General features: G+C 34.9%; 14 protein-coding genes across 44 annotated transcripts; 5 read left to right on the top strand and 9 right to left on the bottom strand.

Annotated features, from left to right (window-relative positions):
- Nucleotides 1–22,730: 22,730 nt before the first annotated feature.
- On the bottom strand, nucleotides 22,731–24,502 carry LOC108200470 (large ribosomal RNA subunit accumulation protein YCED homolog 2, chloroplastic). Of its 2 annotated transcripts, none has more exons than XM_017368639.2 (7): nucleotides 24,253–24,502; nucleotides 23,885–24,067; nucleotides 23,703–23,792; nucleotides 23,490–23,576; nucleotides 23,292–23,372; nucleotides 23,145–23,190; nucleotides 22,731–23,057 (listed from the first exon to the last, which is right to left on the bottom strand). In XM_017368639.2, the coding sequence occupies exons 1-7, from the start codon at nucleotides 24,400–24,402 to the stop codon at nucleotides 22,981–22,983; spliced, it is 714 nt and encodes a 237-aa protein (XP_017224128.1). In that variant the 5' UTR covers nucleotides 24,403–24,502; the 3' UTR covers nucleotides 22,731–22,980. The 2 variants fall into 2 exon arrangements, with proteins under 2 accessions (XP_017224128.1, XP_063941588.1); XM_064085518.1 differs by having other exon boundaries at nucleotides 23,885–24,132; nucleotides 24,253–24,393.
- A 106-nt stretch (nucleotides 24,503–24,608) lies between these two features.
- On the bottom strand, nucleotides 24,609–28,620 carry LOC135146720 (protein S-acyltransferase 11-like). The gene is made up of 4 exons (XM_064085517.1): nucleotides 28,354–28,620; nucleotides 26,554–26,776; nucleotides 25,523–25,821; nucleotides 24,609–25,268 (listed from the first exon to the last, which is right to left on the bottom strand). Exons 1-4 carry the CDS (start codon nucleotides 28,423–28,425, stop codon nucleotides 24,768–24,770), a joined length of 1,095 nt encoding a protein of 364 aa, XP_063941587.1. The 5' UTR covers nucleotides 28,426–28,620; the 3' UTR covers nucleotides 24,609–24,767.
- A 1,370-nt stretch (nucleotides 28,621–29,990) lies between these two features.
- Nucleotides 29,991–35,206, bottom strand: LOC108203145 (anamorsin homolog). 2 transcript variants are annotated; one of them, XM_017371906.2, is made up of 8 exons: nucleotides 34,963–35,206; nucleotides 32,101–32,248; nucleotides 31,491–31,645; nucleotides 31,315–31,419; nucleotides 31,000–31,159; nucleotides 30,683–30,819; nucleotides 30,487–30,561; nucleotides 29,991–30,370 (listed from the first exon to the last, which is right to left on the bottom strand). In XM_017371906.2, the coding sequence occupies exons 1-8, from the start codon at nucleotides 34,963–34,965 to the stop codon at nucleotides 30,332–30,334; spliced, it is 822 nt and encodes a 273-aa protein (XP_017227395.1). In that variant the 5' UTR covers nucleotides 34,966–35,206; the 3' UTR covers nucleotides 29,991–30,331. The 2 variants fall into 2 exon arrangements, with proteins under 2 accessions (XP_017227395.1, XP_063940890.1); XM_064084820.1 differs by lacking the exon at nucleotides 34,963–35,206 and adding an exon at nucleotides 33,057–33,116.
- Nucleotides 35,207–35,846: 640 nt separating this feature from the next.
- Nucleotides 35,847–38,490, bottom strand: LOC108200700 (large ribosomal RNA subunit accumulation protein YCED homolog 1, chloroplastic). The gene is made up of 3 exons (XM_017368942.2): nucleotides 38,382–38,490; nucleotides 36,629–37,382; nucleotides 35,847–36,417 (listed from the first exon to the last, which is right to left on the bottom strand). The coding sequence occupies exons 2-3, from the start codon at nucleotides 37,204–37,206 to the stop codon at nucleotides 36,021–36,023; spliced, it is 975 nt and encodes a 324-aa protein (XP_017224431.1). The 5' UTR covers nucleotides 37,207–37,382; nucleotides 38,382–38,490; the 3' UTR covers nucleotides 35,847–36,020.
- Nucleotides 38,491–41,168: 2,678 nt separating this feature from the next.
- LOC108202693 (delta(24)-sterol reductase) lies at nucleotides 41,169–45,114 on the bottom strand. Of its 3 annotated transcripts, none has more exons than XM_017371207.2 (3): nucleotides 44,990–45,114; nucleotides 42,257–43,530; nucleotides 41,169–41,782 (listed from the first exon to the last, which is right to left on the bottom strand). In XM_017371207.2, exons 2-3 carry the CDS (start codon nucleotides 43,502–43,504, stop codon nucleotides 41,327–41,329), a joined length of 1,704 nt encoding a protein of 567 aa, XP_017226696.1. In that variant the 5' UTR covers nucleotides 43,505–43,530; nucleotides 44,990–45,114; the 3' UTR covers nucleotides 41,169–41,326. The 3 variants fall into 3 exon arrangements, with proteins under 3 accessions (XP_017226696.1, XP_017226697.1, XP_063940341.1); XM_017371208.2 differs by having other exon boundaries at nucleotides 42,257–43,527; nucleotides 44,990–45,078; XM_064084271.1 differs by lacking the exon at nucleotides 44,990–45,114 and adding an exon at nucleotides 44,831–44,947.
- Nucleotides 45,115–50,771: 5,657 nt separating this feature from the next.
- LOC108200291 (transcription initiation factor TFIID subunit 15) lies at nucleotides 50,772–54,181 on the bottom strand. Its single transcript, XM_017368397.2, has 8 exons — nucleotides 54,045–54,181; nucleotides 53,280–53,419; nucleotides 52,826–53,190; nucleotides 52,517–52,705; nucleotides 52,275–52,358; nucleotides 51,791–51,872; nucleotides 51,586–51,712; nucleotides 50,772–51,328 (listed from the first exon to the last, which is right to left on the bottom strand). Exons 2-8 carry the CDS (start codon nucleotides 53,397–53,399, stop codon nucleotides 51,072–51,074), a joined length of 1,224 nt encoding a protein of 407 aa, XP_017223886.1. The 5' UTR covers nucleotides 53,400–53,419; nucleotides 54,045–54,181; the 3' UTR covers nucleotides 50,772–51,071.
- Nucleotides 54,182–55,510: 1,329 nt separating this feature from the next.
- LOC108201555 (small ribosomal subunit protein mS86 (rPPR1)) lies at nucleotides 55,511–56,743 on the bottom strand. The gene has a single exon (XM_017369846.1). The coding sequence runs from the start codon at nucleotides 56,741–56,743 to the stop codon at nucleotides 55,511–55,513; it is 1,233 nt and encodes a 410-aa protein (XP_017225335.1).
- Nucleotides 56,744–58,152: 1,409 nt separating this feature from the next.
- LOC108200568 (pentatricopeptide repeat-containing protein At2g26790, mitochondrial) lies at nucleotides 58,153–67,316 on the top strand. Of its 10 annotated transcripts, none has more exons than XM_064084584.1 (10): nucleotides 58,153–60,827; nucleotides 61,001–61,199; nucleotides 62,227–62,347; nucleotides 62,426–62,524; nucleotides 62,860–63,066; nucleotides 63,183–63,326; nucleotides 63,789–63,902; nucleotides 65,328–66,015; nucleotides 66,101–66,159; nucleotides 66,967–67,316. In XM_064084584.1, exon 1 carries the CDS (start codon nucleotides 58,360–58,362, stop codon nucleotides 60,700–60,702), a length of 2,343 nt encoding a protein of 780 aa, XP_063940654.1. In that variant the 5' UTR covers nucleotides 58,153–58,359; the 3' UTR covers nucleotides 60,703–60,827; nucleotides 61,001–61,199; nucleotides 62,227–62,347; nucleotides 62,426–62,524; nucleotides 62,860–63,066; nucleotides 63,183–63,326; nucleotides 63,789–63,902; nucleotides 65,328–66,015; nucleotides 66,101–66,159; nucleotides 66,967–67,316. The 10 variants fall into 10 exon arrangements, with proteins under 10 accessions (XP_063940654.1, XP_063940656.1, XP_063940658.1 ...); XM_064084586.1 differs by lacking the exon at nucleotides 66,101–66,159 and having other exon boundaries at nucleotides 65,328–65,467; nucleotides 65,577–66,015; XM_064084588.1 differs by lacking the exon at nucleotides 66,101–66,159 and having other exon boundaries at nucleotides 65,328–65,467; nucleotides 65,662–66,015.
- A 314-nt stretch (nucleotides 67,317–67,630) lies between these two features.
- LOC108201887 (short chain aldehyde dehydrogenase 1) lies at nucleotides 67,631–68,792 on the bottom strand. The gene is made up of 2 exons (XM_017370224.2): nucleotides 68,694–68,792; nucleotides 67,631–68,615 (listed from the first exon to the last, which is right to left on the bottom strand). The coding sequence occupies exons 1-2, from the start codon at nucleotides 68,723–68,725 to the stop codon at nucleotides 67,826–67,828; spliced, it is 822 nt and encodes a 273-aa protein (XP_017225713.1). The 5' UTR covers nucleotides 68,726–68,792; the 3' UTR covers nucleotides 67,631–67,825.
- Nucleotides 68,793–74,519: 5,727 nt separating this feature from the next.
- Nucleotides 74,520–77,348, top strand: LOC108200799 (receptor-like protein EIX2). Its single transcript, XM_017369051.2, has 2 exons — nucleotides 74,520–74,890; nucleotides 75,310–77,348. Exons 1-2 carry the CDS (start codon nucleotides 74,623–74,625, stop codon nucleotides 77,157–77,159), a joined length of 2,118 nt encoding a protein of 705 aa, XP_017224540.1. The 5' UTR covers nucleotides 74,520–74,622; the 3' UTR covers nucleotides 77,160–77,348.
- Nucleotides 77,349–78,731: 1,383 nt separating this feature from the next.
- Nucleotides 78,732–82,331, top strand: LOC108202176 (receptor-like protein EIX1). Its single transcript, XM_017370561.2, has 3 exons — nucleotides 78,732–80,046; nucleotides 80,222–82,074; nucleotides 82,167–82,331. The coding sequence occupies exons 1-2, from the start codon at nucleotides 79,695–79,697 to the stop codon at nucleotides 82,069–82,071; spliced, it is 2,202 nt and encodes a 733-aa protein (XP_017226050.1). The 5' UTR covers nucleotides 78,732–79,694; the 3' UTR covers nucleotides 82,072–82,074; nucleotides 82,167–82,331.
- A 489-nt stretch (nucleotides 82,332–82,820) lies between these two features.
- On the top strand, nucleotides 82,821–86,083 carry LOC108201556 (cation/H(+) antiporter 19). Its single transcript, XM_017369847.2, has 3 exons — nucleotides 82,821–83,291; nucleotides 83,400–84,398; nucleotides 84,477–86,083. Exons 1-3 carry the CDS (start codon nucleotides 83,091–83,093, stop codon nucleotides 85,689–85,691), a joined length of 2,415 nt encoding a protein of 804 aa, XP_017225336.2. The 5' UTR covers nucleotides 82,821–83,090; the 3' UTR covers nucleotides 85,692–86,083.
- Nucleotides 86,084–86,095: 12 nt separating this feature from the next.
- Nucleotides 86,096–88,167, bottom strand: LOC108201915 (transcription factor HY5-like). Of its 8 annotated transcripts, none has more exons than XM_017370257.2 (4): nucleotides 87,793–88,167; nucleotides 86,915–87,071; nucleotides 86,479–86,635; nucleotides 86,096–86,358 (listed from the first exon to the last, which is right to left on the bottom strand). In XM_017370257.2, exons 1-4 carry the CDS (start codon nucleotides 87,953–87,955, stop codon nucleotides 86,317–86,319), a joined length of 519 nt encoding a protein of 172 aa, XP_017225746.1. In that variant the 5' UTR covers nucleotides 87,956–88,167; the 3' UTR covers nucleotides 86,096–86,316. The 8 variants fall into 8 exon arrangements, with proteins under 8 accessions (XP_017225746.1, XP_063940200.1, XP_063940198.1 ...); XM_064084130.1 differs by having other exon boundaries at nucleotides 86,915–87,092; nucleotides 87,793–88,166; XM_064084128.1 differs by having other exon boundaries at nucleotides 86,915–87,116; nucleotides 87,793–88,166.
- Nucleotides 88,168–89,026: 859 nt separating this feature from the next.
- LOC108201557 (chromatin structure-remodeling complex protein BSH) lies at nucleotides 89,027–98,301 on the top strand. 11 transcript variants are annotated; one of them, XR_010287791.1, is made up of 9 exons: nucleotides 89,036–89,326; nucleotides 90,501–90,615; nucleotides 91,410–91,469; nucleotides 91,946–92,029; nucleotides 92,790–92,887; nucleotides 92,990–93,072; nucleotides 93,182–93,267; nucleotides 95,600–97,441; nucleotides 97,588–98,300. XR_010287791.1 is itself a non-coding variant. In XM_064084954.1 (7 exons), exons 3-6 carry the CDS (start codon nucleotides 91,437–91,439, stop codon nucleotides 93,231–93,233), a joined length of 252 nt encoding a protein of 83 aa, XP_063941024.1. In that variant the 5' UTR covers nucleotides 89,027–89,326; nucleotides 90,501–90,615; nucleotides 91,410–91,436; the 3' UTR covers nucleotides 93,234–93,267; nucleotides 95,600–96,117. The 11 variants fall into 11 exon arrangements, 1 of the variants encoding a protein (XP_063941024.1); XR_010287799.1 differs by lacking the exon at nucleotides 92,790–92,887 and having other exon boundaries at nucleotides 89,035–89,326; nucleotides 92,997–93,072; nucleotides 97,588–98,301; XM_064084954.1 differs by lacking the exons at nucleotides 92,790–92,887; nucleotides 97,588–98,300 and having other exon boundaries at nucleotides 89,027–89,326; nucleotides 95,600–96,117.
- The last annotated feature ends 23,667 nt before the right edge of the window (nucleotides 98,302–121,968 follow it).

The following is a 121,968-nucleotide window of genomic DNA, read 5'->3' on the forward strand; positions in this document are numbered from 1 at the left end:
GAGTGTGTTGAATGCCTTGTTTGATGATATTTGATGCATCCCATTATTTGCAATCTTGCTTATAATTGTGTTACATGCTATAACATGATTTTATTTGCATGCTTACTTGTTTATTTAATTTTATATATGAGATATATGCCTATGTTTACCATGCGATGATAGATTTAGGTGGACTTAAATCAATATAAGGCGTGCTCTAGAAAATCTAGAATAGGAATCGTTTCTTGCCTTAATAAAAATATTATGATTACAATCATGAGATTCTTGTGTTTATGAAACACGTAATTAAATATGAATTTTCAATATTGAGAGAAAGGATGGTTCTGTCAAAAGCGGATTTCGATCTGTAAGAAAGGGGTATTAAGTGACGCCTCTTGACAATGCTCCCCCCGATCTGGGAATCATCCAATTATCGATTATTGATTTGAAATATTTAATTTAAAAGGAAGAATCTCTTTATAATATGATTATGATTGTAATATAATATAATCCCTCTAAAATTAAATAATATCAAGTAGTAATTGGCCAATGACACAACGGGCTTGTGTCGGTCATAGCCTTCCAACATGGTAGAAAGTAGTTCTTGTTTTTAAATCATTGTCGTTTCGTGCTACAACCGAGGGCTTTGATTTCGAAATAAGAAATACTTGTCTATTACATAGAGATGTGTACATTGAATTAGAATCTACTGGTCGTTACGTGCTGCAGCCGTGGGCCGTTGGAAACTGATTTAATTGTACGAGATGTTGGGTTAGACTTGACTTAGAATATTGAGTTTGTCGTGCTACAGCCGTGACTCAATTATTCAAGAGGCTAAAGTTTTATTAGGGAATAACATAAGATGTAATTGACAAGAGTTGTCTGCCTATTGAACGTCGCATGACGTTTCGTGCTACAGCCGAGGTTGTGTGATGGAATGTAGGATCCCTATTCCCACTAGCATTATGAATGCTTAATTTTTCAATTAGGGGGTTGTATAAATTGGATAAACTAGTGGGAGCCACTTATGAATAAAGACCCAATTCATATAGTGTTTTTAAATGAAATTGAATATTTGCTAAGTGTTGTTATGTGTTCATCATTTACAGATTTACTATATACATTATGTCTTCTGCACTATCACTCCGTAGCATTCTTGATGCTAACAAGTTGACTGGTCCCAATTTTGCTGATTGGCTTCGTAACTTGAGAATTGTTCTCAAGTCTGAGAAGTTGGACCATGTGATTAACTCACCACTGCCTAAGGCCCCTGTTGATGATGCACCTTATGATGAGCATCAAGCTCATCGCTCGTGGATGGATGAGGCAAATGTTGCCCAGTGTATTATGTTGGCCTCCATGAACTCTGAGCTTCAGAAGCAACATGAGTACATGGATGCTTACACTATACTGATTCATCTACAAGAGTTGTATCATGTTGAGGGGAGGACAGCTCGATATGAGATATCGAAAGAGCTGTTCCGTTGTAAAATGGCAGAGGGGACATCTGTGAATGACCATGTGCTCAAGATGATCAATTTGATTGAACGTTTAGGACAACTTGGTTTTGTCATGGATGGGGAGCTAAGCCAAGACTTGGTCTTGCAATCGCTTCCAGATTCGTTCTCGCAGTTTGTTGTGAACTTTCACATGAATAAGATGGATGTTAGCTTGCCTGAACTCCATAACATGTTGAAAACTGCTGAGTCGAGTTTCCCTTCCAAGAAGAGTTATGTTCTTCTTATTGGTGAGGGTTCTACTTCCAAGAAAAGGAAGAGGGCCCCTCCCAAGAAAAAGAAGAAAGGTGGTGAGAATAAGACTAATCCAGCGAAGGCCAAGGTTGACCCCAAAAGCACAGCTGTTTGCTTTCACTGTAACAAGTCGGGGCACTGGAAAAGGAATTGCAAGGTTTACCTTGCAGAATTGAAGAAGAAGAAGGGTAGTGAGACTACCGCTTCTGCTTCAGGTATGTTCATGATTGAAGTGAATATGTCAATAAGTCAAATTTCTACTTGGGTATTAGATACCGCCTGTGGTTCTCACATTTGCAATTCGTTGCAGGGACTAAGGAGAAGTAGGACTCTTGGGGAAGAGGAGGTGATTCTACGAATGGGTAATGGAGCAAGAGTTGCTGCTGAAGCTGTAGGATCATTTCATTTATATATGCCTACGGGCAAGACTATTGTTTTGAATAATTGCTACTTTGTTCCCTCGATTATAAGGAATATTATTTCTATTCCCATGTTAGACTTGGATGGATTTTCGTTTGTTATTCAGAATAATAAATGTCTAATTCAAAGAGATAACATTCTTTATGGAAGTGGTAGTTTAAATAATGGTCTGTATATATGTGACGTAGAGCATAATTTACTACAAATTGAACGTACTAATAAAAGAAAAAGGGATGATGAAAATCTCACCTTTTTGTGGCACTGCAGACTTAGTCATATTAGTGAAAATAGACTACGGACATTGCAAAAGGAAGGGATACTTGAACCCTTTGATTTTGAATCATATCCTACATGCGAGTCTTGTCTATTGGGCAAAATGACCAGATCTCCATTTAGTGGACATGGAGAAAGGGCTGCGGATTTGCTAGGATTGGTACACACAGATGTATGTGGACCAATGTCTACGCAAGCCATGGGTGGATTTTCATACTTCATTACTTTCATAGATGACCGATCTAGATTCGGATATGTGTATTTGATGAAACACAAATCTGAAGCCTTTGAAAAGTTCAAAGAATATAAGACTGAAGTAGAGAAACAAACCAAACGTAGTATTAAAACTCTTCGATCAGATCGAGGTGGTGAATACTTGAATGGAGAGTTTCTAGATTATCTCAAAGAAAATGGTATAGTCTCTCAGTGGACTCCTCCATATACTCCACAGTTAAATGGGGTATCTGAAAGGAGAAATCGAACTTTGTTAGACATGGTTCGGTCCATGATGAGCTATGCGGATCTTCCACTATTCCTATGGGGTTATGCATTGGAAACCTCAGCATATTTACTGAATAAGGTGCCTTCCAAATCTGTTCCTCAAACTCCATATGAGATATGGAAACAAAGGAAACCAAGTCTTAAGCACATTAAGATTTGGGGATGTCCAGCTCATGTCAAGAAAGTTGACCCTGATAAGCTGGAATCTCGATCCATAAAATGTAGCTTTGTGGGATATCCTAAAGAGACTTTAGGGTATTACTTTTACACCGATCATAGGGTGTTTGTCTTCAGACATGCTACCTTCTTGGAAAAGCAGTTTATCCTTGAAGGGAACAGTGGGAGCAAAATTGAACTTGGTGAAGTTCAAGAAGCACAAACTACTACGGTTCAAGAGGAAACACCTGTTCAGACTGAACAGCCTTCTGTGGAACAGCCCCTTCGTAGGTCAGGAAGAGTGACTCGCCAACCTGAGAGGTATTATGGCCTTGTCATTGAGAATGACAATGAGTTGTCTTTCATTGATGATGACGACCCTATAACCTACAATGAGGCTATGAGTAGTGTTGACTCAGAGAAATGGCAAAGTGCCATGGAATCCGAAATGGAATCTATGTATACCAACCAAGTATGGACTTTGGTCGAAGCGCCTGAGGGCGTGAAGCCTATTGAGTGCAAATGGGTGTACAAAAGAAAGATTGGAGCAGATGGCCAGGTGGAGACCTATAAGGCCAGGCTCGTGGCAAAAGGATTCAGACAAAGGCAAGGAATTGACTTTGATGAAACCTTTTCGCCTGTAGCCCTGTTAAAATCAATTCGGATTTTGCTTGCAATCGCTGCTTACTACGACTATGAGATCTGGCAAATGGACGTGAAAACGGCCTTCCTCAATGGGAAACTTGAAGAGGAAGTGTATATGACACAACCAGAGGGTTTTCTTTCCAAAGGAAATGAACACCTAGTGTGTAAGCTACTACGAACCATATATGGTTTGAGGCAAGCTTCTCGTAGATGGAACATCCGTTTTGATGAGACAATCAAAGAGTTTGATTTTATCAAAAACATAGATGAACCATGTGTCTACAAGAAGGTTAGTGGGAGCGCGGTAACATTTCTTGTATTGTATGTGGATGACATACTTCTTATAGGAAATGATATACCGATGCTGCAGTCAGTCAAAGTGTGGCTATCAAAGAACTTCACTATGAAGGACTTGGGAGAAGCGTCCTACATTCTCGGTATGAAGATCTATAGGGATAGATCTAGAAGAATGATAGGTCTTACCCAGGGTACATACATCAAAAAGGTGCTTAAAAGGTTTAGCATGGAAAACTCCAAAAGAGGTCTCATACCGATGAGCCATGGAGTATCTCTTTCTGGAAAGATGTCTCCTAAGACACCTGAGGAAAGAGAGCGTATGAGTAAGATTCCTTATGCTTCAGCAATAGGATCTATCATGTACGCGATGTTGTGTACTAGGCCTGATGTTGCTTATTCAATTAGTGTGACGAGCAGATATCAGTCCGATCCAGGTGAAGACCACTGGAAAGCAGTGAAGAACATCCTTAAGTACTTGCGAAGGACTAAGGATATTTTTCTTGTTTTTGGTGGTGAATCTGAGTTGAAAATAGAGGGTTATACCGACTCTAGTTTTCAATCAGAAAGTGATGATAGTAAATCCATGTCAGGGTACGTGTTTACTCTAAATGGTGGTGCGATTAGTTGGAAGAGTTCCAAACAGTCTACTACAGCTGACTCCACAGCGGAAGCAGAATATATAGCTGCAAGTGAGGCTGCAAAAGAAGCCGTTTGGATGAGGAAATTTGTTTCTGAATTGGGAGTTGTTCCTAGCGTTGAGGAGCCTATTGTGTTGTATTGTGATAACAATGCAGCAATAGCACAAGCCAAGGAACCTAGGTCTCATAAAAATTCCAAACATGTTTTGCGACGCTTTCATTTGATTAGGGAAATCATTGAAAGAGGAGATGTCAAGATTGAGAGAGTTGACACACATAACAACGTAGCAGACCCACTCACAAAGTCATTATCTCAGATTCACTTTGATCGTCATAAAGAGAAGATGGGTATTAGATATCAGGGAGATTGGCTTTAGTTCAAGTGGGAGATTGAAAGTGTTTGTCCTAAATCCAATCATGTATGATGAGTTAGGAAATACTTTCTTGTATTCATATTTGATTTCATTAATATTAATAAAAGACTTGTTTTGATTTTATTATGGGATTTATCTATTTAAAGTGTTTTAAATAAGATGTTCCATAGTTTGGAGTAAAGCTTCTAGAATTATAATGAGATTATAGTAGTGAGATCTAGAAGATGATAACTCTGGACTTAAACAGTTCCTGATCATAGGATAACTAATCGGAAGTTAGTAAATCCGCAAAGATTGGTACATACTGTGCTTGCTCCCTTAAGGAGGATGTCTGTTCTCATAGGCATTTGTGTGGTGACACTATAGCCAGTATGTAAGTGCTTATTGGGGAATAAGTTCACTGAACATGACTCGATAAGTTGAATAACTAATGGAGATTACTCACGTGTCAATAGTTATTCACTGAGTGATAGTTGTACAAGTGTCCTAAGACTTGAGATCGTTAAAGTTATCTTATATATAAAGAACTGTGCTTTGGTTTTGTTATTTTACACCAACTATGAGAAAGATTGTAGAAGGGGGGGGGGTTGAATACAATCTTTTACAAATTTAAAAGATTCAAGAATAGTACACTAAGAACACAGTAAACAGAAAAACACCAAGTATTAAAAATACGGGTGGATTGAATGATCCACCCGTGAGATTTTATATAGAAGAATCTGTGGATTGTTTACAATTCGCACAGCTGCTGGTTCATCACTCAAACAAGTTCTAACTCTCAGATTTTTCTCTCAAGTAATTTGAACAAGTTCAACTGATGCTACTAACTTGGTTATATACTCCAAGTTTTACAAAGCTTTTAGCTAGATTACAAAATGCACTCTAATCTAAAAACAATGCTGCACAACTTTGTCTTATGCATGCTTTCTGAGATGTCTTCATCTTTGACCATCATCTTGATTTGATCCAGATTGCACTGCATGAGATAAGTATGTTTCTGCTTCTTCTTTATTTTCCTAATTAGGCTTCCATGTCTATTTTAGTGTAATTCGATCCATGTGATTTGTCAGACTTAAGCTCTAGTCACTTTCAACTGCTCTTTGCTTCATCAGTTGAAAGTTCTGGTTGCTTTCAACTTCTCTTGACTTTATCAGTTGAATGCCTGGCTCATCAGTTGAATGAATTACAAACTCCATCAGTTGAATGCTGTTCCAGTCTCATCAGTTGAATTCCTCAGCATCATCCGTTGAACACTTTGTCTTCAGTTGAATGCTTGATTTTCATCAGTTGAAACATCATCCAGTCTTTATCAGTTGAACAGTTACATCTCATCAGTTGAATATCCTTCACTTAGATAAAATTACATGGCATTGGATATTTACAATTAGCCATCCTATTCTACCCATCCGTTGATAATTCCCAAAGACAAGAAATGTAACAATTACAACTGAAATTTGATAAAGATTCTAAGTAAGACATGTTACAAAATGTTTATGTTATCATCAAAAATTATTGATTCCTAACAATCTCCCCCAATTTATGACTGGAGAAGATGCAGACATAAATTCTACACTTGATGATAACAAAACATTAATAAAATAAAATGCAGAATTTAAATACAAGAGTTAGAAAAGATTACAGATGATTATGCTCCTCTAGACTGAGCAGTTACTTGTTCCTAGAAGATCTTCTTCTTCTGGACTTAAGTTTTTCTTCAAGAATATTAATTTGCTTCTGAAAGATCCTGTAGAACCATTCTTCATCACTATCTTGTCTGTTGAGCTTGGATTGGAGAGTCTTCAGAGTATTCAAGCTAGCAACCTTGAGTTGATCTTTAGGTCTGAAAAATCTCCTAACACCTTGATTGTCCCTAAATTCCATGACTGGAGTAGGTTCATGATGAATTTTCTTTCCAGTGTAGGGAATTTTCAGCCTTCTTTGTAGACTAGCATCTGAGTTCCATTCCTTCCTGATCTCAAGGATTCTCTTTAGTACCATTTGCTTTGCAGGTGGTGTAAATCCTCCAGTCCTCTTCATAGATCCATATATTTTTGTTAGAGAACTGAATCCCTCAGAATTCAGAACTCTGTGAAGAGGCCAGATGACATCACCCTTGTTTTTGTAAGAGAATACCAATCTTTCAGGTAACTTTGAAGTTGCTTCTATTCCTCTTACTTCTTGAAGATCATCCAGCTCCAGCTCCAACTCAGAAATTTCTTCAATGTTAGCAATGATCAGATAGTCATCAGGATTTTCAGGTTCTTTTGGAGGTTTAGGAGGGTTAGCCATCCTTTTAGCCACAGACTTGACTTTCTTCTTTGGCTTGGAAGATTCTTGAACAAGAAAAGCTGGAATTGGGATATCTTCCAAGTCAATTGGCTCCTCCTTTGGCATTATTGGCTCATCATGGAAGTTGACATCTGGATGTACTACTGTGGTATCCTTGATTGGAGAAGAAGGCTTTGAGATAGACTTTTCTGGCACTTCTTCTCTTCTCTTGGCTGCCTCAGGCATCTTAGTCTTAGATTTGACTCTCTTTTTCTTTGGAGAAGATTCAAGAGGCAATCTTTCCTCATTTAAAAGCTCAGCTGCCAACTCCTCTTCCAGCTCAATAGCATACCTTTCATCAACCTCTATTTGGTTTAAAGAGAGTTGGGATTCAAACTCCTCTTTTTCACATTCTTTGGCCACCTCTTCAGCTTTTGCAAATGAGTAGTGAGGATGGCCAGTTCCAATAAACAGCTTCTGGCCTTCTCTATAGATGATGGCAAAATGAGCCTTTAAGGACACATCTGCACAGTCTTTATAATTTTTGATTTCTTGGCCCAAAAGCTTGTATTCATTTTTGTCAGGCCTGGCTAGTGGAAAGTAGATTGAGCTTGAGTCTTTCCCAGGCTTGGAGTAACCACAATTGTTTGGAAACAGAATGGGCTTGAATTCATTCGCAATTGATGGCTCACCCTTTTCTGTCTTGGAAGGGATAACAATCTCAGGTGTAATCACCCTGAGAATTGTGGTTGTGGTTGGAAAAGAGATTTGAGCTGTGGTGGCTGTAGAAGATGTGGAAGATTTCTTGCCCAGTTGAGCCACTCTCTTTGCAATGGAGTCCAATTCTTTCATCCTTTCAATCTTTTGCTTTTCCCTTTCAGTGTGGAAAGGAGGAGGAATTTGGCTGATCAATTCTGCAGGAGTTGGTAATTCTTTCTCCCCCTTTTTGTTAGCAGCAAGTGTAGAGGATGGACTGGGAAGTGAAACACCAGAGGCAAGAAGAAGATGTTGAAGAAGTCCAGTCTGAATTCTTTGATGCTGCAACATCTCATCCATTCTACAGTTTAAGATATAGACATTTCCTTCCAGAGCTTCCACTTGATTTTCCAACTGTAGTTGTTTTTGCTCAGATTCAGAAAGAGCTGATTTGACCTGAGCTGGAAGCTTTTCATCAATTTGTTTGGTCAGATCAGTCTTAACAGAGGCAATGAGAGAATTGAGATGCTCTATCTCTTGTTGAAAGTGGAGAGATTGATATTTGTGAAGCTTGAGGTTTTCCAGAGCTTGACTGGCAATGGTGGCAGAGATGGCTGGAGAGGAGGATGAGCTTCCAGATTGTGATTGAAGAATGGTGGAGGCTTGCCTTTCCAGCTCCATGCTAACAACAATTGCATTGGCAGACTGCATGGAGAGCCATGAAGGTAGAGAAGTTGTAGGTTGTTCACCAAGGGATTCCTCAAGAGCATCATTGAGGTCTTCATCACTATCATCATAATGAAAATCATCTCCAGCATTGGCAGGCAGAGCTGTAAATGCCTCCTTTGCTCTAAGCATAGAAGATGTAGTGTGAATCAGATTGAGGTGCCTCTCAGCTGCTTGATTATCCAATCTGGCAAAATCTTGAATGGAAGACATCCCATGAGTAAAAGTCTCAGGGTCTAGTGAAACACTATCCAATATGGATCTATATTCAGCTTGAAACTCTTGTTCACTAAACCCTTCATTGACACCTGCATTTCTCTCAATTTCTCTCTTTTCTTGCATCAAGGGCTCCCCTTGGCTCACCACACAACTCACCTCTCCCTCACTTACCCTTACTAAAGGGCCACTCTTATCCTCTCCTTTTTCCTGGCTAGAAGAAAATGCCAGACTCTCCACACCCTCTCCTTTTGCCAGCTCACTAGGCTGCCTCTCCACTCCATAGCTCACTCCACTCAATCCTAGAAGTGTTTGTGCTACCATGTGATCAACTGCTGTAGAAAAAGGTAAATTAATTGAAGTAGCAGCAGTTGTCAACTGATGAGAGACATCAGTTGAAACATGAGTAGAGGAGGCATTCAACTGATGAGAGCTGTTAAGCAGATCAGTTGAAGGACAAACACTGTTCAACTGATGAGGGAGATCAGTTGAAGAAAATGAAAAAATAGGTTTAGAAGCTGTGATAGTTGAGTCTGTGGTGATTGATTTTAAAGGAAAATCCACTGAACACACTGTCACAGAAGAAGGAAATGGAAGAGAAAGATCCAACAAATCATCAAACTGATGATGATCAATCTCAGATGGGGGCTTCTCCATGAAATCTAAAGATGGAGAATTTACAAGTGTGGTGTGAATTAATTCCACATCCACAGAAGAGGTTGGGGATTGTGTTTGAGGAGTAGAAATGGTAAGATCACAAATATGGGTGATTTGTTGAGATGAAGAAGGGGGCTGTGACTCCACATTTATTGGAGTCACATCAATCTGACTTTGAGAAGTTAAAGGCATAAAATCCAGAATGGATGCCTGTGTGTGTGCAGAGTGCTTCAGTTTGTCACTTCTTAGCTTCTTTCTCCCATAGGCTTTTATTGGTGAAGAAGTGGTGTCCCTCCCCCTTTTTAACTGTGTCCCTGGTTGAGGACTATTTTCAATAGCAACATCCTTTTGGGAGGATGCTACTAGGGATGTGTTTAATTCCATATTAACATCTACAGTCTTTTGGGAGACTGTAGAGTGGCCAGGCTGGTTAACACACAACTCTCCATCCTTATTCTTAGGGCTTCTTTTATTTTCACCCTTTCCCTCCCCCTCACTACCTCCAATCACACTCCCCTCAGGTTTGTGTTTCTTGGATTTTACAACAGATGTCTTTTGGGAGGCATCTGAGGTTGGTTTAGAAGACTTGTTTTTAGAAGGTTTTGCCACTTGTGTGGACTGTTGATGGGCCTCTTCAACAGCCCTGATGGCAGAAAGCAAAGAAGGTGGGGGTTGAGAAAGAGTAGTAGGAAAGCCATGTACCTCTTTTTGCTTTCCAGCCTCCATTATTGGCAGGTACACCACCTCCAAGGAGGGGTACAGATTCATCCTAAAGAGGTCTTTAAAGACTCTCTTTTCCTGCACAAAACTGGGAAGCTTGGCTTCCTTGTTAGTAATAACAAGCTTTTTGTTGAGATGATTAGCCAGCATCATAAGAAATCTGACATAATAAATATTCCTAGGTCTACCAGTTTTATCACCTAGTTTCTCCCCAATTTCTTGGATCATCAAACCACCAAAGTTGAAATATTCATTAGTCAGGTACATGTAAAGCATTTGTAAAATCTGGGAAGTGAGAGCATTGAAATTACTAATTTTACCAGAAAATGCCTTAATAAAAGCATCACATAAATAACTCCATTCTCTCCTAAGACCCCTCCTTTCTATTTTACCTAAGGCATCAGTTGGTAAAACATAATTCATGGCATAAAGTAAATTAACCAACTGATTATCACTAGGCAAAGATAAAACAGTATCTTCAGGAATCTTAAAGCATGCTTTCATAACATCAGCATTGACAGAATGAATTTCATTATTGACAGAGAAAGTTAGAGTTTCATGCTCACTATTAAACTCTGCAGAGGTCCACATTTCCTCCACTATTTCATGGTAGATGGTAGGAGCTTCAGTCATAGCATAAGAGAGCTGGCTTGACTTGATGAACTCCATCATCCTGTGATACTCCTTCTCCTCCACAGCTTTGGTATCCACAAATGACGCAAAGTTGTTCTTCTCATAAATAAACCCACTTGGTGCAGTATACTTCTTCATTGGTGCCATTGTAGTTACAGAGAAAGCTTGAGGAAAAATTAGAGTTTGCTTTTGCACAGAGAGAGGAGAGAACTTGAAGAATTCGAAAGAGTGAGATGAAAAGAAGTGAAAATAAATTAAAACACCTAAATACTTTCTCAGAAAATTGCTGTGATTGGCTGAGAAATTACCGTTGAGAAGAAATTACTCTTATTGAACTCTACAAAAATTACACACACGATCGTGTGTATAAAGTAGGTGAGAGACAAAAGAAATTTCAACGGCTCAGATCTGATAATACTTTCAACGGATGAAATAAGCGCCTCTTTAAACTTCCTATTCAACTGATGAAGATCAGTTGAAGGCGTCTTCAACTGGTGTCATCAGTTGAATGAAAAACAACGCAAGAGGATATTGTTTCAAACATCAGTTGAAACAATTTCACTAGTTCATCAGTTGAAATATTATAGACTTTATCCAGAATTATAATTAATTCAATTTTGATAAATCAAAATTAATCAAATTCTGGCTGCCAAATTACAGAAAAATTCACTCTAAATTAGGAGAAATTTAACATACCTAATTTACTTACCAACCTTGTGAATGTGGATTCATCAAGAGGCTTTGTAAAAATATCTGCAATCTGTTCTTCACTTGGAACAAAATGCATTTCAACAGTACCAGCCATCACATGTTCCCTTATGAAGTGGTATTTGATGTCAATGTGCTTGGTTCTTGAGTGTTGTACTGGATTTTCAGTTATAGCAATAGCACTGGTGTTGTCACAAAATATTGGGATTTTTGAGAGATTTAATCCATAATCAAGTAATTGATTTCTCATCCACAATAATTGTGCACAACAGCTTCCAGCTGCAATGTACTCAGCCTCAGCTGTAGAGGTTGATACAGAATTTTGCTTTTTGCTAAACCAAGAAATCAATCTGTCACCAAGAAATTGACAGGTGCCTGTTGTACTTTTTCTATCAATTTTGCATCCTGCAAAATCAGCATCTGAATATCCAATTAGATCAAATCCAGAGTCTTTAGGGTACCAAATACCAAGATTTGGTGTTCCCTTAAGATATCTGAATATTCTTTTTATAGCAATAAGATGTGATTCTTTAGGATCAGATTGAAATCTAGCACAGAGGCATGTAGAAAACATAATATCTGGTCTACTAGCTGTCAAATATAAAAGAGAACCAACCATGCCTCTATAATTAGAGATGTCCACAGATTTCTCATTAGGACTTAACTCTAATTTGGTGGCTGTTGGCATGGGAGTCTTAGCTTCTTTGCAATCCAATAAATCAAACTTTTTAAGTAGATCATAGATGTACTTAGTTTGATTTATGAATATACCTTCCTTTACTTGTTTAACTTGTAAACCAAGAAAGTAGGTGAGCTCTCCCATCATGCTCATTTCATACTGACTTTTCATTAGATTAGCAAACTTCTTGCAAAGTTTCTCATCTGTAGAACCAAAAATTATATCATCTACATAAATTTGAACCAGAATAAAGGCACCATTTACATTTTTGTAAAATAGTGTTTTATCCACAGTTCCTCTGGAAAAATGATTATCTAACAAGAATTGAGACAGAGTGTCATACCATGCCCTTGGTGCTTGCTTTAGTCCATAGAGTGCTTTTAATAAAAAGTAAACATACTCTGGAAATTCTGGATCTTCAAAACCAGGAGGCTGACTGACATATACCTCCTCTTCCAGTTCACCATTTAGAAAAGCACTCTTGACATCCATTTGATAAACTTTAAAGTTTGCATGAGCAGCATAGGCCAGGAAGATTCTTATTGCTTCTAGTCTTGCAACTGGTGCAAAGGTCTCATCAAAATCAATTCCTTCAGATTGAGAATATCCTTTAGCAACAAGCCTTGCCTTGTTTCTGGTGACAACTCCATTCTCATCCACCTTGTTTCTGAATACCCACCTTGTTCCTACAATTGTTCTGTTTTTAGGTTTGGGTACCAGCTTCCATACATTGTTTCTCTCAAATTGATTTAATTCTTCTTGCATAGCAAGAACCCAATCAGCATCTTTGAGAGCATCTTCTATGACTTTAGGTTCATCCTGTGAAAGGAATGCACTGTACAAACACTCATCTTGAGTTGCTCTTCTTGTTTGTACAGATGCATTTGCATCTCCAATAATTAGCTCAAAAGGGTGATCCCTTGTCCACTTCCTTTGTGGTGGAAGTGATTGTCTTGATGATGTGGCTTCATTATTGAAGTTCAGGTTTCCATGTTGGAAAGCTCCCCCTAAATTTGACATCTCATTATTTCTTGACTGATTGAAACTTTGAGACATTCTTTCAACTGATGATCCTTGAGGTGTTTCAACTGATCCCTCCAATGTAGTTTCAACTGATGCTTCAGTTGAATTTCCAATTGCAGTTGTTTCTTGCACCAGAGAGTCATCAGTTGGAATATTAATTCCAGGATTAATTCCAACATTTTGAGTAATGTCATCATCATCATCACTGTCATACAGATCACCTTCACCTTCATTTTCAAATCTGAGATTATCATGAAATCCTTCATCTGAGAATCCTTGAATCTTCTTATCATCAAAAACCACATGGATTGATTCCATAACAATGTTGGTTCTCAGATTATATACTCTAAATGATTTTCCATCAGAGTATCCAACAAAAATAGCTTCATCTGCCTTGGCCTCAAATTTTCCAAGATTTTCACCTTGATTTCTTAGAACATAACACTTGCATCCAAATACATGAAGAAAGCTAATTGTTGGCTTCTTTCCTTTTAAGAGTTGAAAGGGAGTTAGATTATGAGGTTTGGTAATTAGTGAAATGTTTTGAGTGAAGCAAGTAGTGTTCACAGCTTCAGCCCAAAAATAGGTTGGAAGTTGAGCTTCATTAATCATGGTTCTTGCAGCCTCAATAAGAGTTCTATTCTTCCTTTCAACAACACCATTTTGTTGTGGAGTTCTTGGTGCAGAGAACTCATGAATAATTCCCTCTTCTTCACAAAATTCTTTCATCACAGAGTTCTTGAATTCTGTCCCATTGTCACTTCTTATCCTTCCAACTTTGACATCTGGATTGTTGTTTAATGCCTTGATATGATTGATGATGATTTTCCCAGCTTCATCCTTAGAATGTAGGAAGAAAGTCCAAGTGAATTTTGAAAAATCATCAACAATCACTAGGCAATATTTCTTCTTTGAAATAGACATGATGTTGACTGGTCCAAACAAATCCATATGCAAGAGCTGAAGGGGCTTCACAATTGATGAAAGAGTTTTGCTTTTGAAAGAGCTTCTCTTTTGCTTTCCTAGCTGACAAGCTCCACAAAGTCCATCTTTGGAGAATTCCAACTTAGGTAGACCTCTTACCAAATCCTTCTTTACTAACTCATTCAAGGTTTTGAAATTTAGATGAGACAATCTCTTATGCCATAGCCAACTGTCATCTGTGCTTGCTTTGCTGAGGAGGCAAGTGATAGATTCAGACTTTACAGAATTGAAGTCAGCTACATACACATTTCCTTTCCTTTGTCCAATCAGAACCACATTGTTGTCATCTTCTTTGGTGACAACACAGGCTGCAGGAGTGAAATTAACTTTGTAACCTTTGTCACAGAGCTGACTGATGCTAAGCAAGTTGTGCTTAAGACCGGACACCAATGCAACTTCATCAATGATGACATTCTCTTTTGCAATCAAGCCATATCCCATAGTATATCCTTTGCTGTCATCTCCAAAGGTGATGCTAGGGCCAGCTTTCTCCACAAACTTTGTGAGCAGGGAGGAATCACCAGTCATGTGCCTGGAGCATCCACTATCCAAGTACCACAAATTCTTCTTGTGGTTTCCCTGCACACATTTCACAAACAGATCAAGTTGATTTTGGTACCCAAATTGCTTTGGGTCCAGATTTGTTAGTCTTAGCAGCCTTTTCCACTTTCTCAACCTTTTCCTTGGATTGAATAGGTTCAATCTTTGGTTTTGGTTGAGAAACTGGAATATCAACTCTGTTTTCAAACACAGGCCTTTGAGGCATGCATACATTGTTCATTCCATGCAAATTTGAATGAAATTGAGGCATGTTAAAGGCATTAAAATAAGGATTGAAAATATATGACATGTTAGGATGAGAATAAGGATTGTGAGGCAATAAACCAGGCATCATATTCATAGCAGATAAATTCATGTGAGGAACAGATGTCATAGGAATAGGCAAAGACAAATTAGGAGCAATCACAGTTTTACAATTGGCAGATAAATGATTTACACTACCACACTTGCTGCAGGTTTTCCTAAGAGCACTAGCATTGGGAGTGTAATTGGTGTGCTTGTTAACTCCTATTTTGCCATTTCTATTTCCTTTCTTCTTTTTAGTCTCCTCAGATTTATGCTCACTAGTATCCAACTTCTTCTTGTTCTTGTTACTAGAATTAAGAGTGTTATTAACACTATCACTGGTCTCAGAAGAACTATTCTCACCTTTAACAAAATTCTTTTTAACAGGACCATATTTCTTGTTAAGCTTCTTGAGAACACTCTTGTCAACTGATGAGTTTTTGTTCAACTGATGACTCTCATCAGTTGAGACTTTGCCTTTCAACTGATGATCATCATCAGTATTCTCATCACCTGAACTGTTCTCAGATATCTCAAGCACTTTCTTATTCCTCTTCCATTCATTCTCTACAAAGGTCTCTCTACCTTGCATGTTAATGATATTGGTGGAAGCATCCCTACCAGATTTCCATTTGGCAATAATCTCTTGTTCCTTATCAAGCTGCTTTCTTATGATCTCTTCTCTTTTCAGAACAACCAAGAGATCATCCTTGGCTGTCTGACACTCAATTTTCAGCTTCTCAAACTCAATAAATTGAGCTTCTAAGACACTGTTTCTATCACTAAGAAAGGTGTTAGCTTCCTTAATTCTACTATTCTCCTTAGTGAGAGATTTTAATGAAACATGCAAATGATACAATTCTGTAGACATTTCATTAATAGTAGCATTGCATTCATCTTTAGTTAACTCAACTAGGTTTGTAGTGAATACCTGACTACTGCTTCCAGTGTTTTCTTCTTGATCTGTGGAGTTGGCCATTAGAGCTAGATTGACAAACTCCTCCTCTTCATCAGAATCATCTCCAGCTGCCCAATCATCCTTTGTGATGAATGCTCTTTCCTTTTGTTTGAGAAGTTCATAATATTTCTTTTTGTAGTCAATGTTTTCACTTGACTTCTTCTCAACTTTAGGCTTTCTGCACTCATTTGCAAAGTGACCTGCATTCCCACAGTTGAAGCACTTGAATTTTGATCTGTCTACCATGCTTCTATCAGACTTGGGATTGCCTTTAAAAGATTTTGCAGAATTAAAATTCTTTTTGAATTTCAGTTTGGAGAATCTTCTTGACAGGAAGGCTAGATGTTCATCAATTCCATCACTTTCTTCACCAGAATCAGCTACTTCTTTCTCCTTTCTTCTTCCTTTGCTTGACTCTGAGCTCTCCTCTTTGACCAACTTCTCAGTTTCTTCAACTTGAGACTTTCCCTTGTCCTTGACAGTATCCTCCAGAGATGCAACTAGAGCCACAGATGAATGCCCTTTCTTTTGGCTTTTCTCAATCTCTTCATCTTGCTCCATTTCAAGCTCATAAGTCTTCAAGGTTCCATACAGTCTCTCTAGAGTATAGTCTTTAAACTCTTGTGTATTTCTGAGAGAGACTGTCATGGGTTCCATTCTTTGGGAAGAGCTCTTAAGAATTTCAAGTTTGAATCCTTAACTTGATATACTCTTCCAAAGAGCTTTAGACCATTTAACAGTTTTTGAAATCTGTTAAATGTATCACTCAAACTTTCACCAGCCTTGAAATGGAATGACTCATATTGTTGAATCAGAAGTTGCATTTTGTTCTCTCTCACTTGCTCATTCCCTTCACAGATGGTCCTGATGGTGTCCCAAACTTCTTTGGCACTTGTGCAGCTAATAACACTATCAATCATTTCTTGATCCAAACCATTAAACAGAAGGTTCATGGTTTTCTTGTCCTTGTGCACTTCTTCAGTATCTTCTTGAGAATATTCATGGATAGGTTTTGGAATCATCTTACCTACCATGTCTTCACCATCAGCTCCCATACTTGTGCAGACCTTCATGGGGACATGAGGTCCTTTTTCAATGCAGTTCACATAGCTTTCATCAATGGACAACAGATGCAGATGCATTCTCACTTTCCAGTGAAAATAGTTGTCTTTGTCAAGAACAGGAATCTTCACTCCAGCATCCTTCTTTCCCATCTTTCTCTAGCAGTGTTGATCTTTTTCCCTGTTTGTTGGGAACCTCGCTCTGATACCAATTGTTATTTTACACCAACTATGAGAAAGATTGTAGAAGGGGGGGGGGTTGAATACAATCTTTTACAAATTTAAAAGATTCAAGAATAGTACACTAAGAACACAGTAAACAGAAAAACACCAAGTATTAAAAATACGGGTGGATTGAATGATCCACCCGTGAGATTTTATATAGAAGAATCTGTGGATTGTTTACAATTCGCACAGCTGCTGGTTCATCACTCAAACAAGTTCTAACTCTCAGATTTTTCTCTCAAGTAATTTGAACAAGTTCAACTGATGCTACTAACTTGGTTATATACTCCAAGTTTTACAAAGCTTTTAGCTAGATTACAAAATGCACTCTAATCTAAAAACAATGCTGCACAACTTTGTCTTATGCATGCTTTCTGAGATGTATTCATCTTTGACCATCATCTTGATTTGATCCAGATTGCACTGCATGAGATAAGTATGTTTCTGCTTCTTCTTTATTTTCCTAATTAGGCTTCCATGTCTATTTTAGTGTAATTCGATCCATGTGATTTGTCAGACTTAAGCTCTAGTCACTTTCAACTGCTCTTTGCTTCATCAGTTGAAAGTTCTGGTTGCTTTCAACTGCTCTTGACTTTATCAGTTGAATGCCTGGCTCATCAGTTGAATGAATTACAAACTCCATCAGCTGAATGCTGTTCCAGTCTCATCAGTTGAATTCCTCAGCATCATCCGTTGAACACTTTGTCTTCAGTTGAATGCTTGATTTTCATCAGTTGAAACATCATCCAGTCTTTATCAGTTGAACAGTTACATCTCATCAGTTGAATATCCTTCACTTAGATAAAATTACATGGCATTGGATATTTACAATTAGCCATCCTATTCTACCCATCCGTTGATAATTCCCAAAGACAAGAAATGTAACAATTACAACTGAAATTTGATAAAGATTCTAAGTAAGACATGTTACAAAATGTTTATGTTATCATCAAAAATTATTGATTCCTAACAGGTTTAGTCCTTAGTCTCAAGGACAACCATTAGGACTATTCTGGGCATAGGGATTTATGTATAGAGATAGTTAACGTCAATAGAGGATCTACCCCTTCCAGTATAGGAAGAGAATATCCTATGTTATTCTTTCTATGCAAGTTCTGGAATCTCTGGCCAGAGTATATGAAATTAGAAAGGAGTTTCTAATTTGCATTAATATGAACTTCGCATTAAGAACAAGAAATCATATGATTAAATTTGATAGGCTTGACACGAGATCCATGCCTTGTATTTAATCGGGATATTGTAAGGGTAGAAGGAATTAATTGTACGGTAACTAGTCACTGACAGGTTCTTGTTATTCTAAGCAGAGAATTCATATTATCCGGATAGTCGCGATATGTTGAGAAGCATCACTCACGATGTAGAATAAATATAATTAATCAGTTAATTATATTTAGTGAATTTTGGAATTCATATAAATAATTAATAAAAGGTTTATTATTATTTATTTCTACTACCGGCATAATATTGAACCTACAGGGTCACACCATAAAAAGATTAATTTATTGATGAAGAGATTTTTTGAGAGAGCGGGTTATTTTCTAAGGAGTTTAGAAAATAATAATAATTAAAATAGTTTTAATTATTATTTAAACATTTTATAAGATAAAGTGTGGGATTTATATATATTAATATATATTGATATAATAATTGTGTAAAACCTAGGAGGGCCCTATATAAAGAAAGAGATGAGAAGGCTTTAGACAACTGGGGTTTTGTGAAAACCTAGTAGCCTCCCTCACCTTCTTCATCTCTCTCTCTCTCTCAAAAGTAGAAGGGCTCCATCTTTATAAAAGCTTCATCGAAGGATTAATCTTGGTGGATACCGGTAGAGTGCTTCACGCATTGAGAAGCAACTGCTAGGACCTCTCTTTGTCTTCCTTGGATCGCTTTTAAAGGTTAGAATTCGATTCTAAAACTATTTCATAAATCGTATGTGTAATTTATGTGTCTTTCTATATGCGCGATTCATGATTTACGGATTTATAATTGTTATATCATGCTTCCGCTTTTCCGTAAATTCCTTCACTTTCCACACTTGTCTTGCATATGATTGTATTCGAATATATTAATATTTTAGTAATAGGGCATAAGATAAGACACATTATTGGAGTAGATGTAAAAAAATGGTGTCATAAACTATTACCACATTATATTTTATAATATTTATAAGGCAATCACTAGGACGCTCCTCTAATGTAAGACTATAATCTATATTTTTTAACAATTACAAAAAAAAAAATCAGTTTTCAGAAAGACTAATATTTCATCAGAAATTATCATATATATAGATGGTATGGTTCAATGAGGAACTAATTTATGTGAGTAACTGAGTAACTCCGAGCTTTGGATTTCTGAAAGTGCATGTTAGTTTTTGTATGTGTAGCCACAGAGAAACAAAACACATGCACGCTAAACACATGCAAGCGTGAAAGGAGGAGTGTGGAATGTAACTCCCTGCCTGTGCCACTCAAATTCTTAAATATAGCATTTTATTTTTTTGTAAATAAAATTATTATTCCCGTCAATTGTTTTTTTATTTCTTCCTCTAAATTAAATTATTTTTTATTACCATTACGTTAGATAGATGTAAAAAGAAAAAATTTAAATATGTATTGATTTTTTAAAATCCTTATCTATTTATTTTTGTTTGTATAATTACAAGATTATAAAGAATTTTAAGTATGTTTCTGTTTGAAATATTCAATAGTAAAACTGACATCATTTTTTTCTAGTAAGAAGAATATAACGATAAATTAATTTATTTTCAAAAGTAGGAAAACTAAGATTTAATAAGATACCTAATAGATAATGTTTAAAATTTAATATATCTGAATATAAAATTTTAATACATTTACTTAGTTCTGTAATTTATTTTGCCTATTATGTAATTTATTTGTGTACATGTTTTGTAAATTTTCCTCTCATGTTTTGTAATTTTTATTTAATATTTAGTTTTTTGTTATTTTATATTATCTATTTCAATATTCAAAAAGTTTCATGTGTTCTGTATTTTATTTATATACTTGTTCTATAATTTGTCTCATGTGTTCTGTATTTTATTTATATACATGTTCTGTAATTTGTCTCAAATGTTCTGTATTTTATTTATATACATATTCTGTAATTTGTCTCACATTTTCTGTATTTTATTTATATACATGTTCTATATTTTATTTATATACTTGTTCTGTAATTTTTTTAAATTATTTGTATTCTGTATATTCTATACTTGTGTTATGTGGTTAATATCATTAAAATATAATATAAGAAAATACTGAACATACAAATATTTAGAAAAGAATATGCCATCACTAAAACAATATAATATAAATTAAAGAAGAAAATCATAAATAATAAAAAATAAAGAGCAAGAAAAATAGTACATAAAAAAGATATTTTCATAATTTACTGAGCAATAAATATATTAAAAACAAATCATATTTAAAATTAAAAAAATAAGAAATATCCAAATATTATGTGATAATTATAGGATATACAAATATAAACAAGTCAAATAAAAAAAATGAAAACGCAAAAGTTACAAAATAGAAAACATATGTACAGTTTTTTCAAATTAAAATATATACAATTGAACAAAAAATGTAGTGTTAAATAAGGAGATTATATATAACTTAATTTTAATGTTATGTATTATTGTGTGATCTATCGATTTTGTGTTTTTATATGTTGATTTTTATATTTTTGCACAAGTTCTGTATTTTATTTAGTACTCCCTCCGTCCCATTTTGTTGTCACATTTCTATTTTTGTTGGTCAAATTGACTAATTTTTGATCAAAAATTATAAGTCACTCTTTTATTATTTTAAAAAACCGAAAATTACATCTTAAAGTAGAATAAAAAAATTCCGGTGATATATTTTTTTAATTTTTTCAATTGATAAAATTTTAATAAATTTCAGTCAAACTTTAGTCAATTTGACCGGCACAAAACCAAATGTGACAACTAAAATGGGACGGAGGGAGTATATAATTTAGGTTTTTTGTTGTATTCTTTTTTAGCACATGATTATACAATTTCTGTATCATTTTTGTAGTTATGAGACATGGAGTAATTAGGTTAGACGTGGGTACTGTTGCATGGAACGTGATAGAACACACATCTGCTTTGCGTACCAACATTATCTAATGGTTAAGATTAAAAGTTACTTAGTTACTAGTTATACTGGTTACCTGAAACCCCGTGTGTGTGTATATATATATATATATATATATAACAAAGTTCCATGTAGTCCACATATTTACCGTAGTATCGTAGACCACGTATGTTCTGCAACTATAAAATGGCATAAAAACATTGCAAAATGTGTTATTTTGCAAATCATTTCTATAAACATCATTATTTTGATAAAAAATTTGACAATCTTAAACATTCTACAAATTAAATAGCGAAAAACACATTATTCTGCAAAACATGTTAAGTTTGCAGAACATATTTACATATTACAGAACATATGTGTTCTACTTGTCGAACATAAATGATTTTCAATATTTTTCATGAAATAGTGATATTTATAGAATGTATTTCACAAAATAACAAGTTTCATACATTTTGCAATGTTTTTATGTCATTCTATAGTTGCAGAACATACGTGGTCTACAGTACTACAGTAAATACGTGGACTACATGGAACTAAACTCATATATATATTTATATTTATTTATATTCTGATTCAAGTAAAATATATAAAACATATTATTTTACAAATTATATCCTATGAGAATCACAATTTCATTGAATATCTTAAAATTTTATATACTTTATAAATAAAATATTATAAAATATAGTTTTCAAGAAAATATATTATGCTTTGTGTACCTGTATGTCTAACGACTTGGGGAAAATACTCGATATTAAGGATTCCAAAAAATTAGTGATCTTTGTTTAACTTGTACATTATGAAGTTTAGTTTAATATTTTTAACGAATCAAAGATTTCCGTAAAACATATTTTGTAAAATAATACATTTTATATTAATTTGATTGTGGATTATAATTTGTTTTATCTCCAAATCTCCAATATAATACACTTTTCCAATTACAACAAGGGATAAAGGACCTGCATGCTTATATTTGAAAATTTAACAAAGCGAGAAAAGGATGACCCTGCTCTTGGAACTAAGTCCAGTACCACCAAGATGGTAGCTTGGTAGATGCACAAATTGCGAAATCAATTGGGATGCTTACCAAACCACTATCTCTAAACAATGTGACATAAATTTCTCTTCTTTGGTGCAAATTTAGAAGAACGTATAAATAAACCTATCAATCGTGTCGTGTAGTATACTTTCATTTACTCAAAGTCGCACAAAGCAGATATGGTAAAATCCTATAACAGAATATGTACATCAATGTTTTTGCGATTTATCTCATCATGTAATTTAGTACAGCATCCAAGCTCATGTTCATTGCTCCATGCAATTTTCCCAGAGCATCAAATTTCTAAAAGAGAGTGAAATTTGTGTAGTTTGATGCAACATTCAGACTCATATTTATCGTTCTGGTTATTATGAATATGTTTTTCGCAACTCCAGTAACCTGGACCACCTCTTATCTATTGAAGCAGATTTTTGCTTGTTAATATCTGCAAATTTAAAGGACAAGTCTTTTAGCTGAATTGCCTGAATACGGTGTTCAATAGTTGGATTGATTATGAGTAAGATATTCTTACGGAGTAATGTTGGTTCTGCTTTCTTGCACAGCTCTGAACATGTTTCCTGCAGATGCATTTGAAGTCGGTTAGATAATCTCAACATGAAGAAACCTAGAACCAATTCTGGAGTTGCATGTTTTTAGAAGTTAAAAAGCCTTCTTATACTTCTACTGAGGTTGTCAGCCTGATTGTGTCTTGCACTAATGTGTCGAGGTCAGCTTCACATCCAGGGTTAACGTAAATCACCTGTAGAGTACGAAATGTTAATTCTTTTTGTAGATTAGAGATGTCATCTGTGAATGATTTTAAGTGTCATGCATCTCAGCAAGTGTGTGTGTGTGTAAATAGAGCTCGGAGACTTAATGAGGGATCATCGCCGCCAATTTCAGGGATACTCGAGCTGTTGTCTCTGCTTGATGGTAAAACCCACACATTGAAGTTTGCATCAATCTAAATAGAAAATGTCATGAAGTTAAAACCCGGGCATAGCATGTATAATGAGCTAAAAAATAGCATCCACCGCGTGACAGTCATTAAACTTTCATCATTTAGAAACACTAATAAGTTGACAGATACCTCTCTGCAGTAGGGAAGGGAGCAATTGCAGCATTTTCTGGTAAAACAAGTACTAATTCTTCCATCTACTGACAGCCCGAAACCAGCATGCTGTAAAAATTAATCATTCTCCATTAATCCCACAATTCTGCAAAAGTATATATTCATAAGAGAAGGAAAGATAAAAAGAAATGGGAAATGACCTTATCAACGCAGAGAGAAATGGAGACCTTTGCTTCTCCATTGCCATCTTCTGCCAAATCTTGCAACTGAAGGTCTCTGAGTGATAAATTGTATTCACTGTTCCACTTCCCCTGCCACCTACCTTCTGCTGTCGAGATCTTGATCAGATGCCTTGGAATTCGCTGCTGATTCTTCTTGCTTATCTTCATAGTTTGAAAGCACACATATAATAAAAAATTACATGCAATACAGAGCTTAGTAGTCTTTCCTGGATGAAGAAAAAGCTATAACAATGACTATGCACTCCTGATATTAAATATTAATGCACGAAAGCATGAAGGAAGACCTAGTATACTATTGTGTGTGTGTTTTTGGGGTGAAGGATTACCGGTGGAAACTGATCTTTTTTGATGGAGGCTTTAGTACTGGAGGGTTGGCCAAGCAACTGCAATGTTTTGGTTTCTGCTGGATACAAGCTTTTCGGAATTATGTTCATGCTTCTTGATGAGAAGATCCGGTTCCCAGCTGCTTCAGCCATTTATTTTTCTTCCTCCTGTGGTAGGTAACCTTATCTTCAACTTTCAACACTTGATAAGAGTGGGACAATGAGGTTCACAAACTGCTTCCTTGTAAAATTGAAATTCTCTATTTCTCAATTAACCCATATATTTCAGAAGATCTTTTTTACAGTAGACATTCCAGTGAAAAGAAACAATATATTTTTTAATCACTAGCTAGACAGTAAATAAAGCATAGATAATTAGGCTGCATTCTTTTTCATTCTACAATGTAAAAAATCCCACTTTACAAAATGTACACTGGTAACTAATATACAGAGGCATATGATATCACAGCCATTTTGAATATCTTAACCTCAAGAGAACCACCATCCTAGTTCCAGTTTCATTTCTTGTGGCTCTTTTTGAGACTCCAAAAACACGGCAGAAATCTTAATGCAGAAGATGGGCAACTGAAGAAGCGAACAAGATTACGAATATCTTTTTCTTCAACACCATAACTGGTTCCATCCTCAACACCATGTGATATTAGATGATTCAAGTATGTCTTTCCCTCGTATATGTAGTACAATTGTTGAAACAGAAGAATGGCTAATCCAATTTCGACTACTAAACTAGCAACTAATAGATATACAAGCACAACACTTTCTACGGGTAAAAGCAGTATAGAGCTTAAGAAAGCAGAAATAATTTCCTTTAATTTCCCTGAATACCAGTCCAAACTAGCCAAGTCATCCGTACGAGCAGGAGGTGACAATCTTATTGGTGGCCAAATTTGGATTGCTGCATAAGCAGATATGACGGAGACATAAACAGTACTCAACAATGCAGAAATGAGGAAGAAAATGAATACTCGATGATTTGCTGCGCCAACACAGTTACCAATCTGCATACAAGTCAAGTACCCATTATTACAACAAAGACCTAAACCTAAAAATTGAAGTACCGCAATATTAAAAAAGATTCATTATAAAACCTAGCGTCGTCTAAAAATGTGTATACAATCAAATTTTAAACTTATAGTCTTGTGTATTATAAATGCACTGTGACATGAAATACCCGAATAACCAAATAAGAATAAGATCACAAATTATCAGTAGAAAACATATACTTCTCAGGGATGTACATTTGGGCACTTACAAAAGGGCAGTGGTGATCCATGTCCAAGACACACATTTGGCATGAACGGCAGTGATGAGTTCTCGGAGACTTTGGCTTCTTACAATAGAGACAGTATGTGTAATTTTCAAGACCCCCTCTTCCTACTACCGAGTAGCTACCCCATAATATCAGTGGTGGAGCACCAGGGGACCGAAACGCTGCTAGGCAATAAGTGGTAATTGTAGTTATAGCCAATAGTACTGAAACGCTACAATGGGTAGCCCCACAAAAATAGCTGATAGAAAAAGCTACTGGATATATTGCGCAGATAACTCCACCTGTAAGATGCAATTCAGAATTATCAGAAACAGAGGAATATTTCTTCATGATGGATAATGAATTACAGAAAGGATCTGATTATGTGATTTTTCATAAGGGAATGGAAAACTAAATATTTGACAAAATTTAAAAATTACGAGGAAAGAAGTCTCAAAATTGGCAGTTTCATTATTAAACTGACCCTCGGGCCTCAACTTGTAATTGCATCACTGCGGATTTACGACAGCTGCACAAAGAAATATTTTCCAAACCTTCCAAGCCCCTTAACTTTTAACTGTCTAAATTTAGTTGTCTAGTCAAGTCGAGGACAAGCAACATGCAATTTCATCTCACCAGATTGCAGAAATATTAAAAGGGCTAGGTTGAATTAATCATCCCCATCCGAAACTAAATTTGTTACCAAGCAATTAACTAACCCTATATTCAGAATCTGAGAAATGAGGTTTAACAAGAGAACTAAAAGGAGACGAAGAGATCATAAAAGATTGAGGCGAAAGATGCACAATACAAATCTTGAAGCAACAAATTACACATATTTCTTTTCTAATGTGCATTTAGTATGCATTACAATTCATGACAATACACACTTCACACACAGACTGGAGGGATATACAGGCATACATTTATATTAATGGCACATCGATAACACTGCAATAGAAAATCAAATTACAATAATGCACCATATGTGTGTGTGTGTGTTCTGAATAGATGTAGAAATTATATAGGCTTACATATCATTAAGAGCATGAACACTGAGAGGATACTAACAAAGCATCGATCACGTACACGTCTCCACCACAAGTACTTGCTTTCAATTTTAGAGGCATTACGGTTAGTTATAGCTCCACACCAGCCACATATAAAAGCGGGTTCATAAGGGGAAACAGTAAGGTGAAGGCCACAACCCCAGCAGGTTGTGTCATAATCCTCAGTTACAGATGTTACATGTTCCTCCTACACGTAACATATCAATCAGATGGCATGAAAGGAAGATACAAGACCCTCTAAATCTTGCGATTAAAAATAAATCTTACAAAATCACAAATGTAGTCGCAACATAATGATTTTTGCACAAAACTCACTAAACAGCCTGGCGGAGTTGCATTACATGTTCAGAACTCAAAAACTGTCACAACAGACCCAATTTTCCGCAGATTGACTTGGAGAGGCAAAAGGGGTAATGTTCGCAGTTTGGAAGTAATAAAACGTTTAATCTTGTGAGGCTGGTTGTACAATGAAACATATACTAATTCTTACTTAAATTATCCGTATAACCTTTAAGGATATTAAATTCCATAATTAGATTTTCTCAAGCACTTTGGCAGGTTCTTGTGATCATTATCCTCAGTAAAAGAACACAGACTAACATGACTTCCCTTGCATTTAATTCAAACAACATACTACTTATACAAAATTGACTTTAACGATGAATCTACCACCAAAATTATTCATGCAAATTCACTGGAAAGATCAACAGAGAAGGTAAGTTTCTAATAAGCCCTAGCTCTTATATAAACTAATGGACACCCTGCATCCTTGGTCTCACCAATAGGGATGGGCACGGGGGCACTTCGGGGGCGGGGAGTGCTATCCCCGACCCCGATCCCCGAATTCAATACCCCTACCCGACCCCGCCCCGAACCCCGAACGGGGATTAATTTCCTCCCCGATCCCCACCCCGAACGGGGAACGGGGATCCCCGCGGGGTTTCGGGGAATTTTATTTTTTAATAAAAAAATAATAATTTTATAATATATAATATACTTTTTCATTAAAAAACAAACTACAAACTCCTAATATAATAATAAAATAATATTATCTTATATTTTCAACCTCAAATCATATTAAAATTGATTTATAATATAAATAAACAACAATTTAAAATTATAAAATATATTATATTACAATATATTTATAATCAATCAATAAAAATAAAGATTATTTTTTACTTTTAATTATATTATAAAGTTTATCTATTTTTAATAATATATATAAATATATTATTATATATATACATATATATATAATCGGGGTCGGGGATCGGGGCGGGGAGACACCAATCCCCGACCCCGCCCCGATCCCCGAATTTTTTATAAACCTTTCCCCGATCCCCGCCCCGCCCCCGAAAAATTCCCCGAATCCCCGACCCGAACGGGGCGGGGATCAGGTCGGGATCGAGCGGGGCGGGGTAAATGCCCATCCCTACTCACCAAGAAGAGGTTAGGGGTTCAAGTCAAGTCACATCAATGGAGGTCCTGGCTTATAATCTTTACACATACCTCCTTCACTTTTGGAATTTAAGGGTATAACTCCTGGTTCGGGCCTGGATAACAAAAGGTTGATGGTTCGAGTCAAGTGGAGGCATGCATAACAAAAAGATCAAAGGTTTGGTTACAATATTTAGGTTTTTGTACCATTGATATAAGAAACACAACTCATAGATTGCATGCAAAGCTAACATTTGCTTTTATTATAAACACACCATTTAAAGAACAAAAAAAAACAATATTTTATAAGAAAACATAGTGAACCTTAGAGGGTTCTTCAGGAGATTCAGCGGAGGATTGTGGAGAATCTGCGGTTGAGGAACCTGTCAAATCCATCTTATGATTTTATATATGGCTTTCTGTAAATATGTATATCATTCATAAAAGATAATACCAAGAAAACGAAGAAACAAAAAGTCAAAGACAGACAAGAAGTTTCATGGTAAATCTTGGTCCGGGTGATGCTTAGATATTTTTGTATTGTAATCAAAGGAGAAAAATGTGGACAGTTGTTCTCTGTTCTTTCTCATGCTGACATTTCTGTCTTCTGTTGTTTTTGTTAGTGGCACCTTTATTTATTATTCCATTGCATTTAATTATATATATTATGAAATGTATGGATCGAAATGCATTTTAAAATCTTAATAATATATAGATTTATAAATTATTTTAATTATTCTTTTTCTGTATAAAATTTGGTATTTGAACTTTTTATTTTAACAAATCTGTTTAAAAGAAATTTGAAAAATTATATTTTATAAAAACTTTAAATTTAAAATATTTGCAAAACAACGTAACAAGAACCGTATAAAAATGAAGAAAACATCTAAAAAAATCACTATTTTAAACCAAATGGACCATAACAATGGAGGAAGTCATTTTATAATCATTTAATTTTATAGTTTGCAACTTGCAAGTATATTTATGTTGGACATCATTTCAGAGAGGAATTTCTTACATGGAGTTACATAGTGCGCTACTATAAATCATCAATTTTATTATAAATTCTGTTATAAAATACATATAAAACGTGATTCTAATATAGAATATGATAAAATAAATCTATTTAAGTAATTTAACCCTTAAAATTTGATTAAAATAATTATATTTTCGAAACTGATTCAACAGAATAATTCTGAGTGATTATTATTCTGTTATAGAATCATATCGAGATATTGCATAATTTTAGATGATCTTTGGAATAAAAAAATTGTATAACTTCGTTTTCGGTTTAATAATCAAAATTTGCAATTATATTTCATAAAAAAAATAATTAAATATATATTATGTGTATATTTATAATGGTGTGCTAGGTAACTCCATATAAGAGGGTATGCTATGGAGTGATACCCTATTTATGTTTAATAATATCCATTAGGATTTTGTTTGTACACTTATTTAAACAGCACATATTTATATACAAAAGTCGTTTCACAAAAGTATATTTTAATCTGCCCCGATAGATGTTTTAAACATAATTTTTCAGGGTCCTGGTCCCCAGCAAGTGGTTTCCGGAGAGGGTTTATATAACATACACTTCCAAGGCGTCGGATCTATATTTCAAAGGTCCAGATTCAAGCAATTTTTTTTTTGCCATCCGCTATAATTTCCGCGGATCTGCGGAAAATTATAGCGGATGACCAAAAAAAAAAGTTTGAATCTACACCTTTGAAATTCAGATCTAACGATTTTGAAGCTATATGTTGGTTAAGGCTTAGCTGGCACACAGGGGTGTGGAACAAAACCCAATTTTTTAATATGGAGATTTATCGTTCAATGAACCGACATTTCAGCAAATTTGAAACGCCTGCCCTTCATAATAATGCATGGTCATCAGAAAACCTTAAACTCAATTAGAAACCAGTGTAAGAATCAGCAAAGCCAAAGCGAACAATCAAACATTCAAGAAATCAAATGTAAAATGTAAATCAATCATCAAGGTTAAACCTTCATTCAATATTTCCGTTCCTCTTAGTGTAAGAGCGGTAGGCAGAGCTTCACTGTTTTTCTATGTTTTACAAGATAGTAAAGAAAAGATTAAACGGATATAGTGAAAAGGAACAAAACAATTCATTAGCTCATAATACTTTGCAAACTTAAAGTCTATTATAGTTGCACACATATCGTATTCGAAAATCCAGCTAGGCCAGCATCTCTATAAGAACAAAAACTGCTTGCTTCCAAAGATCAAGCACAACATAGCACCACCAGAAATTTTTTAATTAAACCTCCTGCCGCCAACTTAGATGTCAGCTGCTAGAAAATTTCCAGACAGTGATACCTGCAGGATATAAACATATTAAATTATCTTTATATATCAATTGATTATAAGTTAGCAACATTCTTTCTCAAATAATGTCTGATCATATGTATTTAAAGTGAGATCACACTACTCACCTTCTCTCCAAGTTTGAATGGAGGTAGACCTTTGTATGGGCATGAACCGCACCGAAAAGCATCACCAAGTCCGCACTGAAGTTGCAGATCAGATTTTAGAGATCAATGACAACTAACAATTCTCAATGAAGGCCCATGACATAAAAAAGTGACAAATAGATAACTATATTATTAACTAAGATACGAAAATGCATACACTGCCACAGGCTGATTGAGGATTTTCCAGCTGGTCCATAGTTGGTCCTATCTTTTGTACTTTTTGTTCTGCCTCAGCCCGTCCACAACTGCAGTTTTTGCAAGCTTTCCTTGTGTTGCTGACTTCACAATCACCAACTGCAAAGGCAAAAATGAGTGAGCTCAGAGATGAAAAAACTGGGTTCTGGGAGCTGCACTTTCACCTCTTATCTGAGGCAAATAACAACCTTTCTTGGCATTTTTCAGTCTTAAAGAGGCAGAAAGAGCAAAACCAAATATATAAAACACAATGAGGTTTAAACAATCTTGTTGTCCTACCAGGTGGGATCTGTGGTTTCTTTAAATCATCTTCAGATAAAAGACTATCCTCATCGATGAGATCCATATCATCATCAATTTGAAGCTTGGGCAAATTTTTCATTGCCTTTTTTATAGAGAATGACGAGCCAACCTTCCAAGAAGGCCTCTTTGCCTTTACCTGTTGGAAAAAAAAAATCAATATTTAAGCATGATATTCAAACCTAGCTGGGAATGGATGCTTCAACATATCAGGATAAATTGTAAATTTAATTATAAGGAAAGTAGGAAGGAACACTAGATGAGTCTTGCCACTTAAATATATAAAGCACTCACTGTAATAGGCTGTGAAACCTCTGATGGCACTGTTAATGTCATTGTACCAATCTGCACGTCAACATAGCCGGCAACTAGAAGCTTTCCTTGTAAAGAAGATGTTGTCTGCCAAAATAAAAATACGATCAACATAACAAATTCACCATGTTAGAGAGAAGAAAACAGTACATTACCACCTGGTCAAGGGTAGACTGTGAAGTCTGGAAGAGGATCTGTCCGCCAGGTCTCAGCACTCGTGAGAACTCATCCAACAATTTTTTATCAAGAAAATCCAATGAATGGCAGATGCAAACGACAATATCCACAGAGGAAGGATCCACAGGCAAGGAGCCTGCAATTCATAAACCAAACAATTATCGCCAATACTGATAAAATTGCTACCATATTCAGAATACTAATACATATATGTGTGTGTGTGTGTGCGCGCGCGCATGTATGTATGTATGTATGTACAATATATTGTAAAGCACCAATAATTCCTTCAGAGATCTAGGAAGTGGCTAGGCAGCATATAAGCGACTTGGAGGGTACATGTTTTGATAAAGGCTACATAGCAAACCAAAAAGCAAGCTAACAGAAAAGGCACTTTACTGAAGCAACATTGAAAAAAAAATGACAAAAATAAAGGACGGAATCACTTCTATCACACCTTAATATCATGCATGCCACACCAATTTAGCAAAATAACTAGTAAACTAAGGAGTAAAATTAGCTGATATTATGCAATAAACTTGTCTAGGACTGGAAGGAAAATGAAAAAATAATTAAGGGACAGTACTGACACACCTATTAATGAAGCTTGAGTAATAACCAAAGGATCGGTTTGTTCGATTCCTTCTGTCTTGATTTCTTTGATCGCATTGAGTACTACGCTAATAGGCAAAATAACATGATCGGTAATTGCCAACACATTATCCTGTATCATTGTGGTGCCCTAGAAAAGACATAAAAAAGGCAGCTACATTAGATTTAGCATATATAAACTCATTTTACTTATGAGTGTACGATGACAAAATCTCAATTTTAATAATTAATATAATTGCAAGACAATTACTAACATATTTTAAGGTACTAGGTAGCAAACAATTCACTGTATCTATACAACAGATACACATACTAAAAAATGTATATAATATGGTAAAATAACCCCTCAAGACAAACTACATATTTTTTACCAGAATTATCCAAATGTCATAATTTCATAATATATCATTTAAATAGCCTAGGTTACATAAAATGAAGGAAGGAGTTGTCCGGATTCACACTATCGAGGCACTTAATGCTTTCAGTTTTTTGTAGATTGAGAAAGATGCTAGTTATTGTTCATGACATTTTCTGAATAACATAATCTATATTTGGCTCAACTTGAAAAGTAGTTCTATGAATGGCAACGTTCTTACACAAACCACAACACAGAATCTCTAAACTTAAAATTACCACGTAATTCTAGTTTTCAACTTAATCATTGCCAGAACAATTTTCGCATCATCATTCCCCAATAACATTCAATAATTAAAGTTATTCACCATGTAAATCTACAAGCATAGACATCCCAGAATCTAGCATATTTTCCCATAACAATTTTCTACACGTTACTTTTTTATAAGCGATAGATATATTAATAAGGAACTGAAGTACAGCTGATAGAACAAGAGTCGTCTGGCTTTGAAGGAGTGCATTCATGCTCTTGACAATGACCAGATTCATATTCCATTTCGTGGGAAGTAAACTCGTAAACTCACTGAGGTTCTCCGGGACTCCTTTGTTGGGAACTCTAGAACTGTCATGATCTCTTGCGTATCTCCAAATGCTGGATCATGCGAGCACACTCTCAATACTCTGAGATATGCGGACAGGGTTAAAAGTCTACTGAAAAGTGGAAATCCTAAAATAGATCAGGCCTCAAGTTCATTATCACAACTCCCTGACAAAGAATCTTCAACGATGACTCCTGCACCTTCTCCAACTGATGCTGCTGATGTTTATGAGCAATATCGAGATGTTAAATCGACAGATACAAACAGAAGATTTGTAGACAAAGGAAATTTGTCTTACTAATCTACTGCTGATCTGGATAAACAGTGCTAGCATTCCTATCAACAACTCCTCAAACATCCGGAAAGAGGCTGGAATGATTTCTGCATATATGGATAAAGGGAAGATTAATGTAACGAATACGTTTGGTGGTTCAAGCAGTAACAAGGTGCCCTCAGCATCATTTCCCCAGCAATTGGTTGACACTGAAGAGAAGGTGCAGAAGGTATCACCACCGCGAAGAAAAGTGTCTAGGGACGACAAGTCTGAAAAGGTCGGGAATTGGCCAAAGAAAGATACCACAAGCTCTACCCAGCTCACCACAACTTTCAAGCAGCAGAACCCTCCCACTTTTGACAAAGACAATATTGTTTCAAGACAACCTGAATCTCCAATGGATGGGAATATAAATGATATACTCGAGGAGGAAGAAGCACTAATAGCTGCCCATAGAAAAGAAATTGAAGATACAATGGAGATTGTTCGTGAAGTAAGTAATTCTTGTTATTATAGCTTTTTAAGGTGCATTTCATGTTATTCTCAGGTCGCATCTCCTGGATAATATTATTCCCAGTGCCTGCGTAATCTTTACGCCATACATCTGTGTGGTATTATCTATCAATATGGAGGTGGAGACGTATACCACGGATCATTTTTCTTCCTTCATGAGGTTGACTCATGGTTGAACCTAGCGCTCATTAGCAAAAAAGTCGTTTTAACTTGGGGCTACAGAGTAGAGCACTAAACTTGTCTAGAGTTGTGTTTATCCATCCTCTAGAAATCATATTTTCTTTGCTTATGATGGGGAAGTATTATAGGATTTTGTTGGTGAAATTCACAGCTCTGGGCGGCTGTTGAAAATGCATCTTACTTTTGGATTGTGATACACATTATTCACATCATCTACTCTTTCAATCTCAAACCAAAGACTAAAATCAAAATCGTATCATGTCTAATTCACCATAAATTCACATTTACTCCTCTATTTCATTCAAAGAAACCAAAACTCAAAATCAATCCCACAAATAGCGAATAACCACTCACTCTTACACGTGTCGCTCACAAATCTCATCCTATCAAATTTACACTCCTCATTCAACCTCTAGCTATGTTCACGAACACTCAGCCCAATCCACCCAACCAACCCCACCTATTGACATATACCCTTAACACATAAATACAATAGCGACCATACATTTTCAATATCCCGACAAATTCGCTAAAATTACTAACCCTAGCTAAAAAGTAAAACTAACGCGATCCCCGACAAAACCTCCACAATTCCCCTAACCATCGCATACCTCAAATCCTCAACGAAACCGAAACAAACAAGACCAATAAAACACAAAGCAGCGCAAAACAAAACAAAATTAGGCAATCCAGTCAGTTCATAAGTAACATCCAGAGCCCATAAATCCGGTTACAACTACAAACAATACAAATCAACGGAATCGATTGCGAAAACTGAATACGAGCAAAACAAGATCATACAAAACAAGAATCAAAATCGAGAAGCTTGATAAATGATTAGTTCAATTAGCGTGAAATCATCGAAATTGAATTGCAGTAATATAAATATGATTAAAAAAATTAGAAATAAATTAAAGAAATTACCATAGCAATAGCCGCGAGATGGTAGAGCAGATGAAACAAAGGCGGTGTGAATTAAGGGTCCAGGTCCCTGGCAGCCGTATGCCAGGGACCGGTTAAACAGCACACGGTTTCTGGCCCGTTGGATGCATATCCAGCGGCCAGGATCGTACTAAAACTTTAATATGTCCAGCGCTTTTTTAGCGCTGGACGGGGATTCCCTCGTCCAGCGCTAAAAAAACCCTCAAGCCTCGGGGAGTGTTTGTATACGAAATGTTTTTCTTTTTTGACGACATTGTATTGCCGGTCAATTATTAATTTAATATTATTCTCTCCGTTCCAAAATAGTTGTCACATTTTTATTTTTGTTGGTCAAATTAACTAAATTTTGACTAAAAATTATAAGTCAATCATTCATTATTTTAAAAAATTAAAAATTACATCTTAAAAGTAAATCAAAAGTTATTTTTGGTGATATATTTTTTATATTTTGTTAATTGATAAAATAATAATAAATTTCAGTCAAATTTTAGTCAATTTGATCGACACAAAACCAAATGTGACAACTATTTTGGGATGGAGGGAAATGCGATTCTCTTATTTTTAATTAACAGGTATAAATGGTAGATATAATATTAAATAGAATTATGTAAATATCTAAATTTCGATTTTTATCAAAAAATATTGAATTTTTACATTTAAAATGTTAATATGGAATATATAATAAATATAAAATTTGATTGTTATATTATATTTTATTCTAAAATTATTAAAAAATATATAATATACCAAAAAATTACTTAGAAAATAAACTATTCAAAATAAAACCTGTTTGCACGGGTGTAAGCTAGTTCAATCTCACTAGATAAATAATAGATAACAGTTCCAGTATTTTGAATCATAATCCATTATAAATTAATAATCCAATTAATCCATTGTTTGATTACAAAGTCAAATATTTTGAACTTAATAGTGTAGAATGGCATTAGTTTCTGTCTATGAGGCTAAACATATAAAATGATACACATTTTCACTCAAATTTTTTGATGATGTTCACTATTGATTCTGTTCATAAACCATAATCAGCTTTGTTGCATTTTCTCTTTCAGACCTCCAAGAGGACCACTAGCTGTCTCTTTGGCCTTTCGTTTGCTACAACCGCAGTTCTTAAGGTTGAGATTCGCACCACAATCCAGACACAATCCTTTGCATGTAGGATCACATACTGAATTGATTGTAATTTCAAGGTGCACCATATCTCTAATATGCTTTGAAATGTCGATGGTTTTTTCTTCACGAGGGAAAAAGAGTCGGTCTTCCCAATCAATTGAGTCGTCGTCTAGGTCCTCTCCTACTCCCTTGTTAGTCGAATCTCCAAACATAACACCCATGTCTAGAATATCGGGCTCCTCAACAGGTTCTTCAGTTAGTAGAAGTGAGAAGTTGGAGAACACACACTCGGCTGCAGGTTCGCCACATCTTCACAATATAGCAACATATTTTAGCTAGATTACAACGCCATAATATAAAGAAGTAAAGTGAGTGTGTGCATACTGCACTGTTCAGTGAAATTGGCAAAACACTTGAGATGCCGTCTTAATACCTGACTTTGCTTTTGGTAAATAAGATTGACATATATGTACGTAATTAGGCATGCATATATACAGGTGATAAATCACTAGATAGATACCTATTGCAGCCAAGAGTGAGAACTGTACGTATGATCCCATCAAGCCGCAGCTTTTGCTTTTTCCTTGTTATGTCAAGTGATACCATTACAGGTGTTCCGAGAGGATAGTCCTTCACAGCCTTTGTGACGCGTAACCCCATCAGAGAAGCTCGAGACTTCGAAACTTCCGTTGAATATTCTCCTAAACCTAGCCTTTCTAAGGTTGTGCAATATTCTACATGTGAGATTGATGCATTTCTCTGATATACAACAGCTCCTTCCCATGGAGAATCTATGTCATCAGTGTCTTCATCTTCTTGATAACTCCATTCTTCAGTTACCCCACTTTTACTATCGAAAAACTCGAAACTGGAGTTCGTACATTCTACAACTATAGACCTGAATCTTCTGAGGGGCTTGTTTTTGAGATTTATATTAAAGCTTTTGTCAGTCTGACACGGGGTCTTAGTAAATATGCAGTGTGTAGAAGTATATTTTAGGGTGGAGTGAATGTTCTTGTGATATCCTGAATCAAGAACATTAATCTGGTTATTATTAGACGTGGGAAGAATCAGTGATGAAGATAATAGAAGAGGCATTTGTTCCCTTTAACTTCGAAAGGCGGTTAAGGTTATATCACACAGGAAGACAGGGTTCAGATGATAAAGCAAAATATTGCGCTAGCAACCATACGGAGATTGCACTACTGTATAACCCCTCAGATGTACAAAATTACAATCAACAAATAGCAGTTCGTCTTTGAAGAGTAACCAGCCTGCAAGAAGTAAAAATACAGTTAAAGGTTAAAAAACAAAGAAATGACACAAATAACGACATGAAGCACTATAATAGATTATTGGCATAAACATCAAACTATTCTTAGGTGTAAAAAGTATGAATTACACAATGAACACATCAGCCTTCTGTGATAACCGATCGTCTACCCCGACCTATTCAAAGAATATACTGCAGTACCCATCATGTTATGCAAGTAAAAGCATATGGGGCTTGGGCAACGGAATAAAAACAGGAGAATGACTAGCACAGAAATGAGGGGTAAGATACTAAGATGCCAAAAAGTGAAATCTCAGAACATTGGCTCATTTTAATACCAACATAGAGCAAATAAAACATAGCTTAGAATATATTAATTTTTGGCCGAAACACCAGTAGAATGAGTTAAGCGAATGCTAAACTGACCAATTTACTTCAAATGCGCCAGTTCAGACTGACCTTTTTTATTCTGAAAATTACGCTAAAAGGACCAAGGCCTAGAACTTAGGAAGTGTGGTTCCGAATTCTAAACCATACATAAGCAGAGTGCAGAGTATACCAAAAGGTAGCCGTAACGCAACATCTTAACACACCATCTACATACTAAGACCAGAATCACATTTCACATGTTTTACGGAAACTAAGACCCTAATGTAAATAAATTATCCACATGAATTTCCTTAAGCAATCAACAAAAATCAAAACATTAATAGAGAACCGCCACGAAAAAGAATAAACCTTTAACCAAACACACACAGTATATCCTACTCTTAAGCGGGGAGGGTAAAATATACGCAGACCTTAAAATTCATGTAAAGATATTAGCTTTCAAGAAAAAGAAAAGCACCCACATAAATATTTACAGTACAGGAACAAGAAAATGATATACTAAAGAGATTCAGGTCATGTCAAATTAACACTAGAATGATCTTATTACACAAATGACAATGAAAATTATATATAAACACAACAGCAAATGATAATTCATGTGAATGAGTACCTTAATTGAAGATGTATATTACTGAGACAGAGAGAAATTGCCTCAGCAGAGAAGGAACAGAGAAGAAATAGATATGGTAAATATGGGTCGGGTTAATGGGTCTCGGCCCAGAACCGTATGTATTTCAATGTTAATCTTTCGATATATTTTTGCTTTAACCTTTTCAATTTATTTGTCATTATTTTAAATATCAAGTGTACTGATACAATCAAGTTATTAAAATTATAATTTTCAAAAAATAAAGTTATTAAAATTATAAATTAATTATTTCTTTTTCTGTTTTACAATGTATGGAGTATAATAATTCTATTATAAGAATATCGTTAAATGTATCCAGGTTAGTTGTATTTTTAAATTGTACATTAAATTTTTTCATATCAATTTTGACTAAATAGTGAAATTTAAAAAACTTAACTTCACAAATGTGTAACAAATGTGTGTGTAACTGATTTGACTTAATTGGTCGATTTGAAACCGTTTTGAGTTCGTTGATATATTAAGCTGACATTGACGACTAACTTGATTATTAACCCTTTTGCAACCGAAAATTGGGTAGCCAATACGAAGTGCAGTCTTTTCCATATCGTGATCTAACAAGATATTGCTCGTGATCTAACAAAGATATTGCTAGCTTTGAGGTCCCTGTGGATGATCTTGAGACGGCTAAACGTCATTAAAGCTACTCATATTATATTTCCAAGAGGCTAAACTCATATTAAAGTAATAAGTATAATACTCCTTCCATCCTATTTTAAGTGTCCACTTTGCAAATTTCACACATCTTAAGAAACAATTAATGTAATATTTTTATCATTATCTTCACACACCTATTCACCTTGGTTTCTATAAATATTAATTCGGTTTTTCTATGGTGTGCCCATGGGCAAATGCTAAGCGCGGAAAATTTTGTGCTTGAAACATTTTGATTGGCTCCTATCTAATGATAATGGTGGACCCCCCTGCAAATACACCAACCAAACCAATCAAAATCTCCCAAAATACAAAAATTTCCGCGCTTAGAATGTGCCCATGGGCACACACTAGCCAAACCGATATTAATTACGTATAGCACCACTCCTAGTGTGTATATGACCTTTCTTCATATTGGAACTAGTTGGTTGTATTTAATACTATATTAAAACTAGTTAAAAATTGCATGGGTTAAAAATTATGACACATATTTTGGGACTTCTTTTTCTAACAAAGTGGACACTTAAAATGGGATGGAGGGAGTATTACTTTGTGAAATTGCAGGATGTCCTCGTGCAAATCTCTTGATTGCAATTTCCTTTCCGTTCACTAGTGTACCCTGTAAGTGCATTCACAAAGTAAGAGCACTAGAGAGCTGTAAAAAGTAGGCTAACCCGAAAAAGTGGTCACCAGAATTACCTTGAAACTGGACCCAAAAGTCCTTCTCCCAGCTTGTTTTCCACAGAGAAGCGTTGTGTTGTATCACGCACTCATCATACCATATGGCACCTTCTTTCTTATACTAACAGTCACTTAGTATTCTACCATTTGCTACATCAATGCAGAATGCAGTCCTGGCAAGTGTCTGCTGAAAGATCACCTCTGCACACGAAGAGACCGTATACTTTATCAGGATAACTACCTTCTGTGGCCTGATCAGAATTCGAACTACTCCCATGATCAAAAAGAGACGCGAGGAGGCGATTAAGATTGTTCTGAAATTTGCTACCAGCAGTGTAGTTAGCAAACGTGTTGTCTTCGCACTTTGTGGCTAAGAAACTTTGAGACATGACCAGGCTAGGGAACATGGTAAAACTCAGGAATGCAGCCAAGAAAACTTGGATACAGAACATTTTTACCTGCTTATCTAATCTTCTCTTATCTCAGTGCTGATGCTTCTAGTATGTAATGTAAACATAGAAACACATGTATGTTTTTTTTTTTGAGGTCTTGGTCTTCTTCATCATTAACATCAGACACATAATTTCAATGAATTTAAGGTAAGATTTGATAGGTTGGAGTTTGAACCCTCCACTTAGACACTTAGTGTTGTAAATGAGTCAAGACAAGACAAATTTGATCATGTAAGGTTCATTAGGACTTGAGAAAATTATCTGATTGGTGCTGCATCCTGTGCCGAGCCGAAAATTTTGTTTGAGTTTTTTACTGATAGATCGTTAACATGTCTCACAATATTGGGGTTGGGAGGACTAGAACTCGAGATCCCTCCTTCAACCGAGCTCTCATACTTTTTCTTGACAACCAAATGGTTTCCGACCTACACTAGTATCCAATTGACCTTCACTTGAGCCCATCTTCAGCCAGAACTATCATTATATCAACTGATGTTGGAACAACAAATGTCTCAAAATATAAACACTTTTTTTTGTGAAAAGTAAGCTCTCGCGTATCCACACTAACATCCCAAAGAGATGAGCACGACTAACAACATCATAATAAGGTAATCGAAAAGATCTCACCCAAAAAAGATCAAGTCCAGGTTTTATTAAAATAACTGGTAAACAGAAGAGAGGATGGAGGAACAAAGAGGTTAATCGATGAGGGGATAAAAATCTGGAAAGTGGAGAAGTGGCTGTTATACTTTTTCCTGGAAGTTTAGAAGTTGGGTTGTGAAGATTAAATGTACTACCAGTATTGACTCTTTCTTGGAAATTTAGGGACAGATTTCTTGACGAAGAAGAACCTCGTTAGCATACATGACAAGTAATGTTAGTTGTTTGATCAATACTCAATAGCTAAGATGTATAGAACAGTAGCAGCAGGCAGCAGCAAGGATTGTTTAGCTAAACGATGGTATAAACCAAGGGAAATTGATAAATAATTCCAAATAGTTTTAGTCTGACTAGTTAAGAAACCATAGCCAAAAATGTGCAACTACGAACATTAGACGAACAGGGAATGACAAAAGACGGCCAAGGATCTCAAATGATCTGGCAAGAAAACCTACACATGGTTTAATCTACTGGCATGTCTACTTCTGCATAAGCCGTCTCAAGATGGGCTTGCTCGGCTTCCTGCACCTCCTTCTCAGTCTTCCTACCTTTCTTACACTTGTAGTACACACTCATAAATGTTCCGACAGCTCCATACTTCCTCCTGCACTGCTCATATAGCCCTGCATCAAACATCTTCCAGAAACTCTTCTCATTGAGCTCCGACACAGCATACTGTGGCTGGAAACCATGGTTTTCAATCAACCAGCTCTCCAAGCGACGGACAGCCTCAGCACCATCAAACTCCTCGCCCCTTAAGACAGGTCCAGGAGCATAGTAGACTCCAACATCTGTGTACATCTGAGCATAACTTGTGTCCCCCTGTCTTTGATGTAGCTCAAATCCTGGTTCAGGATATATCATCGTCTTGCAAGGTAGCTTGTACAGTTTGTGTGGGCAGAGCCAAAGTGGGTAAAGCTGTAATAACGATCAAAACATTGTCATTAGGTAGCCTGAACACTACAACTACTATCAGGTAGCTAGAAACCTAGAACAGTGAACTCGTCATGTAAAAATGAAATCTATGATCCTATCACTTCCCATTATTGTTTTCATATATAATCTTCTTAAGAAGTCGTCAGCATGGTCACTCTTAGTTGCATTAAAAGTTCCTTGTGACACAAACTCGTCATATGTGGATACATCCAGTATTCTAAAATGTTTTCTTACCGACCATTCATCATAGATTAGTTTACATGATGTTATAACAGCCAGTTCGTCATCATATATGAATTAAATCTCAGGTCAGTAAGTTCAGATATTGTAATTTAGTCCTTTCTTTGAGCTTTTGATGTTCTGTCTTTGGTTGTATGCATGTGGGGCTGATATACAAAAATGTAATAATAAATAAATATATACCAAGGCATAAAAACTAGTTAGTAGAAATTTTACCTCCATTTCACGGTCAACAAACTCCAGAGCATCGCCAACCTTGTAAAGCGGAACGAGCATATCCTGAATGACATGCATTTCATGGTAGTAGTTTCTGATGGCTTCACCTTGAGTAGCCTTCAGCAAAGAGACCTTAGGTGGCATCAACCAACCAAGAGAATACCTAAACCACCACTGATCACCAAATGGAAGGATGAGCTTCCCCTCCCAATACAAACACCTTGTGTGCCTGTGGTAGTATTCTCTGGTTGGAATGTACTCTACAAACTCACCTTTCGTCAATGCTGTCTCCGCATGCTGGTAGAACCATGGTTTAAACCACCATCCAACTTCGTTAATCTTATTGCCCTTCTTTTTAGCCTCTTCCTTTGAAGCATACCTTCCTGTCATGCAAACAGCTTCACGAGGATTGTAAATCATAGTCTCTACAAAGTCTGGCACCTTCTCATCATTATCTTGATCCCCATCCCTGGGTGCGAAAGAATCAATGTAACCCTGTGCCAGTTCTTTTAAGTTACCTTTCACGGGTGTATATGTCAGCTTCATGTATTCCTTTATGGGTATCAGCTTGATCTCAGCTGAGACAAGCAGACCCAAAGTCCCCTGAGACCATGGAATAGCGTAGAAAAGGTCGGAATATTCGTTGTCCTTTGTGGCTCTCACAACCCGCCCATCTGCTAGAACAATCTCATAGGCAACAACAGTGTCAGCAAACAGGCCATATTTATGGGAGCTCCCCTCAATTCCATATCCATTAATGAGACCGCCAACAGTCAGATCATCGAGCTCAGCAACCACAGCAAGGGCAAGGTTCATTGGAACAGTGACCCTGGTGATCTGTCCCATGTTGACAAGAGGTTCGCATTTCGCGATCATTCTTTCTTGGTCAATTTCAAGAATGTTCCGGAAAGCGGAAAGATCAACCTCAAAATGTCGAGCACGCTTGTAGTCAACATTCCGCATTCCAACAGCAATGTAAGGTTTGCGGGCTGTGCACACAAGACCATCCTTTGATGGATTTCTTTGCTTGAGGCGTTTCACAACTTTCTTAACATTCTCATCATGCTCCTTCTGACGCTTCTCGAAGGACTTCCACTCTGATCTGACATCCCCGAGGTAGGTGAGGAAGTACAATGTGAAGGAGATGGGAAGGACGACAAAGATAACAATAATCCAACGGAAGTTGACAAAGTAATCGACCCATATCTTCTTCCTTTTGGGACGAAGTGGGGCCTCAAGATCTGACATTATGAAAGACAGATGTCTCTACCCTGCTGAAATATAAAGCAGGAAAATATTAGGCAATTAGAACAAAACATATCAGGCACATCAGCAGTAGATGATTCCAACAATAAAGGAAACTGAATCACTATAAGCATTACAATACATATGTAATCTATCAACACACAGCAGATTTTATAATACCAAACATGTATTAATAACACATCATATATTGCTCGGTTGTCATGTCATATGACTTAAATATCACATATATGCAAACACTTGAGATCGCCGATGTGAAAGGAAGAGTGAATATAACATTACCATCTATTTTCAAGGAAGTCCTGGTAAAGCCCACAAGAGCAAAGCAATGCATAGTGAGGAAACAAGCCCTTGTTTTACAACACATGTTGCTAATAAGTAATAACCGATTATAAATTATAAGATTACAACGAAAAGGAAGCACGGGTGAGTGAAACGCACGCAGATACAGAAATGTGCCACTAGAAGTCTAAAACTGATCAGGTATCCATTACATAGCAAACAATTCAGATTTACTATAATAGTCATACATTGCTAAAACACACTCCTTTCCAAGATCTTGCAGCAAGCGTGTAAAGAAGCATACGACAACCAAAAATCTATAAAACAGACAAGCAACAGGACCACTGGCAAGTGGCAGGGACATATTATGTAGTGGACTGGAGCAATTGACCCCGTCGAATTTGCAATTTCATATAAAAATTAAAATCTACATCTGAAGTTCAAAATTATTGACCCCATCTCATTTAAATATTTAAATCCCATCTAAATTAATTGACCCTACTTAATTAATATATTAAACATTATTTGCTCACGACCCCGCCAATTACAATATTTTTTTCGGGTACTAGCAACACGACAGCTAAAATAGATCTGAGTGAATTCACATTCTTGCAGATCTGCGATTATTACATCAAATCAAATTCAAACTAATCAACACAATGTCACTAAAACAAAGGATTAAATATAATTCCGTAGTAAATTAATCAACATCAATGAATTTACAGAACACGAGCATGTAATCGTATCTATATCATAAAGAACATACTAGTTCTCCGGGGAGCTTGTTCGATAAAAATCAAGGGTTTTGCGTCAAACATGAGTGAATCAAAATTAATTCAATCGCAGATCAAAGATCCATATCAGTTCACATTTCAACATTAATTAATCAACGATGAGATTCACCACAATACATGTAAAAAAACTGATTTAAAAAGACCTAAAACACATACATACATGCATACATATATATATATACGGATACAAATTCATATGTGAGAATTATGGCCATGGCATATATAGTGAGTGTACCTATTAATTGCTACAAATTTGATACTATATATCGCTAGACAAATATACAGATCAAGCCAGTGCGAGAGAGAGAGAGAGAGACTAGAGAGAGATGAAGGAGAGGGAGAGAGAGAGGGGGGGAGGGAGAGAGAGAGAGAGAGAGAGAGAGAGATGATATACCTCGTGAAGAGTGAGAGAGAGAGAAGTGGGGGTTTAAGCTTGACTCAGTGAAGGGGAGTGAGCTACATTGATGTAGCTATCCAAGTATTTATACACAGAACTGTACTTTCATGGATTAATCATTTAGTCCTGTTCAATACTGTGACATTTTTTATGTTAAAATTATTATTTTAATTAGCAATCTCTAATTATATCATTATATTATATCGAATTCAAATCTAATCTAATTAATTTAATTTAAAAAATTTAATCAACTTATTTTTGTGCATAGCGATTTTGCATTATACAGTAAAATTTATACAATGTCATTTTATAGAAAATGGTGAGAAAAATGTATGGAAATATGTTTTTTCAAAACTAAGATGTATAAAATGCTAAGTAACTTTTCTAAAATTCTAGAACTAATTGATGAAAAATAATAAATTTTACCAACTATTGTTTCAAATAATATTACATAAATTTTGGAAAATATATAATCCCTCCGTCCCTCCCATTTCTTTACACTTTCTTTTTTGAGGTGTCCCATCCAATTCTTTACATTTCAAAACTTACCAAAAATAGTTAATGGGTCCCACCACTTCTCCACTTTTCTTTCTTTTTCACACTACTTTTACTCCACTATCTTCTTTTTATACAATAAAAATCAATGGGTCCCACCACTTCACCCACTTTTCTTCCTCTTTTCCACTACTTTATACATATTTCTTAACCTCCGTACCCAACCCATTTGATAAGAAATGGGAGGGACGGAGGGAGTATAAACCAAACACTAATTTTAGTGTTTTAAAATTAGCTTTTTAGATCCAAACCAGAAAACCAAAACTTCTAACCCAAACAACTCGTCAAAGTAGTTTTTTAAAAATTAGCTTTTTGGATCTAAACCTCTACTTCAATCTGCTAACTACCAAACACTAATTTTACCAGATTTTATTAGTCAAACCTCTAAAACACCTCAAACCTCTGATTTTGCCTCAAACTTCTAATTTTCAAAGAAGGCCTGTAGACAAATGTATGCTTCCTCCGTTCTGTCATTGTTTATACTGTGCGACGGGACCTGACACACATTTTAATATTCTCATATAATATAATTTAATAAATTATTTTGAATTTATTTTCTGAATAAAAATGAAAATTTAAATTTTTATATAATATTTTCCTAAAAAAAAGTTATGAAACTATATTGCATTTTAATTATAAAAAAAATGAGAGAGATAAAAACAGTATACACATGTAAATAATCAGTTGAATTTTCCGATGTATGTCCTTAGCACACTATCAAAAAAAATTTGATAGATGTTTCAGCCTTATTGATAATCTTAACAATTATAATGACCTCTATATAAAAAAATCACACCAATCAAAATTTTACGTGAAAGATAGACATAGTTCTTAGAAAGACCCATCATAATATCTACTGGAATCGGAGAAATAGGAGTATTAGAGTGGAATAAATAAGACGAGATCCCGGCCCACGGAGAAAAAGATTCGCATCATTACGGACGAGTTGAGCTGGAGGGTAACGTTCATGTCCGACAGCCTATAAATCACGTGAGGTCCCGACGAAATTCGATTTTTTATTATTCTTTTCAAGTTTAAATTATTGATTTTGGATCTGTATCCTAACTTAAGAATAATAGTATATTATTTTCTCCATGATTTTAAAGTACGGAATGTTGAGTTGGAATAAATCAATTCATTAATCAAATCAGTAATTTTATTGATGATTTTTTCAATAAATCATACTTAGCTTTTTTTTTTTTTTTTTTAAGAAAAGAAAATAATTCATTAAATAATAGCCATACGGCATCTACAAGAATGATCGAATCGAACAAATATAGAAAAAATTAACATGCTTGTCTTCATAGCCAAGATGAGACAAATAAGCGATGTTGAAATTGACGATGGTACATGTATAGATCCTTGCTCTGTGTTCACCATCTTATTCAAAAACTCCGTTTGAGCTATCAACCACAAATGCAATTCCCGAGAGCTTTTATCGATGAATCCAAACCAACTCTCACAAAAGAGGAGAGAAAATCACACGCTCTCACCAAAGAGAGAAATCAAACTATAATCAAAATAAACTAGAGAAAATCCAACTAAAAACTAAAGCAATTAGATCTGCACCACGACACGTAAGAGATAATCGATCCACCCACAAATCCAAAAAGCCCTCTGGAAGCGAATAAGAACGAAAATCAAAAGTTCCCGTGATATAGATCTAAGAAACTTTCCCTCTTGAAGAAGGAGATTTATTAAGAAAATCAATGGAAGAAGCAAGAACAATAAGAACTAGCAATCAAACGGAAAGATTTGGGGCTTTCCACCGGAAAACCGATGGAAGCCCCGTCGAGAATGAAAAGAGGGAGGCGGTTAGAGAGAAAAAGAAACTTAGCTTTTAGAATATCAGATATTTTCCTATCAATACTTTTAAGAATTTACCTAAAAATCTTAATTATTTAAAAGATCATAAGCTTTTAGAATATCGATTTTAATAAATATTTTAATGAAGATATAGAAAACAAATCATATATTTTATTGATATATTTTCTATATTAAATAATAAGAAATTCGATTAATTTTAAATTAAATATGCTTATCTATTTATTTCGTATTTACAAAATAAGGCAATTTTAACAAACAAATAAAAACCGGGACCTTGTACTTAATATTACTCCTAATAAGTGTTTGTTATTGTGTATCCCATAAGCATATGCTAAGTATTAGAGTAAATTCTATATGTTTGGTTCTTTTTAGTCGGGAGTCCACAATTATTAAAAAGTATGAGTTAATCAAAAATAATCGAATTTTTAAATTTTAATATGTAACATGAACACATGTGTATATGGCAGAAAAAGCATATTAGTGATTATAAGGGGTTCACTAAAAGAATCATACCACATCAACGTTTATCGTTGGTGGTGTTCAAAAATTATTCAAAATTTTTCCTCGAATCTTAATTAATAATGTATAAATAATTTCTCTCCTATTATAATAATGAAATGCTTATGAAATGCTTATTCACAAATAAAACACTAACTAAAATTGCGATAGAATTCGGGGAACATGACACTACTCCTGCTGAAAAGTTGTGGGGCGCCATAAATATTTAAACTTAAAAATCAGATATGCGATCCAGATTTGATTGAGCAACGTCATTTTCGGATCTGATATTTCTTGTGTCCAATCATGTAGCTGGATTTGTCCATTTATACTTCTATAGAGTGGTAAAAAATAAGTACAATTATATACTAGTAGTATCAAATATAAAAGGACGTTTGGTTTGAACGCACATATATTAATCTGTGGACAGTAGGGCTGTTAACGAAACGAATATTTAATGAAATATTCGGTATTCGAATTCGTTTAACATTATTCGTATTCGTTTGTTAACAAATACAAATACGAATTCAAATCTTAAAAAATATTCGGTTTGTTAACGAATACAAATTCGAATAGATAAATATTCGTATTCGCTATTCGTTTAATTATTCGGAAATTAAATTATATATATATATATATATTATTTTATATTATATAGAAAAATATTATATTTTTATTTAATAAGATTATGTACTGGTAAGGGGAGCTCTTCTAGTTATAGCCACAGACCGACAAATCAGAAACAAAATGTCACACTTTCTGGTTTATTCATGTTTGTTCAATCAGTAATTTGAATTTTATATTATTTGAGTTGAATGACTGTAGTCTGTATTATTAGTACTTTTTATAGTTTGCTTGAATTGGTGAAGTATGGGAGTTCATAACTTTTGTCACGTGTCAGCAGTTTAGTTATTTTCTTTTAAATGAGTGCCTTAAACGAATATGAATAGTTCGTGAACTTAACCGAATACGAATACGAATACAAATAACTATTCGGATGATAAACGAATACAAATCCGAATATGTATATTTAAACCGAATACAAATACAAAAACTATAGTATTCGTTTCGAATTCGTTTCATTAACACCCCTAGTGGACAGTATGTACAGACCAATTAGCCACTATGCCAAACATGTGAATTGTGATTTGTGACCACTCATATAATAGGTGATTAGGTGGTGTCCATAAATTAATAATCGCATATATTATCAATTTATAGGAATTAAATATGTGTTATTTTTGTTATTAAATAAAAACTGAACATAAAATTTCCGCATGTTAGATACGCCCAAAGACACATTTCTGGATATTTTAACAAGTGGGTATCTTTATATACACGATTAATCACCGATTAATTCCTATTCCACAGCTCGCCGAACTGATTAAGAGGGGTGTATTGGATTGAGATTTTAAAGCATTTTTTTTGCATTCATGAAATCCGAGGGTATTTGATTGAGATTGTTTGAAATCCATTAAAATCTTGAGGTATTCAATTGGGATTTTAAACTATGCTACAAAATCTAGTGGTATTCAATTGGGATTTTAAATTATGCTTTAAAATCCGATGGTATTCAATTGAGATTGTTTAAAATCCATTAAAATCTGATGGTATTCAAATGCTGATGGATTTTTTTTCATTTCATAAAATGATGGATTTTGTGGCATTCTTCAGTGTATTTTAAGTTTTTTGAAATCCCACCAAATTCAATGGGATTTCGAAGCATTGTACCTAAATCCTATCAACTCTGCGACATTTCATCAAGAATCCGCAAAAAATCAAAATCCTATACAATCCATTAAAATCCATAGACTAAAAACAATGCATTAAAATCCCAATCGAATACACCCCCATAAATCTCCAATTAATCACGGATCAATCCGATTGATCTCTGATCAATTCAATTAATCTCCGATTAATCTTTATTCCATGACTTCACCAATTAAGTCCTGATGATAGATGTTAAAGGTCCTGCTACCAGCCCGAGCTTCAACTTCCTAACTATGAAGTATAATGTCATAAATCACGTAAGACCTAAAACTTAGTTAAACATGTATGTCTCTAGCTGCAAGCCTGTAACTAAATATCAGACACATGAAAAATGCATGTCAATGTGTTGATTGCAAGGAAAAAGAGATCCGGAACAAGCAAATAAGTCGAGAACTTATCTTCTGTTTGTACAGAAAAGTTCTGAAATACATTGGGCTACCTTATCCTGAGCAATGTGAGCATCACCAACATACTCCAGCCAGATAAAATTCAATTTTAGCCTAGTTAAATGCTTTAGCTAATGCAATAGATTCTCGATCCACACAAAATTAGAACTTTGCCAGCAAGATCCAGCACACTTGCTAATCCCTCCCTCGTCCCTCCCTTGTGACAATGATACTCTTACAGTCTTACATGCAATTCCTAAGCTGAATACCAGTTGACGCATTCTTGCAAGATAGGCAATGCATATACATTTCTATAATTAAAGAAATTGCTACAAGTACTGAATTTGGTGGGAATGATTCTGGTACTATGAAGGTAGAAAGAGAATAATAGCAAATGGTGGCATGGTTAAAACTCGATAGACAAGGTAATGGCGGTTTGTATATAGAAAATAAAAACAAAACGGAGTTGTTTTTGTCAGAGAGAATATGTAGGGACAATGAAGCCGAGGAACGTTTTTCGATACTGATGAAATTTAATCAGGCAGATAGAATATAGTGTTGCATAAGTGGAAGTGGTGAGCTTTCTTATATGTTTCTTGGAGAAACCCCATCTTTGTCGCTTACTCTAAGAAACAGCAAACAAGCAAACCAGATATACAAGCATAAAGCAACAAGCTTCAGCTTACTACTCTGTGTGAAGTATTTAAAAGGTAACTGCTCAAACTATACCTCGAGAATAGACATCATAAGAAAACATCATAACATAGAAACACCCACAATCCAATCCAAATGAGTTGAATTTCTAAGCAAAAGCTTACCCCACGAAAATGCCTGCAACATCAGTTCACCATAACCTATAGCAGAAATATCCAAGTTCCTCCAAAAAAAATAGAAATCTACATGAAAAAGAAGACCTTTAGTTGCAAATAGAAATCACTTTAAGTTGGTAATATTGAAAATATGCCATCCCTTCTGCTAAAACTAGCCGAAATTATATAACTCATTTGCAGACTCTATCTTGATGAACCAAGTTCTCCACAACTTCAGTAACGGTGACGTTCCCTTTCTCGATCACGATCGCGCTCCCGGTCACGGCCATATTCTCTGTCTCTATCATTATCATAACCTCGGCCTCTGTCTCTTCCCCTGTCCCTCTCACGACTTCTGCTTCTGCGTCTATCTCTATCCTCTGGTTCCCTGAGTTTGTTAGTTTCTCTCTCATCTCTATCTCTGCCTCTGTCTCTTTCTCTTTCCCTACCTCTGTCTCTGCTTCTTTCCCTCCTATCTCTGTCACTCATACCTGCCAAAAATGACATTTGTAAAAACATATTAAGAAAAAACAACCTCCATGAGAGCGACAAACATTGTGAGTATTATAGTCATGCAAAAACATATATGACTTGGCCAAGAAAATGCAGAACCAAATCATCTGACAGTGCAGGAGGATAGCTAAGCAGCAACATATTCCGATATTTTACAGCTGCGCGGGACATGAAAATGTCCAAATTGTGAAGGATCTATACTATCGACAAGGAACAGAGACAGTTAAAATCTTACCTAGATCCTCAACCTCCCAGCCTGCACGCCCTGTACCAGGGAGCACCTGTCCAGTTTCAGCCTGCTGCAATTTGGCACGGAACTTCTTCTTCAAATTTCCAAACTCGTCATACATTTCACCATCATCCTGAAATTGAATCAGACATAGTTTCAATATGAAATATTGAATACAACTCTTTCTGCTGGTAGCTTAAGTAGATCATACTTCTTCAGCTTCCCGCCTGCGTCGTCTAGTTTCCTCTATTTCTTCTTCATCAAGCTCTTTGTAACCTCCAGCACGACCACCCCTAAGTACAAGTAATAGATAAGCTGAAGAACTTATTGCATCGGAGCATTAAAGATAGGTTGACAAATTATGACTACTTATATCATTGCATGGAAATCATTGATACACTTATGAAGGTCATAAGCTGAGCAATTGATTCAATCAAGAGCATATAAAAAATATTTTAAAGTATATCGATTCAATAATTCTGTTGAAATACTTCAGATGTGAAATCAAAATATTATTAAGAATATAGGACCTGTATATTTCACAGAAAATATATATGTATATAAAAAAAAACAAGAACGAGATGTAACGACATAAACATTAAACATATTTACATATGCTTAAAGGATATTGAAAAATGCAAGGTCAACATGTGCGATGCATATACTAATAGTATACCAATATACTTGTAAATTACCTGACACCACCCTCATTAGTACCAGGTTTATTGGTGTTGCAAACATTACATTTGTTACGCTTTGCCCAGTTGATGTTGGCACACCTGAAATGGAAATTTAAAAGCACAGCACTGAAAGCAGCTCTAAATGAAATTGTATGCAAGTTAAACTGATGCTTATCTACCATGAAGCACAATTATAAGGTTGAGAAGTAAAACACAAAATACTTCTCAACACATTCTATGAATTGAAAATATCTTACATGGGGCAAGGCCAATCATTAGGACCAAAGAGACCGGTCGGAGCAGCAACTCCACGACCAGGGCCCCCGGACTCGGAGTTGCGCCCCCTCCCCCGACCACTACCTCCTCCACCACCAAAGGGGCCAGAAGGCCGAGCACTTCCACAACGATTGCACACACCACGAAATGCAAAATTCACATTTCCACAGCTGGCATTAATAAATACATGACACACCATTTAGATAACATTTTATCAGTTCAAAGGGGAATAAACAAATTACAGATAGAAAGAACAAGAAAAAGCTGCTCACCAATGTCACATCACAGACCTTGTATTTGGACACGTCCAGTCCCCGTCTTGTTGCCAAGCCTTTGCAGCTGGGACATCACCTCGACCCCTACCTCTTCCACCACCCCCATTCCTATCAGCTGCACTCTCTTCTTGACCACCAAATTCACCGCCTAAACTTATCTCTTCAACAGGGACTGCAGCGCTATATGAATTATCATCTTTTTTCGATTCAGCCATGAAAACGCCAATAGTAGCCCCATGAAACTCCGTATTGTTAAACCATTCAACAGCCGCCGATGCAGCATAAGGATCTTCATATGTCACTGTAGCATCTCCCTTTGGCTCATTAGTAACCTTATCTCGGTACAACCATATCTTCGGCTTACCAGTTCGCTTATCTTTCTACAAGGCACAAAATAACACTATTACATCTACTTCAACAGCATAACGAAAGTGTCAAAAAAACAAAAAGAACCCACTCAAATACATACCTTAAGCACCCCAATTGTGCCAAAATGTTCAGCTAACATATTATCATCCGTCCCGAAAGGTAAATTACAAACATACACCGACCCATTTGACGGGGCTCCTTTATTCGAATAGCTTGCCATTTTGCTTCAATTTCATGAAACTACAACAAGAAAACGAACCCACTTAACAACAGAAATAAACTACTACAACTAGCATAAAATTGAACCAAATCATATCTTTAAGCTCTTAAACGAATAAAAGATAGCATCTTTAACACAATTCATAAGGGTAGGCCAAATTATCAGCTAAAACTGAAATTTTAAATCCCAATTATATATTTAGAACCTTAAATGGTAAAAAGATAGCATCTATAGTACAATTTCATATCTACTCGTCTAACCCAACAAAGGGTAGGCCAAATTGTCAGCTAAAACTGAAATTTTAAATTCCAAATATATTTTTTTAGGATCTTAAAAACTCAAAAAGATAGCATCTTTAATACAATTTCATATCTATTTGTCTAACACTACACAAGGGTAAGACTAATTATCAGCTAAAATCGAAAATTCAAATCATAATTATCAATTTCAGATCTTGATTGCCAAAAAGATAGTAGCTTTCAAACAAATTCATAGAATCTTGACTAACAGCAAGATTATTACATCAAATACAAGCAACAGAGCTCATTACAAAACTGGATTAGAATGAAACACATGCTTAATATGTGTGTGTGTGTGAAGTGATGTGAGAGATTGTAATGAAGAAGATGAAGAGAAGAGACTAACCAGAAGGTGGGAGTTGTAAATCTTGGAGGTGAGATAATTTTGCAGCAGCTGAGTGAATAATCTTTGTTGTGTTTTTAATTATGGATATATGTTGTGTTGGAGCCCTAATTTGATGTAAATCTGAGGCGATAGTATTCGAATTATTAGAATTTTTTATTTTTTATTTTTTAAGCTGACCCCTCTATAGTCTATAGTACATTTTTCCCCAAGAAAAACACTTTTTTTTTCCTTCTGTTTTTTTCCAAGAAAAACACTTTTTTTTTTTTTTTTGGCTTTTTAAGCGGCAAATTGTAGAAATTTGGGACATGCTAGCATACACTATGCAAATTGAATTAGCTGAATATTTTCATTTATACAAAATAAAAAGTGCATTCTCACTAAATATTTATTAGGGTATCACTTTGTTCAGTTATTTCAGTATATATTATACTGATTGAAAATTTTTCACCAAAATATTCAAACTAGTAGCAACACTTTGCTATTCAAAGAAAAAGTTTAGGACCCTTTCAAATTTGTCATTATTATCAACAATAAATCACTTATTTTTGAATATATATATATTCTCTGAAAATAAATAATTTAACTTTTTTATTTTAAACACCAATAAATACATAATATTAAATTTTTGTATAAATATGAATTTTTATCTCTCTCTATTTTCATCAAAATAGACCTGCCAAACATGTCCGAAGACATCAAGTGTACTCACATTTCATTTGTCTTTGAATTTGCCTTCAGCGAACCTCTTATTTGACAGAACAAGTGGTTTGTATCTATTGTATATTGTTCAATGGAATGAGACTTTGCTAGAGATGATAACTATATCGAAAATTTACAGTCCTCTGAATAAATATGAATCTCGTAGAGAAGATGGTATACTGATATAGTTCTAATTACAGACCTGTAAGATAATTAAGTACAGCAAAGCAACTCAATCTCTTCACGGTTGAGAATTTTGCATCAACTTTTGAGTCAAAACAAAGTGCATAAAAGCTAGAATTGTGCCCAACTTGAAAAAAAACCGAACCAGGAAAATTAGCCAGTACATACATCCCATTTTACCTAAAATTCTTCGAGCAAAGTAGAAGTATCTATTATCTGTTGCACCTCGTAGTAGGTCAAAGGCATCAAGCTACGGTGCAGCTAGTACATTATACTAGAATTTTCTTCTGCACGAATCGATATTCTTTTGATATCTCTAACCAGGTTGACAGTCATTTAGAATATTTCTATGCTGATTCAATGGAATAGCATGCAAACTTTACAATGCAACGCTCAAAAAGGAACTACTAGGATCCACCGCCATTCTACTAAACCCGAGAGTTTGCACTTTGCAGCTGAAACTCATTCCTGTCATCTGCACTTCCCTTGCTTGGATGAACAATATAATGATGCAATAAGAAGACAATGGCTTACATTAATGATGACCTTGCAGTAATCGATCGATAGAAGATTCTGCTGCAGTTTTATACGGTACTATTGTTCACCAGGGGTGGAGGGAGAGTAGCTTCAAGCTTCTTCCAAGAATCTGCAGCAGATCCCCTAAGCTTCTTTCCCGTTTCCTCCACCACCTGTTTGGCAGACTCCACTTTTGACATTTGCACTAACCCAATTATCAGACCCTTCATAGTCTCAAATGGAGGAATCCAATTCTTCTTCAAACTCTCTCTAAAAATATCCAATCCAGGCTCGAACTCTCCAGCCTCAACCATTCCCCGCAACAATATAAAGTACCCTAACGACCGCTGCAAAACATAACCATCTTTCACCATCCTCTCCAAAACCTTCTTAGCCGATTCCAAATCCCCAACCTTACAAGACCACAATATTATCGTATTATAACTATCTGCATTAGGCTTCACACCTTTCTTCACCATCTCATCCAACAAATCCCTCGCCTTGACAACCTCCTTAGTCTTACACAACCACATTATCCTATAATTATACGTAACCAAATTCCCCTCCAACCCCCTACTCAAAACCTCATTAACTGCCCAATCAAACCCACTCGTCCCCCCTTTCTCCAAATACGCCCCCAACAACACATTATAAGACTCAATATCTGTCCCAACACCCCCCTCCATCCCCATCTTCTCAACCAACTTCCTAGCCAACCCAATCTCGCCCCCCTCACAAAACGCCCTCATCACCAAATTATAACTCCTCACTCCCGCGCAAACCCCCACCTTCTCCTTGACCTCACTAAATACCTTATGAAACCTCGAATCACAAACCCCACTACTCAAATAAGCCTCCAGCATCGCACAGACCGCCTTTTCAGAAACTGGGCACGTCTCTTTTCTGTGAAGCATTCTATCAAACACCTGGTGTGCATTCCCAATCATCCCAACTTCCCCATACAAAACCACAACGTGGGTCCAAAACGACTCCAAATTGAGCTGATCATCACTAGAACTAGCAATCACACTGTTAATTATCTTCTCGATAAGCTCGGGGCGCTGCAATCGAGACAATTTGAGTACAGCGAGACGGAGAAGAGGGCGATGGCGACGATAAGTGGCCACAGGGGAGGGAGAGGTGAAGAGGTGCGCAATTTTTTCGGGGTCTTTTTGGGATTTGATGATTGATTTGATGGAGCGGAATGATTGGGTTGGGGAGGAGAGTGTGGAGAAGAAGTGGGAGGGTTTAGTTTGGGTTTTGAGGTTTGAGAGCTTGGAGACGAGAATGCGCAGGGTCATTCTGCGTTTTAGAGTGCTGTTTATGGCTATGGAGTTGCAGACTTGCAGAGATGAAATGTCTTTTTAGTTGTGTTTCGTTTTGTACTTCTGCATACTGTGAACATCAAGCTGGATGGTCTTGTTTAATTAAACAGTCATGCAACTGGTTTTAACCATCTTAGAATTCTCCATCACTTTGGTCAAAATTACTACCTCCCTATCATTTTTATATGTCCATTAAAGTCAAATTAATTATATTTTGATTATATTATATAATTAAAAAGAATAATAAAAATTATATCATTAAAAAGTCTGTTTTGTCTATTTTAATATACAATTTTCGGATTTTAAAAATAATGAATAGATAATTTGTATTATTTAATCAAAAATTGGTCAATTTGACTTCTCGAAAAACAAAATGTACATGTAAAAAGGGACGGATTTTTAAGTTTTTCACAAAAAATTTACTTCTACGGCTAATCGATGATTTATTAGAACTATTTATGATAAATCGTAAGATTTTTAGTTGAATCGAAATATAGTCAATATTTATTTTTAAAATTCAATAAGAGATTAATTGGAATTTTTTAAGTAAATCAAAAATATTTAGAATATTTTTTAATATATTTTATGTTTAAGAAATTAGGTTTGTTTTAAAAGGATTACTAGAATTGCTGATCTAGTTTTTCTGTCAAAAAAAAAAGAATTAATGATCAAGTTTTGATAATAAAATTTCTTTTGTTAAAAGATGTATTATGCTAGCTAGGAAATAGAATAGGTTCGTACACATGTTTTTATCTTATTTGTATAATTTTTATCAACCACTTTTTAATAAATATTAAATATTATATATAAAACATATATTTAACTATATTTTTATATTTGTGAACATTAATTTATAATTAACAAGATATAAACGCTAATGATTACATAATTAATTGATTTACCATTTATAAATTATTCACTTAATATTCACATAATAATATATAGAAAAAATAGAGATATTCCTGCAAAAGACTTTTCTTAACATGTTTTGAAACCTTGCAAATATAACATTACAAGCAATTTTGTCAATTTTCATGTCAAAATAATAATGATTAAATTATATATCGGAACTAATCGATTGATATATTAATTCAAGATTTGTTAATAATTTTGATAATTCAAAAATTTTAGTCAAATCGAAATTCATATAATATTTTTTATATCAAAATTAATGAATATCTTTTTAATGAATCTTTTTAGTGAATTGGAAATATTAAAATAAGGTTCGTTATTCATACTTTAAATATTATTCTCATACCTGACCAAAAATAAATAAATTATTCTCATAATTAATAAGTAATGCCAAAAATATTTTATTCCAAAAAAAAGTAATGCCAAAAATATATGTTTATCGTCATACGGGTCATGGATTCGGACTCTGAAACCCGAGGTTTAAGCCTCCTGTCAGCCTAACCTTTTTCTGGTGAAAACCAAGGTTTAAGCCTCTAATGAAAATCTTCTGAGCTTCACATAGATTATACATACTCAAACTAATTTTCCAAATTCTTGGTTTATCAAACCCACTTCTATCTTTTTGGCAGTGATGTAGAGCAGCCAAAGTTTGCACCTTTGCTGTTTTAGCTTGATTTTCCATGTGTGTTTTATCTGCCAGGTCAGTTTCTGCTAATTTTGTTAAAAAGTTTCAATTTTTACAATTTAATTTGATTTCTGCTGTTGCCCAGTTGAGTTCTGATGTTTCTGATTCATGTTCTGATGAAGAATGTGATAATTTCAGTAAGTGTGAAGTAGTGAATAAGAAAGACTTGATTTTGGATACTTTTGGTGTTACTTCACATTTGAGGAGTTTGAGGGGAAGCCCTTGTCTTGCATTGTCGTATTTTTATCGAATAAGAGAAGATGGATTTAGACATAGTGTTTGGACTTATATGGCTATAATCAGGATTTTGTGTTATTGGGGTATGTTTGGAGAAGTGGATTCTGTTTTATTAGAGGTTATAGAGTCGAAAGTTGGGGATTTGGGTTTTGGGGTGGCGGAATTGTTTGATGCGTTAGTGGAGGAGCTTAAGGCTGAGAGACCTAAGGCGTTGGTTCGGGCACTTGATGCATTGATTAAGGTGCATGTTGTTCTACAGAGGTTTGATGATGCTACTGATTATCTTTTGAAAGCTAGTAGTCGTGGTCTTGTGCCAAGTATACTGACATGTAACTTTCTTATGAATCGGCTGATTGAGGCTGGTAAAGGAGATATGGCTGCTGCCGTATTTCAAAATTTGGAGTGTTTTCAGTTGAGGCCTAATGTTTATTCATATTGTATTATGATAAAAGCGCTTTTTCAGAAGGGTGATTTGGAGGGTGCTGTTAATGTGTTGCAGAAAATGGAGGAAGTTGGAGTGGTGCCTGATGCTTTTACCTACTCCACGTGTATAGAAGGTCTTTGTTTGCATGGAGGATCAGATTTAGGATATAAGATACTGCAGGCATGGATAAGCAGTAAGGCAGCTATAGATGTTTACACTTATTGTGTTGTAATCCGTGGATTTGTTAATGATAAAAAGATGATAGAAGCCGAGGGTGTCTTGCTTGATATGGAAGAAGCAGGTATTGATCCTGATGTATACTGTTATGGGGCCATGCTTCAGGGGTATTGTGAGGCTGGTAATGTTTTCAGATCCTTGTTACTTTATGGTAAAATGATGAAAAAGGGTATTGAGACTAACTGTGTTATTGTTAATTTTGTCCTTAAATGCTTGTGCCGGGCAGGCTTCATTATAGATGCAGTGCACAAGTTCATATATTTCAGGGATATAGGAATTGTTTTAGATAATGTTGTTCATAATACTATGATTCATGAGCTGTGCAAACTGGGAAAGCTAGAAGAAGCTATGGATTTATTCAATGAGATGAAGATAAACACTGTGGTCCCTGATATTGTCCACTACACATCTCTAATTAATGCCTACTTCCTTCACCAAAAACCTGGTAAAGCCATATATCTTTTTGAAGAAATGATGGAAATGGGTATAAAACCCGATATTGTTACTTACAATGTGCTTGCTGGTGGGTTATCGAGAAACGGGCTTGTTCGACAAGCCCTTGGTGTTTTGGATCTTATGAGAACTCAGGGCTTAGAACCTACAATTTTCACATGCAATGCAATCATTGAAGGCTTATGTGCAGGAGGAAAGGTGAAGGAAGCTGAATCATTTTTTCGTAGTCTGAAAGACAAGGGGCTAGATAATTATGCTGCTGCAATGATAAATGGGTACTGTGATGCAAATATGACAAGAGATGCTTATAAGTTATATGTCTCTTTGACCAGGCGAGGTATCATAGTGGACAAGAAGTCCTGCTTAACACTTCTGGATAACCTTTGTTTAGATGGAGCATCCAGAGAAGCTCTCATGGTGTTTAAGGACATTTTGGTTTCAGATGGTATCCCTTGTCAGGTGATCTGCGGGAAACTCATTGCCGAGTTATGTCGCGCTGAAGATATGAAAAACGCACAATGGGTATTTAATTCTATGGTTTTGGAAGGAGTACTTCCAGATGTCATCAACTACACAATCATGTTGAATGGTTATTGCAGATTAAATTGCCTGAAACAGGCTTGTGATCTTTTTAGTGATATGAAAGAGCAGGGAATTAAACCTGATATCATCACTTACACGGTCCTGATTGATGGGCATTCTGATATGAAGTTAAAAAAGGCTCAGAAGTTTGATAAAGACCCTGCAAATGCTTTGACGTTTTGGAGGGAGATGAACGAAATAGGGTTGAATCCTGATATAAAGTGTTACACTGCTTTGATTGAAAATCATCGCAGGCCAAACAACATTCAAGATGCTATTTGCCTTTTTGGTGAAATGATGGATAGAGGTCTGGAACCAAATACTGTGACATACAGAGCTTTACTTGGTCGCTATATTCGTTGGGGTGATGTAGATAGGGCTTTAAATCTGTTCCTGAGATGTTAATTAATGGGTTAATACCAGATATCCGATACCATGTTAATATTTAACAGGCTATGTTGATGGCCAAGAAATTCAGTCTAATAGCTAAGAAACTTCAGCTATGGCATGAAGTCTTCTGATTCTTTCAGGTAAGGTGTCTATGTAGACTCTGTACATTCTGTTTAAATTAGCAAATATACAGTTGTTGAGATTGTGGCCTCCCGACATCAATGAAATATGTTATTTTTATATAAATTCTGTTGCATGTGCAATCTAAAAGGTTGAAGGAATATCTAAATTCTGTTGCATGTGAATCTCATAGGTTGAAGGAATATGCAAAATTTTGAGTCAAAGCTGTTGCATACTTTCTTCAGGACTTGTCAATGCAATATGTGATTCACTACTTATGGAAGATCTTCCAACACATAGAATTAAACGTTTTGGTGTGTTGCATCTAGACTACTTGAAGCTGATTCTATTTCCGTACCTGCAGGACTGGTGTCTTTCTCATCATCTGCAAGGTATGTCTGTTTCTAATAAATCCTTATGCTTTTAACTTAATTACGCGCAGATTGTTTTTCACTCATACTATTATTAGTAATGTTTGTTTTTTGGGTAAGGTCAATTAAAAAAGATATGTATACCTGCGAACACTTTTGCCTCCACCAAGGCTAGAATCCTTGACCTGTAGTAACTAGTAAGTAAGTGCTATTTTTAATAAACAGTAATTATTTTAGCAAGAAATTGACTGGTATTTATGTTCGTCTGAAATGATGTAACAAGTTCTGGGTACTGGTTTGGTGTCTACCATTTTTCTTTTCCTTCTGTATTTCGTAGTGGTGAAAGTATGCAACAGCAATGGTAACAGGGTAGAATTGTGACATCATTGCTTTTTTCATAATAAATTATAATTAACATCCTACTTATGGATACCATTACAGTCCCTTTCAGACGATAAAAGTATTTCTCAATTTCTATTTTTTTTTAACAGGTTGTAAATTTATGATTCAGAACATTGTTTTCCTTATATTTTTAATCAATAGTGAAACGGAGGAAAATGAATTGTTTTTCATATAAAACAATTCCAAGATCATTATACTATATACTATTTTACAGAAAAATACCCTTGTGGACATTATCCAAAATCAGTTTAGTTTCTGCAGAGAGTCTAAATGGTTGGTCTTCTGAAATATACATAAGAGTGCCTCTATAATCTACATGTCTATTTGGTTCAAGCTTGTAATATTGATTAACTTGGCAAATTCCATATAATGCCTTGATATCCGTTTTCCATTAGTTGTTGCTGGTGAACAGATTGTCTTTCATAATATGCTTGCTTCATCAGTAGATTTTATGTTCTGTGTAAAGTGTAAACATTAGACATTTAGTAATGTTATCAATTGATCTGTAATCAGAACTGAATATGAGTCCGATGTGTTTATGAGTCCATCAGAATTAAAAAGCATGTAAAGCCATAAAATCTGTAGTGTATCCACAAAATTTATAATAGTCAACAGATTTACCAACGTTTGTTATTCATCTTGTTAGGTGTTTGGGTCTGGCAAATTTTCATAATAGCCGGTTACAACAGAATTCTGCAAGAACAGTTTTCAATGAACTCTGTAACGCTTAATCTAATATAGCTGTTTTGGACCTTTCAGAGAACAATGTGAGTGACATATCTCAATCACAAAGTGCTAGTGTTCTTCTAAAGTTCAAATTACAACTTTGAGTTAATATCATGCAGATTTGGCTGGCTTTCTCACTTAAAAGGGAAACCTTCATGTCATTTACATTTAGACCCAGTAATATGTACTTTGAAGTTACTGTGTGCGCTCAATCTAAGGTATCTAATTTCTGTTATGACAATAACTATAGACGAACTTGTAAGTTTTTAACAGGGTGACCTCAAAAAATGCAAACCAGTGCATGGTAGCATGATTATTATTATTGAGTCATAGAGTGAGAAAGCCTCTGCAACTGCACCAGCTATTAATGCACGGCAACCAAAGAAGTGCACATGTTGACATCACGTGTCATACTTTTTGCATGTAATGTGCAGTCTCGGTTATCCTAAAGTCGAGCACATGGAAAAGATTTTGATTCCTTAAATAATTTTTCTCGACTAAATCACTAAACTCGGAGCTTGCCTGTGACCAGAGGTATTTTTTCTGTTTACAGGAAAAATAATCTACAGAAAGATGATGCATGTGGTCTTATAACTATGCATGGATTTAAATGCCAAAATTGGGGAAACTTGATACATTCATCTGTATTCTATATATGAATTCTTTTAGGTGTTTTCTTTCAATGTCTGACCTCCAGGGGGGGGGGGGGGACTATTTGAATGATATTGGGATCAAGATGCACAAGAGCAACTCACACAAGGTTTGAATCTTCTTTTAATTAATATAAGGTTTACTGACATTCATGACATCTATAAAAGAGTTAAGCAACCTCTCCAAGCCCAAAACTTAACATGTTTATAATTAATTTTTTTGCAGAGAAAATTCCGGAGGTGTGGGAGCTGCAAATTTATGTCGTAGCTCCTTGTATTGGCCCCTGAACTCTTCAAATTGATGTAAGTTACAATGTTTTGCCTGCTGAAGCTATGTCTATCATAGGTTCTTCTCTGGAAACTGCAAAAGGTACACATTTCTTGAGCAGAAATTATGCACTATTGATGTTATTTAATGCACTGGAGGAGTTTGGATGTACATTACCATAGAATATAAGAAATGTTGTCTGTTCTATTTGGCTCAATATTTTAATTTTCTTTCTTAATTTCTGAATCTTCATAATTGGGTAGGATGATGTTATTTTCCACCATCTTGGTTAGACCTGTAAATGGATCGGATATCCGATCTGATCCGTAACTAAATAGATGGATATGGATACTTTTGAAAAAACTCCGATCTGCTAATAATCCGTTCCAATAATGATCCGCTCTGATAAAGAATGGATATGGCCAGCCATTAACGGCATTATATCTGTATACATACATACATACATATATTATATTTTATTATAATTATAATATATTAGTATATTATACGTAAATAAAAATATCTAAAATACTGGACATAACCTTAAATCATATTTTATTATAGGCGATCAGGATCAGGCGCTCCCTAGTCCCTACGTGGCTCTCACTCTCCTATTAACATACCACGTTTCACTTCCTGCGAAGAACTTCAACCCTACAAATGCTTGATATCATAATGGTAATTATTTATTTTTCACATATCATGAGTCTTCTTTCTATGTCATGATTAATATATATGTTCTAGTTTGTTCTTTATGCTTATCTTTTATTCTTTATATGTTAACTTTCATTCAATTTTTGGCATAATTAGTTTTTTAACTCTTGTATGAAAATTCTTACCGCTTATAACCTGTTTTACTTTTCTGAATATGATAACATCTCATGCTGGTAATGATGGAACTAATAAAACGGTTGAAAATTGTATTGATGTTGATGAGCCAGAGGAGAAACAGACGAGGAAAAGAACATCAGAGGTATGGAAGGATTTTACAAAAGTTAAGAACTCCAATGGGATTGAAAAAGCTATTTGTGATCACTGTAAAAAGTCTTTTGTGGGAGATAGCACGTCAGGAACTAGTCACTTGGCTATGCATTTAAAAAGGTGCACTGCAAAAATTTATAAGATAAGGGACAGATGGTTCGGCTAAGATTGAAATCTTAAATTTAGCCAAGATAAAAGTAGACAGGATCTCGCAAAGATGGTTGTCAAACATAATTATCCCTTTAATATGGCTAAACATGAGTTTTTTGAGAATTTTTGCAGTGGTTTGAACCCTGATTTTAGGCTCCATTCTCGAACTACTGTAAGGTCTGATGTGATTAAATTAGATGAAGAGATTAAAGGGTCTGTGTACAAAATGCTTGATGAGCTAGATTGCAAAGTCACGCTCACTACATATGGACTTCTGATTCACAAAATATCGCTTATGCTGCTTTGACTGTACATTATATTGATAGTGAATGGATGTTAAGTAAAAAGATCCTGAACTATAGATATATTAGTTACCCACATGATGGAGAGTCCCTGTTTCGATTTATCTCACAATTAATCATGGAGTGGAATTTGGATAAGAAGTTGTTTTCAATGGTAGTTGATAATGCTTCGTCAAATGATTGCATCTAGACATTAAAAATCTTGGCTTTCAGATAGAAGTCCATGCGGTGGTGATTTCTTTCATATTCGTTGTAGGGCACATATTCTAAATCTTGTTGTGCAAGATGGGCTGGCTATTATTAAATCCTTTCTAAATAATATTTGTGGTACCGTAAGATATTTATCAAAGTCCCCGTGTGGAAAGCAAAAATTTGATGAAGTTGTGAGCCATTTGTAGATTCAAGGTAAAAAGAAATTTCCAATGGATGTGCCACAGGTGGATTCTAGTCTTAAAATGCTTGATGCTGCAATTGAGTATTAAGAGGCATTTGATTTTGGTCGTTTAGCATTTATGATAAGACTTGTGCTTAAATGCTCTCAATCCTAGTAAAAATTGGAATATTGCGCGTACAATACATGGTTGTTTTAAATTATTTAGTGAAGCTAATGTTCGTTTTAGTGGAACTACTTATCCTACAGCTGATGTTTTTTCTTCTTGATATATGTTAGATTAAAATTCAGCTAGCCGAATGGGAGGTCCACATGGAAGAATGTCTTCGAGCAATAGTTATTCCTATGAGAACAAAATTCTCTAAGTATTGGGATGAATGTTGTGTGTGTTTAGCAGTGGCTGTGATTCTCGACCCTAGGTACAAGATGGATATCACTGAGTACTATTATGATAAGCTTTATGGTGAAGAATTTGCTTATATTCATGTCCAAAAAATAAAATCATCTTTCTTTGATCTTTATATCGAGTATGGAGGCAGGGTTGTTTCATCTCAAAGTTCAATAATTGATGGCGGATATGATGAATTGATCTCTAATCATTTTGCATCTGAAGCTACATCACAAAGGAACAAATTGAACGACTTTAAAAGGTGGAGACAAAGAGAAAGAGAATCTGGCTGCCATTATATTCCAAAGTCAGAGTTTGATCAGTACCTTGATGAGGAAACACATCCTTGTACTAATTTTTTTTTGATATTTTGACATGGTGGTCAGTAAATAGTAGCAGATCTCCAACAATTTCTAAGATTGTGCGAGATGTTTTAGCTGTTCCGGCTACAACCGTTGCATCGGAATGAACTTCTAGTATAGATGGTAGAGTGATTGATGAATCATGTTTTTGTTTACTTTCAGATATAGTGGAAGCTTTGGTATGCACTGCTGATTGGATTCCATCAAGAAAGTGCAAGTAACTACTTCTAATTCTTGTAATTTTTTCATTCTAGTTACTGACCACATATGTCCATAATTATATGTGATTTGTCTAATGTTAGAAACTTGTCTGAGACACTTCCAAATTAGAGAGCGGAAGCTTAAAAAAAAGCTTCTTGATGTACGTATATTTTTTTGCTCAGCTTGATTATTTTTTTTTATTGAAATGGAATGTGTTACAGATTTATTTTTATACTTAAACATTGTTGTACTGTGCTGTTTTAACTTATGATTTAATGTTAGCATTGCCTGATTATTGCCTGAGAAATCTTGTTGCAGAGGTCTGCAGAACTGATGCTATTATGCAGAGAGTATATATATATAATGCAACCTGAAAATATTTAAGACTAGAGGAGAAAAAGTAAGGTAATGTGAGTGTATCATGGTTCACGAGATGGTGAAATTGTGAAATAATCCAATAGAACTAATGATGGAGGGGAACTGAAATTGACTGCAAGTGTATTCTTTTTCATAAACTGTGCAAGGTCTTCAGTATCTCTAAAGTTTTGTGGAGTTCTTAGTAGGAACCTGTCTTCCATGATTTCAGATGCTTTATGCAGGTTCTAGGTGTATCTTCTCTTGCTGTTGTTTGGTCTCTGAAATACCGGTGTTACTTGTGCTCGAGTTCTGTAAATGGGGGACTATAAATTGTTGCTGTCATATTTGTAGATATATGTTTCCAGAAAGAGTATGGCACCTCCAGTTCGTGATACCAAACTTCCGTAGTTTGTATGCAATAACGAAAACTAAACAGTCCAGTTTTCTATAAAAATAGCTGCCCTATCAGTCCAAAATTTGTGGTTGTCAAGAATTGCTTAAGAAGACTTTGTTCTGTGCAATGCTTCTTCATTGGAAATTCTAGTGCAAAATTGATTTGAATATGATTAAAAATAAATGTGATCTAATTATCGCTCATTTCTGTGTGCAGAATGAATATAAATAAGCACAGGGAGCTAAGGTTCGCCATTTGGTCGTGGAATCTGCAACACCTCCTCAATCACTTGGTTATCTATTCAGGACATTTCTACTGATTTTGCTATTCGAAAACTGAGGAACAGGCAATACTATGTGCTTCCTGCAGAAGTATTAAGCAACTTAACCATTGTTTTCCTAGTCACTGTGCTACACTCTTTTTTGAAGGTTCCACAAGGATGGCCAAAAAAGTGTTCTGGTTGTATTTTTGTTAATCACATGAACTTCCAGACTTTACCACTTTTTTTTTTTTTTTTTTGAAAAGCATACATATATCTTATCTATACTAGCATGAATTTGGAGTCATGGAGTGCAATATATATACATGTGCGTGTGTTTTTTGTTTGTGATATATAAATATTTGCTATTTTGATTATATGAAATTATAAATAGTCTGGTTAGTCATTCCGATTAATCTTCGATTATCTCTTGGATTCCACCGACTAACTCCGATTGCCGCTTTTTTTAATTGTGATATAAACTTCATTTTGTAGTCACTTCCAACAACAACAAAAGAAAACTCTATATTGCCTCAACATTATTAATGCACCAAAAAGAAAAAGTTTGGATCAGCAATAAATAGGTTAATATAATATAATTGTATTTTAATCTATTAATACTAAAATATTAATAAAATAATATTAAATTTAAACAAGTTTAAATCTAGTACAAATAAAATAAAAAATAAGTGAAACACACATTTTCAACATGATATTTGAGAGGAGATACAGAGATGAATGGAAATGACAGTTGGCTTGGCTTAAATTATTATCCAAATCGAAAACACATAAGATGAACTGTTTAAGCATCTGATGTTAAGATGAAATCTTCTTAAGGGCCTCTCTGAGAGCAATATTTGTAGTGCTATAGCCTCCATCGACGACAAGATTCAAACCACTGACATACTTAGCCTCGTCGCTTCCCAAGTACAATGCAGCCGCGGCCACATCCTCTGCCTCCACCACCGTGCCTTTAAGATTCGAAATACCTTCTATAAACTCCTCCAGCTTCCCCTTATCCGTAATTCCCACCCCTTTCATCAGCATTGGAGTAATAACTCCAAATGGAGATAAACAATTGACTCGAACTCCATACCTCCCCATCTCCACACACAAACTCTTCGTTAGGCCTAAGACCGCGTGCTTTGAAGCCGTGTAGGCATGTGGAACATCTCCCTGAACCACTGATGCCACACTTGAAGTGAACAATATGCTGCCTCGTCTCACAGGGGCCATGACTCTAGCCGCATGTTTGGAACACAAGAATGCGCCAAAAACGTTAGTATCAAACACTGTCTTAAAATCCTGGTACTCTGTTGCTGAAATTCTTGGATCAGGGGAGCCTGTAATACCAGCATTACCAAACATAATGTCAAGCTTACCATGTTTGGCCATTGTGGAATCAACCAAATTTTCGACATCCGGTTCATTAGTAACATCACAGTGAACAAAAGAGAGAGCTTCTTGGTCTTTGCATAGAGCTTGGCCTAATTGGTCTTGGCGACCAGCAATCACCACCTTTGCACCATGCTGCACAAATAGACGTGCGGTAGCTGCACCAATGATTCCGGTACCTCCAGCGATTATTGCTACTTTACCCTCTAACCTGCAAAGTCGAAATGGACAACTAATTTGAAACAAAAGAATTCTCCAAAAATAAGTACAAAATTAAAATGTTGGGTACCTTCTGGCCACGGGAGCTAGCAAAAGTGTCATGATTCTAGCTTGTTGCAGATGGCGATTTAGGGCTGAATAAACCTCAGCTACTCCTTTAAATATAAATAACAATCATAATGTCTTCGCCTTTCTGTACTGTTTATACTCCCTCCCTCACAATCAATTCTATACAGTTTTTTTTTTTGGATGTCCTATCATTTCTATACATTCCCAAAATAGCAACTTTTTATAATATAAAACACCATGGCAAAAAAAAAAAAAAAAACACCATTACACCCCCTACATTCTCACACTATCTCTCTTATAAAAAATATGCGGGTCCCGCCATTTTAACCACTTTCCATCTAACTTTACTCATTTCTTACACTTTTTTTTAGTCTCCGTGTCCGATCCCGATGTATATAATTCATTGGGACGGAAGGAATACTATATTATCTCAAGAGAAAATGCATTTTGGACATCCACATTTTAGGTATTTATCGCACTTGCAATACTATATTTAGAAAACCTCTGATTACAATATTATTTTTCAAGATTCTTTCTTAATTTGTGTACTTCCATCAAGTGTCGCTAACCGAGTTAAAATACAAAAACGATAAGAGTATTGAAAGTGTTGTAAAGTTTAAAGTGCACATACAGAAAATTCACTTTTATCTATGTCTGTTTAGCACCTTTAGTGAAAAATACATAAATTATGAAAAATCTTGAAGAGCACTGAAAGTATAATATTTTGAAATATGTTTTAATTTACAGTTAGAAATAGACTCAATATGAGCGAGAAAATGATAAATTAGGAGGATAACTTTATATTATTAAAATAGATATGAGAGGATATGAAGAATTCTTAAACTGATTTTTGACTCAAAGTCTCTCTAAGTTCTATATATGACCATGTTTTCTATATTTACATTTAAAAGCTCATTGAATAATTTTTTGGGTTAATTATCAACTAGGTCACTTATTACGTTAGAAAATATCAAATGGGTCACTGGGAAATTTTTGGTCTCATTTGAATCACTAAAGTCATAAAAAAATATCAAATAGATACCTCTAATATCTTTTCGAGGAGTAAACTTTATTTTTCATTGAGTTTCACGCATTTTTCTTAGCTGTTAGTATAATCAAATGAAAAGTTATGAATTCTAATATTTATGATATTATATTCAGATTTTAAGAAATTTATTTACTATTTATTTTTAATTTTACAATTATTTTGTTTAATTTATATCAAATAAATAATAAATGAATTTTTTAAAATCTAAATATATTATCGTAAATACTAGAATTCATAACCTTTCATTTGATTATACTAACAGCTAAGAAAAATTTGTGAAACTCATTGAAAAATAAAGTTTACTCCTCGAAAAGATATTAGAGGTATCTATTTGATATTTTTTATGACTTTAGTGATTTAAATGAGTCCAAAAATTTCCCAGTGACCCACTTGATATATTCTAACGTAATAAGTGACCTAGTTGATAATTAACCCATAATTTTTTGGATGTATTTAAAATTCTTTTTAAATATATCCAAGAAATTGATTTTGACTCAAATTGATTTATCTTTTCATAATAATTTTTTCAAATTTTCCCAATTATATAATATCTATAAATTTCGGTCAAATTTTGACCAGTCAAAAATCAAAAGATACATTGAGACAAAGGGAATATAAAATTCAGTAAGATAACCTATGTTCTAAAATAAGAATTCTTATGATCTTTTTACACTGATTTCAGATAAAAAAAAACTTGTTCGTATATATATTTTTTAGATTCTTTTTTCTGAATAAAATATAAATGTTAAATTTTATATAAAAATATATTTTCTTCTTTCCGATCGAATACTCATCTTCAAAGTTTGTACATGCCTTTCAAAGTTCGTCTTGATAATATTTTTTTTTTTTTGGTATCCATTCACAACTCATTTCAAATGTCCAGTCGTGGGGTTGATGAAGCATTAGTCGATACATGCCTTTCATATGATTTTGAATTTTAGGATCAGAACTCGGAGCAAATCCAACACTATGCTAAGAAGTTTCCTAAAAATATTATAAATTAATATGTTTTAGCACATGAGCTCCAACAGTACTCTCTATATCCATTCTCTATTATTATAATAATATTAAATTTAAGGGTTAAATCTCAAAATGCTCACCGAAGGGAAGGGCTGGTATCAAATTAGTCATCAAACTTAACGGGGTATCACTTGAGTCACTAAAGTCAAAGTAAATATCAAAAAGATACCTCGTATATGTGTTCGAAAACTAAAAATTATATCTATGGAGTTCTATAGATCTTTCTTGAATGCTACCACAACGAAATGAGAAGTTATGAGTTCTAGTATTTTAGATAATATAGTGATATTTTTAAAATTTGATCTACTAATTGTTTTCATTTAAATTAGAAAATAACTACAAAATTAAAATTAAATAGTAGATAAATTTTAAAAAATCTCATTGTATTATCCAAAATACTAGAATTCATAACTTTTCATTTGGTTGTAGTAGAATTCAAGAAAAATGTATAGAACTCCGTAAATATAATTTTTAGTTCTCGAGGACATATTTGAGGTATATATTTGATATTTATTTTGACTTTAGTGATTCAAATGATTCTCCGTTAAGTTTGATGACTAATTTGATATCAGCCCTTCACTTCAGTGAGCACTTTGAGATTTAACCCTTAAATTTAAACAACTGCCATCTATTTGCAGGTGGAGGAGAAAAGGAAATGAATATTTTAATAATAAAAATAATTTAGAAGTGGCTAGCATATTCAAAAAATAGAGAAAGGGAGACTTGTGCTAGCGATTTAGCACATCACTAGCATAGTATTGGAGTGCAATTTTATCCTATAATCTCTATTTTTAGATTTAAGACTTGATTTAGCACATTGGAGCAAATCTTCCCTACATCTACATCTGCACACGTAGATGGGACCACCGGTGTTGCTCCCTTTTATACATTTTATTTATTATATGTTGCTTCATTTTTTAATGTAATTTCACGAGATTTGATTCGATTCCATAGTAAATGATAATATTTTTTTATCAATGTACATATGAAAATAATATTTATAAAATGAGGGAGATGGAGTATGATTCCTTCTAAATAATCGGACTTAGAATTGCGACAACTGTAAAGAATTTTTGACATCTATGACTGCATTTTCACATTGTAAAGATGTTTTTCTTCATAAACACAAAAGGAAATAAAGGTGTTTTTCAACCATTTCTTAGAAGGGGAGATGAACTTTGCTGAAATCATAGCTGTGTTTAACTGACTATCGACAATAACTGCTTTAACCTTTTTTTTTTTTTTTTGTGAAGATAATAACTGCTTTAACCTTGATAGGAATATCAATAAATCACTGTATTTCAATATTATTTTAATAATTTCTTGAATCACCAGTACATTCTTAATTTTTCTAATCATTACTTATTTTAGATAATCTCTAATCAGTTTAATGTTTACGAATAAAAATTGAGCTTTTTTTTATAAATAATCAAGTTTGCAAGAATTTTTACAAAAATATTTGTCACTTTTTAAAATAAATTATAAAAATACTATATTTTTGAAAATATTTGCATAAATACGGTGTTTACATATGCAACCATATCCTCAACTCCTACCAACTATGTGCCAAGAAGCCGCTTCTAGTATCTGCTTTTCTTGACCCGTTTATGTAAAGAAGTAGAAGCATTTTTAAAAAGCTGAGAATACTAGTTTATCTCTCTTTATTTTCCAAACACTTTATTAAATTATTTACTTCTTATTTCTACTCCACTTCTTTAATTTAAGCAAGAAATCACTTTTTCTAAGTTAACCCAAACGGCTCCTATATATGCAAATTTGAAAAAATCGGTTGAAGATTACATTTAGTTACATAAAATTAGAGATGATCTGTGAAGTTAAAATTACTTATAATAATTTACACTCTATCTGTTTTTGAAATTTATTTTTACAAAATTTGAATATAATTATTATAAAATAATTTATAATTTATTATCATTATATTAATAAACTTTTATATAAATTTTTTATCCAAATATATAAATCAAAAATTATCTTTTACTAATCAGTCCAACTTTCTGCATAAGAGTATCTTAAGACTAGATACTAAGACAACAAATAATGTATTTGAGAAGGTAGAACTACTTTGCACAGTGAAATCAACCTGCTCTATTCTAGTCCTTTGTATATATTTTTAACTCTCATAAAATATAATTTCATAAATAATTTAAATATTTTTTAAGTGAAAATATATTAGTTAAATTATTATTTAAGAATACATTTTTTAAATTTATAAAATTATATTTTAAAAAGATATTTATAATATTTATTAAATTATATAAAAGAATCTGCATAAAAATAAGTGGGAAAGTTCTCCTCTCAATTGAGTAACTTGTTCACAGTTCACACTGTTCTGCAAGCCCATGAATAGACATTAGCTGATTAGCCCATGATTGAATACGCGGGATAACCTTGTTATGCGACGACTGACCAGCTTTTTGTGTGGGCGTCCTTATTTCTCCGCTGTTCAAATATATATTCGGTCTTGAATTGTATACAGTTTTCGTTTTGAACGTATCATTAATTAAGTTTGTATAATATAAAAACTTAACTACACCCACTATTTTCTTCCACTACACCCATTTTATACCTTAAATATTAGTACGTCACAACACTTTACTCACACTACACTCATTTTACCCATTAACCCATTAACCCATTAAATATTAATCAGTCCCACCACTTCACCCATTTTTCTTACTTTTCATCACTAAATTACACTTTTTCTTAATTTCCGTGCCACTCCTCATATGTATACAATTCATCGGGACAGAGGGAATAGATTGTTTTGGATTCATTTGTTTTTAAAGATACTTCGATACAAGATACTCTCTCTTTCTATATACGTTTCTTGTATGATGTCACTATTATTCATAACACGAGACAAACTACTAATTTACGTCTAATTTATAAGACTAAAAGTGATCTGGTTGGATTCATATTTATAAGTACTTTAATACTTTAATACGGTTCTGTCAAAAATAAATAAATTACTACGGTGAAACTTTTATATTTAGTACTAATACAAAATTAAAGATATTGACAATAATGTGTGTTGACAAACGTGATAAAAGTAAACATGAAATGTATTAAGAGACGGACGATTATCAATTTTTAGAATTCAAATCATAAAAATATTTGAAATTTAATTTTAACAAGAATAAGTGTAATTTTTAGAAAGTACATATTTATGTTATTTTTAAAAATAAATAATTTAATCATAAAAATGAGATAAATTAAACTCATATTATTTCACTAAAATTATACTTCCTCCGTCCCATTTGAATTGTCCACGTCTAGGATGGAGAGCTAGACAGCATTTTAATACTCTTAATCCTTCAACCCCTCAATTTTTTAAGTTACCTTTTAACACATTTTTCAAGACTCATTTAAAATATAGTTCCATGATATATATTTAATTTTTTTTCCTGAATAAAAGTTTGATGTTTAAATTTTTATTCAGAATAAACATAAAATAACTACACTTTACAAGATTCTCAAAATGCGTGCAAACAATGAACACAAACAATTCAGATGACAGAAATTATAGTTTCATAACTTATATTTAAACTTTTATTCACAAACAAAACTTTTTATATTAAATTATATAATTATAAGTCTTAGCGTCTAAATAATTCAAAAACAGTATACAAATGAGTGACGGTGGAAATTTCAGGAGTCCATCGTTTAGTATTATTAAATTAATAAAACAAGTCATCTAAGTGACCAAGTCTTATATTGCGGTACAAATTAATGCAACGACCCACTCAAAGAGACAACTTTTCTTTGTCCTGTCCTGAAACTCTATTAATGTTGTTGTCATCTGCAGCTTGCAACTCGAGAGATAATCAACAAACAAAAGAATATGAACTTGCTAGTTCTTGCTTGTGCACTAGCATTTCTGTCAACTTCGTATCTTGGTTGCCAAGGCACTGATTTGTCTGAGGACTCTCGAAATAAAACATGCATTGCTGGTGAAAAGCAAGTGTTGTTGGACTTGAAGAAAATTCTCATCGACCAAGATAAATGGCTGGAGTCGTGGGTCGGAGATTATTGTTGTTCATGGCAGGGGATTGGTTGCGACAAAGACGGACATGTTACTGAGCTTGATGTTGGAGATTGCTCCTCGAAAGGTGATTCTATCATACCCTTCCTTGTGCGTCGTATATAACTAGTTCGACTTTTGGAAAAACCGTTTATACTGGTTTGGTTCGAAAAAAACAAGAATCCGGACTAAATCAACTCGTTTCTGCTCCTTAAATAGTTATGCTTAGAATTAAGAAGGATCTTTCTAGTTTGTGTCCCAACTACTACTTTTTATTTAGGTAAAAGATTTTTACTGGTGGAGAATTTTGTGCATGCAAGGAGACCATCGGTATTAATTAGATTGAAGCCAATAAAAATCCAAAATTTATTTAAAAAATGGTTGTTAGTGTGTGTCCGTGAGCAAACGCTAGAAAATCCGAATTAAGAAAGCTATCAAATGTCTCATTTTATTCCTTTAAATATTTGGCTCAATCTGATCAGTATGATTTGGCAACCACATTTTCAGGTTCGATTCCAAAAACTATAGGGAATTTGACATTTCTTACCACTCTTACACTCAGTCAGAATAATTTCCAGGGCTTGATTCCCAAGTCCATCGGAGATTTGAAATCACTAGTTACGCTTGAGCTTTCGTTTAATAATTTAAGCGGTCCTCTGCCAGAATCTTTTTGTCGATTGTCGAAGTTGGAAAAATTGGATGTTGGTGATAATCAACTGAGTGGAACCATTCCAAAATGCATTGGACAACTATCAACTCTGAAATGGCTGGATCTTTTTCAAAATTCATGGGAGGGTGTATTATCAGAGCAACAATTGGTTAATCTCACAAGCCTTACTTTCTTGAGTATTTCTTCTAAGTCCAAGTTGGTGTACCATGTTAGCTCTGAATGGATTCCTCCGTTTCAGCTCCAAGGTTTTACCATAGAGAACATGAGGGTTGGCCCCGAATTCCCTCCGTGGCTACTAACACAGGAAGAATTATTACTGCTGAAGATGTCAAATTCAAGCTTAGTAGGCACCATCCCGGCTGATTGGTTTGGGAATCTCCTATCTCATGCTGTGCATGTTGATCTATCTTATAATGACATCAGTATGGCGCGCCCTTCATTTATCTCCGCTCCAAATAATTTATCTACATTACGACTCTCAAATAACCGCTTGTCAGATGAATTTCCTGCATATATATGCAATTTTTCATCTCTGACAGCTTTACTTCTCTCTGACAATAATTTTACTGGAGAGCTCCCACGGTGCTTAGGAAATTTGACACAACTCGAGGAACTTGATGTGATGGACAACCATCTCTCTGGTCATGTTCCAGATGTTTTCGGCTCTCTGGAACGTCTCAGTTATCTAAATTTTTACAACAACAGTTTTGAAGGGAAACTTCCTCTGTCTTTCCAGAATTTGACACAACTGCTGATATTCGATGTGGGAAATAATAATTTCAGAGACGCTCTTCCTACCTGGACCAGCCAGCAAATACCTTATCTTACGTATATAGGACTCCGAGCCAACCACTTCTATGGTACTATTCCTATACAGTTGTGCAACTTCTCATCAATTCAGATCATAAACCTGGCAAGAAATCATATCACCGGAAACATTCCTCAATGTTTTAACAATTTAACTGCCATGACCACAAACGAAACAGGAATACGGTACTATTTTGGTGACACTTTGGTTGGGGGTAAAGTGCTGATAGATGATGTGAAAGGATATGAACTTAAGTACACATCTACCCTTGATTTTTTCTATTCCATCAATCTATCAGACAATAACATCAGCGGAGAGATTCCAGAAGAGTTGATGGATCTTCGTAATCTATTGAATCTGAATTTAGCAGGTAATAATCTAGTTGGAAAGATCCCTGCCCGGATTGGGAAAATTGAACAACTGGAATTTCTTGATCTCTCCAGAAATAAACTTTCTGGCCCTATTCCACAGAGTCTATCAGAATTGAAGTTTTTGGTCCGCTTGAACCTCTCTTTCAATGATTTATCAGGGAGAATACCCACTGGAAACCAACTCCAGACCCTTGACAATCTCTCCTCCATCTACGCTGGCAACAATCAGCTCTGTGGCCGGCCTATTCTGAAGCTCTGCTCTGGTGATGCCAAACCACATGAAGGTCACGACTACGAGAAAGACAACTCTGATAATGATTCAGATTCAGACGAGCACGTGTGGTTTTACGCAGGGATAGGTCCAGGTCTTTTGGTAGGGTTTTTGGGATTTTGCTCTAGTTTGCATTACATGAAATCTTGGAGGCATAGTTACTTTAACTTTGTCGAAATGGTCTTAGACAAAATCGCGGTTTTCATTGCCTTGTCGTGGAAAAAGTTCTATAAGTAACAGGTGAAGTGATATTAATCTTGCTTCCTCTCCCTCACAGAGGTAGAAAGAAACTTGTAAAGAATGTCAGTATTTCTGCTCCTGCTTTCTTAACAGTTTTTAGTTCTCTGAAATTGTAGTTTCTAATACTATTCAATTTCCTGGCTACTAAATTGTAGTTCTTTGCATATATGCGAGGATTGTCTCGAACTTCACCTACAATTTAAATTTTGTATAGAATATCAAAATAGATTCCATTTTAGGCTACTTTTTAGCAGGTTTTTCAACACTCATTTAAAGTATAGTTTCATAATATATTTTTAAATTTTTTTTATCTGAATAAAAATTTGATATATAAACTTTTATTCAAAAACAATTGAAAAAAGATTATGAAACTATACTTTATGGGAGACTCAAAATGCGTGAACGTAAACAACCTAGAGTGACGGAGGAAGTATAAATTAATTACAAAAATATTTTACATAAAAATTGAATTATTTAAAATACAATTAAAACAAATTTACTAAAAAAAGAAAAAAATAGTTACCTTCTTTGGCGACTTTAGGGGTAGGATTGCACTTGTTGGTGTCGAATCTTGAGATGAAAAGATTTTTCTGCCTTGTTCCATTATTAGTCCGGATAAAAATAGAATTAAGTAAAAACAGAATTAAAATAAATATATTTTGAATATACAGAGGATAAACTGGATAAATAGAAGAAAAGGGGAGAATTATTAATATTGAGATAAACTAAAGAAAATGAGACAATAGAGTATAATGAGAGTGAAGTGAGATAGATATTTACAAGGAGAAGTGAGTTGTGTTTGTAGCAGAATAGCAGAGAAGAAGAAGAGTCGTTGAAGGGTGTAGCCGTTGGTCTGTGCATGTAACCCGCGAGTCGGTCCGGGCTGGACTTGTGCGGTTCGCGCGGGGCGGCCTGATCCCATCCCGGTTTGCAAAACATATTCGTCCTTGACCCGATTTTTCAGTCAGTTTCAGTTTAGCATGCTGGAATCGTCCGTTTAACCAGCTCTATTAGTAACATTGAAAGGTATCATAGTTTGTTCTTAATAAAACTTAGGCTAAGGCCTAAATTTAAAATTTGCATGAGATTTAGTCACTCTGGTGAAGATTTAGATCGAAAATTGATTTAAATTTGGACTCTTAAACAACGCCCAGACATACATAAGATTGATTTTGACGGAAAATACAAGCATATTAGATATTCCTTTAATTTTGAAATAATAGTGGTTTTAAATTTTTACACGTAATTTGGAATATATAAAATTGTATGTCTACACTTTATTTTTTAAATTAAAATCTAGATACTAAAATATTATTAAAAATAAAAAATTTGGGAAAAAAAATGTGTATGAGTATGTTTGTTCAAGTTGCCTGACAAAAAAAAATTACATAAAAAGAGTCATGTTGGCAATGAAGGTTGGTGCAGTGAGCCAGTGATTGAGCTCCTTACCCTATTTTCTCTCTTGAGCGCCCCCCCTACATGAAAAAACTAATTCTTATTTTGAAATGGTGGGAGTTCTATCTAAGCTAATCGGTTGGCAAGCCTCCTGTCTCATGCTTGCCGTTGCCAACCAATCACGATTTTATTAAAACCCAACTTAAAGTTGTGTTTGAGCTGAAAGCTGAATTTAAAGTAGTGTTTTAGAATAATGGGATCGTTTGGGTGAACTTAAAATAAATGCTTCTTGCTTAAAATAAAAAAGTGGAGTAGAAGTTAGAAGCAAGTTAAGACTTATAAGTGATTAAATTGTTTGGGAAATAAGCAGAAGCTCTGAAACAAAAGAGCATTCCTAGCTTTTTATAAGTGCTTCTTGACTTTTTACACAAACGCTACAAATAAGTGCTTCTAACTTATAAAACAGAAACCCGACTTTTAAGCCGGAAACAAACCCCCTCAATATTTGGAGCCATTTTTCTAGATGATATTTGGTACATTATTTTTCAAACTTGTGAGATAAAGGGCGACACCCACCATTTCTATGATAGCATTCCTCAACAGCTCTGCGAATACTCATCAATTCAAGTTCTATACTTGGCAGTAAATGATATTAGTAATTACTGGAAACCTTCCTCCTTGTTTTAACAATTTAAATTCCATGACTACAAGCAATACTTCAGTTCATGTTGAAATATGTATCGTTAAATCTAAAAGAGAATGAAATATATCAGTAACAAATGTTGAATGAAAGTTATTACAGAGAGGTCACCAAACAAATTTTTGGAGAACACTTGTATATTTTTAAATTTTCCGGGGTGAAACGTGTCCTCCGTGTCTGTTACTAGATCCGTCCTTACACCGTAGTACACAAAGCAAATTTGAACCTTACTGCACAAAGAAATTCTGAACTGTATTTACAAATTATGTTTTTTCTTCGTTTTCCGAATATCAACTCTGATTTATGTACTTGACCATTTGAATACTGTGTGGTTCAAAGTGCCTTGTCATGTCTTTCAGGATCTCTTTCTTCCACAAAATTGTCTAGTACTGCACAATGGTAGAATAATTGACACGAAAATTGACCTTTATCAGTTCATGTCCCAGATGATTTCAGCTCATATATATATAATGTTCATGCTCATATGTAGCTCGCATATTAGGATATCTTATTGTAATCACAATATAATCTTAGCCATAGCAATGCAAAAACATATGAATCTACTCGCCTTTGCTTATGCATTAGCTTCTCTACTAATTCCATATTTTGTTTGCGGATGCAATGAGAGTGAAAAACAAGTACTGCTGCACTTCAAACAAAGTATCGTCGACAAAAGAAATAACTTGGAGTCATGGTCTGGCAATGAACATTGTTGTTCATGGCGGGGAATTCAGTGCAACATAGACGGCCACATCACCAAACTTGATTTATCTGATTTATACTTGAAAGGTGATCAGATGTTAACGGTTTCTTGTTCTTGATTTACTATATTAGAATGATGTCGTCATATTTTATATTACTAGTATATAATTGTCATGTAATTTCTAGTACACAACAGGAGCTGCATGCACTTTCGTATACTGATATTTTTTTGTTTATCTAATCACTGATAACTATTTTTCAGGTTCGATTCCTGAAGATATAGGAGACTTGACATTTCTTACTAATCTTACACTTTGGGGGAATTATCTTAAAGGTCCGATTCCTAAATCTATTGCAAATTTGACATCGCTTACTGCAATTGATCTTTCGTTCAATATTTTAAACGGTTCTCTACCAGAATTCTTTTGTCAACTGTCAAAGTTACAGATGTTGGATGTTAGTTATAATCATCTGAGCGGAACCATTTCTAAATGCATTGGAGGACTATCAAAGTTAACATATTTGGGTCTTTCTTCTAATTCATGGGAGGGTTTATTATGCGAGGAACACTTTGCTAACCTCCCTAGTCTTAGCACCTTCTATATTTCTTCCAAATCCAACTTGGTGTTCACTGTTAGTTCAGAATGGATTCCTCGGTTTCAGCTCCAACATTTGTACATGGAGTCCATGAATGTGGGGCCTGAATTTCCTCGGTGGCTACTAACACAGACACATATGATAGAAATTGAGATGCCAAATATGAGCATATCAGATAACATCCCAGCTGATTGGTTTTCGAGTCTCCTATCCCGTGCTATGGTTGTCGATCTATCTGATAATGACATAAACGTGCCACAACCGTCATTAATTTCAGCTCCAAATAATATGACTTTATTAGCACTTTCAAATAATCATTTATCAGACGACTTTTTTGCATATATATGCAATTTTACGTCCCTGTCTACTTTAGTTCTCTCTAACAATAAGTTCTCTGGAGAGCTCCCTCGGTGCTTGGGAAATTTGAAACAACTGGAACAACTTGATGTGATGAATAATAGTCTTTCCGGTCATATTCCAGATTTTTTTGGGTCTCTGGGACGTCTCAATTATTTAAACTTGCACAACAACAAATTTCATGGGAAGCTTCCTCTGTCCATCCAAAATTTGACAGAACTCCGTGTATTTGATGTGGGAAATAATAATCTGAGAGATATTCTTCCTCCTTGGACCGGAGAGCAATTACCACATCTAAGGTTATTAGTACTCCGAGACAACCACTTCTATGGTAGTATTCCTAATCAGTTTTGCAGCTATTCATCAATTCAAGTTTTGAACTTGGCAGGAAACCATATCACTGGTAACCTTCCTCCTTGTTTTAACAATTTAACTGCGATGACAACAAGCAATGTAGAACTGGGACCCTTCGCCCTTGATTTAGGTAATGGTGAAATGATAATAGATGATTCAAAAGGATATGAGCTTAAATACACATCTGGCCTCAATTTTTTATATTCCATTGATCTATCAAACAATAACATCAGTGGAGAGATTCCAGAAGAATTGATGGATCTCCGTAATCTATTGAATTTAAATTTAGCGGGTAATATGCTAGCTGGAAGGATCCCTGACAGGATTGGGCAAATGGAACAGCTGGAATTTCTTGATCTCTCTAGAAATAAACTTTCTGGCCCTATTCCACAAAGTATATCGGAATTAAAGTTTTTGATCCGCTTGAACCTCTCCTTCAATGATCTATCAGGCAGAATTCCAACTGGAAACCAACTCCAGGTCCTCAATAATCTCTCCTCTATCTATGCTGGCAACAATCAGCTCTGCGGGCCACCTATTCAAAAGCTCTGCGCAGCTGACACCGAATCACATGAAGTTCATGACGAAGAAAAAGCTGGTTCTGATTCTGATTCTGATTCAGAAGATGAGCACTTGTGGTTTTATGCTGGGATAGGACCTGGTCTTTTAGTTGGGTTTTTGGGATTTTGTTCTTCTTTGCATTTTATAGAATCTTGGAGGCATTCATACTTTCACTTTGTGGACAAAATCTTTGACAAGATAGCGATTATCGTTGCTTTGTGGTGGAGAAAGTGTCATAACTAAAAGGTGAGCTACTACGAAGAAACTCCTACTGAGATGACCTTGTTTTCTTGGCAGGTTTTGCATCAGCTCCTTACTACATTTCTTGAATTTTTCAGATAAATTCAGTGATTCGGGATCTTCATCAAGCGCTGGCACTGGAGGAAGAGGAGTTTGTCAATTTCTGTATCATATATAGAAATGGAATAATGTTACATGTTAAACTATTTATAGCAGATGTTAATATAGATACCTACTTCTTCAATGTTTTAATCTTCACTTTCTACCTGTTATTGTTTGCCATCTGAGTACTGCATAATATTATTACTTCAACTTTTTATCAATTCTGCATGAACTAAAAATCATATGTCGTTCCATCTACAACGTCGTCTGGTCTCGGATGTATAACATCCCCTGCAGAACAAGTTACTAATTATATCATTACTCGTTTCTTGGTCGGACTCAGACAGGTCTAGACTAGCCATACCCTGAATTGGACTCTGCTAGCAAGATTTCTAAAAATAGTGTAAATTTGAGAAGAATTTCAAGTGATACATATAGTCATTATGCTTGACTGTGTTCATAGGCTTACCAGCTGGTTGACCATTAGTATGAGAAATTCATGGAGCTAAAGAGAGAGAATTGGAACATGACTATATATAACCAGGCCAATTTTGCATGGACTGTATTCTTGCAACACGAATACACAGGAGTGACATCCAATACACTCTGTCGTGTTCGATTTATAATACAAACATATTTGTGTTCTGACAACTAACCCTTTCTATAATTAGCAAAGTTTAGAGAGTCTTGATGTCTGATTATTCTTTTGCTCTGTCAAAATGTGCATAAACAAGAGTGCAATACATAAACACGAAGCGAAGAAACCATTTTTCTGTTTTTGACTGTCAGATTCTACATAAACAAGAATGCAAAACAAACACACAAGAATGAGATCACCTATCTGTTTCTGATCATCTTTTCGGTTGAGCGTATACTTTTAGACGAGGAACATAGGGGACGAGGACTTATTTTTTGGGACAATGGGGGGCGGTGGAGATACCTCAGGGAAATGTTACAAGCCTATGGCTGCCACATCTAACGGAGCGTTCCAAGATGAGAATCCACTTGATTACGCTCTTCCCCTTGCAATTCTGCAGATATGTCTGGTAGTCATATTTACGAGGGTGCTTGCTGTGATGTTAAGGCCTCTCAGACAACCTAGAGTCGTCGCAGAGATTATTGTGAGTTATTCAATTTGTTTACCTTACACTAATATCATTAGTAAGTACTAATTGCGATGTATCTGTTTCTCTCAATTTAATTTCTAACAAAATTGAAACTGATTGCAGGGAGGTATACTACTTGGTCCATCTGCAGCAGGGAGAAGCGAAAAATTTCTAGACAGAGTTTTCCCGAAAAAGAGCTTAACAGTTCTAGACACTCTAGCCAACTTAGGCCTCCTATTCTTCCTGTTTCTTGTTGGCCTTGAGCTTGACATGCGTCAAGTTCGTCGAACAGGCAGCAAGGCCTTGGCCATTGCCATGGCAGGGATAGGCCTCCCTTTTGTCATCGGCATTGGTACCTCATTCATTCTACGTTCCAACATATCTGAAGGAGCCAAACATGCTCCTTTTCTTGTCTTCATAGGGGTGTCTTTGTCAATCACAGCCTTTCCTGTTCTTGCTCGAATTTTAGCTGAGCTAAAATTGTTGACAACTGATGTCGGACGGATTGCAATGTCAGCTGCAGCAGTTAATGATGTTGCTGCCTGGATTCTGCTGGCATTGGCTATAGCATTGTCTGGAGATGGATCTCCTATAATAGCTCTTTGGGTTTTGCTCTGTGGCGTTGCATTCGTGGTGGGCGCGTTTGTGATCTTAACGCCTTTCTTTAGTTTCATTTGTCGTCGAAGTTTGGAGGGGGAGCCAGTGAAGGAGTTGTATATATGCATGACATTGGTGGTAGTTTTGGCCTGTAGCTTTGCGACAGATACCATAGGAATTCATGCATTATTTGGGGCTTTCGTGGTTGGAATTGTGGTCCCGAAAGATGGTCCTTTTGCAGGGGTTCTGATAGAGAAGATTGAGGACATTGTAGCCAGCCTTCTGCTTCCACTGTATTTCGTGTCAAGTGGCTTGAAAACAAATGTGGCGACGATAAGTGGAGGAACGTCATGGGCGATGCTAGTCCTTGTTATCTTTACTGCTTGTTTCGGCAAGATTGTTGGGACAGTAGCAGTGTCACTTGCCTTCAAGGTGCCCTTTCGCGAGGCCCTTGCAGTCGGATTCCTCATGAACACAAAGGGATTGGTTGAGTTGATTGTTCTCAACATTGGAAAGGATCGAAAGGTACATACACTTATTAATTAGCCCTCTTGAAATGATGCTGCCATTCTTTTGTATTAAGCATTTGTGTTATGATTGCAGGTGCTGAATGATGAAACATTTGCAGTTTTAGTCCTTATGGCCCTGTTTACTACCTTCATAACGACTCCGATTGTGATGGCTGTGTATCATCCAGCTAGAAAGATAGCACCATACAAGGACAGGACCATTCAAAGGAAGAATCTTGACACAGAACTCCGCGTGTTAACCTGCTTCCACAGTAGCCGGAACATTCCCACTATCATAAATCTGATTGAGTCTTCTCGCGGGACTAGGCGTAAGGGGCGTCTTTGTGTATATGCTATGCACCTAATGGAATTATCAGAACGGTCCTCAGCCATCTCAATGGTCCATAAGGCAAGAAATAATGGTCTTCCCACCTGGAACAAGAAGGCTGATGAAAAAGATACAATGGTCATTGCCTTTGAGACCTACCGCCAACTCAGCAGTGTCGTTGTCCGCCCTATGACAGCCATTTCAGAACTTTACAACATTGATGAGGACATCTGCGCAAGTGCTTCACAGAAGCGGGCTGCAATGATTATACTCCCATTCCATAAACACCAACGTGTCGATGGTGTGATGGAGTCGCTAGGCCACTCGTTACATCAAGTAAATCAAAGAGTCCTTCGTCGTGCTCCTTGTTCAGTTGGCATTTTAGTTGACAGAGGATTAGGAGGCACAACTCAAGTCACAGCTAGTGATATCTCCTTCACAATTGGGGTACCATTTTTCGGGGGTAAAGATGATAATGAGGCACTTGCTTATGGTGCAAGGATGGCTGAGCATCCGGGGATTTCACTCACAATTGTAAGGTTTGTGACTTCACCAGAAACAACAATGAGGAAAGTCTGTGGATTAGACGATGGCGGGTCTAAGCATCCAACTCCAAAATCTGACAGCAACACTATTGAGAGCACTGATGATCTCCTCTCTGAGGTCAAAACCAGGAACGCGGCTACTGTGTATGAAGAGAAGATGGTAGCAAGTAAAGAAGATATAATCACCGCTTTAAAAGATATGAACACGTACAATTTGTTGCTAGTCGGAAGACTCCCACTAGATCTACCTAATAAGTTAGTCAAATCCAGTGACTGTCCAGAACTTGGACCAATTGGGAGCTTCATGGCTTCTCCTGGATTTTCCTCCACCACCACCTCAGTGCTGGTAGTTCAGCAATATGATCAATTTACAACGCCTCAACTTGTGGCTGAGGACGATGGTCAATTGCCTGAGATGCCAGATACACCAGTCTAATATCCTACTCGGAGGATGTTAAATAATTGAACATCTCATTCAACTATGTTAGAACCCTCGCGCTTCCTGCTTTCTCACTCACACTTCTAGTATAAATTGGCTACTGCTCGTGATACAAAATTTGTCAGGGAACCTAGTCGATGGAGGTATACAGGACTAACTGGATTCAGAGGCTCCGCGACCTAGGTGTAAAAAATAGAAATAACAAGACATCCAACCACTTCAGCCACATTTTCACAATTCATTACTCATAACCCTGACAAACTTGTACAATGAACAATGTATGTATGAAATAAAGCACTCTTGTATGAAATCACACGGTTACATCTATGAAGAGATTATCAATAAACATCTGTCTGCAACTGATATATGGCCATTTTACATACCTTCAATTACACAAGTAATCAAGATCAAATGATGAATATGTTATATATAGTAGGCTCAAGTTATACAAGAACTCAATTACAAGTAGTCTTAGATCAAGAAAATAACCAATAAAGGCTGCTTAGCTACCATCTAAGGATCTTAATGACATTGTGCAGCTAATAATATAACACCTCGAAAGGCCAAATCATATGCATCATGTGTATCTATATACTAATAATTTGTTAACTACTAGGCTCGCTTAACTACTTTCATCAGTTTTAGGCCGAGTGTTCAGGAGCACCTGTAAGAGATTAAACATAAAAAAGGCTCTTGTTAATTATGCATTTCATTAATCGTATTACTGCAGACTTGCAAGTCTCTTTTCTGATGTGAATTAAGATAGGGATGTAAAATTGAGTACCTTTCTGAGCATTGTATTTTCGTTTATGAGAGTTGAGATCTTCTCTTCAAGCTTAGAGTTTCTGTCCTGCAACTCAGTAGCTCTAGACTCAAGATCACTAACATACACCTTCTTCCTTTCTCGGGCTTGTTGAGCTGACACTCTGTTCCTCAGCAACCTTTCGTCATGCACAATTGATTGAGATAAGTATTCAGTTAATTACTCTTACACAGTACTCCTAATTATATTTCAGAAATTCAAGAACTTAACATGTGTTTCTTGTTTATGTGTCAATATGTTCGCTTACTCTCAAAAACGACGAATTAAGTGAAGTTTGACACTTTGTTCACTTAAGAACTCTCTTATCAAAGGTACTATATTAGGAGTAGTGGTTAAAACACAGAGACATAATACTTATGTGCTACTAATAAGTACTATAAGTGAATGAGGTATGCACCTCTTAAGTCTTCTGTGCTCTCTATCGACGGGGTTACGACCCCTTCTGCGTTTTCCAGTAGTCTGCTGATCATCTTTATTATTATTACCACTGCCAGCAACATTGCTCTTGTTTTCGGTATTGAAGTCCTTCTGTTCCATTTTTGCAGCTGCCACTTCTGGAGCTTCAATGTCAGGAACTGTAAACATATCTTCATCGCTTTCTTCTAATTTATACATATTTATAATCAAGCAAAATCTTGTATTGATTAGATTTAGGCACAGAAAGGTAACTATTTTACATGAATATATTACCTCAGTTAATCAACTTAAAACATAAATATATATAACAAATTTCACAATACTACCTGTTAATTGATCCACTTAACAAAATATATTTCCCTTATCATTCTAGCCTAAATTTGTTTATATAGTGCCTATTAAATGTTATCCCACAATCAAATCCTGAAGATCTCAATAGCAAAAAATATGTCACTTTTAGAGTAACAAGTCCTCTCTTCTTTCATACACAGTTCAATTATGACAGAGACATGTAATTTCTATTAGAATATAATGTGATCCTGATAAGCCCTCCTCCTAACACCTCGAGAATTTAGTAGAATTGCTCACTTAATTAACAAGCTATTCGACCCAAAATTGGGTTTTCGAGGGCGGATAACACTCCTCCTAACACCTCGAGATTTTAGTAAAAATCGGTCAGTTAACAAATTTCACAATGCATTTACTATTTTTCAGCAAGGTCCTAGTCTTCTAGAAAGCCAAAAATGAGGTGCTAAAAATTTTCAGACACAAGTATTCCAAAGTACGTGCATGAACATGAGCCACAAGAACCAAATGCATGTCCCATACGTAAAAAAAACTGCACATTACCAAGTTTACCCTTGCTATGCAGAGGCAGAGGGAAATGAGCTGCGCCAGCATTACTATTCTTCCAAGAAGACGAAGCCGAGTTAGAAGAGCCGCCAGTGCCACCACCATGCAGATCATAGTTGGCCTTCGATGCACCCGATGTCGACGACGAGGCCGCGGCTGAGGGGTCCATCACAGCTAGCTGCTGAGAGGTCTAGTGTTTGTGGGGGTTGGAGAGAATGAGGAGTGGATTTATATGGGAGATATTATGAGGAGAAAGAGGTGATGAAGAGATATATGAGAAGGGGGGCTGGTGGGTTTTGTACTGCAGAGTAATGTGGGTGGAGGGCTGCACTTTTGTGTAGGGCTTGTTTGGGCATTCATATATTGGTCTTGGATTGGACACGTTCATCTTCGTTTAGCCGTTACTCTTTTTTTTCTGTTTTGATTTCGGAGGATATTTTGTGGTATGATATATCTGGTTCAATAAATGGGACTATGGGAGGGTGGATGATGTTTATTTATTTTATGATTTATGTTACCTACCTGATTATATTTGAAATTTTATTTTCGAATACTCTTATAAACAAACGATTGATTCTAAATCTGTGATTTTTGGTTACACGTAAATTCTTTTGTTATTTGTGGCACTAACAAACATTATTTATTATGATGTGGAAAAAAATTAAAAATATTTTTGAGGTAACTATAATTTTTCATATTCTTTTTTGTGAATAAAAATATTAATGTTATATTTGTATTAAAAAAATAAATTTTTAAAAATAATATTCGTTAGTGTACGGGCAAGCCGGCCAAAAAAATCATACCATTTTTATATCCAACAAAAGTAGTTGTGATTTCTGAATTCTACGATCATACTACAAAGTACAAACATGTGAAACAAAACAAAGGATATGATTAAGATTCGCATAAATATTCATTTCAAAAAAAAAAAAGATTTGTATGAATATTTGAACGGATACCCTCCTCTATAACCATTGCAAAATACAAACTTGTTTTTAAGTAAATAAATATATTAACAAATAAATATTCACCTAAAAATGAATGTTGTTTTGTCGCGGTTCCAGAATAGTGAATCTGTATTGCATGCATTTTACAATTTGAGTATCTGTTGATAATCGAGTTGAGCCAGAGTCGAACCCAGAACCTGGGCCAACAGAGAATAAACCCTTAACCATTTGAGCTATTCAATCGTGCTCGGATTTATACTTCTAAATAAAATAAAATGAAAAATAATATTTACAAACATTAAAATGCGTTATGTGACAGAGAGAGGGGAGTAATTGATCAGAGAGACCCTGCCGCCGGGGATCCAAACTAGAACAACGATGAAATCTCACGGAATATGGAGTGTTTCAAGAAACCCAGTCAAGTTCAGAATGCAAGTCTCCTTTCTGTCTTCTTACACTATATTATTTCTTTCGAGGATAATTTGTGGGTATTTGATATTGCAGCCCAACTGCTGATAATTTTGTTCCAGTTCGTCTTGATATTGAAATTGATGGTCAAAGATTCAGAGATGCTTTTACTTGCAACCCTTCTGGTCTCTCTCTCTCTCTCCCCCTCTATCTCTCTCCCTCTCCCTCTCCCTCCCTCCCTCTCTCTCTCTCTCTCTCCCTCCTTATCTGTATAATTATTTGATTTTTTGGATGATTAATATGGTACTATAAGAACTGCTCACATTCCAAGATTTGCTTAAAGAAATTAAATTATCTGTTTTTCAGCATTGTGGCAATACTTTACTATCTGCATGATTTTGGCTGATGGGGTTGTTTATTTAAGTATACATAATCAAATTACTATGACCAACAAATAGGAAATGTGAAACATGCCATATTGGCTAATGTTTAGTATCAAAGAGGTGTTGCGGGTTTCATGAGACATTACTGGCAGAAATGTATGGTAGAAAAAGCAAATGCTACAATAGATAATCTTTATGAATGTCGGTTTATAATTCGTTTGTTTGCCGCGTTATCTATTAGATGGAAACTATGTATGTATCATAAGTCAATGTTGCATACTGATAGATTACAGTATTGATACTGGATAAATTGATAATACATCAGAATTGAAAATGTAAAGTTTATTGTGCAACAGAATTGAAAATGAATGTTTCTTTGTTCTCGTTTAACTTCTACTCTTCCTGGGTTCTTCTGGCATGAAGTAATTGAAAATTACTGAAACCTTTCCCCTTGACAAGTTCAAGGGTATACTTTAGAAAAACTATGTAACCTTCGAAAAACATCTAATGCAAATAACTGATATAATCTTAATAAAAGCTGTGTCCACATCTTTCATTACTCGTGACTCTGAGAAATACTCAATACAATTTACAGAATTTTTCAATTAAAATATTATCAGGGGGGCATAGAATATATTAGGATACCCCTTTTCTGTTTATTGATCCTTCTACCAATTCAGCATAGATTACAAAAGGTTCAGGTGCTAGTTTATAAATTCACTTACGTTGTGTATTAAAACTTTTCATGCTTCTGTTGTACAATATGAGATGCCTATCATTAGGCCAGTCACCTTTCTATTGCTAGTATCTTCCTTTTTTAACAATTATTTTAATGAAGCTGGTTCTTGATATTGATAATGCCTACATTGCTTTACCAGCATAGAACATCATATTGTTTGCATTGGTGTTGTATGAATACATTTACTTGTTTATTATGTGACCTATGTCTCACTAAAATATCTTTTATCTTACATAGATACGGATTCAGAGGTGGTGGCGTTTGCAAAAAGAACTGTAAAAGACTTAAAGCTTCCACCAGCATTTGCAACACAGATTGCTCAATCTATTCAATTAAGCCACCTTTCTTAAAGGTGCTCATATGTCAACTGGTTTCTACTGCTATATAGACTTCATTAGTTTCTTTTATAGTTAATTTTAGATTATTATTAAGAGCATCTCTATAATTTGAATAAATGGCATTAACCAATGAAGGTGCATATGAGGTAATAATAATATCATTGACTTTGCAGCTTGATACTGTTCGCTGCTCCCTTTGGTAGTAGTCAAATCATGTTTTGATTTAATTATTATAATGTGTTCCTGACATAGCTAGACCTTCTAAAATTCACACCAATTCTGTAATAGACTGCCTAGATAATTTGTTTTGGCGTATTTTGACTGTGTAAGGACAACTTTAATGAAAAGTAGGTATATCTTTCAGTTTTCGGTTTAATGAAGTTAAAAGGGTGGGGGGGAAGTGCAATTTATGGTGTAAATGCAACTCGCGTCAGAAAACCAGAAGTTGCTGGCCTACCTTGTCTTAGGTCCTAGTTAAGATATTTATGAATGAAGATTGTTTTCATTCTTATGGAACAACTCACAATTATTGTTAACTATACATATTTGTATCCTTGAAAAGTGTAATTGCATAGTAAGTTACTAGAAACAAACTTGTTTCACATTAGTCTTCTATCATGGAAACTGGAACCAAAGGAGACCTGAGTATGGGCATGGGCAGTACTGTTATTTATAAGATATACTATGTGAGCTAAATCCTTTGTTACTTTTATCTCAACTTAATCATTCTAATCATATTTGCTGCTTCTGACAAAAAAAACAAATCATATTTTGCTGCTAACATAGAATTTTAATTCTGCATTCACAGCTGACGGAATCATATGAAGGGCAAGATATGTATACTGGTGAAAAAATTGTTCTTGTCAAGGTTGGCCTCGGTTTTGGCATGTCTTTCTTATGCCTGACTTTTCCATTTGAAATAATTAGGGGGCCACTTGCTTTATATCCCCTTCATACGGCAGATTGACCTTTATGGCCTGTTTGGGAACATATATTTCATTTGAAATCCTGGATTTGATCAAATGACATGTTTGGATACACAAAAAAAGTTGGATTTGAATTTCATTTGAAATCGAGGACATTCAGATACTAGTATAAAACTGAGAATTTGAAATAACACCTCAAATCATGTCATTTGAAATCCAAAATTTGAAATGAAATACATGTTCCCAAACGCAGTCTTAAGTGAATCATATGATAATAAAAGATTAGTTCTTCTGGGTACGTTTAAATTATTAATTATTGTCTGTCTATACTGTATATGGCTATGCCTTCTATGCTTCTGGTTTCAATTCATCTTGCATCTGTTTAGTGCAACAAGGATTGATTTCTTATAGATCTCAGGATTTGAACAACTTCGAGAGTGACCCTGAAGAATTTGCGAGAAGCTTTTGCAAAGATGTGGGTATTGATGATCCTGAAGTTGGAGTAAGTCCATTAAAATGATTTTCCTTTTCATTGTGGCATGTATCTTTGTTTATAGTGATTGTGGCTATATAGTGTTCTTCCTGGTCCCAGATAGGAGCACCGTTTGTGTGTTACTGGTAACAAGTATTAATAGTTCCTTTGTGGTTTCCTTGAATGGTTTTACCCTCCTCAAACCCTGCTCTAAGCGGGATATACTGAGTATGTTTGGTTTGGTCTTATTAAATCTGTAGCAAATGGTTTGAATGAAAACAACATATGAATTTACCCAATGTATATTTTGCATCTTCCGTATGCTCTACTTATTAATTTAAGTCGACTTATTAATTTTTAAATGTCAGTTCGATTACATTAAGTTAAAACTTCTAATATATTTTTTACCTTTTTTTTTGTTATTGTAATCTCTGTCTCTTCGAATCTCAGAAAGATACACTTTTATAGAAAAAGTGATATTTGTTTGTTGTTTAGATCAATTTCCTATTTCTTTGGTTCCATTATTGATTCTAGTTAAAAGAGTCAAATGACCCCATCCTCCCTCATCAGCTCACCATCAACTCTGTTGGTAATGTCGTTATATTATTCTTCTGTTCCTCATGTAAATCTTTGCATCAGGCACATGCCTATTGCAATTTTGTGTTGAAGCTTTTCTTTTTATTGTGATATTTCTGCCTGTATCCTCAGTATGTCTCCAACCTGTCTTACAGATTATATTTACAGCTGGTCCAATGTTTTGAATTCCTTATACTTTCCCATCCTTTCTCAGATTTTGATGTAGATACTTAAGATTTGCCAAATGACACTTGACTAAAGAGTTCTTTTTGGCCGGAAATAGCCTTTGCAATTTGGGAACATATTTATAAGGTCAGAATTAATTGAATTTAAGCTAGTTATTACAGTTGTTTAGGTGGAACATGGTGATAATTTAGTGTTATTCTACCTTTTCTTTCTAATTCTTGCTTTCAGATTGCAGTTCAAAATGTATTCTCGGCAAGGGAAAGTAGAATAAGCACAAAGGGTCGTAGAGGGTTCGAGCATTCTCTACCCAGGTTTGTATTATGTATTGTGTAGCATGAATGAGTTTCTGTACTTCCTTTTTTCAATATTTTTCCCTATATACAATGACTCTTACATATTATTTTAAAATTTTGGCGACAGTTCTCGCTTTATCCTTATCTCAGTAAGGCTGGTGGCACTGCATTGGATTTAATGAAGTTATTTGGTTTCAGATCTACTGTTACTCGGTAAGACTTCTTTTCTTGTCCCAATGTGCCATTTCTGAATAGAAATTAACTATTTAGTTCTTGCAGACTAGTACTTTACTGTGTTCGGCAATCTGATATAAGAAAATCAGTGGGGGATGATATAAATTGTCTCAAATTATTTGTTGGTCATTACCTTGTCCGTAGGTTTTGCTGAAGTGAATATTTCATTATAGTTATGATTGAGATAAAATTGTTATAGCAGCTGTCGGGTACTTCTGTTTGCCCAAATAGTATAGTTGTAAGTTAAGTGTGGAATCTTCAGGGAAGGGAATGAATCTACAAGGAAATATATATCTCCAATCATCTAGACAAGTGTGTTAAAGAATTATGTGATAGTTTTGTATCAACTACTGATTATACTAAATGAACTGATATAATAAATAATCAACTAGAAAGAAATAATAATAGAACTAGGGTTCTCCAGTTTCTTATAATGAATATCCAATCAATTTTAATTTACGAAGTTCCTAATTTGCAAACAGCGGTCCATGTGTTTAACAAGTTCTCTACTGAGTTCCAAGATAAATTATGACAGTCAGCAATTAAACCCAAATAAAGTCATTTCCATGATAAACTAAAGCTGATTTTTATAGCTCCAACGTTTTTTGTTTTCTTAGTTTGTGTTTTTTAATTTCATATTTCGAATTACGATTATCATGTCATGTACTAGAATCATAATAACTCTCTCTTGATTGATTCACTGTAACTATTGAAATTTGTTTTGGAGTTGGGGGTTTCTTCTAATTGTTCATAATATTTCATGATAAACTACAAGATAGGAAAGGAAGAAAATTTACATTTAATTATAAGAACATGATAAACAACTGATTACTGTCGAACCTCAGATTAAGGAGTTATTACTCATCATTAGAAAATATAAAAATGTATTGATAAAGGAAAGTGAGTTTAGTGCAAGAGGATGACTACTTTGAAGTAATCCAAAAGTCTTTTAAGACCGGAGGAATCTCTTCAATCTCTATTAGTTATATAAGGCTGTGTTCACTTGGAGGGAATGAAATGAGGTGAGAATGGAAAGAAATATATACTCGTGGTTAGGTGAAGATTGAGGAAATGTTTATAATTTTCATTTCTTTTTTCACTCCATTCCAAGCTATTTGAACTAAAATCCGAACCCACATTTTTTGAAAGGAACGCTCCATTCCAGCTCTTCATTATTTTTCCTCATATCCTCATTATAAAAAATTTAGACTCCATGTTCATCAACTATTTCACTTATACCAATTTTTTTTCTCCGTAAAATTTGTTTATAACTTTCATTCCATTCATTTCCATTCCATTCTCACCAAGTGAACGCAACCTAAGTATCTTTCATTCTCTAGTCTGGTCTGTTCTCCTAGAGTAATGGCATGAAGTGTCTATATATACTTGAATGGGGTTTAAGAAACCAGAAGATGTTTTTGAAGGAGATTAAAATTTAATCAAGAAAGAGTGTAAATGAAATCTTGTCAACACAGGAACCAGAGCAGGAATAAAGACTTGGTGCTCCCTACTTTCTCATTACTTATGCGACAATTCACCAAACTCTTGTATCTGAAATCACCGTGTTACATGTAAATATTTGTTAGATGTGCCTCTCAATTTTCAAAGCTCTATAAAATAGTTTTATATAAGTTTAATTAATTTGGAGAGGTATATGTCTCTCCAAAGTGATCTATATTCTGCTAAAAAGTCGTTTATATTAACTCTTGTTCTGCTTTCTCAAGTTGTTTTCATTAATTATTTAATCAATTTAGTCACATAAAGACATCAATCAAATTTACATTCAAAGTTATAATGTGGCTAGAGTTCTTTCTCTTGCAGAAGAAAGCTAAAGAGGTAAAACGGGATTTTTTTTAGAAATATTGCCATGTCAAGACCCTGAGCAATAAACTCAGGACCTTGACTGGCCTAGTCTTTTGGCTTTGCATGTGTATTGTCTAGGGGCCATGATACTTCCCATTCGGGCCTTGACAATCTGTTTAGCCCAGGTCCTTGTTCACCTTGTGAGGGCCGTAATGCCTTGCATCCTGCAACTCTTTGATGTTTCTCTTCACTTCTAATCCTTCATTCCTTCACATGTGACCTATTATAAAATTCACAATTAATACTTGGCATCAATCTATTTTGATTTACCTAATAAACACTGATTGGGTTACAACCTTACAAGATTAAACCAAGTTGGAGAAACTTTATAGTAATCTATAGAACATAAAATTTGCACTTGATCAAAAATCGCAGTTATAAACATCCTCATCAGCTACCTTGATCTTTAAACAAACTGAAAAGTTATTATGCCTACAATCTTTTTCAGGAAGAAAAAGGAATGAGATGTGTATGAACCTATTTAGGATATCCTATCAAAAGAGGAAGTGGCTGCACTTGAAGCAAGAGAAGAGAAGAATGCTTGATGGAATGATAGTTATTGTACAAAAATTCTAATGTCTGGACAACCAGCTGAGCCCAAGTCTTAGTTAATTCAGATTAGTACTCTTTCCATTTAAGCTGTAGTTGTGTTTGACTGTTTATAATATTTCTCTTGCATATATTTATGGTCTTAAATTTTTTGTTAGACTGATTAATTATCTACATAAGCTTTAGGTCTACTATCTTTGTTGACCTCTTAAATCACATCAACGAAATAGATACTTGCTTAAATCAGCCAATAAGAAGAATTATTGACAGAACTTTAGTCAGTTGTTCTTTGACTGCTTAACTTAATTGCTAAATGGTCTTGTCGTTAACCCCTCTGCTCTTGTTCCCATATGTGGGATCCAATATTTTCGAGTCAAGAGTCTTACACATACATGGCTTCCAATTTCTTTGAGTCAAGGTCAAGAATCCGTGTGCTTGTACAGATATAGGTAATAAAGAGATAGTTCTTGTGATCTAGTGCTGTGTTTGCTTAAGGAGGGAAAGATGTGCACAACAATCTTCAAGCAAAACAGCTAAGAGAAAATTATAACATTGAATATAAACATATAAAACAAAAAGTAGTTGTCATGAAAGAGACAAAGCTTATGAAAACTTTTCAGAAATCTTAGGCTGGATTCCATAGATTGAGGATCACCTTATCCTCGCCTTAGTGTGGGACCTTATCCATTGAAACATAGCCCCTTCCACATCAGAAATTGTTATACAGGGTTCCCTTCAGGACTAGGTATATTTAATTTCACCACCTCTTAAAATTTCCACCCTAAAAGTTCACACATTATTGCCCAACAGTTGCTGCTACTAGAATCATCTAACAAAAAGATTCAAGTGAAGATATATGCATCAATTTTTTCTGTTTGAAAAAAACTTTTGTTTTTCTTGTAACATGATTCTTACTTGTTTACGTTTGAACAGCGCTACTGCTTTAACTTTCTAGCCATTGATACTCTTGATCTCCTTCTGTCAGCTTATGAAGTTTTAGTATGAAGAAAATCCTTGTGGTAACATATAAAATTGCCCAGTTGGTATGGTAGAATGTATAGAAAATCTTACGAGATCATAAATCTCCCTATATGTGTACGTGGAATCTAGTTTCATGATCTCTTATGATAAATTTAAAATTACTGATCAGCACACCACATCAATGAAATAAACTGATTTTTCGGGTCAAGAATGGTGTGCTGAGAAAATAAAGCAAGAAATCCATTAATAAAGTGAAAAATCTCACCATGATTCTTGTATTCATCATGGGGATTCCTATAGGTAGGAGGATGACAATTATCAGAATATAGAAAAATTTACAAAGCACTGGGGATGAAGATGATCATTCAGCTTTGATAATTATACACCCTCTGTATCATTCCCTTGGCCTTTTCTTGTTTTTGAGGGTCTTCATAGTGAATTCCGGTCATCATTAGTCACCTGACCGTTTAGCTCTGTCACTACATGCCTGAGAATTTCGACAGCAGAAGAAACGTAGTCCAGCCAAGTATGATATGTAATATAAAATCTAAACTAAACTACTTTTTTTTTGTTATATGATATGGTGATATCAAGAACGAGGTAGGAGATTATTCTTGAGTCGATGTTTCTGGTGGTAGATGGGTCAAGAATTGACATTGCAGAGTGATGATCTTGGCTTATTGTTGGATTTATCTAAAATGGACCACATGACTTGAACATCCTCATAAGTGCATGCCATCACTTCTCCTTCAAGTTGAAGGTCTACCATCTTCTTATCTTCATCATCATGCCCTGCACCATTACTTAATTGTTCATTTACCGGAATAAATATTTAGACACTCATCCTATATAGAACTACTCTTATACTTGTAATAACTTATGTACTGTCATGTAAAATACCTTCAGGGTGGCGGGATTTGCTGCGTCGATGAGCTCTGGTGGTGGCAGCAGCTACGGAGCCCTGGTGGCTGTGACTGTTATTGAAAAAGGTACGAGCTTTTCGAAATGGAGATTTGATTGTTCTTACCCAAGAAGTATTGGAAGGAGAAGAAGTCATTCTTCTGGCAATAGATATAGAAAGTACAGAGTTTTAAAATAAGACTGGTTGTGCTTCCTTCTTGGTTCCTCAAAGTACAGCTTAGGTATATATACACAGCCTCACTTGTGAAATTTGATAGTAGAATAATATTAAAGTGGAGGGGTAGACAGAAAATGTTGTGGCATGTGTTTGGGTCAGAAAAAAGGCAAGATCCGTGAGATGAGCTTTCATGGGTTATGGTTCTTTTTGTTATCTACATGACTCTAATAATATAAAGGTTACCACCGTAAAAAAAATATTACCACCCCCAAGGCCCCAACATTGTATTCCACTATTTTCCCACTGTCCCTCTGGTTTGGATTAGAGTTTCGACTTGGCTCGGCAATCTCATACATGACCCGAACCCGACCTAACTCGAAATCCGATTTACTAAGACAGAAACCCGAAAGTGACTCGAAAATCACCCGATTGACCCGAAATTAGAATTTCATTTCTAATAACTTCAATTTTCAGTTTTATTCAATTTTAAGTGATTTTAGTTTGACCCGAAATCGACCCAATTGCTGACACGAACACGATCCCGTTACCCGAAATTGCCACGTCTCGGCTCGACATGTTAACGTGAAACACATTTACTTTATATTCTCTTCGTCTCATTGTGTTATACAAGTTTGGGGGATGAATAGCTTGGCACGTATTTTAAATTAAAATTTTATAACTTATTTTATTTTTTTCTTAATTTTTTTTTTATTTTTAATAATATACATTTATATTATAATCAAATAAAATGTGGAATTCGGATTTCTGTGCTTGGCCACCCAATTGGACTGGCTCCATGCACATGGAGCGACCCTAACACGTGAAAACCTTTATTTTTCTTTATCTCCTTTAACGTGGAGGACGTCAACAGTTTGTATAGTTAAACGCTCAACTCACCCCGTTTTCTCTTTCTCTTGTTTTTAATTGCCGGAGTTAACTATACCGTTTAAGTTGTCTTAGGACACTAATTAAGATGCAAATACACACAACTGGCGAGTCACAATATATTAGTGCTTTTAGTTGGTGTTTTAAGGTACGTAAGATATCAGCGAGGATCTCGAATACAATTTCTTGACCATAGCCTATGGCTCTATTCCATGCTTGTGATATTTACATATCTTCCGTATACCGGAAAAGATTGTATAAGGTTCTTTCGGATTCTATTGGAATAATTCAAATGATTTTGTTTAGTTTATAAAAAGTTTTGGTTTTTTAGATCATTTTAACAGTATTGGTTTGATTAGTTAAATTGGACATATAAAATATTATTCCTTCTGTTCCTGCCAATTATTTACGTTTAATTCGAGCACGGAGGTTAAGAAATATGTATAAAGTAGTGGAAATGAGAAAGAAAAGTGGGTGAAGTGATTGGACCTTTTCATTTTTAATGTATAAAATAGAGATAGTGGAGTAAAAGTAGTGTGAAAAGAAGTAAAAATAGTGTGAAAAAAAAAGTTGAAAATTGGTAAGACTCATTGACTATTTTTGATAAGTTTTGAAATATAAATAATTGGATTGAATATCCCAAAAAGGAAACCGTAAAGAATCTGGTGGGACGGAGAGAGTATTTAAAATTTGTCGAACTTATCATACTGATTGACAATATTTTAAAACTGATATCTGTCGAACTTGTTGTACTGATTGTCGAATAATTCAAATGATTTTGTTTAGTTCATAATGAATTACTCATGTATAAATTTTTCCCGGACCCTTTTTCTTTTATTGAGGTATAATTAAATTGACCGAACATACACCGACAAACAGTGACAAAATACCGTTAAGATTAATATAATACAATAAGATTTAAACTTAACCGTTTTTCTTAGAAGAAACATGTCATCTATCTACTAATTCTACGTTCATCCTCATCCCCTCTCACATTTCGCTTACCAGTTACCAATCCGAAACTAACCCACATTTTCCATGGCAAAAAGAACCTAAATGTCAACAAAGAAAAACTGAAAGATTCACGACCATACAATATCGAAAAAGCGACAGAATAGGCCTTTTTTTTATGGTCTTTTGCTTGATTTCGACTTTTTTAGTGGCCAAGTGGGTGTCAAGGAAAACAAAATATGTGCCTACTTTTCTGTTCCATCTTTCGTCTGGTTAGAATCCGAAGTTTTTGGTATGTTGGTAAGTTAGTGTTAATACAAATTCATATATATACCATTTCCTCCGTATTAAAATACATATCCATTTAAAAAAAATTATTTTAAGATATCTGTCCACTTAATGTAATTTGAAATGAATGAATTAAAAGAGCTCCAAAAATAAGTGTGATCGTTCCGAACTGTTATAACTTACACGGAGGTTCAAATACTTGATTAACTCATTAATTAATGACTAGGTACCTGTATACTATTCGGACTCTCCATATTGTTTTGAGTATCCGACATCGATACTCGATACTTCGATATTGATATGAACATTTTGAAATTTATTATAGATCAAAAATATATAAAAATTTTAACTTTGGACATTTATATTAAACACTGATTAGGTTCAAATTTGTTTGGAAGATACATGAATGTAACATGACACTTGGTGTGGAATATTTTGAGAACTACTTCGGGTCAAAGTCCCCATGACCTAATTAACTAGTACTAATCCATGTTTACAGTTAACCACTTTTTTAAGTGACTTAAACATGACACTTGCAGATCATAAAAAGGAAAAACAAAAAAGAGAGAGATAAATAGTTGGGGAGTGAACAGAGCTGACTTTGAACATGTGCAAATTCACATGCTTATATAGAAAGCAAAATTGGCAGAGGCAATGGGAGGGAAGTATATATGTCCATTCAATAAAATGTGGCATGCCTCCCCTAATGTCTCCTCTTTCATTATCTCACCCATTAATACTATAATCTATTATACCATCTTTTACAATTATTTTACACTCCTTTACGTTATGTGCACACACTGTCCCAAACATGCATAAAAATTATCAATAACATATTTGATAAATACTCTCTCCGTTTCAAATTACATGTCTACTTTAAAAAAATCATACAGTTTAAAAAAATGATTGTTTACGAATCAGTTGCATTAAATGACCATAACATGTGGTATGAGGTTGATCTAGGAAATATAAATAAGACATATGTGGAGTAGAATTAACTTTGGAAATATGATTTTGCATTGAAAGTTGAAGTGGACAACTAATTTGAAACAAATTTTTTTTTTCCAAAAATGGATATGTAAATTAAAACGGAAGGAGTAACATAATATAAAATCAGGTCGAAATTGATTCATGTTATATGAATTCAAAATTTTAATATTCAAATTACTTGATGGTTTACAAGGAAAATAGACAGACATTTAAAAATCTTATGGTTATTAATATTCTAAATATTGGTGACTAATCATGATTAGACATTGATTAAAATTTCTGTTATTCAAATAATCATTCGATCAATTTTCGATTAATACTTATTTTATGTTTTTATCAATTAAATCTGATTTACGCTTTTTACGATACTACGCAGGCTATATATAAGTATAGTAAAGCATATTCCACTACACTTGCGAGCTCGCAATTTTTAATTGTAATAACGAGGTGCTTCCCCTCTTCCTAGTCGATCTACTCCCTCCGTCCCACCAGGTTCTTTACAGTTTCCTTTTTGGGATATCCCATCCAATTCTTTACATTTCAAAACTTACCATAAATAGTCGATGGGTCCCACCACTACCCAACTTTTCCTTCCTTTTCACACTACTTTTACTTCCTTTTCACACTACTTTTACTCCACTATCTCCCTTTTATACATTAAAAATTAATAGGTCCCACCACTTCACCTACTTTTCTTTCTCTTTTTCATTACTTTATACATATTTCTTAACCTCCGTGCCCAAACCAAACGTAATGAATTGGCCGGGACGGAGGGAGTATTATATTAATTAACGAATTCCCTCTTCCTAGTCGATCTATTATATTAATTAACGAATTAGAATAATAAGTAACTGTCTCACTTTCTAGTAAAGTACAGTTCGTTATGATAATCCATCAGGACAGTATACACTTGTGTCGGTTTTAAAAAAATGAAATAAATGATTCGTTCATAAATAAAAGCAAGTGTTTAAATAAATGATCATGTGGAAAATGAAAAAACACTAAAGTTGTTATGATTGGTCGATCTCACTTTCACATGAGGGTCAGACTGTGTAATAATACAAGGTCTATCGCCAACTGATTTCTGTGTCTCTTGCTTTTACCTCAGGATCAAGTGGATAATAATAAATAATTCACACTCACTGTGTGTGTTTGTGTGTGAGGATAATTCAGTGTCGAGGTTGGTTTATCACGATCAATCAATTTGCAATAAACATTGCATTCGACATGTTCCTACCTTTTGCAACTTGCGTCTTAACGAGTCTCTTGACATCGTTAGTTTTAACCTGAATATAGGAGACAATTTTGATCATGTGTTCTCAAGTTGGGAAAATTAAATTATTGGTTTGATGAATTTTTCGTTTTCTGATCTAAATCTTTCCGTCAAAAAGATTTTAATGGTTCTTTTTGATTTATACGGTTCAAAAATAAGTGTCAGTGATATTTAAACTTAAATTTCTAAGCAGGGGTGTCAATATCAGACCCGACCCGAACCCGACCCAAACTCGCAATTCAATTTACCGAGACAAAAGCCGAAAATCACCCGATTGACCCGAAATGGACCCGAAATTAGATTTTCATTGCTAAAAAATTTCAATTTTAAGTGATTTTATCTTGACCCGAAATCGACCCGATTGCTGATACGAACACGACCTGTTACCCGAAATCGTCATCCCTGGTTCTATGTAGTCAACTCGAAACTTGAATCACGAGTGACACTCATATGAAACCAATTTTCACAAATTAGATCCAATTAAAAAATTCATATACATAGGTCTCTAAATTCGATAAGAACTCTAAATTTGTGATCCAATTAAGGATTTTTTAAATTAAACAAATTGGTGCATATGAGTGTTGCTAGTGATAAAAATCAAAAACCAAAATGAAAATAAAAAATTCAGGATTTTTTAAAATTGTTTTAACACATATGAACACTAAAAATCTTAGTTTTCTTATTATAATGCCGTTAGAATCTTTTTATATATTACTCTCAATTTTTATGTATTCTAATTATATTTGATATATGATGTTTTATAATATTAAAATTTGATCAATATGTAAACTTCAAATCATTAATCTTTAACGGAATGACTGAAAAAGTAGTTATAACTTATAACTGAAATATACCAATAATTTACTTTTCTAATTAAGCTAATGTGCACTGGAATCTCATGAATCCTATTATCCAGATTTTACCACTTTAAGATAAAAAAAGATACCCAAAACAGTACGAACCATCTCCCCAAATTTGAGCAATTAATCACGACATAAACACCCACTTGCATTAATTTAATTAACCAGTGTTTTGGAGACTGACATGTCTTAATTAATGATGTTATTATCTCCTACTTTTTTATATCTGTAAAAGGTTCTCACTGCTCCCTTTTCACCAGCCATGAAAAACCATGACTTGAAGACTTGTTTACAACTGCCAATTCCTATAAAAATAAATCAAATTTTATTTTACCAAAAAGATAAACATCTTAGATTAGTAATTCTTTTCTTGATTATGTAAATTGCAACTATAATTATCTTCTTATATCATCACAAAGACATGAACATGTGAGGAGTAACATGGGATACACCCAAGAACATAGCATGATACACTTGATTTGCTGAAATCCCTACCAGAACTTGCAACTTTTAATTTCAACTCCCTTGGGAAATAAATTAAAAAAAAAAGAAATTTGTATCTTGAATAAATATAAATTTATTTTTTTGTCAGCCTTATCGAATAAAATAAAAGAGTACCAAGATGTACAATCTAACTGCAAGCTTAAGATTGTGTCACTGTACAAACAACAATCCCACCCCACCTCATGATCTCAACACATGTTGAGCTGCCCACTTTAATCCCCATTTTAATACGTACACTATATTTTTTCATTATTGTAATTTGCCCAATAATTAGATTCTTAGCAGGTTCAACATAGTTATGGAATTTAAAAGAACTCATCTTGCATTTGAAAGAAGTTTATTTTCTAGAAATGACTATATCCAAAAAAAAAACTATATGAATATCACTATTTTTTTAAATATCAGCTCCGTACTACATGCTAAATATATGTTACATATCTCCAACGAAAAATGATTCTCATAATATTCGGCCCTTACCTAACCTAAGATCCATTATGATATTCATTGAGTTTGATAACAGAGATTTTGTGACAAACATCTGTTATACATAAATCTAAAAACAATCAAAACAGTCCCAATAAATTCTTTACATTACTTTTTTAAAACGTACTTGGAGGCTCCTAAAAATATGATTTTATTATTTAAACATTTTTTTCTTAATAAAAATTTGATTTAAAAATTTTTATTCAACAAAAAATTAAAAAGAAATTTTGAAACTATATTTTATATAATAGACTCAAAATAACATGAAACATAGATGGGGTACTATTAATTAACATTAACCCATGTACTATATATGCCCAACTGGGCACCTATCTAAGAATTGATCAACTAAGAATCCCATGTCCTTTAGCTGAAAACCAAAAGCAGGCTTGCCCTACGTCTCTACTTAAAAATAATTCAAAAATTGAAACGAAAATTTTATGTCCACAAAATTAGGCAGGCTATATAAAGATGAGACCACACTTGTACATTCAATTAAAGTCTCTTTAAGTTGGATGTATATATAGAGTGGTCCAAGTGAAATACTACTCATTTGGACATATTTTTCATATGATATACACTATACATGCAACACATTGCCCTCTTAATTAATTTATGTCGGCTAGTTTATTTCTACTATTTTTTTTTCCCAGAAGCAAATTTATATAACTTCATAATTTTCTAGTGTACTTGAGTGTACCTTTCGATGAAGTAGCCGGAATGCACTGCCACTTGCCACATACTACAGAGTGATACTCCCTCTGTCCCTCCCATTTCTTATCGTTTGGGTTGGGCACGGAGGTTAAGAAATATGTATAAAGTAGTGGAAAAGAGGATGAAAAGTGGGTGAAGTGGTGGGACCCATTGATTTTTAATGTATAAAAAGAAGATACTGGAATAAAAGTAGTGTGAAAAGGAAAGAAAAGTGTAGAAATGGTGGGACCCATTGACTATTTTGGGTAAGTTTTGAAATGTAAAGAATTGGATGGGACACCCCAAAAAGGAAATTGTAAAGAAATGGAGGGGACGGAGGGAGTATAAATATTAGGTGAATAGGGTAACTGATCACTATACTTTATGTCAACTTTCAATTTGATCATCAGATAAAAAAATTTACAATCGAATAATTAAATTTATAATACTTATCAAATACAACACTGTATTAAGATATTATTTCACTACCGTTAAATATGAGTTGATTTTAAATTCTTTTTTTTACTCAATCATATTAAATTTTAAAAAATTATAATTAGATTCCGTAAATTATATAATTAACATTTAATTTATTTAATAATTGAATATGATAATAATCTTGGAATGATTATATATGAAGTCCTGTCTCCGCGAATTCTTATACATACATGTGTGACTAGTTTTACATCATTAATTAGTTGTTTAGCTGATTTTTCAGTGGTGAAGTTAATCAAAAATCACTCCTTCCATAGTTGTTGACCTTAATTTGATACTAAAATTTATATATCTACAAATAAAAGCAAAAATCAATAATATAATTGAAAACATCTCATCAATTTGAATATATGAAAAGGACGTGTTAAGTTTAATGGACTAAAGTTGGTTTCACCTTATGACTTGCATACGATAGTTTTTGGCCCAATCTTGACACCTTAGAATAGAAGATTTAGATAGAAGGTCTGATATATCATTTTTCTCTGCTATCATCTCTGGATAAAAATGATAATTCAGTTTAAAAATCATTGGTTGAAAATTGAATTTGTCTCAAGCTAGAACATAAGTTCAAGCAACCTTTACTGGAGGCAAGCTCTTTTATAGCTGTTGCGTTTGTTTTCTACCTTGAATTGTAAGTTCTTTTTTCTAGGTAATGCTTTTAGTTTATGCATGGCATATGATCAAACAGAAACAAATGAAACGCAGCTCTATTTTGTGGTATCAAGATAAGAGATTAGTTCGTCATCATGCAAATATTTAATTTCTCTTGAAAAGCAAACAAAGTTCCGACTGAGAGGACAATGCCTTCCTCGCGTTGATAATTAATTAGGGATGAGCAGGACGCGGATTGGTTATGGTTTAGACCAAAATCCGCAACCACAACCAAGGCTGCATTGATTTAGTTTAGGTTTTAAATCCTAAGTTCAGTTTCATGATTGCAAAACCAAATGCAAGTTCAATGTCCTGCAGCTGAGGCATGGAAATTATTATCTTATAACTTATATCCATGCTTATATCTTCTTTCATGTTAGAAAGGATTTCCACTTGCTGTGCTTGTTTACAAACAATACCTATGAACCTGATCAATGATCTTTGGTCCCTATGTTAGGACGAAAAAAATAACTCAACTCTTCCATGGAGGGCGCGCCGTATCCCTCATCTTTGTAGAGGATAAATAATCCGGCCGCCAGTTTATAAGAGTTTGGGGATAACTGGATAGGCACGACATCGAACCATTCGCAAATGGCCTCAAAGTACTCATGGAGAGGCGCGCCCACCCCTAAACTGACATGTCGGGGAGTCAGGACAAGACGGGGAATCCTGCAGTTTCCTATATCGAAACGATGAGCCCTCATCTCCTCGAGAGGCACTACGGCCGTCCCTTTTTGCTCATAATAGGCCATTGTCCATTCCAACTCCTCCCAAGAGAGAGTTGAGGATTGGTCTACGCAGCTTAGCTTTCCTTTGTTTTTCTTTATCTCTTCAACCATTTTAGAAGAGAGTTCCATATCCTCATAATCAGACCAATTCACATCCTCTTCCCATTCCTCTATTTTTGGATGAGAATAAGGTTCAGGGGAAGGTGGAGGAGATGGGGGGATCCTGGGTGCTCTACTTTGGGACGCGCCCTGGGAGGACTCTTCATCAGTTGTGTTAGGTCCCGATAGATGGTTTAATTAAGCTAGAAGGGGGGTTGAATAGCTTAATCACCAATTAAAAATATTTATGTCGTTTTAAAAAGTTTTCACCCCTTCTTTAGAACTTGTATCGAGAGTATTGGCAGTTACGTGCGGAAGTGTAAGAAAAGAAAAGGAAAATATCACACGAGCGATTTTATCCTGGTTCGCGGTGGCTAACTCAACCCTTGGAGTCCACTCACCCCTAGTCCAGTCCCCGAGCTCCTCCCCGGACTCGAGATTTTCTCTACTATAAAGAACTCCTTTACAGTAGGCGGAGAAGCCTTTACAAATATATGTCTTGGAGCGTAACTCTTCGTTACCTCCTCACTATAAATGTAAATAACAAGACTTGTCTCGGAACGTAACTATCCTCGTTACTTCCTCAAAGTCGTTGCACCTCCAGTGGTCTTTGTACTTCTAAACCTTTCGCCGGTCTTGGATCTTAGGTATTAGGTCTTGGGTCTTTCCTCTTCTTCACGGTGCGATGACTATCAACTCCCCGTCAATACGTCAAAGACTTGGGTCTGAGAACGAAGATCACCTCACTTCACTTCACCTCACTGCAAAAGTTAGAACACAATATCCACAAGCAAATATATCCTTGTTTTATAAAAGTTTTGGTTCCGCAAGTTTTAGTCTGATTTTAACCACGTTGAAATTAGTCGATTATAACGTTTAAGTATGGTGGTTAAGTCGTTGGTTCAATTTTAACAAATTATATCGCGCGGAGAAATATAAGTTGTTGATTTTAATAAGATCGAGTGATGAGTGAGTTTTGAAAAGACGGAGTCGAAGTCGAGCAAGATATATCGCACACTCTCACTAACGGATTTTGAACCAAGTAGCTTGTTCGGATAACACCCCGCGATAGCGAAAAGGCCCAAACGGGGTTTACCACCGAATCAAGTAAAATCACTCACGTCACACACGATCGGAAAATAAACACGTAATACCACGTATCTTATCTTAATGATATCCCCACCGAGCACAGGGCTGAAAAATGGGTTTCTCACTAAAACAAGAAGGGTATGGGAGTGATGGGAATGGGAGCACAAATATGAGTTAGTGAGCAAATAAAGTTAGTGCACAAAATTCCCGATAATAACGAGTTGCCAACTCGAGTATTTTGAAATCAAGAGAGCTTAAGATGAAGAGAAATTTGTTTGAAAAGCCCTTTGAAAATGGTCGATTAAGACTCGGATAATTGAAGCTAAAAGAAACCACTTACACGATTAATGCACGAAAGTTCGCCGGAGAAATTCGTCGGAGGTTCGATACGACTTTAAGCACACGAACGAATTTGGGCAGCCCTTCGGGAGGTTGAAAAGAGTGGTCTATGAAAATGCTAAGATGAACGGAGCTTGGTTGGGTGGAACGAAGCTTCGGGGTTTAAAACCTTGTATATATCGGAATATATGAAGAATCGAAGGTTTTAAAGATGAAGTAGAAGAAGTAGGCACTTGAATAAACTTTGGGAGAGTGTTTGTTCTTCAAAATCTCAGCATATGTTTGGCTATTAGCTTAGGAAATATGAATGGGTGGAGGGGTGTATTTATAGGAGAGAATGGGTGGGGTAAATGTAAGAAAAGTAGAAGTAAAAATGCAAATGATAATTTTGCAAACCTTGGCCACCACTCAACTTTGTCCCCTTGTCCCCCACACCTAAAAAGGTGTTCTTGACCAGCATCTTGGACTAAAAATTCAGGGCATTTAATGCACTAGAAGACAGACACGCTTTACGAGATACCGATAAAAACCGTTACATTAAAAACGCGATATTTCGAACGTGCGAAATAAATTACGGAAAAAATATGATAAATCTTAGAATATTAGAAAATGGCATTCTGGAAATTTTGGTAATTTTTGGTCAACCCTAGCTTGGTCAAACGTTCAGCCAGTGATCGGGTCGGCAGACAGAAAACGCTCCGAAATGAAAGTTCTCGGAAAATTACGAAAATTTAACCATGCACTAAGAATAATATTTAATTGGCTAATCTCAAGTTTCAAGTCATTTTGGCAAGTGGAAGTATTTTATTTGGATTTAAAACGATAAATCATGTTTTCGGGTTTCAAATAAAATACGATAATTCTGTCGAAATTATCAGAGAGGGTTTATGGCCAAACTTAAAACTTGAATAATTACTTAAAATATATTCCCATAAAGATAAAATACTTTTGAGGGACGGGAATAATCTTAAGGTATTTAAACCGATTTTCTAAGATAAAGGCCGTTTTAAGAAAAACCGAAACACTTCGTCTTTTGGAATACTTGACGAAGGTTTTGATACCAAAATACTTAGAAAAGTATTGTTCATGATAAATCATGATTTTGATATATTGGAAGAGCTTTCTAAGTATTGTGAATATTTTTCTCCGAAAAATACTGAATTTGAGAGACCGGGAGAAAATATTCCAGAAGAGGTATAAAACTGATATTAATAAATTTTTAAGGTCAAATATTAATATGGAGAAAATAAATCCTTCCTTGGATAAAATAATTCTTGAGGAATGAAGGATTTAGTATTTTTGAAAGATTTAAAATAATTTATTCCGAGAGATAATAAATGTTTTAAATATAGAATAAATTACTTTAAATATAAATTTTGTAAATGATGTAACATGAGTACTCTAAAGAATACCAAATCTTGATAGTCCTTTTTCGAGCTTCATGTAATTTTAATGTTGCAGTAGCAAGAAAGAGGTAATTATAGTCTCACGAAACGCCTCTGCGCCACTATTGCATAATCAGAAAAATTTCCTTTAAAATAAATATATTTTGATGTGAAGGAATATTTTAGAGATTAAAAATTACTTGCCAAAAATAACTTTCCACTTTTAATTAATCAAATAAATTAATGACCTATTTGGGAGGATTACTAGGTGAATTTAATTTTAATGTTTGTCACAAATACCGAAACAAATATATAAATAATTATATATCGAAGATATCCTTTCAATCTTCCCCTTTTTGGTATTTGTCAAACAAACACAAAATTAAATTTTAAAAGTGTGTGCTTCCCCTACGTGTATGCATGAGTTTGAAAATTAATTTTCTCACACGAAGCACTAAGCAGAATAAGGGGTAATCCTTCCGATTTCCTGAAATAGACAAGAAATTTGTTAGAAAGTAATTTTTGCAATTTAATTTATTTTGGGAAGGTCTTAAAATTTTTAATTTTGTACGTTATATAATAACGTCTTCTTCCCGTTAATATCCATACGTTTTTCTTCCTCTTTGAAGTAAAAGCTTAAAATTATATAACGTTCTTCTTCCCCTTTTGGTTGATAAAGACCAAAAAGATTCCCATATAAAGTTATTTAGGGAAGAGATAGTTTTAAATAAGTGTGATGGGACATAAAGCCTATTCATTTTCATAAAAGGAAATTATATCAGTTTCTCTTTGAAAAATTTAGAAATGTGTGCAGTCGATATAGTCTGACTTCGAATTTTCATTTATTTTTGTTTTAAAATCGAATTTATCGATTTATATATATATATAGTAGCCAAGTCAGTTTTATACTTTAACTTGTAGAAAGATTTCGAATTTTAATTAATTCGAGAGCAGTATTTAAATCGTTGCTCTTTAATATTATCATTCAAGTCGAGATTTTAAATCATTCGATCGAGAATTAAATTTTATATTCGGAATATTAATTTTGAGATTTTAATCTATCAAAATTAATTTCGAGACATAAATAAATCGTGTGTGTTCTCGTGTTTGCAGAAAAATAAACGAGACAAATGTATCCGAAATATTGTAGGTTTTATATTACAATCAAAATGTTCCTAGTAATCAGTGTGGTTCACTGATTATCTTGGAACAGAAACCCACAACAAGTTTATTTTTGTACGCCAGTAGAAACAAACATTACTGGCCCCACACAAAAACAACCTGAAACAACAGAAAACATTAGTTTTAAAAAGTCAACCGGTTCAAACAACCGGTCCAGCAGCCACGAATCCCAAGTCAGCATTGAAATCTGTCAGATTAGGCAGATTAGCAGTCACAGAAATATCTCCAGCACACACAGTCTCAAAATCCACGTCATCACCAACATCTAAATCAATCACAGCCTTTTTCCCTTTATCTACATGCTCAGTCCCCATTTTGCCTTCTAGATCTGTAACTTTAGAAGAAGCTTCTAAGAGTTCATTTTTAAGAGCCTTAATCTCATGTAAATTATCCTCATTTTTAATCTTAAGCTCATTAACAACAGCTCTTAACACTTCATTTTCTTTAGCATAATCCCGGTTAACAGATTCCATAGGTGGGGTAGGGGGACCATACTTATAAGGCACTATATCCTTTAGGGGAACCTTTTCAACAACTAAGTTCTCTACCCTACAATATTCTATACGCTGAGCAAACACACGTGGGGTAGGAATCTTAAACAAATCAAATACAGCAGTGAGCAGTAGACCGTAAGGCATATAATCAAGTTGAAAAGCAAGGAACATGTTCAGTATTATCACATAAACCATGTTAAACTCGAGCCTGTTGGTTACTAGTTGATACATGATTTTTAAGTCAATAAAGTCGAAGTACTGATCGCCTTGGGGTTTAGGCAGCAAATTAGCCCTAAGGATTATAGCTAATTGTTGGAAACTAGGCAGAAAGTGCTTAAAACTAACCCCGCAGTTTTCATGACACAACCCTATAGGAGCCTCTGTCCCACAGAAAAATCCGATGTGGATTTCGAAATCCCTTTGATTGAACCGATATGCCTCGTATATATTAATACAAGGCTGAGGGATATGGGCCGGGTCGATCCGGAGGGCCCGATAGATTGTGTGCACACTAACATGAATATTCTGCCCTTGAACAACACTGTCAAACTCGAAAAGGCCAGCCTGATCTCGTTTCGTGACTAAATTACCGTAGAACTCACCCATGAGGTAAGTGTGGTAATTTTGACCACGATAAAAGATCAAGTTGTCCCACCTAGCAGCCATAATAAACGAGTGAACATCCCCTTTTTGTTGAATAAAAACCATCATTCCCGTTTGAAAATTTTTCATCATCTTGCTCAACTTACCAACATTCGAAAGATTAATGACCCTTGGAACCCGAGCACTTGAAGAACTCTTCCTTCTCCTACTATAGAGAACAGGTGGGAGGGTGATAGGCGGGGAAATGGTGTTTGAATAGAGTTTAGTTTGGGTTTGGGATGGGTCAAGGTTGTAGTTGGTGGCAAAGGGAATCTGGTTTGGGAGATAGGGGTGGTAGTAGTGTTGAGGTTTTCGAAGGAGGGAAGTGGCAGTGGTAGTGTTTTGTTTTGGTGTGTAGTATTTGAAGGAGGAGGTTTGTTGGGTTTGGGCAAGCTGTTTAATCTCCATTTTATCAAGGAGATTTGGGTCAAAGGGTTGGCTATTTGGGTCTGGGTTGGGGTTGGAGGGAAGTAGTTGGAAGTTCATTTGGGTGTTATATGGTGTAAAGTGTTTAGGTGTAAAGGTTTGGAAAGGGACAGGAGTATATATATAGTGAAACTGTTAGGATCTGTTTGGCCAGGGGAATTTTGGGTGTTTTGTTGGTTTTTAGGAATAAAGCAACCGATTCTCTACATTAAATGGAAGAGCCCCACAAGATGACATCAGATTACAAGCAGTTTGAAAAATTGGATTTTGTAAGATTTCTCCTTAAATGAGACAAGACAGCTTTTTGAAATCCGTTTTGTAGAAGACTTTTTGAAAAAGTTATCAGCTGGAGTTTTAAAGATGAGTTGAGCAAAATAACTTATAAAATTGGGTCAGGTACAAATGTTTAAAAACAGGGGACAGGATACTGTTTTAAAAGGACTGATTTGTTTGACATTGTAATTCAAGCACAAGGAGCACATAAGAAATTACAGCTAAGCAAGCATGCATATACACATCAGTCAAGTGAAAATCGACAAGAATTTTGAGTTCCAAGAAAACAGTACAAGTTTTAATTTAAAAACTCCCAAATTTTAAAAGTATTCGAGTTTTGTCTTTTTCAAACCAGTTCGATTTTAAGAAATCTGAAATTCTTAAGTGCAAAAATCGAGTCGAGATCGTTTTAATTCGAGTTACAAAAGATTTAAATTTTTTTTTTATATATTAAGTCTCGAAAGATGATTAGTCCAAATTTTACAAAAACTTTTTAATTTTAAGAAACTTCGTTTTATTTAGAAAAACCATTTGAGTGAAATCGATACATGGCAAATTCGAAACAAACCAGGCTAACAGATGCAATATATCAATTTTCAACCAGGCATACAAGAAACATACAAGCATACAACTTGCAGAGCATAAATCACAAGTAATGTTCAAAGTGCAGGCATAAAGAGAACTGAGTACCTGAATTATTACAACCCAGAATAACTTATATTAAACTAAATCACTCTAATAGATATTTCAGGTGACTCCTAATTCTAAGTGGCCGTTAAACACACCAGTGTCAAGATACTAGGGCTCTCAAAGGGATCCCCAGCCATGTCTTTGTGTGTGGGCAGGTGTGTGAGTGTTCCAATTTTATTAATTATTAAAGAGCCAGGTTCTTATAAGGAATATTAATCTTTCTAGAAATCCATATATTCCTAAATGAAGCATACATTTACACAACTGGCAGAATCAGAATGATCACAATAAGTCAAAGAGCAAATTCAGCCACAGAGTATATTTTTAGTTTCAAGGAGACAACATATCCAACTGGCATAGTACAGAATAGTCAGATCATGCATAAAACATTAAATTTTCAACTAGTACATGCAGAGATAAGATAAATGTAGCCAAGCATATCAGATACAAGCATTTTGTACATCATCACAGCATAGTCAAGAAAGTTCAATAAGGCAAGCAGGGCAAATACAGTTCCAGCAAACAAGTCAAGAGGTAGGAAGCTTATTTCAGCAAATACATGGCATGAGTTTCATAGAAAATATAACTGAAATTTTAGGTAACCAAGCAACCCAGTGTTATCAAAAATGACATGAATCAGTACACAAAATTGATAGACATCCAGTTTTTCATATATTCATTTAAGTCCAGAAAAGTGTCAAATATTACACATATACCAAGAAATCAGACTGCAAATATATAAATTCATGAAACTGACATAAGCAGAAATTTCAGTTTAGGCAAGCACAAAGTCAAGGCTTCAAATATCAAGAATATGCATATGCAGATATCATTTAATTTTCCACATGATACAGCACAGACATATGCAGCAAGTACAGAATAAGCATGGAGACAGAGCACTTCAAGTTAATATCATCCAACTAGTCAAGTTACATAATTTCCACATGAACCAAGGAATCAGATAGCAGATATTATATACATATGATATTCATACAAGATCAGAATACACAGACTAGGTATGCATACTTTCACATTTACAAGTTCCAAGGACATTCATTTTGACACAATTCAGAGGACAAATAGAAGCATTTTAGTATTACAAGCATTTTTGCATTCATGAAAATCAAATACAGAGATTACAGGAGTAACATGGAGGCAAGACTCTTTAAGTTTCAATGAAAATCATTCATACAGCAGATCTTAACACTCTTTAATCTTATAGTCATAACACAACTTTTATCAAGGTTTGCCAGTCACTTAACATTTAGATTCCAAAGTCTTAAAAGCATTATACCAGCATTGTTATTTAATCAGTTAAAGTTTAGTTTCAGCAATTATATCAGCAGACCTTTCAATGATAAGTTAGACAAAAATGACTTTTAAGATCATATAGCCAAAGAGCATGATTTCATCACAATGGGCATATAATAGATTTAAGAACATAGAATCAGACATGATTTTTCATAACAGCTTTCAGATACACAAGATACAAGAAAGTCATAAGGTCAGATAAACATGATATTTTAACTGTTTTTAGGAAGTAGCATAATATCATATAAATCAGATTTAGCAGACATGATATAATTTGATCCTTTGAAAACTGGATTAGTCATTTAAGCATGGTTGTAGTTCAAGGAACAAGATAGACTCAAATATCAGCTATAACAGTACCACACCAGATTAACTAACATATCTACACATTTATTTCAAATTAACAGATGACAGAGAGTTAAACATACATGTAGAGTCAGGTTATTAGTCATGGTATTACTTAAAATATAATCCAATCATCATATTAACAAACTCACAGATAAGTAATCCAGGAAGCACACATGTCAGAATATCATAAAAGACCAACTTTAGATAAATTCAGGTTTAATCTGGGCCAAAAAAATAGAGTTTGCATACAACACATATACATATTCACATGACAATCATTTAATCACTCAACTGTGGTAGAAATTTCAATACACCCATATATTCAATTTCACATAAACATATGTCATGGACAAGAACAATTTACCAAGTTTACAAACATACGAATATATTACATACATTTCAGCAGTCCGAAGGTAAAATGTCAAATAAGTACATGTAATACATCCATATATCAGCCAGGGCACATTTCATGACAGTCATATCATATCAGCAAGTAAGCACCAAACAATTTCAAATTATTAAAATTAGATAATAAGCGGCTTAGGCCGTAGAACCCCTCACCATTGTTTCAAGGCTTTGAACACTTGAAACCCTTACCTTCCAGCTGATTCATAAACAAGTTAGATGGAGAATCTGAAATCTTTAAGCGAGCATGGTGCAGTTGAGTCAATCAATTATCTCGGCTCTCAAGATAGAGTTTTGGGTTGAAAAGCCCTAGCTCACGATGCGATGTGAATCGCTCTTGAGAAGCTCGGAGATGACTAGATCGAGCTGCAACTACATCAACCAAGCCATTTGACACACGCTTGAGTTAGGGTTTGTAAACCCAAGACTCAATCAGTTCCTATTTCACATACTATCGCCTCAGAGAAGTCTGAGTCACGCCAGACTCGCCAGTACCTGCAAAAATCTCAACTGATTTAAGTTAGAGATTAAGTACAGTACAAACCCTAAAAACAGGGTTTTGAAAACTAATATGAAATGAAAGGGATTAGAAGAGATTTGGCTTTGAATCGGCGATAGAGAGTGAAATAGGGCTTCGCCGAGGATGAGAAACACTCAAGTCATAGCGAGAGATCATCTACAGTCTCCGATCTGTGCTGAAATCATCACTAAACCTGCAAATACATCTCGAAAAACATGGTCAGCCGCTCGATTTACGAAACCCTAAAAACAGGGTTTTGAAGATCGAAACAAAATCAAAAGAAATCAGTATATATATGTATATAGCTGTAGGATTAGGACCGAAACCCATCGTTAACTGTGGCAACGATAGGTATCCGAGGTCGGAATCCCATTTATCTCACCTAACCCATGATTTAACACGAGACTTAAACAACTGTGATGTTTAGATCTCAAGAGAGAAGTGTAGTAGTGTTTAGTTTTTGAAAAAGAGACGAAAGATTCATCAGGAGACGAAATCGCCATGGAAGAGCTTGAAAGCTCGAGAAAACTCGAGAGAGAGAGAGACTCAAGAAGGGTCGAGAGAAAAGAAACTGGTGAACAGTGTGCGGCTGAACTCAACGCACTGTACATGTATATATATAGACTGAAGGAACGGTTTAGATCAGACTTAGGGTTTATATGGACGATCAGGATTAAGCCAGCCATGGGTCGGGTTGGATCAGTAAACCGGGTAGGTTTTTGACCCGAAACAAATATTAAAAAAACTGTAATCAGATTTTTGAATATTGATAAATCCATTTTCGAAAATTATATATTAAATAGTATAAAAATCATAAAAATAATTAAAAATACATATCTCCCTTAAAATATTATTGTCCAAATTATAAAAATAATTTCGAGTGTATTTGGACAAAATTTTAATAAAAAGTAATTTAGGAGATAAATATAAAGTAATTATATTTACCAAATTTAGGGTAAATAAATATAATCCACAAATTGATAATTTCATAACTTTATCCAATTTTTGAGAAAAAGGTATTTTAAAATTATATTGGATAAAATTATGTATAATTATCAACCACATAAAATAGGTGGATATTAAAATATAATAATATTAATTTTGGCAAATAAAAAGTGTGTATTGTAAATAGGATTAATGCCATATACATAGTATCTTAGAAATATTTTTAAGAAAATATTCGCTCGCCTAAGAAATGTTATCAATTGTATACGAAATAAATCAGTGCTCTAACTCATAAAAGTCCGATCAATAAATTCTTATTGACGAATCTGAACTTTAAGAGTACACACAAGAAGAATTCCGTTTGATAAAATTTCTTACACGTAAGATGACTAGTATATATGATAAAAATTCTGTTTAAAATATATATGGCCAAAATTAATTACTTTGTATATTCCAGCATTCCTAAATCCAAACGGAGTTTAGCGAATCTTTCGGAACTTAAAGGCTTTGTGAAAATGTCCGCGACATTATGCTCAGTTTCCACATGAGTCATTTTGATATCACCTTTATTGACATGATCACGTAGGAAGTGATGTCGTATATCTATATGCTTTGATCTTGAGTGCAACACTGGATTTTTACTTAAGTCAATTGCACTCGTGTTATCGCATAAAATAGATATGACATTAAAATTAATATTATAATCCGCTAATGTTTGCTTCATCCATAATATCTGTGCACAACATTTAGCAGCGGCTATATATTCAGCTTCCGTAGTGGATATAGATACAGAATTTTGTTTCTTGGAAAACCACGAAACTAAACATCCACCAAGGAATTGACACGTACCACTAGTACTTTTTCTGTCTACCAAATGTCCGGCATAATCAGAATCAGAAAAACATACTAGTTCAAAAGGTACACCTTTAGGATACCAAAGGCCAAGATCCATCGTGCCTTTTAAGTATCTTAATATCCGTTTAACAGCGGATAAGTGCGATTCCTTTGGAGCAACTTGGAATCTAGCACACTTACAAACACTATATTGAATATCGGGTCTACTAGCGGTAATATATAGCAAACTACCAATCATGCCACGATATTTCTTAGTGTCAACAGGAATTCCTTTCGGATCTTCTGTTAATTTATCAGAAGTTGACATAGGAGATGATATGGGTCTAGCATTCTCCATATCAAATTTCTTGAGCATTTCTTTACAATACTTAGATTGTGAAATATGTATGCCCTCATTGGATTGCCTAATTTGCAAACCCAAAAAGAAATTTAATTCTCCCATCATACTCATTTCGAATTCCTTACTCATATTTTCAGAGAATTCTTTACATAGATCATTATTTGTTGAACCAAAAATAATGTCATCTACGTAAATTTGGACAAGTAGTATATCATCTTTTTCTTGTCGTGTAAATAGAGTTTTATCGGCCGTTCCCATCTTAAAATTATTCTCTAATAGGAACTTACTAAGCCTTTCATACCAAGCTCTTGGAGCTTGTTTTAATCCGTATAAAGCTTTATGTAGCTTATACACATATTCTGGATTAACTGCATCTTCAAAACCGGGAGGTTGTTTAACATAAACTTCTTCTTCCAATATCCCGTTTAAGAAGGCAGATTTCACATCCATTTGATATACTTTGAAATCTTTATGACACGCGAAAGCTAGAAACATACGGATTGACTCAATTCTAGCTACCGGTGCATAAGTTTCATCAAAATCAATTCCTTCCATTTGAGTATATCCTTGAGCAACTAATCTTGCTTTATTGCGAACAACCGTTCCATTCTCATCTAATTTATTTCTAAACACCCATTTAGTTCCAATAATGGAAGTATCTTCGGGTGGAGGAACGAGTTCCCAAACTTTGCTACGAGTGAATTGCGTTAATTCATCTTGCATTGCGGATATCCAATCCTCGTCTAGCAAAGCCTCTTTAGCAGTTTTAGGCTCAATTTGCGAAAGAAAACTAAGATGATTTACTACATTTTGAACTTGTGACCGGGTTTGAACTCCTTTCGTCAAATCCCCTAAAACATTATCTAAGGGATGACTTCTTATCAATGGAATTTCTTTAGGAAGTTCATCTTCGGTTTGCAACAATTCTAATGGATTATTAGGAGGGGAAATACCCATATCCATATTTTCGAATTGTCGTATAACATCTTCAACACCATCCGTTTCGGTGTCTTCTTTATCAACAAGATCAATATACTTCGAGGGTGGTTTTGATTCATCAAAGGCAACATTCATAGATTCTTCCACCACAAGAGTTTTAAGATTAAATACACGATATGCTTTACTATTGGTCGAATAACCAAGAAATATACCTTCACTTGACTTAGGATCAAATTTAGTAAGGTAATCCTTCGAATTTAAGATAAAGCATTTGCTCCCGAAAACTCTAAAATAACTAACCTTAGGAGTTTTTCCAAAATAAATTTCATAGGGAGTCTTTTGTGTCATAGGACGTAATAAGACTCGATTTAGAATATGACAAGCTGTAGACATAGCTTCGGCCCAAAAATATTTAGGACGACGATATTCATTAAGCATAGTACTTGCCATTTCTTGTAAAGTCCTATTTTTCCTTTCTACAACTCCATTAGATTGAGGCGTGTATGGAGCCGAGAAGTTGTGAGTTATTCCATTATCCTCACAAAAAGTAGTGAAACTAGAATTCTCAAATTCCTTACCATGGTCAGTCCTTATATAGACAATGGTATTACTTTGTTGATTTTGAATCTTCTTACATAAAGAAGCAAACGATTCAAAAGCATCACTTTTTGATTTGAGAAATTCCGTCCACGTAAATCGTGAAAAATCATCAACAATGACCAATGTATAAGAACAACCTCCGAGACTTAGTACCGGAACCGGTCCGATTAAATCCATGTGTAATAACTCGAGAGGTCTAGAGGTTGATACCATAAACTTAGCTTTGTGAGAAGCTCGTATTTGCTTTCCAATCTCACAAGCTTCACAAGTATGATCTTTTTGATAGTTCAACTTTGGTATACCCCTAACATGATCATTCATTGAGATATTCTTTATTAACTTCATATTCGCATGACCTAATCTACGATGCCATAACCAAGGGTCATCTTGAGTAGTAATTAGGCATACATTAGAATGTTTACTAATATCGCATGTGTACACATTTTTGCTACGAGGACAAGTAAGCATTAATTTTCCATCCTTATTTAAGATAGAACAATGAGTAGGATAGAAAATCACCTTATATCCATTGTCGCAAAGTTGACTAATGGAGAGAAGATTATACTTAAGTCCCGTAACTAGTTGTACATTAGAAATCTTGAAATGTTCATTCCCGATATCGCCAATACCAATGATACTCCCCTTGCTACTATCTCCAAACGTGACACTTCCAGCGGTGACCTTTCTAATGCTTTTCAAGAGTGACTTATTACCGGTCATATGTCTCGAACAACCACTATCAAGATACCACATGTCTCGTTTAGTAACAAGGCATACCTACAAAACAAATTAATAGAATTTATAGGTACCCTTTTGTCTTGAGGGTCCTCGGGTTAGAGTATCATGATAAGCATTTGCATTATAGAAACTAGGCATGGTATAAGCATGAGTAGGCACATAGGAGTTTCTAGATGCATTGTTCCTAGAATAATCATAGTATCTTGGTTTTTGATAATTGCCACCTTGATACATGTCGTTTCTATCATTTGAATAATACATGGTATTTTGAGGATAGAAACGATGACTAGGAACAAAATGACTTCTAGATGATTGACCATTAGTATATGCCTTATACCCGGAATTTCTATTTTGGTACACAATGGGTTTTTGAACATAACTAAACTTTGGTTTTCTTTGAGTGCCATCAACATAGTTATTAGGTACAAAACGATCAACCTTTGTATATGGTAAAGTTCCTTTACGAACCCACATATACTTCCCCTTAATCTCACCATTCTTTATCTTGCAATATTCAACCGTATGTCCATCTTTATTGCAATAAGAACATTTATACTTTGGTGTTGCGGGAACAAAAGTAGTTTGTTTCTTTCCTTGTACAAACTTCTTAGGTTGAGCATTTTTATCATATCCTAAACCTTCATGGTTATATGATATTTTTGAATGTACCATTTTATCTAACAACTCATTTCCTTTTGTGAACTTTTGAATTGTTCTCTCAAGATCATCTTTTTCTTTGCTCAAAATATTAATTTTGTCGTTAAGAATCCTTTCTTGATCCATAACTTGAGCTAAGATCTTGGAGTGTTCATCTTTAAGCCTTTGAGTTTCCAACTCGAATATTTCATCTTTTTCACTTAAGGCATGAACCAATTCATCATTATCCTTTTGAACAACCGAATTTGACTTACCTTGAACCAATGACTCATTTTGAATTTTTAAGTTTAGTAAGTCAACATGAAGCATACGAGTGTTTTCATTTAATTGTAACTTCTCGTTTTCTAATTCTTCGGTGTTCAAAACTAAGGATATATTTTCGATTTCTAGCTTTGTAACAACATCCTTATACTTGTTGTTTTCATTTTTCAAGAAATCGTTTTGTTCACATAAAGATGAGACTTCCTCCTCGTGTTTAAGATTTAATTCACTAATCCGAGAGAGGGTATGTTGATTTACACTATTATTTCTTTCATTCATTTCAACCAATAAATCAATCAAATCACTTTTACTCATATCTAGCAAGTTTAACGAAGATTCATTAAAAAGATGCATATTATGTAAAAGTTTAGTACGAGAGCTTACCTCATCATTTGAAGTGGAGATGTCCGATGACGAAGAATCATCCTCGAGAGCCATTAAACACAAGTTAACCACTTCTTCCGTAGCTTCCGAAGTTTCTTCATCTTCACTTAAATCCCAACCATTTTCGGCCACGAGAATCCGTCCCTTAGAGAGCTTAGGACATTCTCGTTTAAAGTGACCGGGTTGCTTACACTCAAAACACACATTAGGTGTTTCCTCCGGATTTTGTTCTTTTGGCTTAGGAGGAGTGTAAGTACCATTGTTATTGGCATTATTATAGCCATTGGGACTTTGATTGATTTTGCCCTTGTTATAGCCCGTGGTAGGATAATTACTCTTATTGTTAGGAGTATAATTTTGAGAGTAATTCGGCCTTCCGTTAGAGTTAAAAACTCTTTGTTGATTATTCGATTTAAGGAAGCCTTTTCCATACCTTTGAGCCTTACTTTGAAGTACACGACGGAGTTGTCTCGTTAATAGAGCTAT

The sequence above is a fragment of the Daucus carota genome, chromosome 9, assembly GCF_001625215.2.
Source record: "Daucus carota subsp. sativus chromosome 9, DH1 v3.0, whole genome shotgun sequence".
Taxonomy (NCBI): Eukaryota; Viridiplantae; Streptophyta; class Magnoliopsida; order Apiales; family Apiaceae; genus Daucus; species Daucus carota.

What these genes read in the sequence shown, in the direction of transcription:
- LOC108200799 (XM_017369051.2), top strand. Translation starts at nt 74,623, where the DNA reads ATGAACTTGCTAGTTCTTGCTTGTGCACTAGCATTTCTGTCAACTTCG. An exon ending in TGGAGATTGCTCCTCGAAAG is followed by an intron (nt 74,891 to 75,309) that starts GTGATTCTATCA and finishes CCACATTTTCAG; the next exon opens with GTTCGATTCCAAAAACTATA.
- LOC108201555 (XM_017369846.1), bottom strand. Translation starts at nt 56,743, where the DNA reads ATGACCCTGCGCATTCTCGTCTCCAAGCTCTCAAACCTCAAAACCCAA.
- LOC108201887 (XM_017370224.2), bottom strand. Translation starts at nt 68,725, where the DNA reads ATGACACTTTTGCTAGCTCCCGTGGCCAGAAG. An exon ending in CTAGCTCCCGTGGCCAGAAG is followed by an intron (nt 68,616 to 68,693) that starts GTACCCAACATT and finishes TCGACTTTGCAG; the next exon opens with GTTAGAGGGTAAAGTAGCAA.
- LOC108200568 (XM_064084584.1), top strand. Translation starts at nt 58,360, where the DNA reads ATGTGTGTTTTATCTGCCAGGTCAGTTTCTGCTAATTTTGTTAAAAAG.
- LOC108202176 (XM_017370561.2), top strand. Translation starts at nt 79,695, where the DNA reads ATGTCCCAGATGATTTCAGCTCATATATATATAATGTTCATGCTCATA. An exon ending in ATCTGATTTATACTTGAAAG is followed by an intron (nt 80,047 to 80,221) that starts GTGATCAGATGT and finishes ACTATTTTTCAG; the next exon opens with GTTCGATTCCTGAAGATATA.
- LOC108201915 (XM_017370253.2), bottom strand. Translation starts at nt 87,955, where the DNA reads ATGGACCCCTCAGCCGCGGCCTCGTCGTCGACATCGGGTGCATCGAAG. An exon ending in GCATAGCAAGGGTAAACTTG is followed by an intron (nt 87,120 to 87,783) that starts GTAATGTGCAGT and finishes TGTATAAATTAG; the next exon opens with AAGAAAGCGATGAAGATATG. An exon ending in GAGCACAGAAGACTTAAGAG is followed by an intron (nt 86,636 to 86,914) that starts GTGCATACCTCA and finishes GCATGACGAAAG; the next exon opens with GTTGCTGAGGAACAGAGTGT.
- LOC135146720 (XM_064085517.1), bottom strand. Translation starts at nt 28,425, where the DNA reads ATGGATTTGACAGGTTCCTCAACCGCAGATTCTCCACAATCCTCCGCT. An exon ending in CTCCTGAAGAACCCTCTAAG is followed by an intron (nt 26,777 to 28,353) that starts GTTCACTATGTT and finishes TGTTACGTGTAG; the next exon opens with GAGGAACATGTAACATCTGT. An exon ending in GTTCATGCTCTTAATGATAT is followed by an intron (nt 25,822 to 26,553) that starts GTAAGCCTATAT and finishes TGCATCTTACAG; the next exon opens with GTGGAGTTATCTGCGCAATA.
- LOC108203145 (XM_064084820.1), bottom strand. Translation starts at nt 33,101, where the DNA reads ATGACAGTTCTAGAGTTCCCAACAAAGGAGTCCCGGAGAACCTCA. An exon ending in AGGAGTCCCGGAGAACCTCA is followed by an intron (nt 32,249 to 33,056) that starts GTGAGTTTACGA and finishes TGTCTTTTCTAG; the next exon opens with GGCACCACAATGATACAGGA. An exon ending in TACTCAAGCTTCATTAATAG is followed by an intron (nt 31,646 to 32,100) that starts GTGTGTCAGTAC and finishes TATGAATTGCAG; the next exon opens with GCTCCTTGCCTGTGGATCCT.
- LOC108200291 (XM_017368397.2), bottom strand. Translation starts at nt 53,399, where the DNA reads ATGGCAAGCTATTCGAATAAAGGAGCCCCGTCAAATGGGTCGGTGTAT. An exon ending in GCACAATTGGGGTGCTTAAG is followed by an intron (nt 53,191 to 53,279) that starts GTATGTATTTGA and finishes TGTGCCTTGTAG; the next exon opens with AAAGATAAGCGAACTGGTAA. An exon ending in CTGGGAGGTTGAGGATCTAG is followed by an intron (nt 51,329 to 51,585) that starts GTAAGATTTTAA and finishes CATTTTTGGCAG; the next exon opens with GTATGAGTGACAGAGATAGG.
- LOC108201556 (XM_017369847.2), top strand. Translation starts at nt 83,091, where the DNA reads ATGGGGGGCGGTGGAGATACCTCAGGGAAATGTTACAAGCCTATGGCT. An exon ending in GAGTCGTCGCAGAGATTATT is followed by an intron (nt 83,292 to 83,399) that starts GTGAGTTATTCA and finishes AACTGATTGCAG; the next exon opens with GGAGGTATACTACTTGGTCC. An exon ending in ACATTGGAAAGGATCGAAAG is followed by an intron (nt 84,399 to 84,476) that starts GTACATACACTT and finishes TTATGATTGCAG; the next exon opens with GTGCTGAATGATGAAACATT.
- LOC108202693 (XM_017371207.2), bottom strand. Translation starts at nt 43,504, where the DNA reads ATGTCAGATCTTGAGGCCCCACTTCGTCCCAAAAGGAAGAAGATATGG. An exon ending in TTGTTGACCGTGAAATGGAG is followed by an intron (nt 41,783 to 42,256) that starts GTAAAATTTCTA and finishes TCGTTATTACAG; the next exon opens with CTTTACCCACTTTGGCTCTG.
- LOC108200700 (XM_017368942.2), bottom strand. Translation starts at nt 37,206, where the DNA reads ATGCCTCTTCTATTATCTTCATCACTGATTCTTCCCACGTCTAATAAT. An exon ending in CTCACTCTTGGCTGCAATAG is followed by an intron (nt 36,418 to 36,628) that starts GTATCTATCTAG and finishes TATATTGTGAAG; the next exon opens with ATGTGGCGAACCTGCAGCCG.
- LOC108200470 (XM_017368639.2), bottom strand. Translation starts at nt 24,402, where the DNA reads ATGGCTGAAGCAGCTGGGAACCGGATCTTCTCATCAAGAAGCATGAAC. An exon ending in TTTCTCTCTGCGTTGATAAG is followed by an intron (nt 23,793 to 23,884) that starts GTCATTTCCCAT and finishes TAATTTTTACAG; the next exon opens with CATGCTGGTTTCGGGCTGTC. An exon ending in AGCAGAACCAACATTACTCC is followed by an intron (nt 23,058 to 23,144) that starts GTAAGAATATCT and finishes TTAAATTTGCAG; the next exon opens with ATATTAACAAGCAAAAATCT.
- LOC108201557 (XM_064084954.1), top strand. Translation starts at nt 91,437, where the DNA reads ATGTATACTGGTGAAAAAATTGTTCTTGTCAAG. An exon ending in AAAAAATTGTTCTTGTCAAG is followed by an intron (nt 91,470 to 91,945) that starts GTTGGCCTCGGT and finishes TATAGATCTCAG; the next exon opens with GATTTGAACAACTTCGAGAG. An exon ending in TTCGAGCATTCTCTACCCAG is followed by an intron (nt 93,073 to 93,181) that starts GTTTGTATTATG and finishes TTTTGGCGACAG; the next exon opens with TTCTCGCTTTATCCTTATCT.